The sequence below is a fragment of the Lissotriton helveticus genome, chromosome 12 (genome assembly GCF_964261635.1).
Source record: "Lissotriton helveticus chromosome 12, aLisHel1.1, whole genome shotgun sequence".
Taxonomy (NCBI): domain Eukaryota; kingdom Metazoa; phylum Chordata; class Amphibia; order Caudata; family Salamandridae; genus Lissotriton; species Lissotriton helveticus.
In genome coordinates this window covers 793879927-794024105 of record NC_136073.1, presented here as the reverse complement: position 1 = coordinate 794024105, position 144179 = coordinate 793879927, and the positions used below count along the sequence as shown (strand labels likewise).

At 45.0% G+C, this 144179-nt stretch overlaps 1 protein-coding gene across 1 annotated transcript; it reads left to right on the top strand.

Annotated features, from left to right (window-relative positions):
- The first annotated feature begins 31367 nt into the window (after positions 1-31367).
- On the top strand, positions 31368-116534 carry LOC144799124 (lipoprotein lipase-like). The gene is made up of 10 exons (XM_078670322.1): positions 31368-31500; positions 52784-52959; positions 73796-73975; positions 75201-75312; positions 100016-100249; positions 103166-103408; positions 106228-106348; positions 106858-107040; positions 111284-111391; positions 115608-116534. Coding segments are annotated over exons 1-10 (1452 nt in total). The 5' UTR covers positions 31368-31406; the 3' UTR covers positions 115609-116534.
- Positions 116535-144179: the final 27645 nt, after the last annotated feature.

Here is a 144179-nt window from a genome sequence, read left to right as displayed (position 1 = left end):
AGCCCTTGGAACCAAGTGTTTGGACAAAGCGCTACGAGTAGCTCCTGTATCGACCAGAAATTGATCAGTGGAACCCAAAACATGTGCTTCTATATATGGACCCCTTTGATCAACTGGTACCTCAACCGATTCCACACCCCATCCTACGCAATCCTATGCATAGCGCTCATCGCGTGGCTCAGCAGAGCCACCCTCATTCATCTGATATTGATTGCGATTATCAAACGTATTATAATCTGTCTGACCACGACCCCTTGCTCCATATCCTCCACGATCAGTTGCTCCATAACCTCCGCGATCATTTGCTCCATAACCTCCGCGATCATTTGCTCCATAACCTCCGCGATCATTTGCTCCCCATCCTCTTGGCCCTCCATAATTATTCCTAGACCTTCCACTTCCTCGTCCCCTCAAATTACACTGTTCTCGAAACACCGGACAGTCTGCAATCCAATGTCCAAACTGTTTACAGTATGCACACTGATTCACAGAAATGTCAGAACGGGGGGGAGGAGCATTATTATACGATCCTCGTCCCCCTCTATTGTTTCCCCTCGTAGCCTGAACCTGAGCCAACATTACCTTCGTCTTCAAATCCTTCGCTTTCTTCTCACTACTTTCCTTTGCCTCCAATTCCTGTCGTTCATAATATTGAGCCATAGTCAATAAAGAAGCAGGGGTTGCTGTGGTCCACGAGCTTTCACTCGCCTTTAATCGTTTAGCAATCTCCGGTAGGAGATTAGCCACGTACTTATCAACGAATAAATGCCTGCCTGTATCTTCTGTTAATGATTGTCCACTGTAATCATGGAACGCTTCCTCAAAGTGAGAGAAGAAATCGGAAACCGATTCATCCGTTTTCTGCTTACAAGAGGCTAATATAGTCCAATCAATCTTTTTAGCGGGAGCAAGAGTCTTCAATTTTGTTAGTATGGCCCCTGGAAGGTCTAATATTAATTGACAAGGCTTACATGCTGGTTCCCTATCCAAATCAGCTTGAACTAGATCTTTCCAAGTGGCCCCGAGAGTCGTGTGGTCATCAAACTTACGAATCGCTCTCCACATATCAGGGGGCAATATGAACCCGAAAAACAGATCAATATCAACTAACGTCATAATACACGAAGAAATTGAACTTTCAACACTTTCATAAAAAGCCGCTGGATTTTTACGAGGAGCAGGCAAAGTATTCTTAAGCGCCATAACATCTGCTCTATTCCAAGGCGTATAAACCCAGTTATATACAAAATACCCTTTCGCATCTTTGGATCTTTTATCATCATCTGTGCCATCCCCTTTATGAGGGACATATAAAGGCGCAGCTTCTCGCATAGGTCTAATATTAATCGCAGCGATCTTATCTGTTCCAAAGATGGAGCATTCTTTGGATATCTCCGTCGATCCGGACGCAGGCGGACCCTTTGACTTTTCCAACTCCCGTAGCCGTGTCGCCTCATTTCGTAGCTGAACCAAACGTTTGAAAAATTCATCCGCATCTGAAAGAACAAAAAGACCTTTACGAAAGTTCTCACGACCCTTGGATATATCCTTGGGTTCTAATTCTGAAGAATATTTTCTGAACCGTTCAACAACCTCATCTCCAAGATGATCTAAGAAATACAGTCGCTCCTGATCAGACCATTGTTCCATTTGCTTACTAATTTCAGAAACAGTAACAGTATTAATATTTAGCTTTCGTGCAAACGAACGCAATTCCGCAGTTCGTTCCGCATGTAACCTTGTACGCTTTGTACGATCATTATCCTCATCTGATTCCTCGTTCGGAGCCGTAGGTGCGACGTACGGAGGCGGACAGCGATCTAGTAATGAAAAATCATCTGTTTCATTAGTAAGGACCGGATAAAGAGGACGCCTGATAGGGAACTGACCATTAACCTGCAAATTATGTTCTCGCGTCTCCCTCTCTTTCTTTTCCTGTAACTCCTTCTCCTGTAGCTGTAAAGCTTTATCACGTGCAGCCTTTCGCTGCACCTTCTCTGCCAAGGCTTCCTCACGCTTCACTCGTTCACGCACCTCTTTTCCCCACATTCGCACACAATCAAACATATCTTGTCTAGACCTTCGCTGAAACAAACACTGCTCTACATATTGAACCTTTCGAAGATCGAATGACCCATGTAGTGGCCACTGTAATCCACGATCGGTTTTAGTATACTTATGCCATAACGTGCTGTACATTATTGGTGGAATACCAAATTTTACATACATCTCACGATTTGGAGTCCCCTCTGGGGGAGCCGGCTGTGCTTTATTTAATCGATAATTGGTACCAGTCTCAAAGCAGCACATTCTTCGGAGCGTGCTGAAAACAGGCATGTTCAAAAAGTACCACAAAAACGCGTTACTACACAAAATGGCACTTAATGTGCTTGATACACGGTGTGCCGTTCAAATCAAATAAATCAGAGAAATATCCCTACATGCCTGCCTATGTGAGGTGCACTCCACATATTCAAATTCAAATTCAAAGATTCAAACGTTAGCTAACTTCAAACAAATTCAAATTCAAATTCAAAAAGCCATAGTAAGTGTCAGTAGACTACCTCCCCAGTCAAAAGCTTACCGAATATCTTCAAAACGTCCAAGGTCCAACTGCCAAGTTCTGTAATCGAATCAGCCAAAACGGCACATCACGACAATCCAAGATCAGAATCTCAGTCGAAGACCGGCGCCACCTGGAAGGTCAGATCAGAAGGAAGGAAAGAAACACCGTGGATGCCAAGACTCGGGTCACTCAATGGCAGCGATCGCTTCCATGGCGAGTTTCCAAACCTTCGTCGCGACCTCTCCTTCGGGCATCCGAGTCGCCGATGAGTCCCTTCGTGGTCGCCAATTGTGGTGTTGGGTTCAAATCAGGCCTACATACTCTGCTAGACTCTCGTACACCTTAGTATAGAAGTTGGCACGGACACTGGAAAATGCAAAAGACAAGTTTATTAAGACCCCATGGGGTGGTGGTACATTCCTACAGCACCCTTTGGCAATGTAAGAAGTAGCACACCGAACATCGGTGCGCGGCCTCTTTTATACAGTTTAATAGCAATAAAAAGGTAGGCGGTTACAAGTTACACATTTTAGGTACATATAAGGTCAATTTTGGAACACAGCCAGCATGTGGGAGGAGTTCAGTAGCACTGGTCAGTTAGTGCTAACATTCCTGAAGAATGACCAGTTGATGCATAGTGCGCATGTGCGCTTGACCAGTACTAAAAATAGCCTGTTGCCGAGCAGAATAGATGACCATGGGTATCAAGAAAGGACAAAAGGGCACACTGACCACGAGGCAGCGTGTTCATACAAAATGGAAGCCAGAAGGATTCAAAATGGCCCCCGTTCGTTTTGGTCAAGTTAACGAAAAAGGACCGTGTAGCTGTGCTAAACGCTAACTCAGGAGCTGCCAAAACACGACAACGCAACCCTCCCTGGAAGGTCAAAGATAGCCCAAAACACACCCACAGTTTATCTGCACTACACTGCCGCTTTTATCCCAAAATACTCTGCCAAGAGCGTAACTGCACCGCCATTAACCCCTAAAACAACCACGATTTACAGAAAAAAGAATGTTACTTCGCCACAGTACGGTACACCGCTTACAGCATCACCCGATTTGCCCTGAAACACATTTTACTGCCCGCCTGCCTCACTCATAACGCCAGAAATGACGACAGACAACCGGGAGATTATTCTAAACGCATAACACCAAAGGATTATGAAATTAATTTAATATTTTACGTCACGGTGTAATGATTATATTACAGTACAGCTCCCTATAGGCCATACCACGACTCGTAACGGTCGTGTAATAGGAAAAAAGTACCAAAAGAAGGAGAAACTGTACTAGGTGCCCAGGGAATTAGTGCACACGCCATTTTTAGGGGGTCGCATTTGTATGCATAAAGTAAAGTCCACATTTGTAAAGCGCACAATCACCCGTAAGGGTCTCTAGGCGCTGGGGGCCGTCGGGAAGATTAAGCGAGCTATTGCCCAGAGTCACATGGTGCTGGGCTAACCTGCCGCCGGAGCCGGGGATCGAACCGTGGTCCCCAGATTCCAGCGTCAGTCGCCCTGGCCGCGGCGCCACACCTCTCCCACTTGCATGACTAACTCGATCCGAAGGTATTTTAGCACTCTACATGAGCATCAGTTACATTACACAAGGAGGCATTAATGTTTCTTTCTTTTTTTGGTAGGCACGGGGACATTAAGAGATGTGCCCAGAATCACAGGATGTTGAGCAGACGCCGAGATTCGCCTGTTCCCCAGCTCCAGAGTCGGACGCTCTGGACAGCCTCCACATGGTGATGGCCCTGCTGTGGTTGAGAAAGGCTTTCCAAATGTGTATTTCTCCGAAAATAACCGCTCCCAGCGTCCTTTCATGCAATTGTTTATTGTTATAAATAGGTCCTGAACACCAATATTCGATCATTTTAGTGAAGCAGTTTCTCACTGTAGCGCTTCGAAAACACTGCACATTTGTGTGAGACATTGGCGGTTTCGAAGAGCTGCGAATGCGATCTTCGTTGTTGTTGTCTGTGTTTTGTAATTGCACCTTAACGGTACTTCTTTTGTTATCGCCCCGAGAGGATGAAACGCGGAATGGACTCACTCAGGATTCTAACCTGTGGCATGCAGCTTATGCTTAGGTTTCAGCTGCAGGCGCATTAGCCCTTGGGACTAGCGTGCATGCGCCGATGTGATATGCATTGCACGCACAAGGGTGTCACAGATTCCCTATCTCTAGCCTTGAGGTAATTGGCAGGCAGCCGGGTGCCCTGGGGTACTGTGCCCTGATGGGCACAGTGTTGGGGATTCTGCAGGCAAGTGGTACAACAACGGGCACATGTGAGGGAGCAGGACGCCAGGTTGCGCTTCAAGGTTACACAGCAAGCAGACACACGGGAACAATACAGGGGTGTGCTTCTGTGCGGGATGTTAGCCCCCGCACTCCCCTCTGTCACAATTCGTTAGTTCTTGAATAGATGGCCTATACTCTGTTACCTAATGTGTCTAATCGGGGAATGTGTGCATACTAAGTCCCAGCTCAGTTAGTTTACACACTGCCTGATCTTGGGCACACGTGAAACAAGAAAAAAAATGGCGGCCGCAAGCATCCGAAAATTTCGGATTCGGGGGCGTGTTTTGGCGTTCTGAGTGACGGGTGACGTCACAATCGAAACACGCCCCCGAATCCGAGGAGACGGGGCTTTATTGGAGTGACGCCTGTCTCCTCCAATGGCTGGCCTCCGTTTAGGAAGCCAGCCAATGGAGGAGAGAGGAGGAGAGAGGCGGGTTCAAGCCCCCTAACTCCAAAACATAAATTCTTCGGGACTCCGCCCTCATTGCTTCGCAGTGAGAGCTACGGTCCCTCGACCTAAACAACATAATGAGGCAGCTATACCTCTGACAGAGATATATCACCACTCCAGGGATCAAAGCCACCCTGCAGAATGTGAAAAGGGACCCCATAGCCTCCCATATCTTCAAGATATTCATTGGCCCTGTGAGGAATGGTACCCCCTGAAGGGTTGGAGGGGCAGTGAAGCCCCCCCAGAGATGCATTGACTGCAGGAGCCTCTCTTACACCCAGGGCCAGACTGGGAACTCAAAGCAGCCCTGGCAGTTTTCTCGAACCAGCCCCTACGGAAGTGCTGCCTGGCCCCGGGAGGCTGGAAACACTTTTGCTGCTTTTGTTACTGGGGGGGGGATATTGAAGTACCACTGAAAAATCGTGCCTCAGTAACAGAACCAGCCCCCACACTTCCAGCCTCCTGGGGAAACGCCCGATGCCTGGTAAGGCCAGTCCAGCCTTGCTTACACCCAGTGGCTGCCCCCTGTAATTGATGGCAATTATCACCAGTGACGTGGTGGGATCACAGTGGCATGATGGCGGAGTCAGGAAAATCTTAAGGATTACAGGAGCCCTGGTCCATATGTATTTTGGGGGCCCCTGTTCGTAACAGCTTTGAATTTATGATCCAATTTCAGCTCTTTGATGCCCTCTTTGGTCAGGTCACTGACAGTGCACAGGCACACTCGTCCAAATTCAAAATCTGTTTACATCTAATATTCAGGGATAGTGACGTGTTTTCAATATTAGAACATTGGAATGTTGGGAGCACCATTGAAAACAATGGAGTGCTCCGGGCTTATAATGGCTGGTATAAGCCTGGAGCTCCAACATTCCAATGTGTCTTTGTTCACAGCTCTGGCTGTGAACAAAGGCTTCAAGGAGCCTGAGGGGATTCCAATCCCCTCACGCTCCCATAAGGCCTTGTTCTTTTTTGTTAGAACATTCTACCCTCTAGTGGCAGAATGTTCTAATAGCCTTATAGCCCTTCGTAGCTGGGCTATACCGGCTATTAAAGTCCCTCTCCCTTGTTAAAGGCCCGGGCCTTTAATAGCCGGTATAGCCCTCTATGGCGGGCTATAACGCTATTTTATAGTTCAGCAGCAGCTCACTAATATTATTGCTAATGATCTTTGTGACCCCCTGCCATTTCTCATATGTGTTGATCTAAAAAGAAACAGTTTTTAGGGATGTTGCATGGTGTTGAAAAACAAGCATTTCTCTGCCAAATGTCTGTAATAGATTCCAATACATTACCTGCGTTAAAATATGCATTAAAGGAAAACGGTATTTAAAACAACCTGTTAAGAAGTATTCAAGGTCATCCGGGCAAGGACAGAGCTGGCTCTATCCAGGGGCCTCATGAAAGTCTGGGGGCCCAGGCCCACTTTGCCCATGACGTAAAGCGACTTTGGGCGGGGTAAGACGTTACTGTAGGCGGTGTCTTGGATGTAAATAAGGCCTTGCAAGTTTGCTCACTGTTTTAGAAATAAATGAGAACAGTAACATTTCTATTTGAGAAGAATTATTGTGTCCTGGAAACGATTGGGAATGGTCTTACTTTTTTTTTTTTTTTTAGAGTTTTATATAGCGCAAACTAGACCCGAGACATCAGGTATCAGAGCGCCTTACAGGAGCACCAGTTTCGTTGCATGAAGACACATCCATTTTTTCATTTTGTTAGGCACAGGGAGATTAAGTGATTTGCCCAGAATCACAGGATGTTGAGCGTCATTGCCGAGACTCGAACCCGGTTCCCCAGCTTCGAGGTCAACCGCTCTAGCTCTACTTACTTATTACACAAATTAGAGATTCATATCAGATACCAGATTTTTGTAGGACCTCTCATTTAAGTCTGAATTTAGGGATCTATGCAATATTTTAATAATTGTTAGATACATTTAAAAATATATATCAATGTAGAGATGCTTTGATTCTATTACAAAAAGTAAAAATGCATGTGAATATCCTTTTAAAATTATAAAGCAAAAAGTCAAAGAGTGCGATTTACTCAGCACCCGGCTCAGATGTAGTAATTTTTAAATTCCTTTCTAGAAATAATGTTAACATTTCCAGTTGGAAAGAGGAGGGTTGCATAGAGACCGATTTGCTTTCCCCGGCCTTGGTGAAGCAAGATTTAACTTTAGCCACCATTTCTTCATGCTTTTTTTGTCTACGACTTGATAAGCAGCTCATGAGATAAGCCGAGAACTGCAGAAAAAAGTCGCCTGCCTTCAATAAATCAAGAAAACCAGATTTATGTAGTTCATGCAGCTTTCACGGGGAAGAGATAATAAAAAAGAATGTGGTATTAGAGGAGATAAACATGTCAGTCTCGTAGATATTCCCTGATGGTGGAGTGCAAGGATTGTTGGAGCGGCAGCCAAATGACATTTTGCCATTTGGGTGCTCAGGCTCTCCAAACAGTTACTCAATTGTTTGCACTTTGGCAATGTACTTTGTAATGTATCACCAGCCATTAGGAGAACTTATAGGATGCTTTGGAGTGTTAATGAGGCATCCAGGAAGCTGTTTGTAAGTATGTGGATTGTATCTCATCTCTGCTAGGAAAATGTATACAACATTGTGTTATACTTACTTGGGTGGCGAAGTGAGCAAAAGAATCATGATGGATTCAACCCAGATCTGTGACTGGGGGGTGAGTGTCTGAAATGTTTCAGCGCTCCGTCCATCATCTCCTTGTGTTTGCTTTGTTCGCCCTAAGTTGCACGTCGCGCGTCCGACTGCATAAAATCAGTGAGGACACGTGAGCAATTCCTACTGCTCGACATTCTACTCCTGAGGCTTGAGCCGGGAGGTTATTTTAACTTGCACTGCTTTTGATTTTAAAAATTGTATTGCTTTTCCCCGTGTGTCCTCTCCCCTGACCCCCTGGCACTCGATCTGTTCTCGCGCTGACATTACCTTAGCGGCGGACAAGATAATCGTGATTGTGCCCGACCTCAAATTTCCTCTTAGTTAGGCGGCAGATTACTTGCTTTGCCCTCGTGGGTGTGGCCGATTCACAGGCCGTCATCTGGTGGGGACTAACTAGGTATCTGAACTAAAGAAAGTACAGCGGCCATCTTTGTGAGGGCTCGCACTGCACGTCGCGCGTCCGACTGCATAAAATCATACGTCAATGGCTCCGCGCAGCGGACGCGCATTGCGGGCGCGCCGATCACGCGCCGGAGTCAAGCCTGAGTCCTGCCCGTCCGCGACCGACCGGGGCACGGGGCAGGACTCTATGCCCCCACAGAAAAACCACTAGAGACAGTCTGGGAGGATCATCATCAGAGAATCCACTACTCTAAATCGGCCCTATTCGAACTTGGTAAGACCTTCACCAAATCATGCCTCCACATCATAGACCCAATCATGATACCCGCGTCCTGTAAAATATGCCACAAGTCAATTCCCACAGCAAATAACATCGTTGCCCCGACAACCAAATTAAAAATGATGATGCTTAATTGCAGATCAATGATAAAACATAAAACTGAAATACACAATTTATTACAGAAACATGACTTCGATGTAATGTTTCTCACAGAAACTTGGTTGGAGGAATCCTCCTCCCCCGACATCTTAGAGACAGTGCCCTCGAACTACAGTCTTCTAAGAATCGATAGGCATAAACAACGAGGTGGAGGACTCGCACTCATATGCAAAAAGGAGTTAGAATGTTCCCTCACTAATAAGGCCATCATAAATAGTGAGTGTGGTACATTCTCTATAAAACTGACATCAACTACGACCATTACTGGGCTCCTTATATACCGCCCTCCTGGCACCTCAACCCCTTTCTGCAACCAACTCATAGAAGCATCTACCCAGTTAGCTATAAGACATAATAATCTTAGGTGACCTCAATCTTCATTTTGAAGACTGCAATGCAAAAGAGGCACAAATACTTAAGACAGCACTGTACTCGTTGGGAATAAAATTGTTATCCACCAACCCGACTCACCAACAAGGTCACCTCCTTGACCCAATTTTTTCTACTTGGGAAGGAATTGAAATTCTCCCCCCTACCCCGCTAATTTGGTCCGACCATTATATGATCACTTTTGACATATTTACTAATATTACCAATAACGCTCCAAACAAATTATTATCATTGAAGCGTCGCAATTGGAAAAACTACACCCCTGATCGATTTATTAGCGCATTAGAGGAACACCCCCCCCCCCCCACAGGTCAGTCCTTACAAGACACATGGAATAACTATGAATTATGGCTAGGCAAGGCATTGACAAAATTGCCCCGTGGACCTCTAAACCTCCAGTGAGAAGAACCAAATCAGAGCTATGGTACTCTGAGAAATTAAAAATCGCAAAGGCCCAATGCAAAGCGACAGAACGCAAATGGAGAAAAAGCTATACTCCCGAACTTAAGGAAATTTATAGATTTGAACTAAAAAAATACCAAAAAATGGTGAGAGAAGAAAAAAGTGTCTTCTTCAAAAATAGAATTGAAGAGGCAGATAACCCTACAAAGGAACTGTTCCGTATCTATAAAGAACTAACAGACACCACACGCTTAGACACTCAAGACACATATTCCAACGACATATGTGAACAAATAGCAGATTTCTTCGTCGAAAAAGTCGAGAAAATTCATGCTACTTTCCCCAAACCCACTAAATTAGGAAAGGAGGTAGTGACTAAAGACCTCCCTACTCAAAATTCCAAACTTACCACTTTCACTATACCTGACAAAAAAGATCTTATCAATATCATCAATGGTATTCATTCAGGTTCTCCTAGTGATGTGTGCCCATGGGCAAAAAGTAAGGACATCATGGAAAACTTTCTTATAGATCATATTAGAAACATGATAACTCTATCCTTTCAAGAATGTAAGGTACAGGAGGCTTGGAAAACAGCGCAAGTCATACCCTTAAAAAAAAAAACCAATATCCCTATTACTCAGTTCCAAAACCTCAGGCCTATCTCTCTTTTGCCACAATGTGCCAAAATAATAGAAAAAATAGTTAATAAACAACTTATGGCATTTCTAGAAAAGGAAACTATACTCCACCCCTCCCAATCGGGTTTTAGACCTGGCTATTCCACAGAATCAGCGGTTCTGTACTCCACGGAATGTATCCGTAGGATGGTGGACGAGGGAGAGACAGCAGCGTTGGTCATATTAGACCTAAGCGCAGCATTTGATACTGTGCTTCACTCAACGCTGCTGTCTCGGCTCTCGGACATAGGAGTAAAAGACCAGGCACTAGCTTGGCTCGAATCTTTTCTCACCAAAAGATCGTTTCAGCTGCACTGCCCACCCTTTAAATCATCTTCTCGAAGCGTTAGCCATGGGGTTCCACAGGGCTCCAGTTTGAGCCCTACTTTATTCAACATCTATATGGAACCCCTGGCTCACGTTGTAGAGAATTTTGGGGTGGGCATTGTCAGCTATGCCGACGACACCCAATTAATGTTCAAACTTACACCAGACAGCGAGGAATATGCCACCAATTTCTCTAACTGCATGGCTGCTATAGCCACCTGGATGAACACTAATTGCCTCCGCTTAAATGGAGACAAGACAGAGGTGGTGGTGGGGAACAAAACATCGATATGGTCCCAGGCATGGTGGCCCTCGGTCCTGGGTGAACTCCCCTGCCCTGTAGAAAAGGTCAAAAACTTAGGGGTCACGCTTGACACGGACCTTTCGGGCAAATCCCAAGTCAGCAAAATAACAGGCAAGTGCTTTGGCACACTAAAGACCCTGCGGAAAATCATTGACCTAATCCCCATTGGAGCCAGAATGACCATTGTACACGCCCTCATAACACCCCATCTAGATTACGGAAACGTTCTTTTATTAGGCCTTAACCAGAACAGTTTACATCAGCTACAATGCATTCAAAATGCTGCCGCTCGCATGGTGTTGGGTCTTCCCAAAAGAACCTCTTCCAAAGCTGCCCTTTTTAAATTGCACTGGCTCCCCATCAGGGAAAGAATCAGATATAAGAGTCTCTGCTATGCCCATCGGATTGCCAATAATAAGGGACCCATCTACCTCAGAAGTCTCTTGACCATCCATCGCCCGACCAGAGACTTAAGATCATCTGGTATGATGCAATTCAAACTTCCCCGCATCTCCAGAGCGAAAATGGGGGGTAGATCCTTTCGCTACCAAGCAGTGAAACATTGGAATGCCCTCCCAGTGTATCTGCGGATGGAACCCTCGGAAACTCTATTTAGAGCTAAACTGAAAACTCACCTCTTCCCGCAATAAATTTATGTTATGATTTCCTTTCTGTCTCCTTCCCTCTGAAAGTTTTTTGTCAGTAGTAAGCGCGGGGATACACAGTTTTGTGCAGCCATGCGCTTTACAAATGTCTTAAAAAAAAAAAAGTTGGCAGGGTATGCCCAGACGTGGGTCCCTTGCTCACTTTGCCACTGGATTCAAGCTAGTCTGGCTGATGAGAGGTGTGTTACACCAAAACCGGTCACAGGATGCTTGTTTCCGGTCCAGGGAAGACCTGGCTTGGCAGTTCAGGCTGGACTGTTCCAATGAGGAACAGGGTCAAGACTGATTTGCATATGGCTGGGTCTGAACTGGGGTGGCGAAGTGACCTAAAGAATGATGATGAATTCAACCCAGATCTGTGACAGGGGGTGAGTGTCTGAAAAGTTTCAGCGCTCGGTCCATCATCTTAATGGGTTTGCTTCATGCTTAGAGGAGCACCAGAAGCACGCATCCGCCATGAACATTAGCTTTAGAAGTTGTGCCACTGCAGAAGCTGTGCTTATTGGTGTGTTTGGAAAACAATGCCTGATATTCTGCCAATAACAAAACGCAAAGAAGTTCAGTGGCATCTCCTCTGCTAAGGAGGAGGAGCATCGCCCCATTGCTTTTCAGCAGCCTAAAAAAGGAAAAATAAAATTACAATAACTCACTGTTATTATCATTTTATTTTTCCCAACAGTCATGCGCACTTAGCATGTGCTTCACTAAGCTGCATTACAGCCTGGGTGGATAACATGCGCAGGCCCATAAGCCCTGTTTGAGCGCCGAACCACGGTGCTTGGACCAATCATGACGCTGTTATCAGCAGCATCGTGATTGGCTATGGGAGCTTGTGTGCTTCCTCTTCTGATCCAGCCATGGAGAGTCAATGGAGGAGAGACGCGTGGTGAGGTATGTTTCTTTTTATTTTCTACACACCCAATCCTACCGCCAGCTCACCACCCCCGATCCGTGCCAGCTGCCACTAAAGAATATTAGGAAGCGAAGCAAATTTTTGCCATACTTGAGTAATATCTAGTGAAAGATCACACCCTCAAACAACTAATTAAGAGGAGTATAACAGGCTCACCGCGTAGCTCACCGCGTATGAAGATTATCCCAAAAAAGACATGGAGGACAGACTAGCCTTTGAAGAAGCTAGACTTTTGGCCCATAATTTAAAATAAAGACTACATCTGTGCAGGCTATAGAGACTGTGTGGTATCAAAGGAAGGATTGCTATTTTCAATGTAGCAAAAAAAACAGAATCTTGACTGATTAATGTACAATATGTCCTAACGAAGAGGTAATGCGCTGAAGAGAATTTCAAAGTTAAGCTTGTTGCTTATGAGAAAAATATATGATTTGGAAAAATTATTTCGAAATATATTCAGTTGTCTCTGCTTGGAGGCTGGAGAATTTTAAAAATGAGGCATCACAGAGATAGTTGCACTGACATTGCTTTTTTGAGAGTGATTTTTATTTATACTGGGCATGCTTTTTTGTTCAATATTTTCCCACCTTTAAGTCAGTACTATGCAGTGGTTGTTGCAACACTTTTTTAAGACGCTTGTTTACCTTTGAAATAAGGCTCAAGGGCAAAAAAAGCCCGTGCAGGTAATAGCGTTGGGGCCGGTTGAGGAGGGTTTCGACAGACGATGACGAGGGAAGATCAATTATTTATTTAATTTTCCCTTGTGTTGAAATCCACCTCCACCCAGCCCCATCGCTCTCACCTGCACGGGCCGCGGCTGCTCAAGGGATCCGAGCTGGTCGTGTGCTGTTGATTTAAAGTCCAATGTTATCTTTTTTCTTTTATAAATGACAACGTTGATAATTCCATAAATAGATTAGAATTTCAAATAATTCTACATTTACATACACAACACACAGCTCAAAATACATTAAAAATAAATTGAGGTTTTTCATCAATTTCAATACCAGTTAAAGAAAACAATTCTAAAAAAGATAACCTAATGTGCTCAAAAGTATAAAGAGAGTCTATAATTTTAACGTATATTTATTGGGGGTGGAGGGTTGGGGAGTTGAGGTTGTTTGATAGTATATAAGAAGTCACAGCTATTTGGCCATAGATCACTTTGTCCAGCAAAACTAATAAAGAGATTTAAACCATAAAGGAAATTCCTTCCATAGGAAACCCGGCGGGTCCTACGAGTCAGCAAAGTGTCAATGTTCAAAGGAGATTGATTTTTTCGGTGACGAAGAACAACTATGTGACCAATGATCACACTTCTTAATACAAACATCATTCCACTGGAGCGAAAATATTTCAAAACCGAGACATTATCAGTCCTGGAAGGTCATGTTATTTAGAGGTTTCGATATCGAAAATCAGCCTTATTGCCTAATTCCAAGTAAGGTGGTAAATTAAGATCCCTACGCAAACCCATCTTTGCCCAGGGCTTGGAATCCTTAGATTTGCGGTAAAAACAGGAACAATGCCATTTTCCCAAGATGAAGTTTCAACCCTAAAAAAACTTTAACACAACATGACGTGAATATCGATGTGTGCAGAATTTGATGTGGAAAACACAAATTCTGCATGTAAATCCATATAGGAAGTATTTATACCACCTAGTAAGTATCACATTCTGATTTAGTATTTAGTGGGTGCTGTGAACCCCTCACCCCTTCTTCGCTCACTTGGAATTAGGGCTTTAGACTAGTCAATGAAAAATAAATAAGTTACTAGATCACAGTCCCATAGCATGGTTTGCAGATTTCCAATTTAGTCTTAAGATTTCAGCATATCTTGTCATATCTAATATATGCTTTAAGTATCTTATCAGGATTCCAACAAATCTTAGGCAATGGTGTCTTTTATCTTGTCACCCTGATGTCTAGCTCTCCAGATAACATCTTCTGGATGAGATCTATCTGCTGTCTGTCCTAAAACCCCGTACCTAATTACCAGGGGATAATATCTCAGAAAATGTCCAACCTGTCACTTATCACCTGAAGTGTGCTGGGGCAGTGAAAGCCCAGAGCCATCCACCTGTAATTAAAAAGGCAAAATCTTGGCAGTGAATAGTGGAAATGTGGAGCCACATACCCAAGCTTCCTGTATTCAGGAAACTTCTTTCCGGCCAAAGCAAGGGGCAGAAACAGCTCTGCTGTATGTGATTGACGAACTCCAGAATATCTTAGACGATAGGGATTCATTGGTCCTGATCTTATTGGATTTGTCCACTGATCTGAATACGGTGAAGCACTCTATCTTGATCCTGAGAGTAAGGAAGATAGCCCTATCTAGGTTAGTGGTCAAATGGATTTCATCTTTTTTTGTCCATCTACTCACAAGCTGTGGCTTTGTATAAATGTAGTTTATCTATACTTAAAAAAGCTGCGCTTTGCACTACTCCCCGTTATCACTTATGCAGCATAAGTGATGCTGTTTAACATCTGAGTATCCGGCTGCCGAACCAATCACACACCATGGATTCCTAACTGTGACAAATGCAATGATACGTACCTTATTGTTAGGCTCGACTCCCTGCAAAACCTAAGCCTATGTGTAGTGGATATCTAGGCTTGGATGAGTCAGAACTTATTCAAACTTAACAGGAATAAAACCGAGCTTCTATTAACTTAATTTGGCCACAAATCTTGGCTCTTCACTCATTTCAGCAGGCAGGGTGAAATTGCTGGGGGGCTGGATTGATGATTTGCTAGCCGACAACGAACACATAAATGCATTCTCCTCCTGCAGCTATCATATCTAGTGCTCCTATGGAAAATCTACTCAATCATTCCTAAGCCCCTGCATAAATGAGCAAGAACCACTGGCATCCATGCACGGTTCATTATTGTAACTTCTAGTTGCTAGGCCTCTTAAATAATGTGCTTGGTAAGCTACAACTCTTTCAAAAGTTTGTGGTCAGAGTACCAGTAGGGCTAAGAAAGTTCAATCGTGATTTAGGCTAGGAGGAAACTCCACTGGTTTCCGGTGAAGCAAAGGATACAGCTCAAAGTGGCGTGCATTACACACAAAGCTTTCTACTAACTAACTTATATCTTGGCGATAAGCATACTCCATCAAAACGTCAGCAGAGTATCCATGCCACCAAGATAATGGTCCGCCTGCCCGATTTATATTCGGGGGCAACATTGGTGTAACCATGGCGGACACTACTCCATCTCTGCCAGTGTAAGACCCCTCCGACGGTCCAACAGAGTAAGAGCAGTCGGGGAATCGGCTATATGTCTGTTCTCCGAATTAGGATGGGCGGACATATAACTGTTTTTTTACTGTCTATCACTGCCAGTAAAGGACAGTAAAAAGAAATAATGCCACCCTCGCCATGGGAGATGACTCCCATGGTTACGGGAGCATTCTCTTTTTTATTTTCAAAAAGAAAATCCTGTTTCCGTATTTTCTTTTTGAAAATAAAAAAGAAAACTGTTTGGTGCAAGACTCCGTCATGTTGACGGAGTCCTGCACCACACAGCGAAATACACTGACAGGAAACGCCATGACAGGGGTTCCTGCCAATGCTTTATAAATGACCGTCAGCTTAGTTTCCATTTGTAAATCTGACGGTCGGGACCTCTGCCAGGGTGACAGAGAATTGTTTTCTGTTACCCTGGCGGATCATTGGCCCGACAGTCAATAACATAATTGGGCCCGAAGTTATGACCTGATTTTGACCCTGATGGGTGGATTGCTGTCCGTGAGGGTGGCCATCCTGTGGCTAAGCTTGGTAATAAATTGAAGCTGTGCTTGGCATTTGAAGATCTGTGGTTCTGGGCAATAACAAACATGAGTACCTTATAAAATGACAGATAATAATGATATCCTGCTTGACAATATCGGGTGTGACATGTATTCAGATGTTAGTGTACTCCATGACAAGATGTATAATTATGGATGGTACGCTATACTCGCAATAGTTACTACTGTCCTGCTATTTTTTGAAAATGCTAATAAAAATGATTTTATAAAGAAAATTAACAGATTGAATGATATTTGAGGACAAAATGAGTGCATTTTCAGGAAATGACCAACTGACGTTTGATAGCAGAGAATTGTAAGGTGGGCTGCTATCAGGGGAATCCTCTCTGTCTTAAGAAAATCAGAAATAATAAATGCATTTATGTAATAACACCAGGTTATATTTTGATAATTATGCTCACAAATTGAGGGACCCTTAGATGTGAGCATTATTTCATTAATGCTCGATGACAGGTTATGATGTCAATTTCACAACCAGTGTGAAGGATTTACATGTTCTATAATACTAACTTTTTGATGACAATTATTAATATACCAAACAACAGTATGATGCCTGCACATAGAAGATGAGTGTCTCTTGGCTTTGCTGTTACTTGCTGTTCGTTATTTTTTTATTTATTTGATAGTTTTATATAGAGCGAACTAGACCTGAGACATCGGGTATCAGAGCGCTTTACATGAGGACACATTCATTTTTGTTATGCAAGGGGAGATTAAGTGATTTGCCCAGAATCACAGGATGTTAACGTCTTCAAGATAGATTCTCATACATATCATGTGACTCATAATTACTTATAATGGGCAAGAACATATATGGAAATTAGAGGGAAGTTCGACTAAGAGATAGTTGTGTTTATAAAAAATGACACACCATGGCAAACTACACACTTTTGTTCTGGAGTATCAGGGGTCACTTGAGAAATCCATCAACTGTTGGGATATGTCTTGTATGCTCCTGATTGACCATCTGCAATATTTAAAAAATTGGATAAAAGAGCGATTTTGAAAAAATTGACAAGGAATTCCGTGCGCCTCCTAGACCGGTATCGAAAAAGTTTGACGAGCTGGCTTTGCTTGTTCATATGGTACAACGGGAAACAGCCTGAACAACGAGTTCCGGAGTCACGCAAGCCTAACAACGGCTTGCCCGAACAACGACTTAGCCTTAACCACGCATGTGCGTGGTCAAGGCTACGTCTGTATACTGTTCTGGATGGGCGGGGTGAGCAGAGCGAAGGACAGGGACAGGACAGGTAAGAGGGTTCATGTTATTTTTTAGGGGGTGGAAGGGGTTCAGGGTAGTTTTTAGGGGGTTGGGGGTCGGGGTAGTTTTAAGGGATTCAGGATCGTTATTAGGGAGTGGGGGTACGGGGTAGTTTTTAGGTGGTAGGAGTAGTTTGGGTTAGTTTTTAGGTGGGGTGAGTTAATTTTCAGGGGGTGGGGGCGGTGTAGTTTTAAGGGGGTGGTAGGTGTTTGGGATAGTTTTTAAGGGTTGGGAGAGATTCGGGATAGTTTTTAGGTGGTGGAAGGGGTATGGGATAGTTTTAAGGGGTTGGTGGGTAATGGGGTAGTTTTAATGGGTTCGGGTTAGTTTTTAGGGGGTGGTGGGGTTTGGGGCAGTTTAAGGGGTCAGGTTCGTTTTTAGGAGGTGGTGGGGTTTGGGGCAGTTTTAAAGAGTTTTGGGTTCGTTTTTACGTTTTGGGGGAGTATGGGGTAGTTTTTAGGGAAAGGGAAGGGTTCAGGTTAGTTTTTAACCACTTCCGTGCTGATGACGGAACCGCTCCATCATCAGCCGTGGTGGCTCTGTGCTGATGACGGAGCGGTTCCATCATGGCCCGCCTGACGCGCCTGCACGGCGCTGATTTCGCTCCTGCGTGGCTCGTTCTATTGAGCAAGCGGGGCCATGACGGAACCGCTCCGTCATGAGCACAGCTCAACCGAGGCTGGTGACGGAGCGGTTCCGTCACCAGCATGGGCGCGGCCCCCCGCCCCCTTAGCGCTGCGGCGGAATAGCCGCCGCAGCGAAGGTGTAAAGGGGTGGGAGGATTTTGTTTACCAACCATTTCTTTATGACAAAAAATCATGGTTAATGAATGCGTGGTAAAAAAAATCGTGGTTAAGACGCAGTCGTTGTAACAACACATTGTTGAGGTAGTCGTTCAGGAACTCGTTGTTCCAACATATAACCGGTACAGCACAGCTTGGTATCTCTGCTCCACCATTTACAATTTACCAATCATAACTGTTGTTATGAAAGCGTCATCCAGCCGGGTGGAGGAGAAGAAGCAAGGTTTTTCATATCTGTTCTTATTTCAAGACCTGCAAAAGGCACAGATGGAGGCTTGGTAATGTAAGGAGGGTTTTTTAAAGTAAATTTTTCTTAGTACTGTAAGAGAAAGTAGCACTTATGATTCAACTTGGTTTCTGGAAACTTTGACTTCTTGTGGCCCATTCTGGAAGACTTCATGTGGGCTCAAGAAGGGTTGTTCCAACTGGCAGGAACTATCAGGAGGAACTTGAATACATGTAGTTATACAGCAATATGATATTGGGACAGGCAAGATGGCTACAGAAGCTGCATCATTGCTCTCAGTTGCCTCATGTGATGCCTGCAAGACAATGATTGAGAAAGAAGATTAACCCTGGTTTAACCTTTTACATTCTTCTGAAATGTGCAGAAGTGATTGTTCCCTCAGTGAGGGAGGCAGGGATCGAATGAACACTAGAGCCCGTCCAAGATGGCGGATATGATTGATATGAATGAACAGGGGGGCTTTTTCTATAAACCGTGGTAGTTGGGGGAGAGTTTGACAACATTATTAGCAGAGGAAACAAATACCAGCTCAGAATTTGGAATCTTTTTTGAACGAGAAGACAAATTGGGGGCCAGTTGTACTGCATTTGTGGATAGATTCTGTCAATTTGTTGGGACAACATCATAGATTCGTTAAACATAATGTGTGGTGTGACGTTCATGCAATTACACTGGTCTGGCGGCATTCAGAGGTCCTTGCACCTTGCTCTGCTCAGAGGACCTTGCACACTGCCTTGTTTCGAGATCCTTGCACCCTGTGCTGCTCAGAGATCCTTGCACTTTGCTCTGTTTAGAGATCACCTTGCACTGTTTAGAGATCCTTGCACACTGCCTTGTTTAGAGATCCTTGACCTTGCTCTGTTTAGAGATCACCTTGCTCTGTTTAGAGGTCCTTGCACCTTGCAGAATTGAGTGGTCCTTGTACTTTGAGCAGCTGAGAAATCTGTGCACCCTGTTCTATTTAGTAGTCATTGAACCTTGCTCTGTTTTGAGGTTCTTGCACCATGCTCTGTTTTGAGGTCCTTGCACCCTGCTCTGTTTAGAGGTCCTTGCACCATGCTCTGTTATGAGATCCTTGCACCTTGCTCTGTTTTGAGATCCTTGCACCTTGCTCTGTTTTGAGATCCTTGCACCCTGCTCTGTTTTGAGATCCTTGCACCTTGCTCTGTTTTGAGGTTCTTGCACCCTGCTCTGTTTTGAGATCCTTGCACCTTGCTCTGTTTTGAGGTTTTTGCACCCTGCTCTGTTTTGAGATCCTTGCACCTTGCTCTGTTTTGAGATCCTTGCACCCTGCTCTGTTTAGAGGTCCTTGTGCATTGCTCTGTTTTGAGATCCTTGCACCCTGCTCTGTTTAGAGGTCCTTGTGCCTTCCTCTGTTTTGAGATCCTTGCACCCTGCTCTGTTTTGAGATCCTTGCACCTTGCTCTGTTTTGAGATCCTTGCACCCTGCTCTGTTTAGAGGTCCTTGTGCCTTCCTCTGTTTTGAGATCCTTGCACCCTGCTCTGTTTAGAGGTCCTTGCGCCTTGCTCAGTTTTGAGATCCTTGCACCCTGCTCTGTTTAGAGGTTCTTGCGCCTTGCTCTGTGTTGAGATCCTTGCACCCTGCTCTGTTTAGAGGTTCTTGCGCCTTGCTCTGTGTTGAGATCCTTGCACCCTGCTCTGTTTAGAGGTCCTTGCGCCTTGCTCTGTTTTTAGATCCTTGCACCCTCCTCTGTTTAGAGGTCCTTGCGCCTTGCTCTGTTTTGAGATCCTTGCACCTTGCTCTGTTTTGAGATCCTTGCATCCTGCTCTGTTTTGAGGTTATTGCACCCTGCTCTGTTTTGAGATCCTTGCACCTTGCTCTGTTTTGAGATCCTTGCACCTGGCTCTGTTTTGAGGTTCTTGCACCCTGCTCTGTTTTGAGATCCTTGCACTGTGCTCTGTTTTGAGGTTCTTGCACCCTGCTCTGTTTTGAGATCCTTGGGCCTTGCTCTGTTTTGAGATCCTTGCACCCTGCTCTGTTTAGAGGTCCTTGCGCCTTGCTCTGTTTTGAGGTCCTTGCGCCTTGCTCTGTTTTGAGATCCTTGCACCCTGCTCTGTTTAGAGGTCCTTGCACCTTGCTCTGTTTTGAGATCCTTGCCCCCTGCTCTGTTTTGAGATCCTTGCACCCTCCTCTGTTTAGAGGTCCTTGCGCCTTGCTCTGTTTTGAGATCCTTGCACCTTGCTCTGTTTTGAGATCCTTGCACCCTGCTCTGTTTAGAGGTCCTTGTGCCTTGCTCTGTTTTGAGATCCTTGCACCCTGCTCTGTTTAGAGGTCCTTGCGCCTTGCTCTGTTTTGAGATCCTTGCACCCTGCTCTGTTTTAAGGTTCTTGCACCCTGCTCTCTTTTGAGATCCTTGCACTTTGCTCTGTTTTGAGATCCTTGCACCCTGCTCTGTTTAGAGGTCCTTGCGCCTTGCACTGTTTTGAGGTTCTTGCACCCTGCTCTGTTTAGAGGTCCTTGCACCTTGCTTTGTTTTGAGGTTCTTGCACCCTGCTCTGTTTAGAGGTCCTTGCGCCTTGCTCTGTTTTGAGATCCTTGCACCCTGCTCTGTTTAGAGGTCCTTGCGCCTTGCTCTGTTTTGAGATCCTTGCACCCTGCTCTGCTTAGAGGTCCTTGCGCCTTGCTCTGTTTTGAGATCCTTGCACCCTGCTCTGTTTAGAGGTCCTTGCGCCTTGCTCTGTGTTGAGATCCTTGCACCCTGCTCTGTTTAGAGGTCCTTGCGCCTTGCTCTGTTTTGAGATCCTTGCACCCTCCTCTGTTTAGAGGTCCTTGCACCTTGCTCTGTTTTGAGATCCTTGCACCTTGCTCTGTTTTGAGATCCTTGCACCCTGCTCTGTTTTGAGGTTCTTGCACCCTGCTCTGTTTTGAGATCCTTGCACCGTGCTCTGTTTTGAGGTTCTTGCACCCTGCTCTGTTTTGAGATCCTTGGGCCTTGCTCTGTTTTGAGATCCTTGCACCCTGCTCTGTTTAGAGGTCCTTGCGCCTTGCTCTGTTTTGAGATCCTTGCACCCTGCTCTGTTTAGAGGTCCTTGCGCCTTGCTCTGTTTTGAGATCCTTGCACCCTGCTCTGTTTAGAGGTCCTTGCACCTTGCTCTGTTTTGAGATCCTTGCACCCTGCTCTGTTTTGAGATCCTTGCACCCTCCTCTGTTTAGAGGTCCATGCGCCTTGCTCTGTTTTGAGATCCTTGCACCTTGCTCTGTTTTGAGATCCTTGCACCCTGCTCTGTTTTGAGGTCCTTGCACCCTGCTCTGTTTAGAGGTCCTTGTGCCTTGCTCTGTTTTGAGATCCTTGCACCCTGCTCTGTTTTGAGGTTCTTGCACCCTGCTCTGTTTTGAGATCCTTGCACTTTGCTCTGTTTAGAGGTCCTTGCACCCTGCTCTGTTTAGAGGTCCTTGCGCCTTGCTCTGTTTTGAGATCCTTGCACCCTGCTCTGTTTAGAGGTCCTTGCGCCTTGCTCTGTTTTGAGATCCTTGCACCCTGCTCTGTTTAGAGGTCCTTGCACCTTGCTCTGTTTTGAGGTTCTTGCACCCTGCTCTGTTATGAGATCCTTGCACCTTGCTCTGTTTTGAGATCCTTGCACCCTGCTCTGTTTTGAGGTTCTTGCGCCCTGCTCTGTTTTGAGATCCTTGCACCTTGCTTTGTTTTGAGGTTCTTGCACCCTGCTCTGTTTTGAGATCCTTGCGCCTTGCTCTGTTTTGAGATCCTTGCACCCTGCTCTGTTTAGAGGTCCTTGCGCCTTGCTCTGTTTTGAGATCCTTGCACCCTGCTCTGTTTAGAGGTCCTTGCACCTTGCTCTGTTTTGAGATCCTTGCACCCTGCTCTGTTTTGAGATCCTTGCACCTTGCTCTGTTTTGAATTCCTTGCACCTTCCTCTGTTTAGAGGTCCTTGCGCCTTGCTCTGTGTTGAGATCCTTGCACCTTGCTCTGTTTTGAGATCCTTGCACCCTGCTCTGTTTTGAGGTCCTTGCACCCTGCTCTGTTTAGAGGTCCTTGCGCCTTGCTCTGTTTTGAGATCCTTGCACCCTGCTCTGTTTAGAGGTCCTTGCGCCTTGCTCTGTTTTGAGATCCTTGCACCCTGCTCTGTTTTGAGATCCTTGCACCCTGCTCTGTTTAGAGGTTCTTGCGCCTTGCTCTGTTTTGAGATCCTTGCACCCTGCTCTGTTTAGAGGTCCTTGCGCCTTGCTCTGTTTTGAGATCCTTGCACCCTGCTCTGTTTAGAGGTCCTTGCGCCTTGCTCTGTTTTGAGATCCTTGCACCCTGCTCTGTTTAGAGGTCCTTGCACCTTGCTCTGTTTTGAGGTTCTTGCACCCTGCTCTGTTTTGAGATCCTTGCACCTTGCTCTGTTTTGAGATCCTTGCACCCTGCTCTGTTTTGAGGTTCTTGCACCCTGCTCTGTTTTGAGGTTCTTGCACCCTGCTCTGTTTTGAGATCCTTGCACCTTGCTTTGTTTTGAGGTTCTTGCACCCTGCTCTGTTTTGAGATCCTTGCGCCTTGCTCTGTTTTGAGATCCTTGCACCCTGCTCTGTTTAGAGGTCCTTGCGCCTTGCTCTGTTTTGAGATCCTTGCACCCTGCTCTGTTTAGAGGTCCTTGCACCTTGCTCTGTTTTGAGATCCTTGCACCCTGCTCTGTTTTGAGATCCTTGCACCTGGCTCTGTTTTGAATTCCTTGCACCCTCCTCTGTTTAGAGGTCCTTGCGCCTTGCTCTGTGTTGAGATCCTTGCACCTTGCTCTGTTTTGAGATCCTTGCACCCTGCTCTGTTTTGAGGTCCTTGCACCCTGCTCTGTTTAGAGGTCCTTGCGCCTTGCTCTGTTTTGAGATCCTTGCACCCTGCTCTGTTTAGAGGTCCTTGCGCCTTGCTCTGTTTTGAGATCCTTGCACCCTGCTCTGTTTTGAGATCCTTGCACCCTGCTCTGTTTAGAGGTCCTTGCGCCTTGCTCTGTTTTGAGATCCTTGCACCCTGCTCTGTTTAGAGGTCCTTGCGCCTTGCTCTGTTTTGAGATCCTTGCACCCTGCTCTGTTTTGAGTTCCTTGCACCCTGCTCTGTTTTGAGGTCATTGCACCTTGCTCTGTTTTGAGGTCCTTGCACCCTGCTCTGTTTAGAGGTCCTTGCGCCTTGCTCTGTTTTGAGGTCCTTGCACCTTGCTCGGTTTTGAGGTCCTTGAGGTCCTTGCGCCTTGCTCTGTTTTGAGGTCCTTGCACCTTGCTCTGTTTTGAGGTCCTAGAGGTCCTTGCGCCTTGCTCTGTTTTGAGGTCCTTCCACCTTGCTAGGTTTTGAGGTCCTTGCACCTTGCACTGTTTTGAGGTCCTTGCACCTTGCTCTGTTTTGCCATTCTTGCACCTTGCTCTGTTTTGAGGTCCTTGCACCTTGCTCTGTTTTTCCATTCTTGCACCTTGCTATGTTTTGAGGTCCTTGCACCTTGCTCTGTTTTGCCATTCTTGCATCTTGCGCTGTTTAGCGGTCTTTTCACCTTACTCTGTTTAGAGGTTATTGCAAATGTCTCGCTGGACTACAAGTAAATCCCAAGTGACTTGTAGTCTTTACAGGGATGTTAACTCCTGACTGGAGTGAGGCCAGATCTATCCGCCATCTTGAAAGGTCTCTCCAGTGTGAGTCCAGATCTAGTCGCCATCTTGAAAGGTCCCTCCAGTGTGAGGCCAGATCTATCCGCTATCTTGAAAAGTCTCTCCAGTGTGAGGCCAGATCTATCCACCATCTTGAAAGGTCTCTCCAGTGTGAGGCCAGAGCTATCCGCATCTTGAAAGGTCTCTCTAGTGTTAGGCCAGATCTATCCGCCATCTTGAAAGGTCTCTCTAGTGTTAGGCCAGATCTATCCGCCATCTTGAAAGGTCTCTCCAGTGTGAGGCCAGATCTATCCGCATCTTGAAAGGTCTCTCTAGTGTTAGGCCAGATCTATCCGCCATCTTGAAAGGTCTCTCCAGTGTGAGGCCAGATCTATCTGCATCTTGAAAGGTCTCTCTAGTGTGAGTCCAGATCTATCCGCCATCTTGAAAGGTCTCTCCAATGTGAGGCCAGATCTATCTGCATCTTGAAAGGTCTCTCTAGTGTGAGTCCAGATCTATCCGCCATCTTGAAAGGTCTCTCCAATGTGAGGCCAGATCTATCTGCATCTTGAAAGGTCTCTCTAGTGTGAGTCCAGATCTATCCGCCATCTTGAAAGGTCTCTCCAATGTGAGGCCAGATCTATCCGCCATCTTGCACGGTCTCTCCAGCGTGAGGCCAGAGCTATTCGCATCTTGATAGCTCTCTGTACACTCAAGACAAACCTCTGAACTATAACCTTAGTTTCACCTATTATATTGTGTAAACATTTTCTGATGATCTAGGTTTCCCAGCGTGACATCCATTTTTATTTTTATATTAAACTTCCTTCGTTTATCCACAAAAGAAACAGGAGGCACTGAATGTTACTGTAATACCAAAGTAAAACAACAAAAAGCCTGAGAGGGGCCTAGTGCCAAGGAGGTGAAAAGGACTAGCACAGCTTTCACAATTACACACTCCCACCTCACAGTCAATAATTATATCCCTATACTTAGCATTCCTTCTTGCTCCTGACCCTATTACTTTGACATTACTTCGACTGCCATCTCTACCGATGGTGTCGCTGCCACCAATTAATTTCCACTTCAAGGTGTATCCAGCTGAAGAGATTCTAACTCATTTTAAACTGGTGACTAAAAAAGTGAATACAATGTGGACATTTTATTTAAAAGTATCAATTCATGAGAAGAAGGTGAATACTGTCTTTCATTCATTTAATTATAGACGGGTTGGTGAGGAAAGGCCGGGGGGAATTTCCTAATGTCTATGCTAAATTAATTCTTTATTATAATTAAAAAACATAAATGAATGAGAAAAAATATTTTGAGTTAAGGTTTGGCTTCGTTATAATATTGAGAGTAATCCAAAAACGTAAATTACATTAACAAAGTTTATTACATTTCAGAATTTGTGTATATGTATATATAGAGAAATAGACGTACAATATATAAATATGTATTTATAACACCGTATAATGAAAACCACACAAAATTAATGGAGGGGTTTGAGGTAAAGGTTTGCACAAGCCATTCGTTTCTCAATTTAACAATTTTATTTAAATAAATAGACGTAACAGGAGTCAAAGAAATGTAATTACAATTATTATGTCATGTAAAGTACGAGGGATGGGAAGTCTAGGTAGGTCGACCTAGTGGAGAACAGACCTATCCGGAGTCATGGTATTCGAGATAGGGACATACATCAGTATGCACACATTTGGAAGTGACATGCATGCACATACACAGTACAATCATGTTTGCAGAAACATTTGGAAGTGTGCATACACCGGTCTATGAGCGTCCGCAAAGCGCCTCCTGAGTACCGGTAACAGCATCCAGTAGACGCATTCTGAAGCGCGCTTATGTGCCAGTACACTGAGCACACTCTGTGCACACACATTCTGAAGTATGCTACACCTAAACCAATACAGCAGACACCCTCTGTTCACCCACTTTCTGATGCGCACTTATGTACCTGTACAGTGAGCACCCACTGAGCACACATATTCTGAAGCGCGCTTATATGCCAGTATACTAAGCACCCTCTGTGCACACACATTCTGAAGCGCGCTTATGTGCCAGTACGGAGATCACACACTGTGCACACACATCCTGAAGCGCGATTATGTGCCAGTACGGAGATCACCCTCTGTGCACCCACATTCTGAAGTATGCTGTACCTACACCAATACAGCAGACACCCTCTGTGCACCCACTTTCTGAAGCGCCCTATATGCCAGTACAGTGAGCACCCACTGAGGACACATATTCTGAGGCCCCCTTATGTGCCAGTACAGTAAGCACCCTCAGTGCACCCACATTCTGAAGCGCGGTATATGCCAGTATAAGAGCACCCTCTGTGCACAAGCATTCTGAATCGTGCTTATACGCCAGTACACTGAGCACCTACTGTGCACCCACATTCTAAAGCGTTCTTAAATGCCAGTACAGTAAGCACCCTCTGTGCACACACATTCTGGAATATGCTATACGTACGCCAATACAGTAGACACCCTCTGTGCACACTCATTCTGAATCACGCTTATATGCCAGTACACTGAGTACCCTCTGTGCACACATACTCTGAACTATGCTTATATGCCAGCACCCTCTGTGCACACGCATTCTGAAGTGCGCTTATATGCCAGGAGAGTAAGCACCCTCTGTGCACACATTCCGAGGTATGCATCCAGTACAGAGATCACCCCTGGTACACGCACATTCTGAAGTATACGTAACTGCCAACACAATGTGCATCCTCCGTGCACACGCATTCCGAAGTATGCACATATGCCAGTATAGTGAGCCCCCTCGTGCACACGTTCTTAAGTATGCGTATAAGCTGGCACAGTGCTCACTCTCAATGCACAGTTTCTTAAGTATGTACATACACCATTCATATTCAGAAGTATGCACACACGCCAATACACTGAACACCATATGTGCACACACACATTCTGCATGCACACACATAGATCATTAGCGGTCCGCAGTGGACGTGCACAGTACCGAGGCAGCATTCTCTGCACACACCCACTCTTCAGAGGTCAAGGGGAGTATACTCAGCGTCCTCGTTTGTGTGCACACGTTCTAACAAGATGCATAAAATGGCCAGAGAGCATCATTTCGCACGCGCATTCCGCAATGCACGCACATTCACAAGTACGCGTGCGCATGCCTGGATGGATGGATAGACGGATGGATTTATAGATGGATGTGTGTCTGAGAGAGGGCGGGTGGTTGGATGGGTGGATGTCTGACGGTGGATGGATGGATACATGAATGTGTGAGGGTGGGTGTGTGGATGGATGAATGGATAGATGGATGGATAGATGGATGGATTTATAGATGGATGTGTGTCTGAGAGAGGGCGGGTGGCTGGATGGGTGGATGTCTGACGGTGGATGGATGGATGGATACATGAATGTGTGAGGGTGGGTGTGTGGATGGATGAATGGATAGATGGATGGATGGATAGATGGATGGATTTATAGATGGATGTGTGTCTGAGAGAGGGCGGGTGGTTGGATGGGTGGATGTCTGACGGTGGATGGATGGATACATGAATGTGTGAGGGTGGGTGTGTGGATGGATGAATGGATAGATGGATAGATGGATGGATAGACGGATGGATTTATAGATGGATGTGTGTCTGAGAGAGGGCGGGTGGTTGGATGGGTGGATGTCTGACGGTGGATGGATGGATACATGAATGTGTGAGGGTGGGTGTGTGGATGGATGAATGGATAGATGGATAGATGGATGGATAGATGGATGGATTTATAGATGGATGTGTGTCTGAGAGAGGGCGGGTGGTTGGATGGGTGGATGTCTGACGGTGGATGGATGAATACATGAATGTGTGAGGGTGGGTGTGTGGATGGATGAATGGATAGATGGATAGATGGATGGATTTATAGATGGATGTGTGTCTGAGAGAGGGCGGGTGGTTGGATGGGTGGATGTCTGACGGTGGATGGATGGATACATGAATGTGTGAGGGTGGGTGTGTGGATGGATGAATGGATAGATGGATAGATGGGTGGATAGATGGATGGATTTATAGATGGATGTGTGTCTGAGAGAGGGCGGGTGGTTGGATGGGTGGATGTCTGATGGTGGATGGATGGATACATGAATGTGTGAGGGTGGGTGTGTGGATGGATGAATAGATAGATGGATAGATGGATGGATTTATAGATGGATAGATGGATGGATTTATAGATGGATGTGTGTCTGAGAGAGGGCGGGTGGTTGGATGGGTGGATGTCTGACGGTGGATGGATGGATACATGAATGTGTGAGGGTGGGTGTGTGGATGGATGAATGGATAGATGGATAGACGGATGGATTTATAGATGGATGTGTGTCTGAGAGAGGGCGGGTGGTTGGATGGGTGGATGTCTGACGGTGGATGGATGGATACATGAATGTGTGAGGGTGGATGTGTGGATGGATGAATGGATAGATGGATGGATAGATGGATGGATTTATAGATGGATGTGTGTCTGAGAGAGGGCGGGTGGTTGGATGGGTGGATGTCTGACGGTGGATGGATGAATACATGAATGTGTGAGGGTGGGTGTGTGGATGGATGAATGGATAGATGGATAGATGGATGTATTTATAGATGGATGTGTGTCTGAGAGAGGGCGGGTGGTTGGATGGGTGGATGTCTGACGGTGGATGGATGGATACATGAATGTGTGAGGGTGGGTGTGTGGATGGATGAATGGATAGATGGATAGATGGATAGATGGGTGGATAGATGGATGGATTTATAGATGGATGTGTGTCTGAGAGAGGGCGGGTGGTTGGATGGGTGGATGTCTGACGGTGGATGGATGGATACATGAATGTGTGAGGGTGGGTGTGTGGATGGATGAATAGATAGATGGATAGATGGATGGATTTATAGATGGATGTGTGTCTGAGAGAGGGCGGGTGGTTGGATGGGTGGATGTCTGACGGTGGATGGATGGATACATGAATGTGTGAGGGTGGGTGTGTGGATGGATGAATGGATAGATGGATAGATGGATGGATAGATGGATGGATTTATAGATGGATGTGTGTCTGAGAGAGGGCGGGTGGTTGGATGGGTGGATGTCTGACGGTGGATGGATGGATACATGAATGTGTGAGGGTGGGTGTGTGGATGGATGAATGGATAGATGGATAGATGGATGGATAGATGGATGGATTTATAGATGGATGTGTGTCTGAGAGAGGGCGGGTGGTTGGATGGGTGGATGTCTGACGGTGGATGGATGAATACATGAATGTGTGAGGGTGGGTGTGTGGATGGATGAATGGATAGATGGATGGATTTATAGATGAATGTGTGTCTGAGAGAGGGCGGGTGGTTGGATGGGTGGATGTCTGACGGTGGATGGATGGATACATGAATGTGTGAGGGTGGGTGTGTGGATGGATGAATGGATAGATGGATAGATGGGTGGATAGATGGATGGATTTATAGATGGATGTGTGTCTGAGAGAGAGCGGGTGGTTGGATGGGTGGATGTCTGACGGTGGATGGATGGATACATGAATGTGTGAGGGTGGGTGTGTGGATGGAAGAATGGATAGATGGATAGATGGGTGGATAGATGGATGGATTTATAGATGGATGTGTGTCTGAGAGAGGGCGGGTGGTTGGATGGGTGGATGTCTGACGGTGGATGGATGGATACATGAATGTGTGAGGGTGGGTGTGTGGATGGATGAATAGATAGATGGATAGATGGATGGATTTATAGATGGATGTGTGTCTGAGAGAGGGCGGGTGGTTGGATGGGTGGATGTCTGACGGTGGATGGATGGATACATGAATGTGTGAGGGTGGGTGTGTGGATGGATGAATGGATAGATGGATGGATAGATGGATTGATGGATTTATAGATGGATGTGTGTCTGAGAGAGGGTGGGTGGTTGGATGGGTGGATGTCTGACGGTGGATGGATGGATACATGAATGTGTGAGGGTGGGTGTGTGGATGGATGAATGGATGGGTGGTTGGATAGACGGATGAACAGATGATGGATGGATGTATAGATGGGTGTGTGTGTCTGAGGGGGAGTGTTTGGTTGGATGGGCCGATGTCTGAATGAATGGATGTGTGTGTGGATGGATGGATTGATGGATGGATTGCCGGGCTGACTGGTTCGGTTCAGGTTCACCCGCATCACTCTGCACGCACTCAGTGCCACTAGGATATGTGGTTCAAACGGGTATGAATGTTATTTCCCTATCTACTCCCTCGCTGTGATTTTTCCGCAGACTTCTATTCCTTCCATCGCGTGTTCACTGTAAGTCTTCTCCGAACCCCCGAGCGGGTCCCACATTTGTAGGGCGCTGGCCCCACACATTCTGCAGGGGTGCTGTCTCCTCCCGGCTCCTGGCCGGGGCCGTCGCAGCTCACGAGTTCCAATCGTGTGCTAATGTGACCACTTTCACACGACTCCTGGAAAGTAGGAGCCGATCCCAGCGCTTCGCCCCCGCGTGGTTTCTCGCGTGAGCAGGCGCCAGCGCCCAGTCGCGGCAGCCAATCCCGGGTGAGAAGCAGGAACACACCCACCACCCACCCACTGCCGGCTCACTCAGCAGCACACGGGCGATCAGAGTTACTTTAACACACGGTGTTTCAATCTGGTGCAGTGTGTGCACGAGTATGGAGCTCACACGGCTGCTCGAAGTCTGTGCGTGTGCACACTACACCCAGACACTGTGCAGTGTGCACTACAGTTTAACACACTGCACTGCCATGAGGCACCCTGGCACTCTGGTGGTGGCACACCACCAGCCCTGCTGGGAAGGCAGCAGGTGGGGGAGGGGCAGGGGCTGGGTAGAGTTCAAGGCTGAGGGGTGAGGTGACTTGGGGGGTGAGGCGAGCCCCCGCCCTGGGAGGGCTCTGAGGGTTGGAGGGGATTAGGGTCGAGGGAGCAAATCCCGGAGGCAGGGAAGTGCTCAGGGGAGGGCTGGAGGGGGGAGTGGCCAGGGGCAGTCCGTGGGAGGGCAGCCCGCCGCCCCCTCTCATTGGGCCCCTCTCTTAAGTTCTAGGCCCTGTCACTCAGGACTTTCCCTATAGCTCCCCTGCCTGCCCGCTCCGCACACACACAGACTGATCCTGGGCACCATGAGGAGCGGCGTCACCTGGATCCTACTGTCCTGGACTCTCTGCGCCTGGGCCCTGCCCGGGGTGCGCCCTCAGACTCCCGCCTCCAGCACAGGTAAGGCTGACTCACCGTGTGCCCTGCGGCACTTCACTCTGAGCAGAGTCACCGATCAATTCTCGTGTCCTGGCTTTACGTCTGGATTTATGCAGCTCTGCCAGGGGGTGCCCGAGAACTTCAGATTGCCCCTTCTGTGCCCGGGAAGTGGGCTGATATGCAGCACCCCTGATACAAATTAACCTTGCATTCTTCACTTTTAACAGTGATGTTTCAAAAGCAGGATTACAGCTGTCAGCAGTGCACAGAACTTTCTTTCTTTTTTACTGTTTTCAAAACCTTCAGAGAGTTCGGAGGAATATATGAGGCTTAAGAGACGGGCATATGGGTGTCTTATTCAGAATCTCGGAATGTTTGTAGGCAGGGAGTGGGATTTGTGTGAGGTGGGCGCCTCTGTGGCTGAATTCGCACGGGAGTGGTCTCACCCGTGTGGGGTGTCTGTGGTGTAGTGTCTGTGGACCTCTTGGAGCGGTGACGTCCTCTCGGAGGCGTCTGTGTGACAGGTGACGTCCGGGGCTCCATACAAGGTGAGACTGTCTCTGGTGTGTGGGGGGAATCCAGCAGAGAGGGGTTTCTGTGAGGGCCGAGGCGTCCCTGAGAAGACGGTATCGTTTGGTGTCCAAGAGTTGTTGAAGAAGGGATGCAGGTAACCTTCGAATACGTTCATGTATGAGCGAAGATTCGTTTTTATTTATTGTTTGGTATTTATAGCGCCAACTTCACCCACCAGGTGTTCGGAGCGCTGGGCATCTGTGGGTTTGAAAACCTCCGAGAGAGCTGTGTGGGGTCTCTGAGTTGGAACGTATTTGAACGTCTGTGAGCACTGACGTCCGATAGGATGCATTTGCCTCGGGGCGTGGGTACTATTGGTGCAGCAGGTGCAGTGATACCGGGGCCCGGAGCCCAAGGGGGAATATCTCGAGAAGGGGTCATTTGGAGGGGTAGGGGTGTCTGTGAGGGCCCACGGAGTTCCTGTCACTGGATCTCTTTGTGTTTCAAAGAAGGGAGGCAGGGTGGCAGGGTCTCTGTGGAATGGGTGCACATGTGAGAAGATTCGCCTTTATTTTTTAATTGGCTGTCTTATCTAGCGCGAACTTGACTTGAGTAGGTCAGGGCTTCAGAGCGCTGGATGTAGTAGGTAGCTGTGAAAATACATGTCACAAGAGACAATGGTCCCAAACTTTAGATCAGATCACCAAGCAAAAATAAATCAAAATTGGAATCTATATTAAATGTCCAGCCGGACAAATTTAATAGTTGATATATTCAAATGTATTAAAGTTGTTCAACGATTTCCAACCACACTTGGAAATTGTTGAACAACTTTACTACATTTGAATATATCAACTATTAAATATGTCCGGCTGGACATTTAATATAGATTCCAATTTTGGTCTATATTTATTTTTGCTTGGTTATCTGATCTAAAGTTTGGGACCATTGTCTCTTGTAATACTACGTAATCCCAAGGTCCCAGACCTATTGCTACTTTGGGTTCCCTTGTCGTGTATAATATTGTGAAAATACATGTGGGCAGCCTCACCTGTGAGAGGGTGCCTGAGTTGGCACCTTTGGTCTGTGAGCGCTAGAGGGACGTGCGGGGGGGAGGTGTGCGTGACGGGGTACCTGAGAGAGGCGCGTCTGCTGAAACACCCACCAGTGGGGCCATCTGTGAGTGGGCTTCCAGGGATGAGCGTGGGGTTGTCGAAGATGGCTCTGAGATGTGTGCGGTGCACGCGCGACAGAATTCGCCTGGAATGCTGAGACAGATGGACCGGGCCTTAATACCGCTCTCTGAAGTGTACAATACAGTAATAATCAAGATTTGGTTGGCCCCTCTGGGCTCTGGTGCCACTGCACCTGCTGCACCCTGTTGAGTGGCGTTCATGAGATGGGATTTCTTTGAGTGTCTGCGGGTGTCTCCTGGGAGAGGTGATATCTGTCGAATAGGAGCGTCTGTTGTTGAGAGGGGACGCCCGAAATTGGACACAGGTGAGAGGCCAGTCAGGGAAGTTTACAAGACGTGATTTTGTTTACGTTAGAGACAGCGCATCTCCTGAGGTCTCAGGTGGGAGGAGCCATGTGTGAGGGTGAGGGGAGTGTCCCGGGTTTGGTGCCTCTGGGCGTCTTTCCGAAGGGACGTCCGAGGCCAGTCATCTGCGACTCTAGACGACCTGTTTGTGTTTACTCACAAAATCACTTGTAGGGGATCAGGTGTTATTGATGACTGGGGCCTCACACAGCACTCATTTGGGACACGCGCCCCTCATTCATTTCAGTACAATTGCCAGCCCCCTGCTGCGAGCGTTCATACATTTTCCCCCAATTACGTTTTCAAGTTCAAGTGAGTTCCTACTTTTCTTAGAACAGATCGTCTGTTTCCTGGTGTGCGGGGGTGGGGAGGTGCATGGGGGTGTCTGCGTCTTCTGGGCAGATCTCAGCCAGTGAATTTTGCAGCTTGCACTGGTTAGTGGTCAGGGTTTTTAAGGAGACACCCATTTTCATTCTTTCATTTTTTTTCTTTTTTTAAATAAATACAGTCTTTTTATTCGAGGTCTCCTGCTCCAACACGTTCAATTGTTTTACTACGAATGTTGAATGTATCCTGCAAACGCCCAACTTTCCCCAGAGGGCTTTGGGAGGTGGTCAGATCTGGTCTGTGCGCGTGTTTACAGAAGGGTCTGTGGTGTGTGCCGGGCTCTTTGGGGGTACTGTGAGACCGCTGGGGCGCGGTATGCCTCCTGTGTGCAGTCTGTGACCGACAGTTACCCCGGGAACAAGTTACTTCCCATGAATGGAACCGGCGCCAAGGTCACCCTGCCCCCTCCTCGCCGCTGATTGGTCGGGTCCTCGTCATGGGATGCGAATCACACCACAGCCGAGCCCAGAGTGCTGTGGAGAGACAGGGGGAGAAGGGTCGAGGCGGGGAGAGGGAGACGGAGGAACTATGGAGGGAGTGCAGAGAGGGAAACAGAGAGAGGAGAGAGAGAAAACAGAGTTCGCGCTATACAAATCTGCAAAAAAAAAAAAGCGCAGGACACACAATGGGAGGCGGGAGCTTCGCTAACAGTAGAATTGTGTCCATGTGTAATGTAACTGGTGCTCATGTAATGCGCCTGCCCGAGGCCACGCAGTGGCCATCAAGAGGGCGGGTACCTAGTCAAGGAGGGCGGTCCCGCCCCCACTTGCCTGTCCGGCACATCCGCCTCACCGGTTGGAGGAGGCGGCTTGCCGAGAATCTCGTCCGGGCGGCGGGGAGGGGCTTCAGGGGTACTTATGCTGTGGTGCCCCCATCCTAAGCCTCTTTGCCGCCCGGACGCCGTACGATCTTGCGGGACACTCTTTTGTGACTACCTCGTCGTGTTGAGGTGAGCGAGGCCTTGGGCCTACCCTCTCCCCCCCCCCCCTTACTGTAGCCGCCTGCTCCCTCCGTGTGAGGTGGGAGCCTGGCGAGGCGGCCCGCTAGAGCGGGCTGCTGTGGGGGGGACGTCCGGTTTTCCTTCCGGTCTTTGTCCTCCGGTCAGCGCGGGCCCGGCCTGTTCTTGTCGGGCCCCGCTGTATTTGCTATACCGAGTCCCGTTTTCCCTAAAGGTTTGGGCGTCTTTTGTGTGATCTCTCCGGCGCTGGAGTGGCCATGTTTGTGTGGTATTGTGGCGGCAATTGTAGGATTTACAAATATTGCATTTTGGCGGGTCGAACCTTCCCCAGGTTGTGCGTGGGTGTGTAATGTTGTGTATTTCTCCCTACCTCCTTCGCCTCGTCCGTCCCCCTTCCTCGTCGTCTGATTTTCCTCGCATTCTCTTTGGGGGTGCGGGCTGGTCCGGGGAGCCCCGCGTGGTGGGACTGTCCGTGGGGTAATGGTTCTCCCGGGAGTCCGATGCCGACCCTCTACGATCATCGGGGCTGTGGCCGAAGGGTAGGGTAAGCGTGTTTTTCCGTGTGTACGCTTAGCCATGCTCTGTGCATCTGGCGCTTCTGATTGCTCCTACCTGGGGCCTGAGCTGGATGCTTTCTCGCGACATCGTGCTTGTGCGCAGTGCCCTCAAGTATGGCGCGGTGTGTGGTATTCTAATGTGTACAGTTATTTACAGGTGGGCGCGTGGCCCGAGCGGTCAAAGGATCCGGTTTTAGGCACCAGTCTCTTCGGAGTCGGAGGTTCGTATCCTCGTGCTGCTTGGTTTCTTTTGTGAGGATTATGGCAAAGGGATAGTGCATGCTTGGTGGTGCGCGGGCTTTCAGGCGAAGGCCAAGACTCGTTATGGTTGTACTCATGTTGATGGGGGGGAGCTGTGAAGGATGAGCCAATTTTTACCCGCTTCATCATTATGCACGTACCGTGTATTTTGCATTCAAGGAATACCATCGTTCATGCAAAGTGTTTCCTTTTGATCGCTTCTGACTACGGGATCAAGAAGGCTTAATTTGGGCCCCGGAGTGGGGCGGCACTTGTGACTGGGGCCTGCGGAGATACGAGTGTGTTGTCCCCATATTTACCAGTGCTGCTGAGCTGACCAGTGGTCGTGGCCCCCATCTCATGGAATCGGGGCTGAGAGGCGTTTTGTTTGCATGAACGCTAGGTTTTCTTGCGCTTTCTCGGTTTTAGGGCCGAGATGTTTGTGCGGCTTGCCATAATCATGCGTGATTGTTGGTTTTATGATATGTTATGGATTCACGGTGCCGCATTCGGTGCCTCAGGGCACAGATATCCTTTCTTTCCCGGGTTGATTGGGGGCGCGATTACTAATGCAATTGCTGTCCTAGTGTCCACCGCTACTCTATGCCTTCTGTCGGAAACCACTAAGTGTGGCTGTCTAGCGGGATATCCTTACGTCCGGGTATTAGTGTGAATTCACTGTTTAGGAGTTAATGTTTAATACCGTCAAGGTTCATTTTCGAGTCGCTGCCGTCCCTTTCTTGTTACTTACCAGTGTGATGTTTTGAGACTGCCTTGCAAATGTATTAGGCTTTCGACGGTGAGGCGGCGCTCGTGGGGGGGGTTTTTCTCTCATCTGTCCGAGACATTTTGTCCAAGCAAGGGTTACATAGGTTCTTCGTTAGGGGGTCAGTTATGTCTGACGGAGGTATTGTGCACAGTAACAGCATAGGGGCCCGATGGGCTCATTTTCGAAGCCAGAGGCGTGTTCAGCGGTTAGAGTTGCTGACTCTGGAGCTGGGGACCAGTGTTCGAGCCGCGGCGTCGGCTCATTTAGTCTAACGGTCGCAGTGCAGTTTTGGTTTTCGGCTTTGGCTTCCGGGCGGGGGCGGGCAGATGTACCCCAATTGACACCAAAATTAGGTCAATTAGTATTGATAGCAAAAGGCTACGCTTTGCATCTTTCAACATTCCGTCGCCACGGTTTAGTATGGCTACGCGCCTTGCTGTTCACTGCCCTGCCCCAGGCCCATCCTGTCAGCAACGCTAGCAACGGGCGGCTCAATTTGGGTTTGGTGGAGTGGGTCCAGTCGGCGGCACCACCTGTCTCGGGGTTCGTTGCCAGCAACCATGCACCTAGCTCCCACCCCTATGTCCGTCCGGGAGGCTTGGCTGTATATTTTCGTGGTGTAATAGAACACCGCCCGGTTAAGAAAATCTGCTTTTGTCGGCGCGCTGGTGTATAGCCCGTCCTCGCGTTTTCTGCGGTGTGTGTCGGGGGGTGGTGGGGCCAGCCCCTTCGTTCACTCGAACCATGTCCTTCATTTCTCCCCCACCCCCCTGCCTCCGAGGCGTCAGCCAGGGTCCCCATGTCGGGAGGCGGGTCGGAGGCTTCGCATTGTCCTCCCATGGTGCGTTCATGTGACCCTGGGCGACTACACAGGTGTATGCGGCGCCGGGCCAGCGCTGGAGTTTGCGTTCGGCAGTGCGGTCCTTCTGCAGTGGCGACGCTCACTACGTTCTAGCGCAGACTTTCCCGCAGGGTCCGAGCGTCACATTAGCAGTAACGATACCTGAGGAGAAGGTTTAGTGGACATGTTTCTGTGGCATATGTCACACTACTTGAGGTATTAGTGACATCTGTGGTGGTATCTAGAGCATCTAGAAATCGTGGGGTCGCAATCGCAATGCGTTTTGACAACACTTAAATGCTTTACCATTTTGCAGGAAAGTAGTTAAAAAAGGATATGAACCAACGGTGTGTGCTGATCATTGTCTCTATGGTTTAGAAATATACCTGCATATTGTTTGTGATGATGAATTAGAAACGTGCTAAAGTGCGAACTACCATGTTTTCTCAGTTGTGCCTTTGGCGCGGTAGAGAAAATGTGGCTGGAGCTAGAGGGGGAGTTTCGCTCCAGGTGTCCGAGGGTCAAGGGTTGTGTAAGCATGCGGGGAGTGATGCGCTATTGTCCTCGGCAGCCTTATTCATTTCCGGCTTTGTTCTTTTCCGGTATGGTAGAGGATGGCATTCTGAAATGCGTTGATTTGTGTGGTCCTTGCGCTGGTCCTAAACAGGTTGTAGGCGGATCTCGACTATACTATTTTCCATGTATGCCTCAGTGACATATCGATCAGAGGATAAAGACATCTTTACAGTCTGTTGGAAAGATAGACTCCATGCTCCTGGGCAGCCGGCCATTTCCTGGGGCGGTATCTCTTACTTTGTCCGGCGCACGTGGGTAATGGCGTCAACTTGCCACCACTGGCATGGGAAGTACGCTTCACCATGTCCGGGGCACGCGGGTAATGGCGTACATGTCCGGCCATTTTAAAAGGCAATTATGTGCGAGATGTCCGCGTAAGGATGCGCCATCTGGCTTCAGGGCTAATTATTGGTGGGGCACAGGCATGTTGGCTTTTGATTGTGTTTTGGCATGCACGTCTTTATAGTGGCAGACTGGTGGAGTGGCCTTCCACCCACCACCCCTAATCCCCCCCCTGTCGGGCAGTGTACACTTGGTCCACACAGCCGCCCTCCAGGCCATGGTACACAGAACAAGGGTGCTTGTACATGCCTTTAGGCCGGGCAACGACGGGAGCGGAGAGACGTTTTCGCTGGATGTCCTGGCCACCCCTTTGCCTGCTGGATTTTTGTTGGTTCTCGTGCCGTTTACAGCAACACCGCACTTCGGCAATTGCTGGGCATAATTTGGTCTTGGATGCGTTAGCAATTGTTGCGCTCGGCCTTTTGCTTGGGCAGTGGTGCGTGTTGGCCACCAGGGGGAACAGTCTCTCGGTTTCAGTTTCTCCGCACACGCTGGAATTTTGTGTCCTTTCCACGTTTTCTCATAGAATGTCATTTCTCAGCACTGCAGGATATCATCGTTCTTGCCCGCGAGTGCTGTTTTGCAAACGGGCATGTTCTATTTCCCGGACTGTCGTACACCTGATGATTCTTAAATGATTATGACTACACAGCAGGTACCTCTACTGTTTGTAATACGCGGTTCTCACCCCTGAATGTTTGCCTGTAGATGTTTAAATTACCTTTAAATTTATTTAGGGTATTTATTCGGTAAATCTGTGGCCGGATTTCGGGTCACTTCATGCAATGATTCCCCAAGTAAACCGCATTCAGTGGCTATTAATTTAGCTGATTAACACAGGTGCCAATATTATAGTCGCCACTTCTCTGGCATTATTGCAGATCCACTGGTTTATGGGACATATTCATACGTGAATATCAAAAGACACTTTAGTGTTAACGGGAGCCTCACTAGGCAGATAATTGTTAACCGGTGTGTTCATATGTTTTGGAGCACGGCTCAGTGGGAATTCGGCTTTGAATGTGCAACATCCTGTCCAAGGGTATCGTGTTATAAGGTGAGTTGCGGATGAGACCCTAGTTTGTCCTGCTCATCCCTACTAGCAATAGAGGTTGACCGACTGCTTTTGCCCCTTGTAAATTCGGGATGTGGTGGTGTCACTGGTCCCAATTTCGGTCCAATTTTGTTTGGAACTCTCCTTTGGGTTTTAGCATGAGTTGCAGATGAGACCCTAGTTTGTCCTGCTCATCCGTACCAGCAATAGAGTTTCTATGACTGCTTGTGGCCCTTGTAAATGCGGGAAGTGGTGCTGACACTGGTCTCTATTCTAGCATTGGCACTCCCTGATCTAGCTATAGATCAGCATTGCAGGTAGTGATCTCTACGTTGTGGGTGGCAGTTTGTCATCGGCATAGCATGTGATAGAACTGGTCCAAGAATATTACAGCAGGATGCTGGACAGGCATTTGGAATAAGACCCTCACCTGTTCATTGTCGAAGACGCTCCCTCCCTGAGACGGGCGTAATCGAGAGCGTAGTTGCAGCAGGTGCAGGGGTTCCTAGGACACTTGATTCCTCCTCTGCTGAAGTGACCATGGCTGCATTTTATCATCCCACCTCCTTCCTGGGGGCCCATATTCTTCCTCTTAGCGCTGCCTATGACACTCCCTTGGCCCTATTCTCAGATAACTCGCACCCAATCCTTGCGAGTTCAGCCCAAAGTAACCAAGGGAAAACGCAGCGTGTGATAGTGCTGCTTTTCGGGACCCGTCACTTAGTATCCGGACGTCTAGGCATGGCACGTCTACTTTATTTTGATGGTTTGACATGTATCTGACACGCAGATATTCTTCAAAGAAAATCCAGTATCCTTCTATGTATATGATTTTCAAAGCACTCACGTTCCTTGCCCCCATTCACCACGTAGAGGTCTTCAGCCTAATGGGTAGGCACAACGGCCGGTCTCTGTTAGTCCATTGCTAACATGGGCGTTGTGCTGGAGTCTAATATTCTTATGCCATGTCTCAAACCTATAGACTGGTTATGCCACTTTCATATTCGCAGACGTCGTCTGCCATGTATGGGTCCTCTTGTTTACTACAGTAAGTTAAGCGGGAGGATTGTCATTATTTGAATGTCCTGGGGTTTAATTGTTTGATAGCCCAGGCTGAGATTTAGTGTCACCCGTATAGCTGAGTGGATCTACATTAGACTCCTCCCTCCTTGGCTCCTCTGGCGTAATACTCCTCTTTCCACCTAAGCGTCTGTTACACATGTTCTTTTAGGCCAGACGATTTTAGTGGGGTGGATATCTCAGGCTACTTCTGACCTGTACACGGATGGAGTTTTCAGAGTGTTTAATCTTAAACTAGGGTCTAAAGAAGGGTGTTTAGATGTGGCCCGGCATGCAACAATGAGTACCAATCACAGGTTTATAGGGGGCACTGCATGATTGGCAACAACTCGTAACTGAGAAATAGTACTTGGTACCCTCGATTAAGGCACATGTGTGGTCTGCCATGCTTGGGAGGGTCATTCGTTTAGTCTCCCCCCCCCCTTCTTGGATCTCCTGCCTTCTTTCCCGAGGCTCGGGGGCCCGCTGGCAGCTCACCCGCAGTCTGCTGCCGTCAGTGTAACACTCTATTCAGTTATACAGAGAATAGCTGTGGCTTCCACAGCCAGAGTACGGACTGCCAATAATGGTTTGGGGTGGGCCCGAGAAGTCTTTTAGGATTTCAGGTATGATCCGGGGGGGCAAGTGTTCGCGGCTGTCCCCGAGGCTTCCAGTTTGCCTCTTGTAAGACCTATTCGCTAGTCATTCCAAAATATGCTTTGCGCACTGCAATAGACTCTGTATCCGGGGGAGGATTAGTCGCTTATGCGTAATCTTGCAGTTGATTATTTCCTGTGACTGCGCTTGTTTTCCGGGGGAGAGTCTCTGCAGGGGGGGCCCTTCCCATCACCTGGTCTCTGGCCTGGGATAGTCTTCCCTCATGGGGCATTGGGACTGTTCCCGGGTGGTTAGGCACATTGGTGTCGTGGTGGCTGTTACTTCCCATACAAGCCCCTGCACAGGTCAGCCTTGGGGGCTCCCTGCCAAACTAACTTAAACAATATCTTGTCGGTAGCCGCTCCCAGCCTAAAACCCAAGGGGGGCAGGGGATACCGGCTGCTTGTAGACAGACCTGGGTATCGTTGGCAGCATGTTGCGCGAATGCGAAGTCTGGTGGTCTGAAACAGTGCCTAGAAGACATTGGCGGGGCGCTAAGTCCAGCGAGGCTATCGTGAGAGCAGGAAGGCGCATATATGCGGCCATGACAAAGTTTCGCAGCACAGTGGGCTGTTTTTCTTACCATGACGTGATTCGGGAAAAGGTCATGGGGTACTTTGAGGGAGATGGTGTTCTCCTCTCGCCTGTTGGCTTATACCTCTTTCCTCTGGACTTGAAATAAGAACTCATGAGCAGAGGTTGCAGGTAGAATAAGTAACAATGGTGGGGGGCCTGTGCGGCAGCGGTGACCACCGCACAGGCTGTGGCGGAGTTACGGGGCGATCCGGAAGAAGAGAGGTGCAAATGATGTACTTCAGTGGGCACATAGGGGTGCCAGAGCCTAACCTGTAACCTCATGGGAGGTGCAGGAATCCGTGTCGGCACCCCAGTAGTCCTTCGGGCGGTTGTGGGCCTGTGCAGCCGGGGGTTTGCCTAGTCACGCCCAGCAAATGGGTGTGTCAGTATTTAATTATATTCTACAGCAGTTGGGTGGTTCGCCACTGTGCTGTTTGGCTCAAACAGGCGGACAGGTGGCGAGAATGCGGCCTGTCCTGGATCGCCCGTAAGCTAACCCACCATCTTTACATATGTTGTATGTAAATAAATCCTGCAGCAATTTTTGTACCCAAACTCTATTTGTCTGTGTTTCCTTTGCGGGTTTGGGTATGTGGGGCGGGGGAATGTTATGTAGCCCTGAGTTGACTATGCGCCTGCCCGAGGCCACGCAGTGGCCATCAAGAGGGCGGGTACCTAGTCAAGGAGGGCGGTCCCGCCCCCACTTGCCTGTCCGGCACATCCGCCTCACCGGTTGGAGGAGGCGGCTTGCCGAGAATCTCGTCCGGGCGGCGGGGAGGGGCTTCAGGGGTACTTATGCTGTGGTGCCCCCATCCTAAGCCTCTTTGCCGCCCGGACGCCGTACGATCTTGCGGGACACTCTTTTCCCTCCCGTCCTCTTACCCAGAGTGTCATGAGTAGGGGCTGTGGGGGTGTTTTAATGTGTCTTGTTTTTCGTTGCAGGCGGAGTTACGGGGCGATCCGGAAGAAGAGAGGTGCAAATGATGTACTTCAGTGGGCACATAGGGGTGCCAGAGCCTAACCTGTAACCTCATGGGAGGTGCAGGAATCCGTGTCGGCACCCCAGTAGTCCTTCGGGCGGTTGTGGGCCTGTGCAGCCGGGGGTTTGCCTAGTCACGCCCAGCAAATGGGTGTGTCAGTATTTAATTATATTCTACAGCAGTTGGGTGGTTCGCCACTGTGCTGTTTGGCTCAAACAGGCGGACAGGTGGCGAGAATGCGGCCTGTCCTGGATCGCCCGTAAGCTAACCCACCATCTTTACATATGTTGTATGTAAATAAATCCTGCAGCAATTTTTGTACCCAAACTCTATTTGTCTGTGTTTCCTTTGCGGGTTTGGGTATGTGGGGCGGGGGAATGTTATGTAGCCCTGAGTTGACTAAGCGCCCCAATGCCTTCGGGGCGAGTAAGCGCTATATAAAACTGAAAAAAGGATAGGGAGAAAGCAGGTAATGCTGAGGCGGGATGAGGAGGGGAGTAAGAGTTACCACTACCCTACAAGCCCCCCCCCCCCCCAAAAAGTGATATTTCTATCCATCCTCTCTTTCTGCCCCTCAACCACTCTCCCTTTTACTGACTACCTCTGCCTCTCGCTCTTTTTTATCTCTACCCAGTGGCATCCTAAGAATTGGTGGGGCACCGGGCAAGAAATAGTGGAACTATTTTTGTGTTGCCCCATTTCTGAAACTTTAAATATAATTCAATTCTCTTCGGGTTCAGAAATGCTTCAAATGGCAGAAAATGTGTAACACACTTCAAAGTTCTTCTGAACAAGGGGCACCAAAATATGACTTGCCCGGGGCCCCAACAATTCTTAAGATAACACAGCTACTAGACAAAATGGGGCCAGAGCCCAGAGAGAGCGGGGACCAATCACGTTAGAGGAAGGGAATAACTTAAACCAGCAACAACAACTGGAGAGTGAGCAAGGCTAACAGGGAAAGAACACTCAGGTTTGGAAGGCGGAGGAAAGGCAAGAGCATCGTGGGAGAGGTGGAATAAATGCAAAAGAATGAACTACTGACAAAAGAGGGAGGCAGACAGCAGAGACAGAGATAGCAAAGGCAGTGAGACATGCAGAGAGCACAGGTTCTGCCGAGATAGTGTGGAAAGAGATGTTATTGTTAAAAATTGGACCTCTGGGTACAAATGTTGGCTCTGACTCTATCCTAAAAACACCACCCCCAGCAAGGGAACAAGTATTACATGGTATGTGATATTAAAAGCGCTTTGCTAACCAACAAGCGCGGCCTGGTGCTGCACATTAGAAAGAAAACCTGAAACTTGTTGACTGTGAATACCTCGTCGCCATGGGTTATTACCACATATATGTATCAGGCCCTTCATATAGATGGTTTTCAAAGGTATCCTTGACTTTCACAAGTGTCTGATTCGTTCTAAAGTTTCTGATAGTCGCTTTAGGTAGGTCTTCGGATCCTTCTAGAAACTGGTGTCAAGTTGCCCCATACAGATGAAAACAAATATATGTGAGAGTAGAAATACTGATGAAAAAAATGGAAAAAGACCTCTGTGGGGGAATTTACTGTTGAGAAGATCTGTTGACAGGGGCCTACTAGAAATTTGATATTACTCAAAGGCAGTGAAATCGCAATATGTGGTGCAGACTGGCGCACTACTTCGGAATTGTGCAACGCAGAAGACAGTCCTGGAACTTGGTGTCAAATCATGGCCATGTTATAACTTTCTTAGCTCCTGAATCGTAGCCTGCGACCACGGTGGTATTGAAGACAAAGAGCGAAACCGCATAAATTCATCTTTCTTCTTGTAGCAGTGTTTACATAACATTGAAAGTAAAACCTCTTGCTTCCAGTACAGGGAGTGGCAAAAGTTGGAAGAATAGCATTCGATTTTTTTATTTAGTTGTTTGATATTGAGACACTTTGGGCCATATGTATCATAGAAATTCGCATTCGCAAAGGCCGAAATTCGCAGAATTTCGGCCTTTGCGAATGCAAATTTGCTAAATAGGATGTATGAATGAAAATCCGGTGCAAAATAAGGAATCGCAAAATTAGTGATTCCTTATTTTGCAATTGCATTTAAGGAATCGCAAATTTTGCGATTCCTTAAATGCAATCTATGAACCAAAAAAAATTGCTAATTGTCCCTAAGGAATCGCAAATTACCAACAACTTCAAGTTGGTGGTAATGTGCGAATTTCTTGAAAAATGCCAATTTTCGCATTTTTCAAAGTGCCATGTGACGCACATACATGCTCTTAGGGCATGTACGTGCACCACATGTGCACCCATGCTTATTTCAGGGGTGCAACAGGGTGTCCTTTGGATACCCCTGCACCCTCGAAATTATTCTCAATTTGCGATTAGAAAATTGCGAATCGCAAATTGAGAATAAATTCCCATTCCTTCCTATGGGCCTCCTGGCCCATAGAAATGAACGGGAAAGTATTCCTTATTTGCGAATTCGCAATTAAGGAATATCAAGAAATTTTTAAAAAATTGTGATTTTCTTGATACATACCAATTAACGATTCTGAAATAGCGATTTCTTAAAAATCGCTATTACAGAATCGCTAATTGGTACCTTGATACATATGGCCCTAGTTGCCAAATGGCCTTTTCACTTGAAAGTTGTTTGGTTTGGGACCCCTTGAGGAGTCTTCCACAGGGTGTGGTAGAAGGTGTAAGCAGGATTCTCTTGTCAGGCTGGCGGTGGCCTATGTGTTGTATTGAGGTCGCTTGTTGGAGGTATCTGGTCCCTCCATATAAGTGGGCAAGTTGAGGTCTTGGTTTTCGTCTTGAAGAGCATTAAAGTCCACATTGAAGTCTTGCCTCCATTGCTCCTTTGAAGGTTGGCAAGTTGTGTTCCTTTCTCGAGAATGCTCTCCAAGTATTTCCTGTTTGTAGACCTAGTGCTCGATGCATTTTGTTCTGCGCTTGTCCGGTTAAACCTGGCTCGGAAATCACCTACAAACTGATCCACATTGGCTTTTAATCAACCAATCACAACCAGAGCATGAGGCAGTAACTAACAACAACAGTTGCAGTGCCAGTCCTCTTTCTTTGTTGCCAGCTAAGTTCTGCTCCATGATGAAGAAATATTCACTGGAAGTAGCAGGGGTGAGACTTAAATGTCCAGCATTCTTGCAATAAATTATTGTAGACATGGAAGTTTCAGATGCCAAGCCTGAAGGCTTCAGTTGGTGTTTCACATTGTGTTGACTTTAAAGGTGAAAAGCGGAAGATGGATGGAAGTAAAGTATGGAAAGGTTCTCCTCCATGGGGCAAAGAAGCAGAAAGGGCACATTTGGCCTAATATGTGCCCATTTGTTAATGGAATGAAATGTGGTATTATAATTCAATTCTTCAGAATTTAAGTCAGAGATGTCCCCCTGTCTCTCTTGTATCAAATTCCAAAATTTTGGTTCAGGGTGATGGCACCGGAAGTATGGCCTCTAGTCTCCTTCAGACAGTGCACAATGCAAGACTGTGTTTTTCTAAAGTGAGCAGTTATTTCTAATGCCTTTCCTCCTTAACTGTTTTCAAATTAGTTGTATAAAAATGTATTATGCAGTGAGTTGGCCACCATCTCTCACAAAAGTGTCATTTTAAATCTTAAATAAACTACCAGCACCTGACGCATGTAAAACTGGAATTGAAACCAATGTCCTACACGGCTAAACCAGTAGAGGTTTGTGTCAACAAACATACATTGCATGAGAGTGTTTTCTTGATTTCTATTACAACCAAGATCTCAGTCTTTCTTCCTTTCACACAAAGGAAGCTCTGTTTCTTCTAGTGGTATACATGGTTAATTCTTGAGGTGATAGTCATCAAATTTAAATGTATTCAATGTATATTTTCCCATTTAGATAGCCTGAAAGTCTGCAATGCATCTCGCCATTGTGAACTAACATTCTACCCACTTACTTTAGACCAGATAGTTCTTTTTAAATATATTTTTTTCACTTTTCATGCCTGAATTTTGTTTTTGATTTCCACTGTGCCATCCTTGCAGATGTTTGCACACTGCGTTTACCATGCTTCTCTCTCAGGAGCGCCTTTTCTTTATTCCACAGCGTCATATTTGACCAGCTTCATCTCACATCTCTTGTTCTACACAGGTACACGTCCACTGGGATCTGCTTGCCACCTCCAGCAGGGCCCCTAATATAATAACATGTGCCTCTCTCGCCTGTCTCTACCTTTCCAGGAAGACAAATGTATGTCCTTCTCCATAGGGGCCATGATGCACGCGCCTCACCACCTGCACCGCTCTTTGAAGGCTGTTATTTTACGCTGCTCAGATTTAAGAAGGCCCCAAGTACACTTTGATGTCCACTGAGACTACACAACCCCACCTGACCAGCACGTGGCTTTTGAAACAAATATATCTCCCATCTCAGGAAGGAGAAACTTAGCATCAAACTTGGCCACCATCTGTTTCTTATTGTCAGCATCAATGCACTGTTGCAGCCACTTCATTCTGAGAAGAACAGGGCAGGACAATGTGGCATCTTTTCTAGGCCTGTCCCTAGGAGAGAGAATACGGGGTTAGATAAGTGTCATCAGCCCTGCTACTCAACCAATCTCCCATATTTTCCATGTCAGGGCCTGGACGGCCTATGCCCTGCTCAACACCGCCATTAAAAAAATATATAAACTTAACTTTTGAAACTTAAAAAAAAAAGATTAAAATAAAAATGTGCTGAGAAAAAGCAAAATGTGTGTGTGGTGCATGCAGAAGTGTCAAACTGGACTTGTTTGAGTCACCTGTGTGAGGAAGTTCTGCATAGCGTCTCAGTACTATGATTCTGCAGAGGGTCACAGGTGAGTACGAGAACCTGCTCAGCCGCCTGCTGCTGGTATCCCAATGCTGGGTGGGAGTATTGATGATTTCCGGCTGTCGTGGGTGACAGGGCCGTCCCTCATTCTTGAGGGCAGACACGGTTTCTTTCTTCCTTCTTATTGTTCACTTGACAGTTTAACTGCCTCCTAGCGCTCATATTTCGAGAAGCTTCGGTCGTTCCCTCGGGCGGTTCTTTGTACTGAAATAGAGACGGCAGTTCCGTTTTGTGTTCGGCCGCCTTTAAGCACAAAAGGCAGTTTAATAGCATTATAATATGTTTTGTGTTTTTTTTTCTCCATTCACGTTCCAGCATTGCGATTTTACACATTCTAACTCCTGTCAACACCCGCTTTCTCAACGATGGAATATCCCTCCAGTGCTAGAATGGGAAGGGAAATACCATCGTTAGGGAGAGAGGGGGGAGATAGATTACGCGATCAATAGACAGGTGGGGAGGACTGGATAATTCTTTAACAGCACCTCACATTGCATAGAGGGACTTGGGGCGCGTCCCCCCAAGATTCTTGTTTCTTAAGGTGTCCTTAAAGCTTTAGTGTTACAGACCAATTTTCCAACTGAGAGAGTTATTTAGAGCCAACAGGTAGTTCCACAAAGGGAACTTTGTTCTTTGTACAAGATAACATTTTCAGAAATTCCAGTGCGGTTGGATGTTAATACCACTTTCCAAGAATTTCTCCTTGAATGTCTCTGACTGCTTTTAGCTGCCAGAGTGAAGACAGGCAAATGAAAGGTGTTACGATATTACCCCTGTTTATGCTGCAATTTCCCTGTCTGCCTCTAAACATTTCAGACAATGTTGTCGAAAATTGTAATTCAAGAACAGCTATTTTCAGCCTTTGGGTCTGAGCTAAATTGGGGAGTATAATAGCGGAAAATCCATAGCTTTTAGATATAGTTCTGACTAAAAACTTGTGACATTTTTACGTACTTAAGGATCCGGCACAAAAAGATACAAACGTAATTTTTCTGAAACGACAGCTGACTTGTAGAGGGTAACCTTACTGAATGATACGGATGCTTGGTCCTTCTTTAGCAGAGCAGAAGATATCATTTAAAAGATGACGACTGAGACCGTGGGCGACTTGACTGGTAAGCATGCTTGTATGGGAATTGTGCATGCCCCATAAGGACATTATTTGGGGGTGGACAGGATAATTATCCTGGACACAATGAACCACGAGATAGTGCCCACTGGTTTGATCCATCCAAAGGTTCACCTCCTATCCTTCACGGCTTCAGAGCTCCAACTGCGATTAGCTTGTGCTGCCCGCTGCATTCCTTTAAAGAGATAGGGAAAAATTGCTACTTGCACCTACCAACAATTGAATCAGTGTAACTTTATTCATCATGTTCTCAAGTAATTGGCTGCCTCATGGCTGGTTGCCCTGACAACGCTCTCCAGATGCCAGCTAGCTAACTTGATGCCTCTGAGCCACATTTTAGTCTAGGACAGGTGAAAATAAAATTATTACCAAGCCATTATATATTTGCAGAAAAGGGCCTTGGAAACAATAAGGGGTGAGGCCTTCGGCTCACTCTAATGGGGTGTTAAGAGGGTCCCTGGATGTCCACACTAGTGCTTATTTTGAGCCGGTGTTTGCCAGGTCATATACTTCGAAACATAATGAAATAGTTCATCTACTCCATCCTTACAACTCTAGGTGATGTGCGATAGAGTTAAATATCACACTTGAATCAGTGTAATGTTTGGTAGTAAGCACAGGAAATAGCATTTGGCCGACCTAGCAGGGGCCGTAGATGGCAGAAGCCCTGGTTTTCTTCCTGGGATATAAGTTAGGCCCCGGTCCATACATTTTACAAATGAACCTCCAGTCCATACTATGGATTATAAGGACAGGCAAGCAGTGGGCCCCTGAGTCTGTAAGTAGGCATTTCCCACCTGACAGGATGGTAGACTGCCCCGTCAATTCGGCTGTAGCTAGTGGCCCCTAAACTGTTACATAAGAATCGAAGGAATGCTATGTATTTTTAGGAGCCTTTTATTTTAATGACAGAATCTGCACACGTTAATCTGGATCAGATTTGGCAAAAGGTGGCTTCAATTGATCTCCGCGGGATCGAAGCGAAGTAACATCTGTTTGCTTTTCCACCATATGATTTCATGTTTCATGCTCCTTTTTTCACTGCGCTCATGCTGTCCTTTACGTGCCACATCAGGGTTTGATTTTACGCCATTACACTGGCCCGGGGCACAGTGGAGAACATGGTAGACTTGTGCAAAACAACAAGATATCATCGTTCAGTGATGGCTCTTTTGATGATGCGGCAGGCTATCATTAGGAATTTAGGTTAGAACCTGTACTCTCTCCCTCTCTTCCCCAACCCTTTAGTCCAACCCAGTCGCGTCCCGTGCAGGTAAGAGCGGTGGGGCCCAGCTTGGGGTGGAATTTTCCCTCATTTTCGTCTGCCGAATCGCCCTCTCCAACTTGATTTTTGTGTGCCAATGTACCATCTGCTTGTTTACAAATATTACTAAAAGTTCTTAACAAAAAGGTCAAATCTTAATGTGCCTTTCCCTGTTACTTAGAGGTCTGATAATGTGAATATGGTAGACTAGATCTTATGAAGTGGTGATGATTAGTTCCTGATGTGAAATGATCTTTGACTTTCACATATGGTGAAAGAACAAAAACTACAATTTGATCATAGGAAGAATAAAATAGTCATTAAAACAATACGGTTTAATAAACAAATTGTAACTTTCAGTTCTCATCTCCTGCAAAAGTATACATTGACTAGCTCATTTAGGACTACAGTGGGTTCGCCCTCACATTCTTCGTAAAAACTAATTTCACTGCACATACTTAGCTTGACTTGTGAAACAGTGTGAACAGAGTAATAATCCTTTGCAGTTGACTGTCACGAATGACATAAGGCTTTTTAGCTTGCAGAAAAATATGCTACTGTGGGAAAACGTTTCTGCTATTCCTTGATTTGTGATTGGCCTTCTTCAGGGTTTGAGGAACACTTTTAAGTTGTATTTCTGATTCTTAACTAGACTAGTTTCCCTGTGGTATTCTTTTACAAAGAGGGGTTGTGTCACTTTTAATTCTGTGTTGCTTGGCAACTGTTTTGACTGACCTATGTGTTATGGTCATTTTCCGAGGTATAGCTACAATAAACCAGCAGTGTGTGGAAGACACAGGTTGGATATATAGCAAGGCTAGCAGGAACATGGTGGTAAATTACTAAGAAATGCCTTATATTTGTTGCACGTATTCAAAATGTTCTCCAATCTTGTATATAGATGCTATGAGTCTAAGGTTCACCCATTTCAGAAGATTTTTCTGAAGTATATTAACCCATCTGCAAAAAAATCTGCAGGAATCAAATTTTATCTATCATCAAATAATACTTTGTGTTGCCTGAATCGAAGACTTACCCTTTAACACGCCAGTCCACGGGAGCAAAAAAAAGAGTCATGTGACAAAACATACAACATTGTGTCTGCAACCAAATAACCGGTTTCCTGATACTTTAAGCCCTGTCTGCAGAAACCCGTCTCTTCCGACTCCTGAACCATAAATCATTCAGAAAATGTCATGCCCACACAAAGCCATTTCAATGTATGTGGGTAGACATTCCTGTTTAAAAAAAAAATAATTATTGTTCTTTTTTTTAACTTTTGCTATTGAGTGATGCATCCGCAGGTATGCCGTAGAGTAAAGTTAGTCATTAAAGTCACACCAGGGTGGGGATGAGCAGTGAGTATCGATAAGTTCCGCGGCTAAGGTAATATTTATTCTTGTGCTTCAAGGGACTCTTCAAGTTTCATCAAAGGTACACTGGGGAAACTCCTTTTTGATGTACCTATAAGCCTTTTTAAATAATTTGAAGATTTTGAAAAGTTTGGGTTTCCAGGAATGTAAAGTGGAATATGGAATATTGATTTCTTATAGGGGTTACAGTGCTGAGTCATGCCCAGAACTTTGACAATTTTAGAACTTAGTCTGTTCAGATGAGGAAATGGAAAACCACATTGAGTCTCAAATAGTGCATTTTCCTATTTTATTCAATTTGAAGTATCATTAGGTTCGACACCAATTAGACAGCAATTTAGGATTACAGTGCCAAGTCGCAACTGCGACTCATTTTGGTGTAGACATTTGTGGTTTTTCTGACTCTGCTTTATGGAAAACAGCTGGGTATATGTTTTCTCACTTCAATGTGGTGAGATGCCTGGCACACCGACCAAGCCACCGAAGGCTGAATCATGGGTCGGAAGATTGGCTGGACTAGTCCAGGTTATATTCGCACTCTTCGGGGTAACATTGACTAAAACAGAAGGGAAAATTGAGACAAATGTACGCTAGAAGCAGTTTACTTCTCACCATGGTACATGTGTAGATTTACCCGCCAAAGGACACCGGAAGGATGGAAAATGTAGCAGATATGGGTTCCCCTAAGTAGCATACAGATGCATTACTGCAGGTACCTGCCAGGAAGTGTGCCCTACAGCTGCCATCTCTGAGGGTAATAGGACTAGAAATTGTTGGGACATGACTTTATGAACTGTGATAAAGTGTGAAAGAAAAATGTCCACCAGAATATTGCCCACCACTCCCACAGAAAGCAGGAGGTGACTGGCCGACTGCTGTCTCACTCTTGACTATGACAGACAGTTGTAGGGTTGTGCAGCATTTTACAGTGACACAAACTGGGCATGTCCAAATGGGTGTTTTCAAAATGGTCGTATCCTTTCCTGACCTGCATGTCTGTGAGGCAGTCGCGTAAGCCGGCAGGCATTACCAAATGTGGTCGTTTTTGCCAGGACAAGCAATTGGCTCACCCAGAGCCCTGATGGGAGGTGAGCCAATCGTTCAAGTCCGCGCCTGCTCCTCAATTGGCTGATCTTTCAAATGATCAGCTAATTAGAGGAAGTGGCCTGGGAGGGAGAGAGCTCGAAGCAACCATTGCTTCCTAATATGGCAGTCCTGAAGTTTAGCTTATTCTTAATGTTATACTTGGCTGTTAGAAGAGTTATTCCTAGCTGGAAAGTGGATGTATTGAATTCGACATATTGGGAGGATTTTTGGCAACAGGCCCAATTAATATTCATTAGGTAGATCATTTTGTGACCCACTAAAATGTTCCGTGTATGATATGACCTATTAGTACATATGTTACATCGCAAATTGTAGTCCCATTCGCCAACCAGATAGTGTGCAAATTGCACATTCATGGATTGCGAATGGAGTAGTAACGCACCACCTTTATTTCCAGGTGCTCGTTTACTATATGTGCAACAGTGTAAGACATTTAAAAACTGACTAAAACCTGGATCTTTATATTTATTGAGAAGCCACAGGTGATTTCCTCTAGTTTGTGAAGATTAATGTTGTCTTTGCATGTGTCTCTTGCAGTCAACCCCACCCAGGACACAGTTGACTTCAATGACATCGAAAGCAAATTTTCACTGAGGACAATTGAAGAACCCGAGGAAGATCTCTGCTTCCTGGTCCCAGGCGAAGGAGATTCTGTCTCACGCTGTAACTTCAACCACACGAGTAAGACCTTTGTGGTGATCCACGGATGGACGGTAAGGACCCCTTCTGTCTAGCACAGTTGGCGTGTAGTGGTAGCAATGCTTTATTGTTCTATAAACATAAATGTTTCAATGCACAAGGCCTTTTTTAGATGTAAATATAGGGTTGTGGCTGAAAATTGCTCACCTGTTAGGTATCCACTGAAGAATTTCTAGCAGTCATAAATGCATTTCCTGCTGTGGAATTGTCCATCACAACTGTGTGCATATGCACTATAATCAACCTCACGCAAGAGATGGAGTATGTAGGCTTAGTGAACTAATGCGCCAGCAGTAGGGACCTGTGTTTGACCTCATGGTCACAGGTTCAAATCCCTGCAGGGCCACTCGGCCTTTCATCCTTCTGAGGTCGATAAAATGAGTACTGTTGAGTTGGGTAGCAACAAACATCTGTTATTCAGCACCACGATACCCTTTGGGTAAGAGCGCTCTTTATAAATACACAGTATGTCCGATCCAGATGTGTTTTGCCATGAGAGTTATGAACCCCTATAAATTGATGCCCTTGTGGACATTCACAAAATTGTCTATGAGCCCTTCTCACCCTGGAAATGATGGAGGTGTCCCCCAGAAAACGGCTAGAGTAAATTTACTTCCAGGCCTACGGAACACTCCCAAACGTCTTGATGGCGTGAGGTTAATGGGCTTTCCACAGGGAAATGTATTCCCGGAGTAGACAAAAAAAGATATGTGCATTTGCACAGTGGGCTGCCATTTCCCAAAGCGCAATTCTTCTTGATGGGCGAAACAGCAAATCATAAAAATGTCCCCTGAGATGGACAGGACAGTGGTATCTGCTGCATCTTTCCAGGCGTACTACCAGGCCCGGTTCTAGCGGGTGGGCCGGGTAGGCCAGGCCCACCCAAACATGAGCCTGACCCATCCAAACAGGAGCCTTGGCCCTTGCAGTGAGGGCTTGAAGGCAGGCGTGCAACGGCATTGGGCTCAAAGGGCTGTCTGTGTGTGTGTGCGCCCGGGCTGAGACAGCTTCCCGGGCCCACACACACATACACACACACACACACACATAGACAGTTTTTTAGATTATTGTCGCACTCGAGTACTGAGGCTTTGTTTAGTTTTTATCTCCACATGGCGAAAGGCGACAAATCCTTTCCTTGACAACGGTCACCTTTGCCTACTGTTCTGCTGTGTGGATATTTCATTTTCTATGCAGTGCAGGAGAAAATAAGTTGGTTCATTCCTATTTACCTTTCCTGACCCCTGCAGCTGCTTATCTGATCAGGCTGTGACACAAAGTTTGTTTTATGGAGTTGATAAGAGAATGTGTTACTATTTGTTTTTCTTTTTAAAATCTGCACTGGCCCAGCAGGACACATACTTCATGTGTGCTTCATTTGAACAGTTTTTATCATTATCATGCTTGATGCAGGACAACAATAAGACAATACAAAATGCCCAGATAACCCTGGTGATTAATGATCCTGCTGGAGAGCAATCGTTTGTCTGTTAGTAGTTTTTAAATGCAGATGAACTGTATTTTATGTGGAAGCTCAGTGGGTTACTGCCTTTTTCACAGAGATCCTTGTGTTACCTGCGGGTCGGAAGTTACAATCCTAACATAGGACAGTGACCAATGAACTGTCACCAAAGAGCTGCATACAAACATGAATGGTAGAGTTAGAACTTTGCTTTTTTTGTTTTGTGATATAGTTAGAACTTCCTCAGTCTTTCATTATTCTAATGTTGCTAAAATTAGTATTTTGGGACAGATATACATTTTTATCAGTAAAGCTGACCCCCTTGGAATACTCTTTACGGGGGTAATTCCCACGCTGTGCTGGGGGGAGCTCGCACAGCGCCCCGGTGCTCATGACAAGCTCAGCTCCTCATGAGGCACTGATGCGCTGTGCTCATAACGAGCTGAGTTCGTCATAACGGCTGCAGCGCTCACACGCGGGGATAATTCCCCCGCTGTGCTGAGCGTTCTGAGGAAACGGGTGTGGTCGTGATGAGCTTAGCGCCACCGTGCTGCCTAACGATCTCAGCTCGTCACGAGCACCGGGGCGCCGTGCGAGCTCCCCCCAGCACAGCGTGGGAATTACCCCCGTGGCGAAGGGGTTAAATCCTAAGGATGTGTTTCCCTAGACCAAACCCTCTCAAAATATACTGCCCACCAGTATGGATGACATGTAATTCCTACACCTTGTAATCCTCAATGGCTTATATGACATTCCCTGCAGACTGATTTACATACCTGCATGATTGATTGTCTCTGTATAATGTGTGCGTGATGTAAAGTACTGTGACACCCTACACTGATATGAGTAGCGCTACACAACAAATGAAATTCATTTGACGGAGGGGCTACGGAGAAATGAGTGGCGCTGGAGGAGGGTGGTAGTGAGGGAGTTTGAGAAGGAGGTCAATGGGGGGCTACGGAGAGATGAGGGGCACTGGTGGAGGGTGGCAGTGAGGGAATCTGAGGAAGAGGTCATGGGGTGGAGGGGGAGCTAGGGAGAGATGAGGGGCACTGGTGGAGGGTGGTAATGAGGGAGTCTGAGGAGGAGATCATGAGGGGGGCTACAGAGAGATGAGGGGCACCAGTGGAGGGTGGCAGTGAGGAATTCTGAGGAGGACATCATGAAGGGGAGGGGCTACAGAGAGATGAGGGGCACTGTTGGAGGGTGGCAGTGAGGGTATCCGAGGAGGAGTTCATGAGGGGGGGACTATGGGGTCATGAGTGCACTTGTGGCGTGTGGCAGTGAGGAAATCCGAGGAGTAGTTCAATAGGGGGGGGTAATGGAGGGATGAGGGGGACTGTTGCAAGTTGGTAGTAAAGGTATTTATGTTAGAAAGAGGTCATTGGTGTGGCGCTAAAAAAGACTTGCGCATCAGTGCTAAAGCCGGCCCTGTCATGGCCTTTCTGTTTTTTAGGTTTATTTAATTAGCAGTCGGGTCATAAGGACTACTGTGGAACATACTTTAAAGTGCGTGCTAATTATATTTACTGCTATATTCAATGTTCTAAGCTTGAAGGTGACTTTACTAATGTTTTTACCGAGAAAAATGAAAGTGGAGCCCGATAGTGTCTGATATGGGGCTGGGGTTCAAGGTCAGCTGTGAGATAAGGTGCACTGGAGAGGAGTAGTGGATAATCAAGCCTGTAAGGGAGTTCACAGTAGAGTCCATGGTCAGGTGGTGGTAGTAATGAAGAGGGATTCTCCCTGACGGCTCGCACAGAGGGAGCCCAAGAAGTGTCGCTTGCCTGACACTCCCACCTCAGAAACCTCCTCTTCCCATCAAAGGAACATTACATGGAAAAAACACTTTTTGAGAGTGATAATATGTAGAAAGAGATTTAGAAAAGAGTGTGTTTTACAGGGCCTTGTCAGACTAAGAAGTGATAAAGGAGGGCCCTGAAGCAGGCCTGCCCAGACATATATGCGACAAATCGAGCCCGCAGTGGCCCACCCAAATGCACCCTTGGCCCACCCAAATAAAAATTCCTGGAGCCGGGCCTGCGTACCACTGCAGTTGTTCGTAGATTTCACAAAGGTTCAAATCTGCTTCTGTTCGTAGATGCTTTTACAGGTGCGGATTTACTTCTTTTTTATGAATTGATCTGAAAACCACTCTAACGGTTAGAATTTAGGTTACCTGAAGAGTCCTTGTCTAAACTCCTCTCCTGGGCATTTCTTTTATAGATCATTGTTTTCATGTGTTTTAGTAATAATGAATCATCTCAAATGAACAAGGACTTCAAGAACCATAATGCATCAGACTGCCAAACAAAAACCCCCAAATGGGGGCACGGTGTCCTTGGTGACATTAAGTGACATTAAGTCTCCTGGCAACCATATGAATATCACATACATGCAAAAATATTTTTACTGCATTGCACCTATGTCAGTTATGGTTCCAGTAGAAATAGAACAAGCCATGTACATTATGTTATACATATTTTAGCACATTGTTTGCACTCTGTTACAACTTCAGTGCCGAAATGTCTGCATTGTCTGAACATCTAATTTCAGAAGTTCCCGCATACATATGGTGAAACCAGAGCTTAATTAGTAAAGAAATAAGTGCCAGGGCTGTCGTCAGGAGGCCTCTGCAGCTTACACCACCCATTGCCCGGCTAGCTCTGCCGGTGACAGTACAAATACACTTACGAACATCACCCATTGCCCGGCCGTCATGAGCACCGAAGAGGTTAAGTGCCTGTGCTGAGCACCAGACACCGCCGGCTCAAATTAAGCACTGGAAGAAACTCTGCAGATTACCCCAGCACACACACACACATCTCCTGGAAGCATATAGCCTCAGAGCCGAAAATAGTCCATTAGTGCCAGCAAAGGGCCCTAAAAATGTAACAAAAACTTTAAAGAATGGTCACATCAACATAGCTTGCCAACTTTCCTAGGTCCATGCATGATGTGCTGCACCATTCCCGTTTTTTTCTTTGAATTCTGGGACTTGTAGTCCTGTGTTATAATGCCATAAACAAGACCACAAGTTCGAGAATTCAAATAAAGAAACTGGACACGTGTGGACTTGGGAAACTTGGCGGTGCTGCTTCGTTGACGTTAGCACCGGCTCAGTCCCTGCTGTGCCAGGGAATTCGTGGTGGTCTGCTGAGCTGCAGCCCCATGACGTATGTTTCAGTGAGGGCACTTTTTCCACCTGCTTCTCCTGGACGCAATGCATGCCCAGGAATAGACTGATGCTCAGATGTCTTGCTGGAAAATGTTACAGATATCCAGACACAACATTATTGGAGTGTTACTCTGGTGTGTTGGCAGTTGGTAAAGTGTCACGTGTGATTGTGTGTTGTGCTTTGTCAGGGCGCAGAAGTGTGTGAGGTCACAGGGAACGTCGAGGAGTCTGTAGGGGGAAGCAGCTGTGCTGGCAGGACATTGGTGGCTGGTCCAGGAACCAATAAAAATCTTCGACCTCAGCTTCCTTGCTGCTAGATTGGGCGGGATATGTGGGAGGGACGTGCAGTAGGCAAACGCTCCTTCTTGACTCAGGACTTTTTTTTACCCAAGATTAATTGCGTGCTTCGACAAGCACGCTACGTTGTATGGTTTCTGCGTGCAGCTCGAAACCAAAACACCGATTCAACCTCTAGAAACCGCCCCAAATGGGAATGTACGATGGACTAATTTACCTCTCGAAAGTTCACACAATCATTACACTGTTTGTCACATTCATTTCTTTCTCGAATATATTATACAACCATTTATATAGAACTCAATCCTTTTTGCTACTTTTTTTTACCATCATTGGTAAAGCCTAACATTGTGGTTTAATGTGCAAAATTAACATTTGTGCATGTAACGCATGTACACAGCATTTGTAAATGTCTGTGATTAAACGTGTTAGCACATTGAAGCAAGACCTACTGGCTTTATCATTTGCTGTTTTTCATTTATGGCCAAACCTGTGCCCATTGAAGTAAAAATATATTTTAATACATGCAAATGGCAGTGCAGGCAAGCAGGCGCTGCTCTTTGTGGTACAAGCACAGGGCCTGGGAAGATTTTGTACTTCTATGTCAGTTTAGCATTGCCTTCTGTGTCAAAGTTTGTCACATAAATAAAATGCTTTTGTAAAAGTGGTGGCAGGTATGTGTTCCCATGGCCGAGGAGACTGCAGCACTGCGTGAAGAAGTGTAGTCCCGGCTGTTCTTTGCCCGTGTTTTACTTCTGGCGAAACTACTATAATCTAAGCATGGGGGCAGATTATCCCTGTATATCAACAGGGATGCGCCAGTTATTGTGCACCACGCCTCCGCCACCATAGATGCGCCGCATTTACAATGCGGTGCACCATGGGGCAAATACGGCACAGATGCGCATTGCTGGAGTTGTGTCGCAAGCGTGACGCAACTTCAGCAATGCTCTGGGGGGCCCTATCTTTGCAATGCTGCGTCAATCCTTATGCCTGCTTCAAGCAGGCGCAGGGTTTTGACGCAGCATGGGCTCAAAAGTGACTGAGTGAAATCTTATAGATTTCACTCAGCCACTTTTAGGAGGCGTTCCTGCGCTGGAAGCCCCCCTCCCCTCCCCCCTGTGCAGGAACGCTTCCTTCTGGCGCAGGGCTTTACAACGTGACGCATCTCCCAGATGCGTCACGTTGTAAACACCCTGCAGCATGGCGCAGCTTTTGCGCCGCCGCTGCCAACGGCGGCGTAAAAGAGGCGCAAGGGGCTTGTAAATCTGCCTCACAATACTTTGTAAAAAACATTGTCGTTACTGATCTAATGTGAGAAAAAGCTCCTGCAAATTTTTTCAGCATTTTACACATGCACTCTCTACATGTAAATGGGAACACTATTAAAGGTACACTATAGTATAGAAATTGAACCACACTGTCAATACTGATGATCAATATAAATCATAATAATAAATGCAAAGAAATAAGTGTATTGAGACAAGCATAAATGAGAAACCATCTTTGAGGACCTCCGACCTGGGGAAAGTGCACAGTATTATAGGCCCCGGCACAATCGGGGCAAAACACGTGAAACATGGCTATGTGTCCTGTGTTGGTCCAGGTGGGTGAAATCCGGGCCCGATTTTCAGGATATCACAAAAAAAAGAGTTGACTTATACTGAATTAAAAAGAGACTCAGTCAGGTAATGAGTGATTGTCGCTTTGTATTATTGTTACAATCAGCCGCGGCCCGTGGAGGGAGTTACGGTGGGGCAGGGAGGCGGGGAGGGGGAGGGGCAGGGTGGAGGGTGCTAAAAACCGGCATATGGATAATTGCAGGTAAGTAAACAATTTAATTATTAAAACGAATTTCGTAGCATGCACTGCATCTCATTTTGCGATGCAGGGCGCACTACGAAATTCGTTTTAATAATTAAATTGTTTACTTACCTGCAATTATCCATATGCCGGTTTTTAGCACCCGCCGCCCTGCCCCTCCACCTCCCCTCCTCCCTGCCCCACCGTAACTCCCTCCACGGGCCGCGGCTGGTTACAATACTTCCAAATGTCTACCCTCTAAAGAGCCTTAGAAATGGATGCTTGAACCAGTCTGGTCTATACCTAACAAAAATCATAACGAAACTCATACTTTTTGGGCAATTTACCAACTCTAGCCTTATCAGGCATTGCCAGCCACCGCTTCTCCTTTATCCTCTTCTTCTTCCGTCAACGCCAGGAAGCTGAAACAGGAAGCTCCCAGACTCCCCTAGCCAATCACGACGCTGCATAACAACAGCGTCGTAATTGGTCTGAGCCCCGTGGTTCAGCGCTCAGACATGGACATGGACTGGAAGCCTCGGCATGTTCTCCACCGCCCGGTAGAGAACATGCCAAGGGTGCATGAAGACTTGACCGGCCCAAGGCGGCCGGCAAAACCGTCATGCGAATTAGGGAGGCCACCATCCTCCCCCCTGCTCTGGGGGCAGTCCACCTCGCCCCTACAGAGGAGTACTGAAAAATAAAATGATAATAACATGCTGTTAGTATCATTTTATTTTTCCTGTGGGGTGGCGCTCCTTTGCCTTAGCGGATTAGCCGCCCATGGGTATATGGTGAGCATTCTCCTTATTATAGAAAGAGAGGACGTTTTACCTAAAACGTTGCATTGGTTTTGAAAGTTTCACAAAGTGCATGCAGTTTAGAGGTAAAAAGGCACAAAATGTTATTTTCAAGAAGTTCAGATGATTATTCAGTTGGACCTTAGTGATACCGATGGGAGCGCCATTCACAAAGACTTCAATGAATCCTGGGAAAGTGTCTTCAGTGGCAGCCGGCACAGATTGAGGGTGGTGAGGCAGAGGGCAGGGGGAGAAAAAGAAACGTACCTCCTTGCTGCTACTCTCCTCCGTCGACTCTCCGCGTCCGGACGGAACACGAACCACCCAGGCTCCCCTAAGCCAATCACAACGCTGCAATGCAGCGTTGTGATTGGTCTGAGCGCTGTGGTTCGGTGCTCAGTCTGGGACTGGGAGCCTGGGCATGTCTTCTGCTCAGGCTGTATTAAAACCTTGGTGGAGAACATGCAAAGTGAGCATGACTGTGTTGCCAGCCCAAGACGGCCGGCTAAACATTCATGCGCACTTACAGAGTGCCCAACACTCCTCCCTGCTCTGTGAGCCGAGTAGCCCCGCCCTGCTCCGCAAAGCTGCTGCAGCAGGAAATAAGAAAATGCTAATAACATCGAGTTATTCTCATTTTATTTTTGTTTTGTTTACACTGTGAAAAGCAGTAGGGCGACGCACCTCTGCCTTAACGGAGGAGCCACCACTGTGTCTTTTGAGACAGCTCCTTTCACTTGTGTTTTTATTTTACTAACTGGATGAGCATTTTTGGATACTTGTCCTAGATTTGGTAAAGTGACTAATACAATTGTGAGGACTAAAGAAGAACCTTATTTTGCAGACTAGAAACTATTAAGCATCTCCAAATTTACCTATGCACATATCTTAACATTCTTGGGGTGGTATATTACATATTTGTTTCCTGCACAATGCGACTCACCTTTAGCACCTAAGATCTTCATGGTGATGACGTTTTTCAGTGTCATTCTTGGCAATGGAACAAGCTTCAACCGGATGCAGTTTCCCGCCAGGCCAGTCTAAATCTTGGGAAACTATTTTGAGAACATTCTGTTCAGACTCATGCCCTCATAACGCAGAACCTTTTGAAATATTTTTGTAGATTTTAAATGTTTACACTGTGTTTGTCCTTACCTTTTCGTAGATCTACAGATAACCAAATCAGTAAAACAAAGAGGTGGAACTCTGCCCCAGTATGTTAGGCAAAGGTGTGAGCCGAGGACCGTTGACGGGCAAAAAAAACATGACCTTTCCACTTATTTTATTTTTTTCTAAGCACCTTAAAGCACATACATTGCAAAGTCAGTTGTCAAAGCAACTTGCCCGCTTGTCATGGATCGAATGTGCTACCGGTGACCAATGGCAGCAAAGAGGGAAAATACACTTTAGCAAACGTAAATATATAATGAACCGTTCTTAAGCCAAAAGATATTAAAGGTCCTACCAACATTCTGCTTTTGTAGTCTTTAAAAAGTACCCAGGAGGCAAGTAACTCGCTTTTTGTGACATCGATGCTCTGCATTGTATATTTTTATTGATGCTTTGTTTTAATAAAAAGAATTATAAAAAAAAAAAAAAAAAAGTACCTAGGAGGAAAAAAACTTTGAGCCTCCTTGGTTTATATTCAGCACCTACCAGGGTGTACCAAACATTTTAGTTCAGTACTGGGTATAGAACAATTAAACACTCCCCTGAAGCAGAGTACTTACCTGAAAAATACTTAGTCAAATAGTTAGGGTTTTTTGTCCAGTAAAGTTTCAACAAACTATACACTTTAAAAAAAAATAAGAATACAGGTAAATACTTGAATACATTTTTGTTACAGCGTTTCTAAGGCTTGTTTCAATTTTATAAGCACAAAACATCCCAAAGCACCAGTTTCAGTGCAACTTTTAAAATACTAATTCATGAATATAAATTCTGTTTTTAATACCAGGATTAGCATCTCAGGCTGACACCAGATTTGTAGTTTTATTCCTGGATGGGTGTCCAGCATTGTCCATGGCGTGCCCGGCTTCTAATAGAATTTTATGGTCCCAGTGACCGAAATAAAAGTTTTTGAAACTAAACGAATTTCAATTTACACAGAATATAAATTTGCATGTGATCATTATAAAGAGAGCTTGCCAGGAGTGGCACACCTCTCAAATTATAGCACAAGTGTACTAAGGTAACCCTGAGGAAGGACAGAAAGTTCCCAAGAGCAGACACAAAAGCTGACTTCATCCCCCGCAATATGAATAGAGCTCGTTGAAAGCTAGCCTCCAGATATTTCTGACATTTTGGGTTTCAAGCAGAAGGTGGCAAACAAGTTACTACAGGGATATCTTGGTTGTGGGGGAGGTCACATGTTCATTGTGATGTCCCTCTTTTTTTCCCCTCCAGTTTCGACTCATCCAATCACTGTGAATCTAAATTCATCATTTACATAGGAGATAGCTGCCTTGAAAACCTGGCATGGATCTTGCACCAGACCGCCCTTTGGCATGACGATTGCAGACAGAACAGAGAAAGTCTACTCCCGCCTCAGTGGAGGTGGCCATGTTTTGAATCTTTTTAGATATCATCCAAAGATATATTTTCACTAAAAAGGCTCACTAAGACCCTGTCTGTTTGTTTCTTGAGATTTTCCACATTCTAACTTTTTCACAACAGGGTGCATGAGCCGTTCTTTTGCACTGCCTCCCTCATCAATAACACAGCTCTTGTAGGCACAAAGATGTTAAGCGGTTATCAAATAGCATTCAATTTCCTCAAGCAATAAGTCATAGCCCTCAACAGCATAGATCAGGCAGGTGTCCAACGTATGTCCAGGAGAGCCAAATCTATGGCCCCTGTTCACATAAATGTATGATTATGTAAACGAGTCATGTTTAGATTGTATTGTTTATAAATGCATCTCGTTTAAATATGGCATCAGTCTGGAGCAACAGTGGGTGCCCTTGACTTAGAAAAAGAGGGACGACTACAACCAGTTTTATAAAAAATTGATTTTCCATCCTCAAACATTTCTAAACAAAAGAAAACTGTTTTACCAGCACCACACAATCGTACCTTGCACCCAAATAACTCCAGTCACCCTAGCAGCTCTGTGGAAAACCTTTAGAAATAAATTGCAACAACTGCTGATGTCCTTTAGAAAAAAAACGTAGGGGTGGGGCACAACGCAATATGTGCCTACCAGCTGCCTGCATATTGGCAATGCAGACCTTGTTTTCAGACAGTGCTTTTCAGGTACTAAGCTTCCTCATATGTGTGCTGCTCCACTTGGTTTCTTGGAAGCAAACCAAGACTACATTTCCCAGAATGCATCAAATCTCACGGCTGGATACAGCTTGTCGTGCGTGCATGTATCTGTAGGTTGATAACTCACATCAGGTATTCATTGTGGAGCTGGCGGAACTGATTTCTTTCGAAGCTCTGACCTTTAAAATTGAACAGCAAATGCATGAAATTGACGTTCACAAAACCCTTTGTAGTTGCCAATAATTTAACCCAGGTGGCCACAGGCGGCCAGATGTAGGCCTGTGTGTACCCGCTGCGACGTCACCACCTCAGGCCTCTGCAGCGATAATATTTATAGTGTGGCTGTGCACGCACAGGCCGACTCATGAATATTAATGAGATAGATTTGGACTGTGGGCGGGGTCTACTCAAGGGGCCTGAGTAGCCTCCCGTAATAATGCGTCAAGAGCCCCGGATGTCCCTGTCACAGCCTTGCACACTATGAACCTCAGCTGCCTTTTAAAGGCCACGGTTTGTTTACAAAGTGCCTATTAAAATGAAGTCGGGACAGAGAAGGCTTCAGTGACACTTTTTAAAGGGACACCTGTTGGGTTTGTCATTGCGCGTAATATTTATCAATGCTAATAAGAAAGCATGAACAGTTTATATTAAAGCGAACACACCAGGGCGCGAAATCGAAATTACGCGTAATTACGCAAATCCAGGCTTTTGTTAGGTGATTTAGGGTGACGTGATTTATTCTGAACTAAAAAAAAGCACAATAAACGCACCCTCAGCCCCAGAAAGGCCCCATAGAGCATTCGTTCGAGCCTGGGAGTTTGCATTGTTCCCACGCGCTTGTGTCAGTTTTTTTTGCCAAGAATATTGCGAAAATTACACACGGTGCTGTATTAGCGTAATTTCCCAAAATGAGCAGCCTACCACTGCCTGTGTGCCTCAGCAACTGAAGCTGGGCCCCATGGCCAGACTGGCCGTACTGAGCATCGGTCATTTCCCCGGGAGGCTGTAAGGGTGAGAGGCCAGTTTTGTTAGAGGGGCCGGTTTTGTAGCAGTGCAGCAGTTTTAAAAGCACTGCAAAGTTCCTTGAATATTAAGCCGTTTTGGGCAGCAAATAAAGTGTCAAGTTTGGTAAACAGTGAACCTGCTGGCGAGAGATGGAAGTTTTGTCTAGTGGCCGTTTTGACTAATCTAAGGTAGCGCAGAGAGTTAATGTCTGCTGCAAAGAATGTGCACCATGCATACCAAAGAACAGTATTTTATGTGCATAGCTCAGTGCGTTACTGCTTTTGTCACAAACATTCTTTTGTTACTCAAGCCAACCCTAACCAATGTGTTAGGTTCTGAATCCTGAGTTTTTTCATCTCCAGAACAAGCACTCTTAAAAAGTGCCTATGAGTACGGATGACTTCAATCCTACCCCTTGTAGTCCCCTTTGTCTTATGTACCATTTTCTATACACTGATTTATACATGTATGATTCATTGTCCTTATATGTGTGTGGGATATAAAGTGCTTCAACACCCTACACTTGTATGAGAAGTGCTATAAAAAAAATTACACACATAGAGAGAGGGGCTATGGAGAGATAAGAGGCACCGTTGGGGTGTGATAATGAGGGAATAGTTGAAGAACCCCCCAAAAATTGCATTATCATGGTGCACTGTAGTGCCATCACTTGCTATGCTTTAAAAGCTAGTACAATTGAGTATATAATGACAAATGTGTTGTAGAATGCACCATTTTTTTCTTCAGATTTTGTCAGTGGGAAACCCCCCAAAACCCCCCAAAACCCCCCATTGTAGTGGTCAGGCTCGCTCACTCTCTATGCACCATATGGGGAGAGGTCTGAGAAAATTTGCCAGGGCTGTTTTCGGTTCCCAGTCTGGCCCTGGCCGCAGCCCTGCACGAAACAGCAGAAATGTATCCTAGAACACATTTTCTCAGTGCGCCTATAAGGTAACCGCACTGCCCCCAGGGTGACGGGGTCACAGTACATATAACTCATTCCACAGATGTCCTAGTGCCAGAAGGACACAGTTAATAGAGGGGAAAGCTGATGATGGAAGCAGCTGTTTACAAAGTGAAAGTGATCCGTCTTCACCGCTTTCACTTTGCAAGTTGTTCCCATCAGCTGAAGTGAGTTAGTTACCACTGAGTGCTTAGTTGCAGCTTGTGCAGTCACAAACATACTTAAGGATATATATATATATCACACCTACTGGCGGTTGCCAGTAGGTAGTTATAGTTAGGACCATGTTTCCATAGGAAAAGCATTTTTTGACTTGCCTATAACTTTGCCGCAGTTTGCCGAAACTTATTGAAATTTCCCCAAAAGAGTGTGCCGGTAATTTGTGTTGCACATGGAAATTTTGGGAGGGATTCGTCAGGGGGGGGGGGGGGAGCGAGAAAAAGGGGGGAGGGGTCAAAAAAAGTACATTGTTTGAGAGTGGTTCTGTGTATGATGTCATTAGTAATGTAATTTGAGATGTCATCAGTGATGTCACTGGAGAGGTGTGGTGCAACAGCCAGGTCAGCTGACTTCGGAGCACAGGGTTCATGGTTTGATCCCTGGCTCCAGCGGCAGCTCAGCTCGGCACCATGTGACTCTGGGCAATAGCTCACTTAATTTCCACGACGCCCCCCAGTGCCTTGAAACCCGTAAGGGTGAGTAGTTCGTGCTTTACAAATACAGATTTTTACGTATGTCACTGACCATGTCATGAGTGATGTAAAATGTGAGGTCATAAGCAGTGCATTGCAGAGGCCTGAGTTATAGTTAGCTTAAGCAACTAACTGCTGAACTTCAGTGGTTTTGTACGAGTGAAATCTGAGCATAATTATAACATCCCTGTGCATATCTGAGGCGCAAGGGCTTTTGAATGACATGAAATACGCGGCTGCCCGAGTGGGGAAGGCAGTATTCCTTTCCAGAAGCACGATGTTCTTTTGCGCAGGATAGCGTGCAGCCCCTGAAGTCCTTACCTACTAAAGGCTGTCATGTATAAGTTGAATGCACACAGATGCCTGGAACTACAAAGGATTAATACGAGAACTTACCTGAATAACTGCAAGTACCAGCATGCAAAGGGAGACACTTACTATAAGCTACACCCACTATGGGCAGTCTCTTGTAATAAATTAAGAGCAAACCAAACAGGCGAGTTTTCTGGGCATCTGTGAACTCATGATTAAGAGGCGTTGGCCTCGAAACGCTTCGAGTATCAGATTTTAATTATGGACTGTGGGGAAGCGAGCTGCATCGAGGCTAACACTGGCCAAGTGGTCCGAGCATCGTTGAGTGCATATCTGAGGCGCAAGGGCTTTTGAATTATATATATATATATATATATATATATATACACACACACATCCATACAGAACTGAGAACTCACACAATCACGGTCTCAGGGAAGAGCAGATAACCAGTGTTAACAGTGTAGTTTTAGCTCGCTTTGAAGGCTTTGAATTGCCGATTTCCATTAAGGGGAGTGAAAACACCCCAGGGCATCGGCACCAGCCTCAATATCCTTTTTTTATTTTTTTTATTTGGGGGTTGTAGGGGATTGGAGCAAAAGTGCCTCTTAGGTACTTCATGGCATTAGGTGTGCCCCTCCCGGGCCCAGCCCCATCCTCACACGTTGAAATGTTTGTTTTAGTTGGCAAGTCTGGGCCTATAACCTTTCATTGAATTGCTTCCATAAAAAAAAACTCAGTCCTGCTTGTATGGAGTATAAGCTTTGCTAAAAGCCAAAAAGTGCAAACTTAAGCACTCCTTTTCAGTGGAAGCACACACCCGTCTGCCGAATCAAATCCTGTTCTTGGGTGAAACAAGCTGTGTGTGGAGTCTAAAACCCTCTCTCTTTAGCATTGTGAAAACTCTTTTTTTAGTTCATAAAAATAAACAGGAGGCTGTTCAGAATTTAAGGTTTCAGGATCTGAGAGAGATTTGAAAACACATGTGTAACACATATAGATGAATGGTGGAAATAGGAACACACATGCACTGGTCCTGTGGTTCTACTATTTAGATACGGATAATATATATATGTCCATTCTGAAAATGTCTAATAAGCAAATGTTGCAAATCTCGGCTCTGATGCAGATGACTTTTAACCATGCTCAGTGCACTTTTCACCGCCTTGGACTCTTAGCTACCTTTCATTGGCAGCTGGCAGGTTAAGTCCTTTATTTCAGCCGGAGTGCCAGAGGAGACCTGTTTCAGAATTTTGGAAGGGCCGGCAGATGAGTGACAGATGTGAAAACATCCGCTTCCATCCCTTCTGACTTGACGCCTGTTCATACAGCAGGTTTGGTATAAGGTTTTTTTGGGCCCCTCGGTAATCTTTGCAGGGCCAGCCTTCTTCTCTTCCAATCTGTCTTTCAGGGTTCATTCCATATGTTTTGTTTTAAGGCATATTGCGACAGTAGCAATTGTCAATAGTTGAAAGTATTTAAAGACGTTTGTACACGGAGGAGGAGTGCTTTGAGAATTTTGGAAACCTATATTTCCAATTGGGCGTTTTCTTCGACATCTTTCCAATGGAAAATACAAAACATATAGAGTTACACGACAGGGGTGGCTCTAGGCTCATGGCGGTCCTGGGCAGGGAGCGTAGGTACAGGGCCCTGGAAGAGGGGGTCCGGGCGGGGCGGAGCGTGGAGGCCAGTGAAGAGGGGGGGGTCAGGGTGTTTGGAAGTGGAACAGAGCTGGAGGCCGCCAAATCCTTGCCATGGGCCGCCACGCAAATATGTATCCATCCTCAGAGGATTATTATATTAAGCAGATATATTGGCGTGGTGACCCCTGGGGTTTGGTGGCCCTGTGCAGGTGCACAGCCTAAGGCCGCCCCTGCACACGACTCCTATGTCTGTAAGAAAAAATCAGCAACATCACTCCGCAATACTCTGGGTGTAACTGTTGTCGCCAATCACCTCAAAATGAAAATACATGGAATTACCGATCTCCAACCCCATGTCAATCAAAAACAGTACCCCTATGGTAACATAAGTAAAGGAGAAACATGGGCAGGGCTGTGGGGGAGATAACGATAGAAACAAGTCTAATAAAACAAGTTCCATCGAAAAGTTAAGTACTGATCAACTATTTTATCCCATGATCCCATGATCGACATTCCAATCCAGACAGTAGACCACCAATGAGTACACTATATAACTTCAAACACAGAGACTCAAACATTCCTGCACCAACCACACTCTTCAGCGTCCCATCTCTTGAAGACCTCCAGAAAGACCAAGACAGAGTCCCCGTCCACAAACATATGAACTCTTTGTTCAACCGACTCTCTCTCTGTACACCAGTGGCACCTTTGCACCTAGTTAAACAAATTCCTTCCTCTCAGACCTTGCAGCTCCACCTTTTTGCCTGTGGCCGTCAGCTGAAACTAGTAAAGACAAGTACCTTAGGGTGGCAAAACATCACCTGAGACATTTTCCACAACTAAACGCTTCCTAGTGGCGGTCTTACCTGTACTCTGTGTGGGGGGACTGATCACCTTACACCAGTCTCCAAAGTCTCCCTAACTTCTTGCTATTCTTGGTTCATAACAGTTTAAACAACTGCAGGACCAAGGTCACACATTGATGAGTGTATGAGCTGGCACCTAAAAGTGGCAGGACCCGAAGGCTTCTATTGACACTAAATCAGAAGAAATACTCCAAAAAGAATCCTTTTTTTCTTAGTCGATGGGGAGCCCTCCAGTAGCGAAAACCTATTTTGTCTGGAGTTCTGATCATCCTACTTTGTTCCAGACTTGTGTATATAAGTGGGATTTGCTCTTTCCCTCTGTTAGTTTTGGAGACTTACAATGGGTAGCTGAGTTGAAGTCGCCAGACCCTGATGATTGCTTTGAACACTGGGCTCATTCACATTTCAGCATCAATATCCTCACCTGGGCCAAGCAGACCTTGTTCTCGTCTAGGATGAGGTTTTCATTTTTTATAGCATACTAAAGAAGTTATGGAATGCCCCTATTTTATAATCCCTGTTAGAAAACTCTCTGGAGGGTGAAGAGCGGTTGTTAATATGTGGGATAATCTTCTTAGCTGGTATTCTGTATGCTGTGCCCCTTTTCTTGCAGTAAAACGTTTGATATTATGTAGTTCCAGCTCAGCTCTGTGTTAAAAAGACCACCCCTTGTTTTAATTATGTAGCCTTCATATTTTTGGCTTGTCTGCTCGTTTTAATCCTTTAATTACCGCGTTTGTGGGAATGTGGTTTGGTTTGGAAAGAGGGCGACATGGTAGGAACTGTAGGAGGTAATCCTTCCACCGGCTTACTTATTCTTACATTTTGAAATCGGGGAAACTATGAAAAATGAAAAAAAGAAATTGTGCCTACAGATTCAGGTGCCTTCCAGAAGAACTGGGACCTCAAATTGCACATAAAGAATTGTTCTATTTCTTGGTGCCCCAGTTTTTCTGAAGAAGGTGTGATTTTGTTGACAGCACAGCATGCCGGGAAATAACTCAAACCCACGTCCCGAGGTCCTCCTGGATCATGAGCTCACTGTGTCCAGGAACAGGATGGGAAACCGGGTGGACCATATCTGAAGTTTGTTGGACGGTGCCAGATGTGTAGTTCTATTGTTGAAAAAGTACCGCAGGTTCAATTTCCGCTAAATCTCGTCACCAACTGAAAACCGGAGGTTGGGGCGGGGGAATACTGACAAGCTAAATGTTGATAGTGGATAATATCAGATGCTTAGAATAGCTTTCGATCTTCAATTTTGTCCTAAGCTATTTCTGTTGTTGACTGATGAGTGGTTTCTACTGATGTTTGGTTATGATGGTCTTCACCAGGGCTTTTCTTGTCACCAGAGTTCAGGATATTGCTTTTTTAGATCTTGTTTCAACCATTTTCGGTAGGGCTTGGGCTTTTTTGTCTGTTGTTTTATTGGTGCTAGGCTGATGGTAATCCAACTCATTTATTTATTTTATATATTTGTATAGCTCTGAATAATCAGCATGTTTGACACATATCTCTCTTATGTTATACAAGTCAACATAATCACAGATTTTGAAACCATCTCTAGATTAGGAGAAAAATATTCAAATTTATTCACATTCAAGGAATGTGATAAGCATAAGAAGGAGAAAGCCGGGAACTCTGAAAAACGAGAAGTAAAACTGAAAAAGAAGTGATGCAGAAATAGCTAGTACAGACAATATAAAGTAAGAAAGATACAAGAGGGCTTACAGACAGCGTAGAGTAAATGATAGAAAAGAGGCAGTGGAGTAAGAAGACAAATGTGTAAATTCACCTATGTTCAGTCAGAGCTTCAACAATATGATTTTTTTTTTTTTTAAAGAAGGGGCATCATGGTGTGCCTTGTCTTGCTCCTGTCATTCATTAGTCACCTGATTGAGGGAGTCTTTTGTCTCTTAGCTTTGGTGGGTTTGTATTTTTAACGTGCGTTGAATGGCTGTCAAAAAGGTTAACCTGGTCTATGCTAAAATGCTTGATACTGGACTTGGAGTTTTTCATAAGGATACATCCCAGTGTGTGGCCTTTTGAGCTGTCAAGGCTTTCAACAAGTTAAGTTGGCTGAGTGACTTTGTCTTCTGAGTCATTCAGAATTGGCAGCTTGTAGGCACTGGTTGCAAGATCAGGGCCGGCTTTAGCACCGGTGGCGCCCAGTGCAGCAATGTTTGTTAGTGCCCCCCAATGACCACCTCCGCCACGGATTCCCTCACTACCACCCTTTAACAGTGGTAATCGAGTCTCCATAAGCACTCTCTCAGATGCATTTAGTTAGTTTCATAATGTCACTCATACCAGTGTAGGGTGTCAGAGCAATTTACATCACACACACATGGAGACAATAAATTGTACGTGTGTAAATCAGTGTATAGTAAATGTTACATAAGGCAGAGGCCTGCAAGGTATAGGAGTCACAACTCATTTATACTGATAGGCAGTATTGTTTAAGAGTGCTTGGTCTGGAAAAGCACAAACTCAGTATTTAAAATATAGCACCATGGTTGGGTGTTCTCTTTAATAATAAGAATTGATATCTACCCAAATGAACCCTTTTTGCAACATTGGGATAATGAAAGCCCTTTAAAAGTTTACTGTTCGATATTAGGATTTTAACTTATAAACTGCAACGCAGAAAAGGATCTCTCCGGCAAAAGCCATATCCTACTGACCTATTTACATTATATAAACTTTGGGATCTGTATGGTACATGGCAGCAGGCAGATAAACCCTCTGCGCTACTTTATGATGAGTCAAAACGTCCACCAGACAAAACTCTGAACATTAATCACTGGAGTTACCTTGATATTTTTATTGTTGGCTGAAAATTGGAGGCAAGGAAAGTGGCAGCAGGGACTTTCAAAACAAACGAACTCCCCGGGAAGTCAGCACCCTGTGCGGTGGCACCCGTCACACCGCCCTAAAGCTGGCAGATCAATGGTGTGTTAGAAAGTTTTTGAAGTTGTATTTAGACTTCTGATGTTCTATGGGGAAGTAGTATTGTGAAGTTATTTTTTGTGTACATTAGGGCTAGGCCTTCAGGGGTTTGAGGGATCTCATGGTTATTGGTTGAAGCCTAATGGACTGCTGTTAACAATGCTGAATCCTTCTCAGTTGAGTAAACGGCTGACGCAGTAGACTCGCTTTTGATTATGATGTGGTGCCAAACCCAGTCTAAGGTGCCTCTCAGTTAAGTATCACTGCGGTGTTTATTGATGCAGATCATACCTTCAGCAGGAATGTGTTTCCTGCCCTTGTTTGCTGAGGCCGGTAGAAAGTACATGCTACGTAAGATGCACTAATATTGGTGTCATGGAGGGAAATTTGATCTCCTGTTCTTGATACTGCTGTGATCTGTAATCCATGGGGATATTTGTGATCCCGGGGTTCTGTCATTTTCCATTGATAGTGGTTTGAAGAATTGTAACAATGCCAGCAGACAGATTATCCTGAATAGGAAATGTGGATCCACCAGAACTTAGGATGTTGACTCTTATCCTGCCACTAGAGCAATAACCTATCCTGGGACAAAAGCTCAGATTTCACTGTTGTCATGCGAGATGATATTCCATCAACAAAGGGAATCCGATCAATGGTCTTCATTTTCCAAGTATTGTTGAGATCCAAGTTTCGTAGTATTGCGCAGTTGAAGAATTGTTTGTGGGATGAAGGGTCACCACTTGCTAGGCATTAGGCATGGGAATTGTGCTGGCCTTTAGAGAGGTGTTGGTGTGTATCGCTGGATCGGGAAGAATGTTGACGTATCCTTTTACCATGATCTTAGGAATATCCTAGCTGTCTTACTGGTATTTACACAGCAATTGGATATGCTGAACGGTTCAGTGGGAGCTGAAGGATTCTAGCAGAAGTCGGGGGAACTAATTTTTGGGAGTTGTTTTGGAAATATTGCACATTTGCGGGAACATATTCTACCAGGGCTTAAATATGGATCATAGCAAGGAACTCAACAAAACTTTGGGTAGGGTGATAATCAATATTTCTCACGTGTAATAAAAACTTCAGACATGCCTAACTGAAACACTATGTCCACATAAGAACAACACTTAAATCCTTTCAAAATTAGATATTGACACTGCTTGAATAGGGGGCTTAAATGTATAGATTGCCCCAGTTTACTGTTTTGTAAACTATTGCATAGGCTTAAAATTATATTTGTTTTGATGTGTAGCGTATCCTTGTTTATTTCAGTGTGATGTTTGAAGTTTCTGTGTATGTCAAATATGTATATTAGGCATTGGAGGATTTTAATTATTTAATGATGGTGCCTCTTTCCTTTTGTCTTTGTGTATTTGATACTTTTAGTAATTGTGTACCATTTCCATCTCAGCCTGAAGTTTATCTAAGATTTGTTTAAGAAATCCTGTACTCTAAAAATATTTCAAAAATGAAATGATAAAAATCAGTGTATATTTTCAGGCAAGTTCCTATTTTGTTGATATAGATGTACCATTTGTTAAAGGTATGCCTGTGATGACGCTACTGCTCCTGCATCTTTAAGCAAAAATTTAACTTTTATCAATTTCAGGTGACGGGAATGTACGAGAGTTGGGTACCAAAGTTGGTAGATGCCTTGTACAAGCGGGAGCCTGACTCTAACGTGGTGGTGGTGGACTGGCTCAGCCGCGCTCAGCAGCACTATCCGGTATCTGCTGGATACACGCAGCTGGTGGGACAGGATGTTGCCAAGTTTATAGACTGGATGGAGGTAAGTGCCTTGGAAAGCTTCTGGTGGAAGTCATATTGCATTGAATTGTGTTCGATTCATGGAGTCACATTTATATCTTAACCAGTGTCCAGTACTTTTTTGGAGTGTCATTCTTTAATATTTCCTAGTGGATCTCCATGGGTTTAGGAGAAATCTAGGCAATCAATTGATGAACTTGGAATCCTTGTGGCGACTCCTATAAGATTTGAGATATAATTGCTATTGGATAGTAGTATTATTTCCTATGACTTGAGAGCTGAATATTGCACTTTTGAGTACTGTTACATAACATGTAGTCCCAATTAAACAATACTCAGTTCGCTGATGGGGAAGGATGTAAGGGTGATTTGCCGTTGCTAGTGCTACAATTGTTAGATAATGGCAGAGATGAGTACTGAGCGATTAATTCAATCCACCAAAATGAGTCTTCAAAGACCGCAAGATGTGAAGGCGATTTCATATAGGGCAGTCCTATAAAATTCTCTTAAAAATTCCTAAAGAAAATTAGTTTGACCTGTTACAGAATAATGAGACCCTAGGGTGTAGTAGCAACCACTAAGCAAACAATTTAGTTTGGTTGGTGACCCGTAGGAGGTCAACATACACAGGGCCGAACTGGGAACAGCAACCAGCCCTGGCAGATTGGTGCTCGACTGGCCCCGGGAATGGGTGTGTGCTAGTAAGAAGCACGCTCTCCATTTTGTTACAGAGGGCTGATATTGCACCACTGCACTCACTACAAAATGGCCCCACAGCCACAAAACCGCCCCCACCCCCCTCTGACTCACCGAGGAAATGCCCAGTGCCTGCTACGGCCAGTCCGGCCTTGAGCATGCAACCCAAGAGGCCGGTAATTGGAGCCCTGGGCTGGTGGCCTGCGGGGACTCTGACCCAAGGCTGGTCATAGCTTCTCCACTTGGGTAGGCATGGAAGGCCTTCACTGGCCCACATGACTTGAAGCCCTGTGAGATCCTGAAAGCTAATATATTTGTCTGTAACATCTGCCTATTCTGTGTTGGTACAATAAAGATCATCACCCCACTCACAGACTATTTACAGTTCTAAGAGATAGTAAACCTTAACCTCCATGTCTGATGAAAAAAACTGTACACTTGTTCTTGTAAATTCCACTTATTTATTGATGTTGTTTTAATCTGAAAATTGATATCCCCAAATTTGCGGGTACATTCTAAAATGCAAGTTTTTTTTGTTTTGCTTTTCCAAGGGGGAGTTTAATTATCCAGTTGATAATGTTCACTTGTTGGGATATAGTCTTGGTGCACACGCTGCTGGGGTTGCAGGAAGTTTAACTAAAAAGAAAGTTCAAAGAATTACAGGTAAGAGCACTTATGACATTGTGGTGTCCCTTGCCTGAAGTACTTGCAATTGTCTTGTGTACCAAATAAATCTCACCATTAGGGGAGGCAAATAAGTAGGGCCCTGACTTAAATTGTCACAACAATGAGGGGAATATGTGGGAGCCTGATTATCATATATTCCTAATATTCTACTAGTTAAAACAATACAGAAGAACAACCTTAAGTAATCCTGGGAATGCTGCGTTACATCATGAAAATATCGCGGCAAGCAATGCCCGGCAATGGCAAAAATTACCAACAGTAAAAGAGGGTCAGTGTTTACTCTAGAGTAGTATTTTTTAATCCAACAGAATGGGGAAATAATTGCAATAACTATCAATCTAAGTTATTGCTCATTTCATTTTCAGTGCAAGGGTAATACCAAGTTTTCCAATGGTAACCCCCACCACCCCTTAGGCTTTATTATGAGTTGCCCCTATATTCATGAGGTAATGCCACACCCAGCAAATTGTAGTGCCTCAGACAACAGTATTTTACTATGCCATCGTCTCATCTGATTCGTAGTACATCTGCTAGAATGTGAGATCAAAATAAAAATAGTAGATTTGGCTCAATTTACATGTTTGGCCTTTTTTTGTTTTTTTTGTTTACACTGTTGGCATTTTCCCTGGTTATCAATGGAGAAATATTGGGGTGGCGGGTGGAAGAAAACTACTTTCTGGGTTGGTTTTGGCTACACAACTCAGAATGCTAATTTGTGCACAAACTCCTGTTTGTGCACAAATCATGATTCACATGGAACTCAGAAGAGTTTATAAAATGTCGAGTTTTGTAGGAGAAAAAAACGCGGCATCCTAAATTTGCACGAAACCCTGTTTTGCTCAAAGGTAACTTGTCGGAAGGTCTCATGCATTGCATCAACATCATAATCAAGTGCAAACATTCACCTGCAATATTTTAATGTTGCACGTGACAATGTTTACTATGAACACATGTCAACTAGTGAGCTAAAAACAGGGATTGTCAGATTTGGAGAATTTTATCTGAGATGGGGAAAGTGTAAAGAGAAATGCCTCAAGGTTGCTGCTGTTCCCTGCTTCTTTGACATTTGCATGCAACCACTGGCCAACCTGTTCGCAGATAATGATTTTCTAACAAGGAGGTACACTAGTGTCACACAATTCACACTCAAGCTAAGTCAAGGTTCCATTAACAACCAGAAGATAGCTCCTGGAAGCTGGGCATCTGGCCTTGTCCTAGTGGCAGCATGACCGAGATCCTCCTCCTCTCAGATACACACAGACTCTTCCTGTCCGATCGGCCCGCACTTATTAGTCCACTTCAATTTTTCATCCCGCGTGGAATCTGGGAGTCCTATTCAATTGGAGCTTGTGGCTCCCCCGCCAAGTTAAGCGATGAATTAGATCAGTTCAGTCTCATCTCGCTATTTCACACGCATATCTGTAAACACTTCAGAGCGACTTGAGCCACTTTGATTGGTTGTCCTTAAAGGCCATTCATAGCAATTGACTAGAATTTAGGGCATAAGAATTGGGAAAGAAAAGATTTGGGGTTGCTCAGCATAAAGATCACAGACAACGTTGTAGAATGATTTCACATCCCAAGGGAGGGTGGGTTAGAGGATAGTACACAAGTGGTCCCAGGATGTAGCTTTAGTCTACCCCTTCCACTGATGAGGCACAATACATGGACAAGAGCCACCCGTATCTTTGAATATGTTAATTGGGTCAGATCTGTCGCTGGTCTGTACAGTTCGGATGCTTCCAAGTTCGCCTCTGGAATAGTGGCTGTTGTTAGACTAGAATCTGCATTGAGAACTGCGCATACGTGGTACAGGCTGCTCAGCAACGACTTCCAAGGGATGACGATGATCTGGCTTTCATTAACTGGTGAGCGCATGTCTGAATGCAATATGTTGGCTCGCCCTTTAGCGAGTATCTGGATGTCATTGTTTATTAAAAATAAAAAAATAAAACAGGAAATGCAACCAGGAATTGCAGTTCCTTGCCAAAGGTTTATTTTCATCATTTCAATAAAAGGACCAGGAAAGGCTTAAGTACAGTCTCTGGCTCTTCTGCTTCATGGATGCCTTCTGGTGATCTTCCAGGAGTCACGGAGCGGTGAGATGTGAAAGCTCGATGGAACTCTCCATAGGGATATTCTGGGGTTTGATAACCTAAAGGCTCTCCCAGGCTCTGCTCCTCCTTCATAATACGTACATCTCTGGTTAAGCTTTTTACAGAATACCGGCAAGGCCTTCGTAGCTGAATCCTAATGGAATGCAAATTGCCTGTTTTTATAATTCTTACCTATAGTTAGCCTGAACCACTTCCTCACGTTATGGTCCTTGGAAACCACTTAGCTCGCCATGATAAACAAGAAGGGTGTGTAATCAGAAATCAAATAATCGATATACGTTCTGGATTTCTCCGTGTAGGTTGTTGGTCTCAATCAATCAATCAATCACAGGCATTTATATAGCGCACTACTTACCCGGAGGGTCTCAAGGCGCTAGGGGGGGGGGGGTGCTGCTACTGCTCGTATAGCCAGGTCTTGAGCTTCTTCCTGAAGGAGAGGTGGTCTTGGGTCAGGCGCAGGTCGGTCGGTAGGGAGTTCCAGGTCTTGGCGGCCAGGTAGGAGAAGGACCTCCCTCCCGTTGTCGTTCTTCGGATGCGGGGGACGGCGGCGAGGGCGTGGTTGGCTGATCGGAGGTGTCGTTTGGGAGCGTAGAAGTTGATGCGGTTGTTGAGGTAGCTGGGGCCTTGATCGTGTAGGGCTTTGTGTGCGTGGGTGAGGAGGCGGAAGGTGATTCTTTTGTTGACGGGGAGCCAATGCATGTCTCTCAGATGTTCGGAGATGTGGCTGTGTCGTGGGATGTCGAGGATGAGTCTGGCTGAGGCGTTCTGGATCCGCTGGAGTCTCTTCTGGAGCTTGGCGGTGGTTCCGCCGTAGAGGGCGTTGCCGTAGTCCAGTCGGCTGGTGACGAGGGCCTGGGTGACCGTCTTCCTGGTCTCGGTGGGGATCCACCGGAAGATCTTCCGTAGCATGCGCAGGATGTTGAAGCATGACGAGGAGACGGCGTTGACTTGTCTGGTCATGGTGAGGGAGGAGTCCAAGATGAAGCCCAGGTTGCGTGCGTGGTCTGTCGGTTTGGGTGCGCTGCCCAGGGCAGGGGGCCACCAGGAGTTGTCCCAGGCAGAGGGTGATGATCCAAGGATGAGGACTTCCGTCTTGTCAGAGTTCAGTTTCAGGCGGCTGCTCGACATCCACTCGGCTACGTCTTTCATCCCTTCGTGAAGGTTGGCTCTGGCGGCGGCGGGGTCGTTGGTCAGGGAGAGGATCAGCTGGGTGTCGTCAGCGTAGGAGATGATGTTGAGGTTGTGCTGGCGTGCGATGGCCGCAAGGGGGCTCATGTAGACGTTGAAGAGTGTTGGGCTGAGCGAAGAGCCTTGAGGGACGCCGCAGATGACTTCGGTGGCCTCTGACTTGTACGGTGGTAGACGGACTCTCTGTGTTCTTCCGTTGAGGAATGAGATGATCCAATCCAGTGCCTTCTCCTGGATTCCGATGTTGCTGAGGCGCTGCACTAGGGTGCGGTGGCAGACAGTGTCGAATGCCGCGGAGAGGTCCAGGAGGATGAGGGCCGCTGTTTCTCCGTTGTCCATCAGGGCTCGGATGTCATCGGTGGCGGCGATGAGGGCGGTCTCGGTGCCGTGGTTGGCTCGGAAGTCCGACTGAGAGGGGTCGAGGGATCCATTCGTCTCGAGGAAGGCGGCCAGCTGCTTGTTGACGGTCTTCTCGATGACTTTGGCTGGGAACGGGAGGAGCGAGATGGGGCAGTAATTCGTGAGTTCGGTGGGGTCCGCTGTAGGTTTCTTGAGTAGGGCGCTGAGTTCGGCGTGCTTCCAGCTCTCCGGGAAGGTGGCGGTGTCGAAGGAGGTGTTGATGATGTCCCGCAGGTGGGGTGCGATGATTGTGTCGGCCCTGTTGAAGACGTGGTGAGGGCAGGGGTCGGTCGGAGATCCGGAATGGATGGAGTTCATCAAGCGGATGGTGTCTTCGGTGCTGATCGGAGTCCAGGCGCGGAGGGTGGTGGTGGGGGGCGGTGGTTCGGTTGTGACGTGCGTCGGTTGAGTGCTTAAGCTGTTGTGTATGTCCGCGATCTTGTTGTGGAAGTAGGAGGCGAGGGAGTTGCAGAGGTCTTGCGACGGGGAGATGTCGTTGTTTCCGGCGTTGGGGTTGGAGAGCTCTTTGACGATGTTGAAGAGTTCCTTGCAGTTGTGTGCGTTGTTGTCCAGCCGGTCCTTGAATGCGGTTTTCTTAGTGGCGCGGATCAGTTGGTGGTGCTTCCGGGTGGCAAGCTTGAGGGCGGTCATGTTGTCCGGTGTTGGTTCTCTTCTCCAGGCTTTCTCGAGGGCTCGGCAGTTCTTCTTGGAGCTCTTGAGTTCGTCGGTGAACCATGGGGCCTTCTTGCTGCCAGGTCTGCTAGGCGGGGTCCTCAGTGGGGCGAGTTCGTCCGCGCAGTAGTTGATCCACTTCGTGAGGTTGTCGGCGGCCTGGCTGGGGTTCGTTGAGCTGGCGGGGGGGTGCTGGCTCAGGGAAGCGGCGAGCTGGTCAGCTGTGATCTTGTTCCAGTTTCTTCGAGCAACCGGTTGCTGGTGGTGGTGGATCGTCGTTCTTGTGAAGGTGAAGTGGATGCAGCTGTGGTCTGTCCAATGGAGTCCGGTGGCGTGGCTGAAGGCGATGTCTTTGCTGGATGAGAAGACGGCGTCGAGTGTGTGTCCTGCGAGGTGGGTGGGGGTGGATACCAGCTGCCCAAAAAAGTGGACAGTCACTGCTGGGAAGGAAACTAACAGTAACTTGGTTGAGGCCTCTAGATCAAACTCTATAAGCACCTTCCTGGTAGTTGTTGTTAACCTAGATAGAGCCTTAGCGGACTCTTGAAGTCATATCTGAATCCACACTTTGGACATAGTTTAAATCTCTGCACCTTGATTCTGGGGTCTTTCAGGATCCCATAAAGGCCAAGCATGTCTATGAAGAGATGCTACAGATATTCTTTCAAAGACCTAATTATGATTTCTCTGGGCTTCCAACCAAGTGGACATTGTTGTAGTGAGAGCATTTCTAAGACTTTAGTCTTATCTTTTTGGAATTGAACCTCTGTGATGAGCACTTTCCCTTGTGAGATCTTGGTTTCCCATGTATCTTCAAAAGGTTGTTCAGGGAATCCACTGCTGTGAAATCTTGATTTCAGTGTGTTCCCCTGTCGCTGCGTACTTGTTTAGCAATGCTGCTAGTTCTTGCTTGGTATCATGTCGTGCTCATCTGTGTCTGCCATTGGTGCATCTTTTAAAGAGTCTCCAGAGTTTCTGCAGGGGCCTTCATTGTCTCAGGTGATGTTATCCTCTGAGACCTTTTCCTATAACACTAGTCGAGAATGGAATGCCACTCATTCAAGGACCGAAGAGTCTCCAATGCGTGGGACGGGACACAAAATGGCGCATGTGCTGCCATCGCACACTACCATTTTCGTCCACTCAAGTTATTGTTCTTGCATTTATGTAGTTCTCCATACTCCAAAGGAGGCACCAAAGTAGATTTGTTTTTGCCTACCACGCTCCATTGGAGTGATTAGAATTGAAAAGTGTGTCTGTTGTGTGGCTTATGTGGATAGTTTTTTGATGTTGTGGTTCTATTGTTCTGTCGCACGACCATGTTGCTAAAAGTAGTGAGTGGTAGATAGATGCTGGTTTATGGCTGGATAGAAAGGATTTGAGTGTAGTGTGGTAGTGGCGTAACGGAAAATGATAGAGCCCCACTGCAGCATGTGATGGTGGCCCGAACCTCCAAGGTTTCATTGGTTTTGGGCTGAATTGGGTTGGGGATCGTCCACTTGAAGGGTTGAGGACCCCTCTGCACCGCACGGGCTGCAGGAGCCTGTGTTACACCCCTGTAGTGTGGCATACATGGAAATTGTTTTGCTGTTGTAGGTTTATAGCTGAGATGGCTCAAACCATGTCACAGTAAGCACGTTTCACCGTCTATGCACAGGTGTAGGATAAAAGAGCGGGAAAAGATGTGGTTATGCATTCGTGGCAGATACCTAGCGATGTTGGGTGGTCTGTATCCTACAGTTTTAAGCACATGCCATACAGGCATAGGCAGTGCCCAGAGGTGAATAATGCTACCCGTGGATGTGTTTTGGTATTGCCATTTGCAAAAGGCAATCTTTATTCCATCAGGAAACTACACTCCAAGAACACAAATATTTAGACGATACTTGTAGGCAGACATTAATAGTCACCGGGTCTGCAGTAGACCCCAATCGATGAACCCACTGAGAGCTTGCCCTTTAAGACAATTATCAGACACCATAGCTGGGTCATGATGTTGACGGAGGGACTCCAAAGTGCACCCCTTTTTATGAGGTAGCTAATACCCCCACTGCTCAAGTTCTGTGTGGACTCAGAGGGGTGGCAGCATAATCCAGGCGTTCATCCAGTATCTTCCCTCGAGACTGTTGTGCTTTGCTTCTGCCTCATCTCTGTCCATTCCACGCTCCAAACGTCCCAAAGGGAGGCAGAGCCTTTTCCTTTCTTGCTGCCAAGGCATGGAGTGAGCTCCTCGTGAACCTCGCCTGATCCCCTCTGAGACCATATTCCGAAAAATACCTAGAACCTGTCTTTTCTCCATAGGGCAATACGTTTTTTGTTGGTGAGTACATACCTGGGCTTAGGCCGTTAGCACATACACACTCTTCGGGGTAGCCGTGCACTGTGTAAATCGCTCATTCATTCATTCATCAATGGTGAGGGGATCGACCGGCATTGCTGAACCTCTCCCTCCGTATGAGACCCAATATATCTTCAGCTTAATGATGAGTTTAAGGTTGCCGGAGGCCAATCATCCCTTCCAAAAGGCTCAGTATCTTAGGTCCTATTACATTTCTGGTAGCTGCATAGCTATTATGCCAGTTTTGGCCTCATTCATCTTGTCCCTTGATCACAGAGGCTACATTAAAATGGCTGCTAAGCAAACATGCAGGTTTATGGCGCTAAGATCTCCTTCCGCCCTAGTGTCAACACTTGCCTTTTCTGCCTACTTTTTTGAGCAGGTGGGCAACACTCAAAGTGGTCTGAGACCCTGAGGCGAGCAGAAGTGGTGAAATCACCTGCACCAAAGTTCCACTGATGGCTTCTTAGAAACAAAGGGAAATACCATGTTTAATGTCCAGGACACGCGCCCATTGCAAGTGCAAAACAAATGCCCCTACTCTTGGAAATTTGTAGGACGGACGGAGGAGGTTACATTTTCATGGACAAACTATGGTTATCCACATTTTATACATGGTCAACCAGGGATTGTTGGAAGTAGGTTTGGAATTAGGGTAAGTAAAAATGTAAGAAACAGTTGATAATATACCTTTTTTAATGTCAATAAATTAATCAGAGGTTGCAGTGTAGCAGTATTCCTAATGCTAAAGGAAAAGTGGTTGTTGAAGTTTCGTTATTGTCATTTCTCCGCAAAGGCATTTATCGGTAACTGGTTTTCATTGTAGGGGAGACTCTGACAGGGTATTTCTCTGATGTAGTTTCACTGTAAACATAGGTTTTGAAACCTTATTTTTTCTGTAGGGTCTTCTCTGTAAAGTTGTTCTGTGAAACTAATTTTCTCTGTAAGGGTTTCTCTGTATGGTTATTTCTCTGTAATTACTTTTTCTGCAGTTCTTTGTCTGTAAATGTATTTCTCTGTACAGGTGTTATTTGTTATGATACAAATCCCACTTGGCTTCAGCATTAATTAGTTGTGAGTTATAATTGATCTAGCCCTACAAGGTAAGCTCATCAACAATTTCTGGTAATACAGCTGAGTTTACAACCCACAATTTTAAACACCGAGCGGCCGATTCATAATTTGGCAGATGGAGGTTCGGCAGTGATGACTATGGAGTAATTGACTCTGTTACCTTGACTGCACCTCCGCCCGCCAATTTACGAAACGACAGTCAGGTGGGCGGTCATTTTTTAAAGCATTGCAAGGAACCACTGTCACGGCGGTTTCCGTCAATTCTTTTTGCAGTTTGATGCATGGCTACGTCAAGCATGATGGAGCCATTAAGCAAACGGTTTTCTTTTTTCTTTTCAAAAACAAAATCCCGAAATGTGATTGTCTTCTTGAAAATACAAAAGACAATGCTCCCATCGGCATGGGAGACCTCTTCCATGGCGAGGGGAGTGTTATATGATTTTACTACCTCTTAACGCCAGGGTTTTCCAGGTGGTAGCAGGCAGTGAAAACTGACCTTTAATTCTGCCCATTTAATTTAGGTGGGCAGAACTAGAAGTCAGCCTTCGGCAGCCCTTACTCCGTCAGAGGGATTTAATTATGGCGGAGATGGTGTAGTCTCCCCTGTGGTTAAACCAGAGCTCTGTCGCATTAAAATCAGGCGGGTGGACCACAGTCTTAGCAGTGTGGATTTAAATATCTATACCGCCAAGCTCAAAATCAGGCCCTTTGGTTTACAAAGAGGTGAAGAGACTTTCCACAAGATCGCCCTGCTGCTAACAGGGGCGGACTGGGAACCAAAACCGGCCCTGGCAAAGTGCTTGACCGGCCACCCTCCCCACTCGGGGGGTTGGAAGTGCCGCCGAGCTCTTTGCCGGGCCGGTTTTCGGCCAATTTTGTTACAGGGCCGCTTTTGCAGCTATGCTGCAAAAACGGCCCTGTAACAAAAACGGCCCCCAGGGGCCCAAAACCGGCCCCCCACCCATGCGGCGCACCGGGGGATTGCCCGGTGCCCGCTACGGCCAGTCCGGCCCTGGCTGCTAACCTCACTCACATGACACAAAGGGATGTACAAAAGTTCCCCGGGAAGAGTGATAGAGCGGTGTGTGTGTGCTAGTGAGTGGGGGAATCCCCTAGTTGGAACTAGAACCCTCACACACCCAGCAAGCTAGGTGTCATGCTTCATCATATGGGCTCTGCTCCTCGTCAGACTGGCGCTGCAATGTCTGACGGGCTCCCGAAACCGGGGCTCTTTATCGGAGATCTTTTGTTCCCGCCATATGGTGCATGTGTGTGAGAGGGCCTGGGGAGTGTGGTCGTGACGTGGGTGTTAAGTTAAAAAAGGTGAGTCAGTCCACATATAAAATTTATTCTCGTAGTAGACTCCCTTGGTTAAAAACAAAGAAAGGTGGTGTGGGAGGGGAGAGACAATGACCCCAGTTCTGCTAGGGTCAATTGGACTACTACCCTCAATTATCGGTCGACATGTTTCTTGCCTGATGGCAATTCTTCAGGACCTAAATAAGATCGTACCACACAGTGAAAATGCTAGTGACAAATATATATACAAAAGTGAAGGGTTAAAACTTGCAGGTAGGTATATGACCGTATTGTAGTCAGAAATACCAAGATGCAGGCTAGTCAGTCCTGCTGCAGTTTGCAAAGCCTGTAGAAATAAGATAAGGTTCTTAAGAACAGACATAGTACAGTCATAATAATAATAATAATGGTAATAGTGGTCATGAGTCGTTTGGTGGGGTCAGTATTGAGTGGTCTATAGTGGGAGATGTTAGCGAGTTGGCGTCTGCATTCTGTGTCGTAATCAACATGATTCTGGATCACAGTAGCCCCACCTTTGTCTGCCTGTTTAATCACTATGCTGGTATCATTTCCAAGTTCAACCACAGCCTGTTTTTCAGATTTGGACAAATTCGTGTAAGAGGAATTGTTAGGTCTGTTATCTAGACTCCTCAATACTGCTTTCTCAAAGGCAAGGATTTCTGGGGGAACCATCGAATCTGATGGTGTGAAAGTTGATGGCTTACGTAGACCAGTGTTATAAAAAAAGGGGGTGGTCGATTACAAAACAGTTAAACAAATCATTACTTAAACATAAAGGTACATCCACCAAGTAAGTGTCATTTAAATTGCATTTAATCCAAGTATTCGCAATGATTTGCTGCAGTTACACATATACTATATTTCATATTCATACAATACATGGTAAATTGAGTATAATTCTTCAATTAGTGCTCGGTGATTGTCAGATAAGAAAGGGATTTTAAAGGAGGGTAAGGTGTGTTTGGAAAAGAATGAGGGACAAAGAAAAGGAATTGTGTCCTATAAACAATTCTGTCTTATTCACAGAACATTTCCAGTCATATTACAGATCACAGTTGTTCCCAAGAGATACACTATACACAGGAGCTGAGTTTAGCAAGTTTTCGGTAGGGCGTGTATGTGTTGATGATGTTGTCGACGTTTCGACCCCCAAGTTAAGGGCGGGTGAGTCCTCAGTTTGGGGCCTTCCTCAGGACAATTAAAAACAGTGACATTGAGCACCTAGGAAAACAGAAATGTGTATCACTAGATGGAATCAATTAGAATCTAAAAAACAGGGCAAAATTCAAGGTGTACCTACATGCGCAGGCGTTCGAGTGGTATCCCTTCTGAGTTGGGACTCGCGCCTGTGGAGTTGTTCTCTGGAGGAAATGGATTACGGTTAGGAAGGATAATGTGGGCAGGTCATGGTAAGTTAGACCAAGCAAGAAAAACATGACTTACTGAGTTCGTCCGTTCTTTGAAGAGCAATTGGTCTCTTACAAACGTCGTGGATGACGATACTGGGACCGGTCTATCCGTGGGTGAGGCAAGCGTCCTACATCCAACGGGCGGTAGAGTTCAACGTGTAGATAAGTTACACCATCTGGAAGAACACAGAGATACTGTATTCCTTCGCATAACAACTCTACGTTGTAGACAAAATTCAATAGAGGTATGACCATAATATGGGGGGACCAGAGACCCTACCGGTCGCTCTCATGACCACATCAGACTATGGAGGACCGCTATCCCATGTGATTTATAACAAAATCGGAGCTTATGGCAAACAATCATCCATAATTAAAACAGTGGGTGGGCCAGCAACAATACTGGTCGAAATCCGACTCTGGAGGACAAACGGGGAGCCCAATCTCTAAAAATCGTGCTGTCCCATGCTTATTGAGAGAAACGACGATTTAGGAGGTTATCGCAACATTTCTTACATAACTAGAAAAGTCGCGCTGCCTGAGTTAGCCAGGACCGTAAGCGCTTCTCCTCGGTATCTGGTTAATCTGACCTACTAATTTCGCAAAACAGCGCGGAGCGAACATACCTGCGTGACTGCTGCCGATTGATTCACAGTGACAGCTCGCAGGCGCACGTCAACCCATACAAGTAACAGGCGTATCTAGGGAGCGTCTCTAAGGGGCGTGTCCCGGCACCTCGCGGTGCTGCCGCTGGCTGCTGCGCGGCTGGAGGACTGCGTGGGGCGCATGCGCCGGACTTGAGACACTGTTCCCCCTCCGGACTCGGGAGGTCTATCTGAATTGCTGTATTATGTACCAAAGACTATCTGAAGACCAAGATAGCTGCGAGCGTTATTAATCTACTCTTTACACATCGGTGTCTGGGCCAACAAGCGGCAGAAACGGAAATGCTGCCAAACTGCTCCTATAGTGAGAGACAAAGTTATGGTTCCGGAATACCTCTTGTCACATCTGTGTGTGTACAAACGGAACCACGTACATTGGCTAAACGCAGTCAATGAGCCGGTGGTAGAGATTAATGTGTCGGTACCATCGCATGCAACGGGGTTCCATGGACATGGGTACTGAGGAGCAAGATGGCATTTGCACATGTATTTAGGGACCCATGATGATATTATACCATATAGTAGTGTTAGTGCACATGTCCATGTCAAACCTCAACAAGGGAGATATTAATTGGAAGATCTAACACAATATTCTCTAAGTATAGATCGCTCATATATTTACACATCCAGCATCGCTTTATCGTCAACATATTGATACAACTGTGCAGTTCAAAACAGAGTCCCTGTCCTGGATATTACACACATTATGTTTTAACATCTTACTGGTCGGGTACAAGTCCAGCTAATTGCGAGTAAGTCGCATCAAGTTCATTGAGGCCATTGTCAACAGTGTCCGAAGTGTACATCCATTTACACTCCCTAACGTTTAGTAGTGAATTCAAATTGCCACCCCTGGGTCCCACCGTGATTTTTTCAATCACCAGCCATTTGAAGGATTCAGGGGTGTGTGATTTAGACATGAAGTGTTCAACCAAAGGGGAGCCCGGTGTTTTGCACCTTATCCTGCTGCAATGTTGTAAGATCCGCTTTTTGACATGTTGTTTGGTTTGTCCGATGTATACCAGATCACAAGGACATATGATGGCGTAGATAACGTCACTTGTGTTGCAGTTAGTCATTGTTTTCAAAGTAACTGTCTTGTTACGATAGTTCCAAACCTTGGTTTCCATTGCCTGTGGGCACGCTTTGCACTTCGTACATTTGAAATGTCCGACCACTTGGGGAAGGTTCCATATGCTTTGCAGAGTGGGGGGGGCCGGGGTTCCTAGGTAGGAAGAGACCACTTTGTCCCTGATGTTTTTAGCTTTCTTAAACGCATGCATCGGCAGTTGTTCATGGTTGATCACATCCGATACCATAGTCCAGTGTTTGTTTACCGTCTTTTTAATCAGGTTACTCTTCGTGCAGAAAGTGGTAACGCAGATAATCCTTTCGGGATCCACGAGACGCTCTCTGGGCTTCAGCAGGTCCTCCCTCGGGCTGTACCAAGCTCTCTTTCTTGCTCTTGTAACCAGTCGTCTTGGGTAACCTCTTTCCATTAGTCTCCTGATCAAGAGATCCGATTCTAGGAAGTAGTCTTCTTTGAGTGAACAGTTCCTCCTTATCCGGAGAAACTGGCCAAACGGTAGATTGTCCCGTAGGCTTCTTGTATGGTGACTCGTGTATCGTAGAAGGCTGTTCCGTTCGGTGGGTTTTCGAAAGAGGGTGGTGTGGAGGTGACCGTTCTGGACCTTGATGGTGATGTCTAAGAAGTCAATGGAGGTCTTACTCATGCTCATGGTGAACTGAATGTCCTTAGACTGGTTATTCAGCCATGTGAAGAATCCGTTGAGTTCCACTTCACTTCCAGTCCATAGCATCAGCACATCATCAATATACCTGCGCCACATCCAAATGTTGGTTTCATATGGATTACTCACGGTAAGGATATGGTCCCGTTCGAATTCCGCCATATACAGTATAGCTAGGTCAGGAGCAAAGGCTGCCCCCATCGCTACTCCCTTGCTCTGGAGGAAGAATTCACCCTGAAAGATGAAGAAATTCTGCTTCATTGCCACCTCCAGGAGTTGAATGATGAAATCCGTTGGTACCTGGGTTGGTTGGGTTCTTCTGTCCAATGCCTTTCTCATGGTTTCCAGAGCAGGGTCCTGGGGAATACTCGTGTATAATGAGACTATGTCTAGTGTCACCATTACTTGTTTATCCTGATCAAAGGCAATTTCATCTACTTGGTTAATGATCTGCATGGTGTCTCTGACATAGGTAGGGGTCCCAGTTGCTAGGGGTTTCAAAAAAGTATCTATGTATTTACATAGCGGTTCCAAAAGGGAACCACAGCCCGATACAATGGGGCGTCCCGGTGGTTTTGTCATATCCTTATGTATCTTGGGTAACGTGTAAATCGTAGGTGTTCTTGGTTGTGCGACGTTCAAGTACTCATATTCTTTCTGGCTCAGGAAGCCCTCATCACGGCCTTTCCCTGTGATCTCTTGTATCAATCTCCTAATCTCCCTTGTAGGGTCGGCGTTGGTTGCGGTATAGCTCACACCATCCCGAAGTTGTGTATAGATCTCATCCTTGTAGTTCTGGACATCTTGGAGGACTATCGCCCCTCCTTTATCCGCAGGTTTGATCACCAGTAGCTTGTTCTTACTTAAATTATCCAGGGCTTGTCTTTCACCTTGTGTGATGTTGTGTTTAACATAGGTACGTGTGGTACAAATGTCCATCACTTCTCGCATCACCATGTTTTCATACGCAAGGATCCGATGTGGTGTCTGGTGAGTTCTGGGAGTGAAGGTTGAGGGAGGTCGTAGTCCAGTTGCTGAGTTTGTAGTTGGAGTGGGAGAGTGCAGGAAGAAGTGCTTCAGCCTGATTTTCCGAAAGAAACGGGTCAGTTCCGATCTTATGTTAAAGTGGTTCGGGTAGGATGTAGGCACAAAGGATAGTCCTTTATTCAGCACGCTAGATTCCTCCGGAGTGAGAACATGTTGAGAGAGATTGACAATTGGGCTTGATTGACTTACCACCTGTAAGTCTTGCGTCTCGTGCTGATCTCTCCGTGGGGCTCTGGTTGGAAGCGGACTTGTTTCTGTGGGTTCTCTGGACGCTGGGTAGTTCCCCCTCTGGCTCGGGTTGGCCAGGATTGGCCTCTGCCTCTGTTCTGGTAGTTTCCTCGTCCACGGGGCGGTCGCCATTGATTCCCCCCTAAAAAAGGGTGCCAGTCTGGTTGTGGTTGATACCATTGATCCTGATTCGTGTAAGAGGAATTGTTAGGTCTGTTATCTAGACTCCTCAATACTGCTTTCTCAAAGGCAAGGATTTCTGGGGGAACCATCGAATCTGATGGTGTGAAAGTTGATGGCTTACGTAGACCAGTGTCTGTTTTGTCCTGTTCTGGTTTATCTGCAAAAAAGGAACGGAGACGCACCTTTCTGAAGAGTTGCTTAACTTCACAAGTTTCGGTGAAGTTGTCAGGAATTGGAGTGGGCACAAAGCCTAGTCCTTTTTCAAGGATTTTAGTTTCCTGACTGCTTAGAGTTCTATTAGACAAATTCACAATCAGACTCTCCTGCCCCTGGTTGTGCTCCTGGTCTCTACCGCTGTCTGAGCAGCTGATTGGTCTTGCCACTGGACAGTTTTTCGCCCTCCTCGCTTGCGCCCTCTTCCTCTGCCCCAGCCTCTGCCTAAAAAAGGTGGGTTGATTGGGTAGAATTGAGGAGGTCCTTGAGGGTAAAAAGGGTACTGCCAGGGAGGTGGCATCTGTGGGGGTCCTTGGAACATTTGGCCATTGTTCGGCATTTGGTTCCAGCCTTGGTGAGGTTGGTTACCACGGTTGTTGGGTCTGTTGTTTTCACTGGAGTCACTGCCAGAGGAGCCCCTCCGGCTATCATGATCTGAACTCCCATCAGTGGAGTACCCATTTTTGATATTACTGTACCCCTCTTTGAGATAGGGGTATACCTTTTCCTTGTCAAATTTGGCTATGTCCTTCTTAAGTTTGGTCATTTTTTGTTGTATGAGATATTCTCGGCTGTCAGTAATCTCCTGGTTAATCTCCGCCAACTTCGTGGTGAAAGGAGTCTTTTTCATAGTGCTTAGAAGAGTGGCTTCGATGGCTGTGATCTTCACTAGGAGGGCATCTGCCAATCTTTTAGCCGTTTTTACGATCAGAAATAAGAGGTCTTTGGTACATTTCCAAGAAACGTGACACCAGTCCACCTTAAATTGACCGTCTTCAAGGAATAGTCTCGGCATGATGTTCACGATGAGACCCTGTGGAGCTATCTTGGCTCTTAGATATTCCATCATCATTTCCCCATGTATAGTTATCCTGAGCCACTCTTTTTTAAGGGTAGTTAAAGTGACCCAATCCTCAGTGGTAGCACTAGAGGCAGATGCTCCACCCATTCCAAAGAGTGAGGGAGCTGATCTTACTGCCTCTTCGATTGTTTCTTCATCGAAACTAAGACCTGGTATATCCTCCATTGTGAGGTGTATCGGTCCTGGTCTTGGTAAGGTACAGCATTATACCATGTTGTTTCTTCATGCCTAATCCGACCGACACATGTAATGGCTGGTACTAATCTATCACATCGATGGTTTGCCACTGCTAGCAACATTTATGCTCGGTCTTTTAACTAGCACAGTTTTTGTGGGTGTGTGTGTGCTCACTATACTTACAGGGTGATAATCTTATCAATGCAGCTGCTCTGTACTATGTCTGTTCTTAAGAACCTTATCTTATTTCTACAGGCTTTGCAAACTGCAGCAGGACTGACTAGCCTGCATCTTGGTATTTCTGACTACAATACGGTCATATACCTACCTGCAAGTTTTAACCCTTCACTTTTGTATATATATTTGTCACTAGCATTTTCACTGTGTGGTACGATCTTATTTAGGTCCTGAAGAATTGCCATCAGGCAAGAAACATGTCGACCGATAATTGAGGGTAGTAGTCCAATTGACCCTAGCAGAACTGGGGTCATTGTCTCTCCCCTCCCACACCACCTTTCTTTGTTTTTAACCAAGGGAGTCTACTACGAGAATAAATTTTATATGTGGACTGACTCACCTTTTTTAACTTAACACCCACGTCACGACCACACTCCCCAGGCCCTCTCACACACATGCACCATATGGCGGGAACAAAAGATCTCCGATAAAGAGCCCCGGTTTCGGGAGCCCGTCAGACATTGCAGCGCCAGTCTGACGAGGAGCAGAGCCCATATGATGAAGCATGACACCTAGCTTGCTGGGTGTGTGAGGGTTCTAGTTCCAACTAGGGGATTCCCCCCACTCACTAGCACACACACACCGCTCTATCACTCTTCCCGGGGAACTTTTGTACATCCCTTTGTGTCATTAGTCTGTAGGACGAGTACACTGGACCCCGTAAAATATTGTCCTAACTTAGTTCCCTTCTTGTATTGAAACCTCACTCACATGCTCTGCTCTTAAGGTGCTCATGACGAGACCAGCTCGTCATGAGCCACAATGGAGCTGTGCTCATGACGAGCTGGTCTCGTCATAACGGCTCCACGCCGCCCATGCGCGATTGATTCCCCGCCTGTGCGGGTGAATTAATAAGTGGGCGGGGTCGTGACAAGACCAGCTCGTCATGAGCACCGCTCCTCAGTGACTCATGATGAGCTGGTCTTGTCACGAACAACTGCGGCGCCGCGCTCGCCCCCCCCCGCCACCTTGGGGGAATTACCCCAGCAGGGAAGGGGTTATACCCTGGAATTGTGTGGTTCGTGGCTCGCGGAAACACTCATTAGAGCTGGGATACTCAAGGATGGGTCCGAGAACACTTGCATCCCCCCTTACCTTTACATGTACCCCCTGCTGAACAGCAGCACTGAGCTGCTGTTTACTTGACAGAGAATTGGCATTTAGAAAGCTATGAAAGGGGCAAGCAGTTATTTACATGTTAACTAAAAGAAGAGAAACAAAGAAGGTGTCCTGCAGCCTCATCTTTAGGGATATGTTAATTTTAAGGACACTGTGCAACAAACAAGGAAAATGTCTTGACAATTCAAAATTGTGTTTGATTAACATGCAGAAGCATTTCACTTCAGTACATAAGATTATATCACTGCATTGAGAGGCATTTTTAGAAGTATCATTTTCGTACATGAACTTGTAAACAATAATGCCTTCCGCCGCCCTGCCAACAAAACCATTAAGTCAACCAAGAGACAAGTTATTTGTCAAGTGCACCCTCTGGGTGGAAAAGGCTGTTATTGTACTTGGAACAAACTTATAGTTTCTTTAATCAAACACAAGAAAAAGTTTTCAGCAAGCATATTCTGAACATATGTATTTCAAGGTACTTTCATAAGGAAGAGAAAGGAGGCAGAGTGAAATTAAACAATTGCCTAGGATCACACAATTTGGTCAAGTGGTGGAGCCGGTATTGAGCCCACGTCTTCCGGCTTCATATTGTACAATTTAGCCACTAGATGGGTATCTCTTTCAATTTCACGGTTTACATCAATGTTAATGCTTTGTCTTTAATTTTTGGCTATGAGGTTAGAGTGTGGGTAGTAGGCAGAAGCCACAGGAAGGCTTTGTTAGTTTTGGGCTCGGGGATCCCAGAGAACCTTGAGCTGAGTCAGAGCCGGGTATCTGGCTCCAGCCTTCTGTGGTGCAGCAACCTCTCACATAATGGCAATTGAGGGGACAAAGGCTTAGGAAGGACATAATTTAGCCCTCAAAATAACACCACCAGTCACAGTGCATAGCATGTACATGCTTCGCTTCCCTCACGTCATCTTATACCACACTGACCCTCACCCTACTGTCAGCAACACGTTTCGGTCCCTGGGAAAATGATCGCGAGTACCCATGCATTAGAGGATCTGCAAGTCAGTGAGATAATGACAGCTTTTGTCAACAACCCTATCTTTCTGAGAAAAGGCCCCGCCTCAAATTCTCAACTTGAAAGCAGCGACTTTGAATGAATGGTTCCTGAAATTTCTAGATAATCTGTACTTTCAGGTGTCTTGTTGATGTGTACCGGAACTTGTTTTACACTTTTGTAAGACAAAAGTCAGGCAAACCTGTTTAGGTTTCTCTGTGATGTGCAGAGCATACACTGCAACATTAAGAACACGTCCCGCAACAATGTGCATCAGACGGCTGGGTTTTAAAAATGGCGGCATGCCCTCCATTTGCCCCTGATGGCTAGTGCTCTTTTACAGTTTCTAAATGCAGTTTCTTTTAGTAGCTGGTATGAACTTTGTTATCGTCTAGCGCTGTGAGACTTATTTTGGACTACTCCTTTTGCAAAAGGTATGTGCTAGAATGGAGGATGTGTGAAGGTTGCTGGTGCAGTGCGCGTATGGTGGAGGTGTACGGACAAGAGACACACTGACTGGTTATGTGGGTAGGATGTACTCCTCTGAGTACAGGATTTAACCTGCATTAACTTGTTGATCATATCACTTGACTATAATGACAGGAGAAGTCCAAGCTGGAATATATGTGCAGGAGTCTGGGACTCCGCATACTTCGATGCCACACACAATACACCCAAGATTCTATGACCGCCTCTTGGTTATTGTTGGATCACATCACTCCTTAAGACTACATAGTGCAGCTGTTGCATCTTACTGCATGCACGACAACCCTGCGTACAGTGCTTAGTCCGTGCTCCATCACAGGTTCTGAGATTATCTATTTCTTCCTGCTTTACCACGCGCTTTATCGGGACATAGTGTAGCTTCTGCTTCCAGCTACACATGCCACAACCTATGTGAGGTACCCCTTTCCTGTGCATACATCACAGGCCACATGAGCAGGTCCTGCAACTTCCTGTTATGCCACATGCCTGTAAGTGCCTGTAGCTCATGCCTCCTGGTGGACCAAAAGTCCTGTAACTGGGTAATAAGATAACTGATACAACAGGAAGCATGGACGGAAAACGACCTACGGCTTCTGGATGAACAGGCACCACTTTTGTTGAGCCCCAGCTGTAACCGTGCTGGAGCGTCCCCTTGTGGTTTGCTCTTGATACCCTGTGACTTGAATCGCATAGAGGTGGGCTGGCCTACATAGAAAATGGGATCCTAAAAGGGACGTGCCTTTAAAAGACTGTCAATTTCAGGACTGCACCCCTGAAGTTTGGCTGCCTCTTCCCTCGACCTAATCAGCTTATTCTGTCCTCAGTTGGTGCTGGGAGGTCACTGTGCATCTGCTGTGCAGATATTGTCTCTTTTGTGTACCAGCAGGCTTGTAGTCATCTAAAGAGCTTGTGTATATGACTTCTCAGCCATTTCACAGCGAGTGGCTACAGTGTCTTTCAGTGAATGGGGCAGCCAGAGTGCTGGAATGGTTTATTTGCTTCAGATGTTTCCTGCAAACACTGTAAATGATTATGGAATGGGGTTTCACAAGAGACTTCTCCCTGGGTTGAGTTTCTATGCATTTTTGGCACAGCTAGTCCTCACGCCTTGCTATCTTTGATGTGAATATAAAACACAGCACACTATGGGCCTTCTCACGTATAGTGTGGGCTACAAACTCTAATTAAGACAAGGACTCTGCCAAGGTTTTGGGATGACTTGTACTTTACAAAGTTCAAGAGCTGGTGCAGTGCTGTTTTACCACCTTAGACAGTGGATAATGGTTGATTGTCATAAGAGCTTTATGGATGTGCTGCTTTTGGCAGGAAATATGCAACAGCTACAGTAAACAACATAACACAATATCATATACAAAGCAATATAGCACAGTGAAAAGATAAAAGGTCAGAGTACAATTAAATAGTCAAAATAGAAACAAAAACAACAACCACAGTACAACACAACTTCAAATTGCAATAAAGCAGGACAAAAAGGAAGCTGCAAAAAACAACAACTGAACATATCGCCACCACATCAGAATGCTAATCAAAAAACATTCACAAATATATGACATATTATCATCTCAAGAGAAATATACTTCCATAATATGGTGGTATAAGGTGTGTGCACCAAGCACAACATTAAATTACCACAGAGGTGATACAAATAACGCATGTCAAATATGCTTTACAATCTGGCCACATATGAGTTTGCTATGATTTTATGAACGCCGATAGGGAAAAAATAACTATATGAGTTCTCATGGACGAACAGTTGCTATAAAAGTTCTCCTTGTAAACACCGGAGCTCAGATCGGAGCTGTAAGAATGAATCCGAACTCATGAAGGAGGGTTGTTGCTCAGTTCCTCCACCTATGAGGTTTTAAAACACTGCTAGATTGGGTGATGGCAGCATTTACTCTAATTTTTACCACCTCACCCTCTCTGTTTTCTTCACGCTTGGGACATACTCTCCACAGTGAAATTACCAGGTCTTGACATGGAATTAATGGGCTCACAAACTGCTCACTGGTTAAGGTTGGACCTTTAACGGTCAAAAGAAGAAATGCCATAAGTCCTCCAAAGTTCCATAGTCTCTACCATTGATCGCCAAAAAGGAGAATTGATTCGCCCTCTGCAGAGATTACAAACTGCTTCACTGCAGTGAGCTAGAAAGTGTCCCTTCTTGAAGATCCGCTGAACCATGACACAACACCTTGTTCTCTAATCATTGCAGGAGAAGGATTCTTCTCTGCACCTCCTTCTTGAGCAACTTTTTAACTAAGCTTCCCATTAAAGTCCAAAATCTTTGAACCGTCGGCCATAGAACTGTACCTTAGAATATAGGTATTACACCAATGCCTTATTTTATGTTTTCTTTTATCTTTCTATGATCTATTCCTCGTTGGCTCCGGAACTGCATTAACTGATGATCTTGCTCTTGTTCTGTTGTTAAAATTCCCTGAGTCATATAGCATGTCCTAATTCTTACTATTGTATGATATTTTTACTTTACGTCTTATATGGCACTGTTTATACCCCACTACTCCTTAACTTGAAAGTTTTCCCACAGGTTGTAACTTGACTTACCTTCATTATGTTTGTACCCTTGCTTTCGCCAACTATGTACAGCGCTCTGGTAAGCCTGTTGGGTCTTGTTCGCGCTTTATGAAACTTTTCAAATAAAATAAATAAGTAAATATATAAACATCTACTCCTAACATCTATTGATGTACCAAAGGACAGCTGATCATTGGGATGGTTTTGATATTACATCCTCAAACTGATGCTTCCCCGAGAGTTGGATCTTCAGTTTGGTGATTGATCAGGTTTTCAGTAAAGTGTACTGTGTTTAATTTGTGCCGGTACTTGCAGGTAGTGGACACTTGCACACGTTTGTAGCCACCAGGACTACATTTGACCTTTAGACTTTGACCCAGAGCAAAGAGAAGAAGACATCAATCGGAGAACAGAGGATGATAGAAAAGTAGCAAAGGAAAAGTGAAGGAGGAAGTGAAAGAGAGTTCAGCAGTAACAAAACCATGATGAAACAGTGGGGAGATAAAAAGACAGGGAGTGTAATGTGGATGAAAAAATAGGCAATAGGTAGGATCAAGGCTTTTGTTAGCCAACTTTATCTATTGGTCTGTTCAGCTGTCATTCGCATTTTGTTTAAGCCCACCACATCATGCAGTAGTGCGAAACAGAGTAGCTTATTTGAGCCATCGACTCTTGTACTGTGTGTTATGGCACTTTACCTGATGACATGTGCATGGTAGCCTGGAAATAATGCACTTCAATTGCTTCACTGGTGGGCCATTAGTTTGCTTTGCCAATTCCTTTTTTCCTTCCCATCCATGACCATTGTTTTTTTATGATGTCTTCAGATTGCAGTAAATCAAGCATCAATATTAATATATTTTTCTCTGATGATAATTGAAACTAATCTGGGTTTCTCTACCTACCTATCCTAAGTACATTAGGCTGCTTGAAAGCACCCCAACATTTCTATTAACATTATAGTCTACGAATAATATTATTTTTCATTTACTGTTTTTATTGATCATGTTTTCTTTTTGGACTTCCCTTGCAATCAAAAATAAACAATAACTGTCAAACCCAGTTTGCTAAGACCAGACTTATTGCTTTCCCAGTGCTTGTTTTCATCTGGAGATATATCGCGGGGTCCTGTGTCCAAAAACCTCTCCCCGTTTTTTAGGCTGTAGTTCTGCGCTACAGTAAATATCTAAAATATTCTATAACTCAATTGAGGAGAAACGATTTTAAAGGGGTTAACTAATCTCATTCGACCCTCTTTTCATCCACCCTTGTCTCTTTAAAACATCACTCATTTATGTTATTATAAATGATTCCGTTTTACCTTCTGCAATCGATGTGTTTGTTGAATGTGTCTGATTTAAATTATAATATTTTTGTATTTATTTTTGTATTTATAATTTTTTTTATGGCCTACTGCCGAATAAAGATGGGTTGACTGACACACATTTTCAGCTGTAACTGTTTAAACTTTGAGGATGAATTCAGGCTTGACCTGCACGTCAAACCTGCCATTTTTCAAAGCGGACATATGTTCAAAACTCTGCCAGCCATTTGTTCCCGCTTTTAAAGTTACTCATTTCATTTCACAGCTGCACGGTTTTCTTTCTCAAACTCTGTATTTGATTAGTTTGTTTGTTTATAGCGTAAGCAAGCTTCTTGGCGGCCCCTCTTTATTTTGTATTGTTTATTTTTTAATCTATAGCAGCATGGCCTGTAATTTCCGCCCTTATTGAGTTGAATTGGTCTCCTTTGCTCTTCTGCCAACGTGTTTCCCGCCATTCCTGACTCCAGCTGGGCACTGAGGTTATTATAGTTCATACGTTCTTCGTTAAAGGGTAGACGTAGCACGCCATGACACTGAAGATTGTTGCGTGACTTCTCGCGCGCAGGTGGTTTTAATGAAGACTCCGCTATCCTGTGATTGGTCTAGAGAGGCAAGGCCCTTGAGTGGGTGCACGTGCTGCCCCAGAGCTGAGCATTCATTCTTGGCCAATCACCTCAACGGAGCTTTGAAAATGCTGTATTAGGTCATTTACTTAAAAGCATACAAGATCGCCATTTTAAGACTGCTAGGTAATGGGCATTTTGCTGGTGCAGCCACTTGGTCCCTCTTTACAAGTCGCCTCTTCGCGCCATAAGAACAATCCACACTTAAATATTTATAGCAAAAAAGGTCACTTTTTATTTAAGACAGTCAAAAACAGATAATCCATTTCTTTGCATTTCTACGATCGAAAGAACACACATTGGTAAATTTTCCCAAACATTTTCCATAATAAATGTAAAACCAAAAACATTCCCAAAAACTTATCAATAAATACCCCCAATACTGTCCAATCCCAACAATTGTTTTTCTCCTCATTATCTTTCCATAACCATTTTTTCTCCTACCCTCCCCCCACCCCCAGAGGGAAAGGATAAGCCCGCTCTAGACTATCCTGACCCCCCACAGAGCGCCTAACGAGATTATATACCAAGAAAGGATAAAACTGTAAAACTGTCTTAACGTGACCATTTTTTTTTTTTAAACCAATAAAGAAAAAGAAATAAAATTACAAAAGAGGGAAGGGAGGGTGGGGAAACAAAGTACGCCACACTCCTCCCGCCTTCACTCGTGACGTCATACCCGCCCACCACTTCCTTAAATAACTTAACTAAGCCCGCCCCATTCCCAACCCTTCTGACCAATCACGCTAAGGTGGATTGTTCCACCGCGCAAAACCTCCCAAGGGGACACCGGCTCGCGCCAATGTCCCCCCGGGTCCCCATAATTCCGATAGGATGTCGACATCAGTTATCAGTTCCCATTGGATTTGGGAGGTTTGTGGGAACACAGCAGATCTCTTAAATTAACAAGAAGACTTTCACTAGTGGAAACTGCTGAAATCTCAGTCTTAAAGGGCAGACATAAAATGAGGAATTACTGAGGGATCAGGCTCGAATTTACAAATTTCCCAGTAATTCCTCCTTTTATAATGAACCCTCAGGCCCCAAGTCGTAATGGGCCAGATTTTCATCACTCATGTTATCCATAATCTCAAGATTTGTGAAATAGTGGGCAATTTTCCAAGCCTCATACTGAGGGCCGTGGAGGGGATACATTTGGCAAATAAGCTACTGCTGGTCCATAAGGAGCATTTACGCCAAACTGTAAAAAAGAAGGCCTACTGGCTTTTCAGAAACAAACCCCAATGCAGGAGTTTGTTTCTGAAATTCAACAAAAAATAACCTCCATGATGTGTAGGGAGCTTTCTCCTAGCTTGTGCATCAATTATTTTTCCTTCTTTGACCTGGCATTTCACGGATGGAACTATAGGTGTCCCAGTGTCTGCGCTGTCCAGTGTGGACTATCGAATCCTACACCTCTGACTGCAAAAGTGTCCCCAACTCTAAATGACGTGGGGGCAGGGGCAATGGTTTAGGATGGGGAGTTCCACGATTTTACAGCAAAACTCCCTCATCTAACAACCACTAGAACAGGACTATCCTATATATACAAGATCCATAACTAAGTATTTACAAATTACCTCGTTCGTTCCAGCTGTCCACCCACATAACTTGAAAATATGTTCTGCAAAGTTAACTGCTGTTTGAATTAAAACACTTACAACTTTTCTTTCCTTCAGGTCTGGATCCTGCAGGGCCAAACTTTGAATATGCCGAAGACCTAATTCGCCTTTCTCCTGATGATGCCGATTTTGTCGATGTTCTGCATACGTACACAAGGGGATCTCCAGACCGCAGTATCGGTATTCAAAAACCTGTCGGGCACATAGACATCTATCCCAATGGAGGAAGTTTCCAGCCAGGGTGCAACCTCGGAGAAGCTCTACGGATAATAGCAGGAAATGGATTTGGAGGTATTTCTTGGAAACTTAAGTTTTTTACAGTTAGTTTTGAAATTCAGGACACTTTAGAAGAATTAGCTAATAAGGACTGTTCACCACAAGGGGTTACCGTTTTCAGAAGGAGGCTGTGTGCATGCTCAACTGATCCAAGTAATTTTATGAAAATGATGACTGCCAATGGGTTCAGACATCGGAATATTTCACCCTAATTCATTTTGTAGCACTTGACTTTCCACCAAGCAGGCAGCTGAGATCCTTTTATGTACTCTGATTGGTAATTACCGAAAAAAGTTTTGAATAACAGCGACACCACCAACAGGGCTATAATCATGTTTAAACCAGAGACTTGCAGAGAAATTCACTTTATTGTTTTGGCTGGATTTTTATAAAAGGGCCTTTACGATAAAACAATACATTTTTCATGTACATAAAACACTAGCTAAAAAGAAATTAGTTCATAAATAAATACCCATGGTTTAAAATTAAGTGCATATTTTTAACCAAATACTTCCTTTATAATACTCCCATTAGGATATCTGAATTACTTTATTACTCAATGTTTCACTCAAGTTCCAAAAGTAGATGGTAACCACCGCCCATTTCAACACCATATCTGAATTTCCAATTACAAAACAACATTTATAGTAAGGTTGAATTTGACCAATGACTCTATAAACTTGATGCGCAATCTTACACATCTCAGACTGTTTAGCATTACCTCCCTTAATATATTTAATCTTTAAAGATTATTTACGGTTTTTGATGGTTTCCTTATCCTTGTTATGAACATAATCAGTTATTTCACAGCAAAGCCTTCCGTTAAAAGAAAACCCTTAAACCTCATACTTAGTGACACACGTTTTTCCTTATCCTATTGACACGTTAAGTACTGCTTTTGTGAAGTTGCTTCTCAATAGATTCATTGGAAGGATAAAAAGAACATATACATATATACATATCCCGCCATCCGATTAATAAATATCGATGGATCAGCACAAAGTGTAGTCCGTGTCCCCTTTTCAGTAAAGCAGCACTGTGGGGAATTACTATTGTGTGGGTGTACGCCAGTTTAAGGGGTGTGTGTATATGTGTGTATATATATATATATATATATATATATATATATATAAAAATAAATATATACATATATCTCTATATATATATATATTTCTTTTTTTACTCCAAAAGTACTTTTCTAGCAAAAAAGGAGCGGCGCACACTTCTCCGTGGTTTTCAAATTTGCTTTTATTCCGCTGCCTCGGCAGACAAAAAAAATAAATTATATATATATATATATATATATATATATATATATATATATATATATATATATATATATGCCCCTTAAGCTGGCGTACGAGCAAGAATAAACTGAGAGAAGCTCTTTCCATTCTTCATTTTTCTCACCGAAGTCTGTTGTTCTTAAGAAGTGTCTCTATGTTTAGCTTTTGTGAATCAGAAAATAGCATTTGATTCTGTAGACTGGATGGATCTTTGGGAGGTTCTCTGCTGAGAAGAGCGATTTTACTGTAATTACAGTTTACAACACAGTAGTAATTCAGGCAGTGTAATATAGACCAACCCCTTACACATTCCAACTGTTCCCCATGATGTGGGTGGCAGGCACCAGTTTGTTTTATCCCCCATCCAATTGAATCTTTTTCTCAATAATAAGAGAGTGGTATTACAGAAGATTAGGCCACGTGCCATGATAGGTTGATAGTGTTATTTGCAGAGAAAGGCAAAAGACTGATTACCCAAAAAGTAGTTTGTCAACATTGCTAGAATAAATAGAATTACATTACGATAAATTTACCTGTAAATGGAGCAAGAAGGCAATTTAGGTTCCAAAGATATTGGGCAAGATTATAACCAAATGTATGTCTTGGACGACAGACAAAATTAGGGTTTGCTTCTTTGACTATGAATATTTAAGAAACATGATATCTCCAGTCAAGGCGATCAATCAGCCTTATACAAGAGGGTGGGTGAGTTAAATGATGAGACAACTGAGGTTTTATCTTTCTATGGTGAGTCTCTAAGACCTTGCAACCTTCCTCGTAAATTTCAAGAATCTTTTAATATCTCAGAAGACTGGATGTTGAATATGTATAGAAAAGCAGGTATATTCTGCTGTGTTTTTCTAGATATTTATGCACAAAATCAAACCAATATGGAGAGGGAAGTATGCTGTAGGGTTGTCTCCACTTCCACTACCATAGTCCTTTCAGATAGAAGTTGACCTGCAGGAGTAATTAACCGTCCAAAGCACTGTACTTTCCTTTAACCTTCTCAAAGGATATGTGAATTAAATAGAATTGGGAAATCATTATGAAATTGTAATTCTTAGATCCCCTCTCCCAGGAAGTGCTCCCTTGAGGGTCAAGGTAGAACCTGCTCATATGCTAGAGGTATCAGGGCAAGGATTCAATGATGAAACATTCCTCCAGGTGTTTCTAGTGGATGAGAGACCTGTTAAAGCCTATTTTTATGCCCTTGCAGCTTAACACTTGGAGACATTAAGAATCTAGAGAGAAGGTTTCCTCTGTTTGATAGGTGTTAGATAATTATGCAACCATGTCATGCAGTTAACTTTTTTTCACTTTTAGTATCTTAATTTGGGGTAGCTATTTTGTGATTTTATAAATGTATTCAAATGTATTAAGATCCAGTGTATTACAGTAGTTGGAGGTTTTATATAATTTGAGTTATGTGAATCTCTGGTCATTTATTACTTCATGATACAAGTCCAGGAATTATATTTGAATGGCTCTAATATAGCAATAAATCTTACTTTTAAGTTTACTACTTTTACAGGTAGGGAGGAGACACCAAATATCTGTAATTTAAACTCATGACAGGAATGCCTTATATTGAATGATATCACTTTTTGTCAATTTAATTTATTTCCGGTTTCCTTTTTCTAAGATATTGACCAGCTAGTCAAGTGTTCTCATGAACGTTCCATTCACCTCTTTATTGACTCTCTGCTTCATGACGAGAAGCAAAGTATGGCTTATCGTTGCAACTCGAAGGAAGCGTTTGAGAAGGGGCTTTGTCTCAGCTGTCGGAAGAACCGCTGCAATACCCTGGGCTATAAGGTCAACAAGGTTCGGGGCAAGCGAAGCAGCAAAATGTATTTGAAGACCCGATCTCAGATGCCATACAAAGGTATGTCTCTAAAGCAGTCTGACTGTGGTGGTTAGAGTATTTTCCTTCTTCGCTATTGAGTACCAACTGGCTCTACTTAGTCATTGAGGTAGATTGCACATGTATGTGATCTCTTGTATGTGATCTCTTATACGCCACGTTCTAATTTTCAGTGAAAAAGAAATGGGGTCGTAGCTGGTAGATTTTACATTGTAATGATGATTTTCATGACAATAAAGAATATGCAGTGTCCATCTGTATTTAGGGATGTATGACGTTACAACGCATACTTTTACAACGCCTACCTTTACAACGCGGTTTTTACATCGCATACCATTACAACGCATAGTGCTTTTAGGCGCTGGATAGTGATTTATTTAATTTACTATTCCAACTCCAGTCCCCGTGGATAGTAGGGAAGGTGTTGGATAGTATATTAAATACATTCCCTATCCTAGAGCGCCCCCCAGCACTATGCGTTGTAATGGTTTTGTGTCCCTTAATGTTCACCCACCATGGAAGTTGTACTGGTGCTTAAATTGTGAAAAAAAACAGAAGAGAAGAGTTCAAAGCGTTTCTTAAAAGCCTGCCACTGGAATTGCCAAATGCTATGGTTACCGAATACCAAGGCTCCCTATTCTTGCTTCCAGCGCATGCCTTTCTCTTCCACCACCTTGCACTTCCTGTCTCTTTATCTCAATCCTACAGATTGCTTTCTCCATTTGTCATTTTCCACCATCTTTCCTTTCTTTTCTTTCTTTCACTCTCACTGATTATGGAATACAATACCAGTGGTGAAATATAAATCTCAGTCACTCACTAAAAATTAGAGTTGGTGCCCATCACCTGGACAAATTAAGCACTGGTTATTATGTGCATTCCCCTTGGTGTTTTACATCTAAATGTAGTTCGCAATAAGCTACTCCTTCGTCACTTGCTTACCCCTTCCAGGGATGTATGACATTACAACGCATGCTTTTACATCGCAGTTTTTACAACGCAAACCTTTACAACGCGTAGCGCTTTGGGGTGCTGGATAGTGAATAGTTTAATTTACTATTCCAACTCCAGTTCCCGTGGACACTAGGGAAGGTGTTGGATAGTAAATTAAATCTATTCCCTATCCTAGAGCGCCCCCCAGCGCAATGCGTTGTAATGGTTTGCGTTGTAAAAGTTGCGATGTAAAAGCACTGCGTGGTAAAAGTTGCATTGTAAAGGATGTTTCCCCCCTTCCAGTCGTGTATTGTGATCTCTAGTCCCAAGGACAAACTTCTACAGAAAAAGTGGCCATATGACTATTAAAAAGAGGCCTTTAAGTACTTTCCTTTATTTCTTATATTATATAATATTACGATTCATGTTAAAGCACATAAACCACTTTATGGCGAAATGGGAAGAAGGTATTTTAACCATTTAATAACAGTATATAAGATGAAAATCCCTCTGACATTGTTATATGGTGCGGGGTAGATCTTGCGTTCTACTTGCAATTTAAATATGATGGCACCAATCGAGGCATTGCGCTTTGTAATGGGTCTGGTAAGTACTTTTATAATGGGATTGGCAGCCATAATACGCCGGAGGATACTCTTAGGAACTTTATAGGCACAGAATGCGTTGACCCAATAAGGAGGGATTGCACGTTGATAACAAATCTTTTGAACACACTCAAGCACTTTAGTCTAAATCTGGCAGATCTGCTAAATGTGAGCTATTTCAACCTTAAAAGGTATTTGAAAGCATCCATGAAAATTAGCACAGGTTCTGTGGGGTAACAAAGAAGCTCAAAGTTCTTTTGTTTTTTTTAACAATCCAGCAGGATTGCTGAAAAAATTACAGTATTTTTTTCAGTTTTGGCTGGGTGGGTCCCACTCACCCCATGAGGCAAGGTGGGCAGAATATCAGGGTATCAGGGTTTCCATACCCTGCCACCTATATTATTTTTTTTGTGCAAATTTCAGGACAGGGGATTAAGTCCTGAGTCCTGTAATGGCTGCCAGCAACATTAATCTGATGTTGCTGGCAGCCAATCAGAGTTTTCGCTCCCGCGGGTATCTGAGTCCTGCGGGAGCAAATTGCCCAAGAAAAAAATAGCTCCCCGGGCCAATCAGAACACTCTATTTTTTAATTGGTGCACCCGCGAGAGTCTTGCGAGACTATCACAGACCCAACCATCCAGATATACAAATATTTCGGACCCTTAATTTCTCAAAAACTACTGAATGGATTTACACAAAATCACCAAAAAGCACAATCTGCGAACCAAGATCTAGTTTCCTGCTAAATTTGGTGTAGTTCCGTTCTGAAGTTTTTGCTGTAGACCTTATTGTAGAAGTCTATGGAAAATGCATGGGGATTTTGTGACTTGGGACCTCCCTTTTTTCTCGGCTCCTGTTTAACGGAACACCTCAAAACTTTCCGTACACTAACTAGTCAAAAAGTCAGATGTATATTTAACACCAACACTTATCCTTCACTGAGATTCATACAGGTTTGTTTAGACATGTTTGACTTAAACTGCAGCATCTTACAGTATGGCCTAATGGGTAGGTGAAAATATGAAACCCCATCCTGTACCATGACTGATTTTCAGGTTGACCTTAAAAATGTGAAGGACTCCCTTTGATACTCATTGTATAGAAATGTATCCTAGATCAATATCATCAAAATCTGGCTTCATGTACTAACATTGGACCCTCCATCTCTGACACCCATTTTGAAAGGAAACAGAAATGAGTAAATGATTTCTGCTACAACATATTCAGGAACTTGTAGTGATGCAATGTGTTTACTCTCCCACTGCAGTGTTTCATTACAATGTGTTTACTCTCCCACTGCAGTGTTTCATTATCAAGTGAAAGTGCATTTCTTCGGGAAAAAGAACTTCACAATGACCAATCAGCCACTCCTGGTCTCTCTTTACGGCACCCACGACGAGCACGTCGACATGGCAATTATATTGTGAGTCAACTCCATGATGTTTTCGGATCCTTATCATTGCATGTTTCATCCAAGTTTCTAATGATGAGTTTATGATAATATGCAGTATGCTTTCCGTTTACTCCAACAATTGTCTACTCTTACAGATCTATAATTTTCACATTGTTCATATGCTATGGTTAACTTTTAGGTTTTTATGGCCTTGGGTCGATCCTTAATTGGATCAGATGAGTTCCACAAAGCTCAGAACCAAGTCGGTTTCGGAATATTTAATCACTTACGTGTTTTAGTATAAGAGAAGGCTCTTTGCATGACCCAATATGACCCAATAACTCACTCTTTTTTAACCACTGAAGCTAATACCTTGATCATCATTACATCAGTCTCTAGCATATATCTACCTTTGCAGGACTACACTCATTGGATATGATGTGGTAATTTTGTTCCCACACATTGAGAATTTCCTACGTCACTAGGACCTAACACTTTGACAATATTAAAGTCTGTGATACATCTGTTTTATTTTGCAGGCCGGAGGTTTCCACGAACAAGACCTATTCCTTCTTACTGTACACTGAGGTGGATATTGGAGATCTGCTAATGCTGAAGATGCAGTGGGAAAAAGATTCAATCTTTAGTTGGTCAGACTGGTGGACCACCTACACGCTGGACATCCAGAAAGTCAGAGTAAAATCAGGAGAAACACAAAAAAAGTAATTGTTTTTCTCTACTCTGTCACTGTCATTCATTTATCAAGTTAGAAAAAGAATACTTTAGTGTCTACAACCAATCCATTATTGTAGAGTGAGTGACGTTTCCTGCAGCAGTAACATTAACTGACTACTAGCTTATCAACTGCAGCCACAGGCATCATAAGATTAATATGTCCATCAAATGTGCATTGCTGGCATTATTAATAAATGTGAAGGATTTGATTTAATTTTTCTGGTAAGTTTTGTGAGTGACTAATGCTATAGATACACATTATTTTGTGTAGTTGGATAAAGACAGCGGAAACAACTGATGGATAACAGAAGGATCAAAGTTGACTGAGAAAGGTTAATGGATACATGAAGATCAATTAAAATAAATGGATGAAGATATATGGATACAACTATTAACCGCATGCGTGCGGCCGCTATTTTTGCGCTGTGCGGCTTTTTGCGAAAAGCCGCGTTACATGACGAGCTGAGCTCGTCATGAGCATGCGAGCGGCGCAACTCATGACGAGCTCAGCTCGTCATGCGCATGGAAGGGGTTAAAGAAAGATGAACACTTAGGAAAATAAAGCAAAAAGTGTATAGATAGATGGGAAAAGATTGATAAATCAATATCAGATAGGAAAATAAAGCAAAAAGTGTATAGATAGATGGGGAAAGATTGTTAAATCAATATCAACAAGAGAGTGAGGAATTTGGGAGGCTAGTTCACTTCCCCTGTAATTTTTAACCCTGCCATAGGGCCCCATTATTAAATGTACACTTTTTTTAGGGGGACCCTATAGACAGTTTTAAATCACAAATCACTACACACACCAAAGAATCCCGCACCGCTGTAGTTCAGGCATCGCAGCACACCTGAGGTGCAGTCGGCGACTTGGGTGTGAAGCCGATGATGAAGCATACCACCAACTAGGTTGTTGGGTGAGGGTTCTTTTAAAAAACCGAATGGTTTTCCCTGGACACAAACTTACCATTCCTTTGAAGGCCAGTTCTTGTTGATACGTTGAAAGATTGATAAAGACAATTAAACATTACTAATTGTAGATGGATGATAAATAAAGGGATGGATGCAGGGGGGTTACATAGGCCGTATGAATGATAGATCTGGGAGATGGATGAATCACATAACCAGGTTATATTACATTTATGTATCATTCAGTCACACATTGAGAAGTGTTCTAGAGTAATTAAAAATGAAATGCAAGTTGGACAAAAAGGACCACACATAAGTAAAGGGCCACAACATCCTACTTGAGAGAAATTTGGGTATAGGTATGGAGGTGGGTAGGGCGCTTTTATGTTCTATATTTCTTTTTGTCACAGCGTATCATATCTCCATCACATTAAAGCATGTTTCTGCAATATTTATCATAAAGCATATTGAAATTAGATTTTAGCAATCGTGCTGCACAATTAAATCATTGCAGAAATAGGATATTGTATGTGGTTGATCGTTCTCACCACCTGTACTGCTCTGGTGACTGCCACCCCAAGGTATGTTTTGCAAGATGCATGGAACACCAGGCATAAAGTGCAGGACTGAGGAATTAAGATCTAGGTACAGGATGTGATACTTCGGCTTCTTCTGTGGGTGCTAAACTAACTCAATGAGTTTAAGGGAAAGGCCTTATAAATTCCTCTTTCTAGATGGTGGTCTGTCACTAGGATGCTGTTAGAGTTAACTACCTCAGGATGAAGTAGGGCCTTTTCCTTTGCTGTGAGTTCCTGCTTAAATCAAACTTAATAGTTTCAGAATTTTCCTTATGTTTTATTACGGCACAGTATATAACTTTAATTTCAACATTAATTCTCGCTTTTTAAGCCATAATGTGTGTTTATTTTCCCTCATTCATAGTACTTTAATGGTCCACATAGTAACAGTCCCATCTTTCTATGTTTACCTTTGTAATCCTTCTGTTTCTCACCCATGGGCACCCTACACAATGGAATCTTGGAAGTACCACACCTTTTTCCTAAGAAGCATTTTTCCCTTTTCCAAACACCTTCTTAAAGTGCCATTTGTAGGTCTCTGACCCTTTCCTGTCTTACATTCCTATACCCAGGACTGCCTCCCCACTACTCCAAGCACCCCATTTCAAACTGTGAAAAAGATTATACTTAACTCTGCTGAAAAGTGTTTCATATTCTCTCCCTCCCTCTTAAATCCAAACAGTAAAAATGCCTTTTACCGCCACCCTGTAATCAAAAGCCTTATGTAAACAAAAATTATGCTTGAATGGGCCCACAAAACTGAATTTTATTTGCATACTCAGAGTATGCAAATAAAATTCAGTTTTGTGGTCTTCAATCTGTGGGGTGCGACCCCCAGTGGGGCTGAGTAGTCCTGGGAAGGGGTTGCACATTCCCTAGCCTCACTTGTGCCGGCAATCGAAAATCTTTGCTTTCGTTTTGGAAAAAGACAGCCATCTTGAAAGAGCTAATTTCGATTTTACAATCCTCCAGCTGAGTCTCCTGTGCTGTGAAAAGGTTCTGGGCCAGGTTGCCTGGTTGGCTGAAAGACATGCAAATGTGCCCTATTAGTTAATCTGCAAGTGCAAAGGGTGCTTGGGACCAGTGAATCACTTCACGCTTTGTGTTGACAAAGATTTGTTTTTTTAGTGGTAGTGCAAAGAGTTAACAACTGGGCTGTGAAGTGCTTGCTTTCAATCATAACTGTATTTACACAGCCCTTAGTACCCCTGAGGAGGCGTTGAAGGGACAGTTATGTGAGAAAAAAAATACATTACAAGCGCCCTGGAATGACTAATATCTACATTTGGAAGCACCATTTGTATCGTAAAACTATTTACACATTTTGTATCAGTCTATCTTCTACTGTGTGTAATGCAATGCAAGTATAAAATAACGACTTACATATTCACAGTGCTTTCTGTCACAGGCTGTGACCTCATAGCACGAAAAATACACAAGTCACTATTCTCCACTGCACCAACCAAGATTTAATTCTGTGTCTCTCTGGTTACACACAGATATCTGCAGTGCATTAACTAATAGAGGTTTCATGATGTACTACAGTGCATTTCCCACTGAGTAACAACTTTTTACATTTATTTTTCATTTACGCTGCCCATTATTTTATATGTAAGGGCCTGATAGTGAAAGACCTGAAAAACACTCCAGCGGCACAATCGTCTCGACCATACCTATGAGGCGGTGCAATATCACCCGGCACAGCTTTGCATGGCCTTATAGATATGAATAAGACAAAGCAGTGCAATGCACTGCGCTCCCTTACTCTGCGCCAAGGAGGTGTTCTATGGGCGTTCCATGGGGCTTCTCATGGATTTTGATGCTGCCCCATATTTACAAAATCATGTAAACCTGGGGCGGCCCCAAAAACGTACGCCTCTACAGCGGAGGTGTAACGAGGAGAATTGTTTTAATTTCACCTCGTTTTGTCCTCTTTCCATGTATGCTGCATTCTGCAGCTCACGTAGAAAGAAGAAAACACCTCTCAGGATTGTTTTTGTGAAGAAAGGTGCCCCTTCTGGCACAAAAACAATCCTGCCTATGTTGGTGCTAGGCAGCAATGAGTGCACCAACGCAAGAGGAAAGACAGGAATGCAACGTATTTCAGAAATAGGGGTCATTCCTGCCCTTTCACACTGGCATAAGGCAGCACAGCAAGAACACTTGCAGCGCTGCCCTATGCCAATTCCTCATAAACAAGACCCTTCGTTTTTAGCGACACCTCTGACCACGTCTCCACGCTCACTGACCTTTGGTTTGCTAAACACTGTTTAATATTATTTCCCCACTGTAAAAATTATTTGCTGTGGGAATTGGGGGTGTTTATGGTTGTCAATGACGAGGAGTATTAGATTCTACAAATGTTTGTCAGGAGGGGCTCCTTACGTCTACAACATTTTCACAAGGGGGTCTCGGCATCAAAAAGTTTGAAGACCTCTGCCTAACTGGTCCAGTGAAACAGCTACATGCAAGCTCTTGCGTTTCTGCTGATCCAACTTGTTTGAATCTCAGTATGGCATGTTCATGTTATCATTTGAGATAAGTATCTTAGTTTGATTAATTCAGTCCTTGGGGGTTCATTATGGCTTGCTCCATGGTAAATTTTCAAATGCCAATCATTTACTTAGTTGTAATTCTGAATACCTGGCGATGATCTGACTCCTGATTGTCAATTAAAAAGATAGATTTGATCACAGAGCAGGATTTGGGACTTATCTCTTTGGCTCTGTTTGTTTATTCACAGGTTGGTGTTCTGCTCGAAGGACGGCACACTCGCCCATTTGAAAAGGGGCAAGGGACATGTGGTATTTGTGAAATGTCAAGATCATGCATCCAGCAAACAGAATGACTGGTAAGACCTCTACATTACACCTCCTCTATAAATATCAATGTGAAATATTTCACTTTGTTTAGTTTTGCAGTTAAAAAAACCCAGAAGAGCGTAGTTGTCAACAAACATTCCTTTTTGTGACAAGGGAAGGAACATTAAATGACTTTGCTGGAATTGTTCAAATATTTTGATTCTTTAATATTAGCAGTGAAAAGAAAGTATGCAGTATGAAATAGAAATCTCATGAGACAATTGAGAGTTTGATAGAATTGAAAAGATCTTTGTACTACCTGCAACAGTGTGCACAGTATGCTCTTCAAATCTTATTGCCAATATGAAAAGGCTCCACATTTTTTTGGGGGGGAGTTTTATATAGCACAAACTCAACCCAAAGGTATCAGAGCACTTTACTCGAGCACCAATTGCATTACATCCGGACACATTAATTTGTTTAGGCTCGGGGAGATTAAGTGATTTGCCCAGAATCACAGGATATTGAGCTTCCCTTCGAAGACTCAAACCCAGTTTCCCAGCTTCAAGGTAGACCCCTCTAGCCATAAGGCCACATCATCTCCTGTAAAATCAGGTTGCTAGGCTGTGACAGAGGCCGAGGATTTGCAACCACATTAAGTCGGCCTTTTAAGTGCTAATTTGGCTCCTAGTAGATGTCAAGACCTAGTTTTTAGAGCCTTCACTATCCTCCAGCCTATTGTGGTGAGACTGCCAGATCCCAACAAAACCTAGAACACCCTTAAACACCTATGGACTGCTCACAATTTTATGCTGAATAGCTTAAAAAATTATTGAACAAGGGGTCCGAGTCTTAGGAATTCAGGGTTGTAGACCGTGGAATTCACTGAATATACCCTAAGGGTAAAAGTAATCAGGAGTTGATGCACAACGCACTACAGCACCTCTTAATACATTTTAAGAGCTAAGACTTAACAGAATGAGAAGAGCTAAGTTCAATCTAGCATCATAACAAAAATCATCTGGGGCCAAATCAATGTAGCATTTATGAGAAGGGGAAGAAGTACTACAGGAGTAATGTTTTGCGTACTCTTACATTCTTTCGTGAATCAACCACAAAACATCTAATCCCGATTAGTGAAGTTGCAACAAGCGCATAGCGCTTTCTATTTGTGGTAACTTTATAAGAATATTCCAATCAATATTTACCTTTTATTGGCATTTTATATGTTTTGACCCAAATCACAAAAGCGTGTAAGAAAGTGTAAAAGAGGAGAAAATTAGTACTAGTACTTAACGTACTCCAAACTGCCTTAGTGCATAGACTTTATTATATGACTGCAATAAATCTTGTGACTAATTCTAGTCAGAGTGCCCCCTGTAAAATGGTCCAGGCACTTCCCATCTCTTCGATCAAGTTCAGCTTCGAACTTCATTTCTAAATATATGAAGCAATTACAGCTGCTTCCTTGAACTGACCCCAAACAGTACATGTTATTGTGTACTTCATTGCATACTTCTATTACAAAGCCATTGCAAAGCTATTGACACATGGTTGAGCTTGCTGGAGGAATTTTTATTTTTAAAAAACAATGAGAAGAAGGCCTCATGTTCCCACTCTCAAATATTAACACAGATTAAAAAAACATAATAAAGCCACAGATCTGCATTATAGTTCATTTTAAAAATATTGCAAAATAATTCCACTTTTATAAATAATTTTCCAGAATATCTAGTTATGATTGCTTCTTGTGGCTTTAAGTCTCTATGGTGAGCTCTTTAGAGAATATTTCAATAATGGACCATATGGCTGATTGTTAAAATATTGTGTACATTATGACATTCATGGTCGTCAGGGCGTGAAAATGAGATACCCTGGCTCGTATAATCAGAACCATAGATTTTTGTGCAAGCATATGGTGCTTATGAATATGACTACCCACTAATTGGTCAGAGTTTTTTGTAGTTGTTGGTATGGGTAAGACAAAATAGGTGCTCCCATGTAACGGCAATGGGAGACGCCATTGATAATGGGAGGGACACCAACAAAGATGTAATAATCATGGTATTCCCAAACATTGCCAATTCCATTTCTAACATTCAATGTACTTCTCAACTTGGGGCTTCTTCAAGTAGACAAGCTGTGCAATATGTCCATGGTTTCTCCCAAAGCATGGAGGGTAAGACACTGCAAGAGTTCACTTCCTTTTCTGCTCACCGCCATCACTTCGTGGTATCCTTGGCATTCTTAGCCATCACTACTAACTTCCTTTGTCTGTGCAACAAGGTTCTCTCATTTTTCCATTTACACCCCTTCCTTTGACTAAACCCATCATCTTTATTATGTTATTGTACAATTTATAAGCCAGTAATACAAAGATATTCTCTTTCCCTGCCTTCATTCCATTCCTTCAAACTAAATTCTTGAGTGGCTCTCATATTGTCAATGCTTAACTCGTACAATACTACAAGGATCCACCTTTCTGCCTTGTTGGCTCCGAGACCCCCTCGCTGCACTTTGGACATACTAATAACATGCATGTGCTAGGAACCTGGAGTTTTATTTAGGTTCCTTTTGTGAAAGTTTATCTTATGTGGATATGCTGGAAATTGGGCCTTCTGTGACCTACGCTGAACGGATCAGAAATTCAGCATACAGCTAATTGCATCACTTTTTTGGTGGAAAGTGCAGATAATTCAGCACATACAAATTAACAAAAGAGGGAGGTAGAGTAACACAGAAGGATTCTTACTCCACAAACTTATTCATATAAACAAAAGGAATCCTACTGGGGTAAGGAAAGAGTGTTCGCCATTGATGTGGGAGCACTCAGTGTTTGGTAAAATACCCCTCACACACCAAAAGGCCCCTTGGTGTCATGCTTCATCATCGGGGACTTCGCACCCCTCTAACGGGATGCGGCGTGCTGCGACCTACGACTACGCAGGAGCACTTATAGAAATGACTATATGTGGTGCAAGTGAGTGAGTATATTATATGTGAGTGGTGGATTGAGGTGAACAAATTAAAAAGCACCTGGCTCGTGGGTTGACTAGAAAAAAGTTTATTCAAGACCCCGGGCTGGTACTATTAAAAGAGGTGCAGTGCGAGGTAAACCTGTCGTGATTATGGACAGTACCTCACACTGAGTGCTCCCACATCAATGGCAAACACTCTTTCCTTACCCCAGGATAATTCAGCACAGACATGCCACAGAAACACATATTATTTTATGGAAGTTCATTGTATTCATCTGTATCTCTCTTTAATGATATGCTGAAATTGTGTTGTTACGCAAACGGTCTCATTTTAAGTTCTGTTGTAGCGTTTGGCATGGAAATCCCCCAGTTGGTGCACAGTATTGGATCTGTCTTTATGCCCTGTTTTGCCTCTTCTAATTTTTACTTTCTAATGTGGGAAAACTGTCTCTACGACCATTTTAGCGCTTCATATTGCATTTCCACATGCTTTTACCGGCCCAGTTTCCTCCATGTAGGAAATGGGGTAATGATCTAGAATAAGGTTTATGAACTTGATGAGGTATCTGCTTGAGTCTATTCTTTTTCGAGATCTTTCGCTAATGACTTGTACCAGTGTTCTTTTGAAGAGGATTTTCCATGACTAAAAGATATCTTTTAGTGAAACTTCAAACGTTGTTTTTTATTGCCACTTCCTTGGGATTAACTCTTGAAAACTGCAAAAGTTATTTGGAACACTGTTGTATAGTTGAATTGTTTCTGTCACTGGGACAACATTTTAAATTAGCGAGGCCGCTGTTTCTCTTTGTTCAATTGAATGTAATTACATTTTTTGTAGAATATGTTTTCTTTCTGAAATTCCTTTGACTCAAGAAAGTCCCTAACATTCTGAAACATTTTTTAGGAAATTTCTGCATGCTTAATATTTCACAAAATTGCATGAGTAATGTTTAGTTCAAGCATTCAGTTCAAGGCAATGTTTTGACTGGTCTTGAATTGCTGCCACTGCTGTTTTCTAGTATTTTCTACTTTTACAATATACACATGTAATAATAACATAAATTTAACATAACTTTATTGCTTGAACATTCAGGTTTTTTACAGCTACCAAACAATGCAACTGTTTAACATTGATGTATATTCAGAAGTTGGGGGATTGGTGGAGTGGAATCAAAGTGTTATGATTGGGAAAGTCTATCGATTGTATCTACTGATTTGTTTCTTACCTTTCATGTTATTTATGCACACTTTTGCTGGAATTCACACATGCTTTTCATTTGTGTTATAGATTACGATTTGCAAATACAGAGCTGCTGCAGAGCAGTGGAGAAGGTGTATGGAAGAAGACATTTTGCTGTTTAAGAAATAGACCTTCAATATTTAAAAAACAATTTCAACTTTCAGAATCAAGAAGGAGTTTGATGTTACTGACCAAGCACACACAAAGCTTGATACCAGTATTGCCTGTTGGCAAAACAGTTACCCATCTCAACTGGTTCAAGAAGTACATAATCACATGACTTATTCATATGTTTTCGGTGCCTGAATAATTGATGTTCTCATTTTGATGTACCACTTTACAGTAGAATGATCTTGGGTGTTAAACATCATATTTAATTCTATTTATTTTAGCCAATCATTTGAGACGATATAAGATCAGATTTAAAAACCGAATAAAGGTCGTAGTGTCCAGCAGTTATTAACATAAGCATATCTTTTTGAGTCTTAATTGGATATATATTCCCCTGTCATTAGAGCAAGGGTAAGAGCTCAAAAACATTTTTGTATAGGGCATATTATTCAATAACAGAAATACTTGTGCATCATTAATTTGTTATGTACTCATGACTTGAGCACATATCTTTAATGACATACTCATTTTGCATCTCACATGTGGTTTACTCTTCTGATGTCTTGGTCCACCGTGATTTTGTTCGAAGTACAAAATGTGATCTTATGCTACAGCCATGTAGTTATTGCCACATGTTTAAGTAAGGAACTGGTGCATCAGACTTAGCTCTATGCTCTATTGATTTTAGACATGACCTTCTAAATAAAACCATATCTCAGAATTCTGAGCCAGTGATTGAAGCAGCATACAGATATAATCTGGGCTATTGCAAAGGGTTTTCCAACTCTAGGCAAAGTGACATTTTGCCCTTCAGCTAGACAAATGGAACTACTTTACTGTAGTTTGACCTTATATTCCCAACCCATAATGCAGTGCTCAATAACCACTAACATTGCTTTACAACTGACCATGGATGAGGGTACGGTCACTATCTTGCAAAAAAGAACAACCCTGGAAAAGGATGCTATTGTTTTCCTTGTTCATATTTGCCACTGTTGTAAGAAAATTGTAGAAAATATCAATGTTAAGGTGACTAAAGTAAAGCAGTGGTAAAATGGGAAGCTGAAATATAGAAATATGCAAAAACACAGAAACGTAATGTTCTATATGGCCCTCAGCTCAGTATCCACACCTTCCTGATCTATGTGCAGCTGTTTATTCAGTGGCCTTGGTGGCTCAGTTTTTCTGTTTGTGTATAAAATAATGCTGAATTCTTATGACAGATTTATATTTTTCACAGTTCCTGCCTTAACCCTCTGTGATTCCATGTGTGCGCACAGTTCACAGAAGTGGCCAATAGTCTCTCCTTCAAGGGAGCTACCCTCTGTACCCTGCAACACACATCGCAGCAACCTCCTGGAATAAATAGGTGCACCTATTTCTCAAAGAGCTTGAGACAAGGAAACCCAACATTGCACCAGGAGGACAGAGTCTTTGACACATTTTAGGCTAGCCATTGACTATGCAATTAATCTCCATTTAGGGACACAGTATTTAAATGGCACCTCATATAGGTATTCTGAAGCCCAGCATGGATTCTCCACTCCTGAAACAAGGTTACCCTTATGACGTTGTATTTTAACCATAGCAGCTCCACCAAACATGTAGGCAAAGCGTCTCCAACCAGTTGATCACGAGCTACCAGTAACTGACAGACACCTTAGGAGTTGCTCACAGACTTAAGTTAAATTTTAAATAAACACAGGGTCACATTTCCCTTTTAAAGTTATGGGGAAGGCTATGTTTATTTTACATTATTATCTTTAGGCTGCAGATAGCAGGGCCTGATAATGAGCAGTGCTGGAGTCTGACTTATGACCCAGGGCACAAAAGTGAAGAACCGAAGCAGTGAGGTATTTAACTATCAAGTAATCATTGTCTACTCAATATTGAAGAATGAGAACAAAATGATGTTTCTGAATGCTTTTAAATGGGAGACAATTGAAATGAAGAGTTCCCTTAATGATTAAGTCAACTTTTCATTTTCATTTTATCCCATTTCACAGTGTTGCATTTACAAACATCAGGCCTTTTGCTCCCAATGCCCAGTAGACACTATGATATATTTATAACTGAAAAATACTGTCATTGTTTAAATGGTAGACATTTTAAGTGGATAAAAGTGTTTCTATGAAACATTGAGCCAATGTGTTTCTCCACTTTCAATAATGCCAATTGTGTCTTAATATTTTATGAAGCATGTTTCTTCACTTTAAATTCCTCCTATTTAAACAAATGGTGGTATTTTTCTGTTAAAAACATGGCAGCGTGTCTACAGGCCACTGGGTGCACGATGCTTGCTGTTTGTAAATGTCACACTTTGGAATGGGAGAAAAGTTAAATGATGAGGTTTATGAAATTCATACAAACATAAAGTTAATTCTTCAGTATAATGTTCTTCCATTTCAAAGTGTCGCATTTTCACACAGCAGGGATCTTGTTCCCAGTGATTGGTAGACATTGTGTCATATTTATAGCTGACAAATACTGCCATTTTGTAAGTGGGAAACATTTAACGTTCAGACAAATGTTTAATATTCTGAATTTTTTTTGCAGAACTTTTTTCTGCACTGTACATTTCTCCCATTTACAACAGTGGCTGTATGTTTGTGTTATGCATGTAGTAGTGCCACATATAGTGAAAGGTATGTCCTCTGCCACAGCACCTACAACACAGACTCCCATTCAGCCATGTACATATACCCCATTCATACACACACATACATGTTCATATATCCACCAAAGACCGTGCTCTCACTGACACACATGGCAGCCCTGTCATAGTGCCCCTGGTCAAAGTTTATTGTTTAAACCCTAGAGTATTTGGCTCTATGGACATTAGGCTTAGATTCAATGAAACTGGGCGTGGGGGTGTCTGTTAACATTGTGCGCGCGACTTGACCTTCAGTAGCTCACAATGATTTTCACTGATCAGAAGTAGCTCTCACTACAGAAAAGGTTGGAGACCCCTGATCTAGGCACTTCCTGGCGTGAAATTAAAATACAGCACCTGGAAGCCTTTTGCATCCTTTGCTGTGTGCTATATAAGCCCCAGATGCGTACGCATTCTATAGGAATAGCCAGTTTTCCTACTTCTGCAGATCAGTATTTCACTGGAAATCCTATCTATTGCTCTGGTGCACTGTTAAATGTTTTGGCTACAATACTGGAAAGTATATTTAATATGACCTGGAAAGAAATGCATAGTTGAAGCATTTTACAATACAAAAGCTGGAATATGTAAACATACATAAGTTACTATAGTACGTATTGCTATATAGACTGAGAAAACATTGTGGTTATTTGAAAAAGGACCTAAATTCCTACAGGACAGCATTACATACTTGTTACATTCTTGTGTATCAAACTGGAAAATGTCTAACTTCTGCCTCCCAGAACATCGATATGAAATAAAGTAATATGTAACTGTTTTTGTACGAAATTAGTGTGATCCATTTCATTTCTGCTGGAATATTGCAGTGACTGCTATTAAAGAATTAGAATTTACTGTGTCTTAAATATTTGGGTAAGGACAACCTATAAATCACTCTTTGTGTTTTCCAAATTGATGGTGTTCCTGTTAAGGGAAGATATTGAAGATTGAATCACCACTTTACTGAGACATTTATTCTTTTAAGACTGTCTTAACTTTCTGTCCAGCCTGTTTTCTAAATCAGTTTTGCACACAAAGCAAACACGGGTTTGCCACACTCACTCCTAAAGGCCAGCCCTCTATTGATAAACATTCCCACAGACACTCTCCATAACCAGTCGCATAGTGAGCAGAAATTATTGGGCAAAAGTTAGGATACAGGCTATAATTGACTTTTTGGTAGCCTCTCTCAGATTCACCAACCAATTTGAATATTGTGTTATGTTCTACATCTAGCCTCTTCCATGCTCATGACGAGCTGAGCTCGTCATGAGCCACGGCGCTCCGGTGCGCATGACGAGCTCAGCTCGTCATGAGCCGTGGAACGCTTGCATGCGGGGATAATTCCCCTGCTGTGCTGAGCGTTCCACAGCAGGTAATGCACCTGTGATGAGCTGAGCTCGTCATGAGCACAGGAGCGCCGTGCCTCATGAGGAGCTCAGCTCGCCATGAGCATGCGGGCGCCGTGCGCGCCCCCCAGCACAGCGGGAAAATAACCCCCGCAGCGAAGGGGTTAAGGGGAACACAAAAACATTATTCATTATGTATGAAAAATCATATCGCAGGGATGGTTGTTTTGCATTGCGGCCTACAAAAAAGAGCATGCACGGACCAAGTGAAACACTGGTTAATCTCTCGCAGCCTCACATCACTGGACTTGCGAATATGGATGGCAGGCTGTAAACATAACTTGAAGATAGAAGGCGGTTGCAAGTAATATGTTGCTTCATTAATGGAAAGGTCGTTGCACAACGTGATTTATAAAACTATTGAATTTGAAATAAAAATGCAACATGTTATTGATGAGGAATAGATTTAATAATCACATTGCAACCATGTTTTCCTTGTACCAAGAAACTTGAATATTTTGAAGACTGTTACAAATACAGATGACTCTTCATAAAATGTTATTTATTGTTTGTGAATGTTTGGAAAGCATAGATTGTATATATTGAAACTGTATTTTTCATGTTTCTTTGCATTTTCATATATGTTAATATTCTTTGTAAATATAGATGGCATTTTTCAGCTTCTTAAAATAAAAATTATTCTTATTCTTTTGGAAGTTAACGCAGTACAGTATTTACCAGTGTGTCTCATTGAAAATAAAGAGCACATAACTAAGAAATAAGTCTTCTCTGTGTTTGTGAAAATGTTTTTATGGGAAAGGTATAACAGGTATTTATAGGGATTTCTCTATTCCAACCAATTACGTCCTTTGATGATTGATTGAAACCATCTCAGCCACCTGGTCTGAATCTGCATCCTTGCCTGTGGTACTTTGTTTGCTTTTGCAATATTGGTGAAACTATATGTATTTTTCAACTGTTCAGGTGCTTGTAAGGCAAATGGCTCCCCTCCTTTCCATTTCATCTTTTCGCAGCACTGTAGAAATACAAATAATTTTAATTGTTTAAGATCCAAAATAGATGCCTATTTCACTAGACCTTCTTATTAATTAATAATAAGTGTTATAACTTTTAAAACTGTCAATATCTGTTAGGAATATGTACAACATCTGAAATAGAACTACAAATACCCAATAAACTTAAAACTACTTTAAATGGTTGCAGTAGTGTGAAAGACTAAATAGGCTTCATCTGTATTTGACATGCTGTTTGTGTACAAATCCCTGCAGAAAATGCACCAAACTATCAATACAAATCTGAAATTGTAATCTGCATAGGACTATTGTAAAGCACAGAACCCCATTCTTTTTTAGGGAGTTGTATCTCTGTAGATCTGTTTAGTGTCCACAGTTAGTACATATCTGGAAATCATAGCAGCACCCATCGGCAGCAATAGCCTGTTTTTTATACCAACATTCTGGGAATATTATATTTATCTTTTGTGGTTACATTATTGCAGCTGTCTTTGATACACACAGCAAACCAGCACATTTCTGTTCTCTACATCTGCAAAGCGGTGGTTATAATAAAAGTAAACTTAGACTGTATTTGAGGTCAATCTAATGATTAAATATAACCAAAAATCTCAAGTCAAGGAGGAAGATTCATTAATTTCAGAAATTCTTCATAGGCCTTAGAAGAATTTCTGAAATTAATACATTTTTCTACTTGACTTAAGAATTCTTGACTATTAAGATTCATATTTAACCATTAGATTGACTTCAAATACAGTCTAAGTTTAGTTGTTTGCTTATACAGGACTGGAGGGATTTGTCCTGTAATCTATTTTGAGGGGAGCGATAAACCCTCAGAGAGCCTACTTTCCCCTCCCTTTCCTTGTGATAAATAGTTATAATAAAAGTGTTTCAATTAGCTGGCACAACAGAAATCATTGCTGAAGACAGGCATATGAAACAGTTTCACTGATGTTTGCCCTCAGAAGCTTCCCTCTTTTATATTAGTTTGATAGAGGTTTAAAACCTAAAGGTTGCTGCACGATGTCTTCATAAGCTAACCAACACAAATAATGGTCTTTCTCTTATTGACAAAGGACCAGCCTGAGTTGTTAGGACAGAAACCTACAGTCGTGGTCTGTCTTCTAAGTATTAAAGGGCGCCCCTGTATTCAGTAATCAGAAAGATGGATGATTGGCAAATTTAAGATTTATCTGGAATATCAGTTTTGAATGCTTAAATAAACTATTATCTTCACCCTGCCCATACTTATCTAAAGAGGTATTTGGCAATCACAGTTTCATTAGTCAATAGTGCATATATGTAGAGGTCAAATTAAATGACAGAGATGTGTGAAAGCGAAAGAAGGACTCCATATTTATGGAACAATACAACCTTCTAAAACTTCTAAAACTACACTGAGGGGTGTGTTAGAGGACATCAAAGATTTGACTGGATGGAGAGCACTGGCAAGAGAAAAGTGCACTGTGAGATTAAATTAGTGCATGATGCAAAAGCACAACACCCCAGGTTGAGTTTATTAAAAAAACAAAGAAGCGCAAGCCGTCCAAGAGGTCAATCCTGAAAAAAGAGATTTGGTTGACTTATTGATATTGCGTGCATTAGTCAATGGTCATTATTAACATTGAGTGTCATACATGACGAGTAGTGGAATGCACTACTCTTGCAGCTGTGCTCAGGAAGTGCAATGAAGTAGAGCGAGAGAGTTACACACATGATCATGCTTGAGGCTTTTGAAGGGATTCCTGTTATTTGGTTGATCTAGTCCTGAATCATCTCTACACTTTCCTCCTGCAGTCAATAGAGTACATGTTATTGAAAATGGTGGCCCTGCATCATTTGCTGGAGAAGCAACAGATCTTTAAATGTTCTTTAATTCAGAACAATTTTGTGTTTGCGGAGAGTGACACTCATTGGAAGTTTAGCTATGTCAATAACAACTATGATTAGTGACTTTCAATGAGTCGACCCCAGAATCAGTGCCTCAAACAAGTGTGCATCCTGGTTTCAGTGATTTGACCAGCACGTTTCATTCAATGAAGCATTACAACTGGCTGGTTGCATCTATTTCTAGAAGTTTGCAATTGAAGACAAACTAGGACAACAGCAGTTGTTATGAAGAGTTACAGGAAAATGGTGGGCAAAAGTCCTTGAGTTGATTACATCATTACATCAAGTAACTATGATGGTTGTAAGTTGTTTGAAAATGGCCAGGTGTAGGGCATTGTGAAGAATGTATGCACGCTAACCTTTGAGAAATTGACCATCTACGCTGATTAGCTGCAGTCTTTCAATCTCGGCTCTTAAGAGCAGTAGTGTAGAAACACCCACTTTCTGGAGAGTCAAGGTGGGGTGTTTAATCAGTTCCCCACTTAAACAAGGCAATGTTCAGAGAGCTTATTGAATGGTTATGTTGTGTTTTGTAAACGATAGGGGTGTGGGTTACTTGGAAAATATTATAATTAAAAAAAAAGATTTCACTCTAGAAATCCTTTTTGTATAGAGTCCCCTTTATACTCTCAATTTCTTTTGGCAAGTATAACGTTTTTTGGGCAAGTTTTAAAGAGCAGTAAATGCACATTTATTTGTATTATTGGAACATCTTGCAAGACAAAAATAACAGAAAAAAAGAAATAAAATATTACTATGCGTAATATATTCCAGTTAATCGATAATTTCTTGTACAACTCAATCAAGGGTAAAAGTCAGGGAAAATATTTTTCAGCATGTGATAAAATGTTTGGAAATTTAAAAAAAACAGGAGTGGAATTTGCATTTTTCCCTCTCTGAAAACGAGTAAAATGTAAGTCTGTAATTGAATTTGCATGAAAACAAAATAAAGGCTCCAGCCTGCCGATAGTTGGTAGTGACTGTTTCTGGTTGCGGAATAGGCCGTAATAGAGAAGGCTATGCTTTCTGCCCTAGAGAACCTGAGGGAATCATGGAGGTGATACCTCTGTTTTCCCAAAAAGACTAGTGTTCTGATAGGAGTAGGTGACAAAGGCAGCACAGCTAGATACTGCTGCAGCTTGCCTTCAGACTCTGTGACCCATCAGTGGAAACAAAGATGTACAGTGACTGTCACCGCTTAACATTGCTAGGAAGTGATAGACCAAGATAATATATGAAAAGGTTTAACTGCGTATGTGTGTAAAGAAAAGGTAAATTATCTGAAGGATGCGTCTGAAGCCCAACACCTGAGAGGATAGCAAATGATGAATACACTTTGCGAGAGAGCTTAAACTTTATTGTTCTCATGATTATACCATTTATTTATTTAGTTGAGGTTTTGTACATCGAGGACCACATCATGTCAATGTCAGAGTACTTTTGAGGACTGTGTTACAGAAAAAAAGCAAATATTAAAATATAATGCATAAATCAGGATTGGAGTCCAAGATCACATACCACATCGAAGAATAACTGGAAAATGGGTTTTGATAATCTAATACCTCTATTAATTTGTAGATTAAAGGGTGATTGCCCATGGATTTAACTAAAGAGTATTCATTGTCCTATTATACTTGCCTGTGTCAAAGTGGAATTAATGTTTGATACCTCACACTTGTGAGAACAGGACTTCCAAGCTGGTTTGTACAATTTTATGGAATTTGGTGCCCAATATTTTTTTATAAGGTTCATAAATTGTACTGAAAAGACTGAAATAAACCATCTTGTCCTAAAATCCTCAAAGACTTTATTTCCAGAATTCCCAATTTGATAACGTCTTCGAACTAACCTAATAGGTTTTGTAACAGATGACTAAAGTGTGAAGAAGAAGACATATTGATGGACACATCAAAAGGTCTACAGTTTGGAAATTCCACAAGTGTAATTAATAATCATATGCTTTGTTATAATGTAAAGGTATTTGTACAGTTTGAAAATCTTGAGTTTGGCGTAATAATTCAAATGGTCAAATGACCATAAACACTTTTCATTTAGTGTAGTCTTTACTCTTCTTGCTTGCACAATCCTTGTTTCATCATGATCATAGACTTCAGAATTTCAGAGTTCCAGAGAAACAGCAAATATGTGTTTCGTCCTGTTCATCTAAACCCTGTGCGTAAGTTAATTTTGTAAAAACGTACATGGAATAGTTAGCACTAGTTCTCACGCAAAAGCACCCATCATACTGACTGTGCAAGCAGTGTTGTTTCTCCTGCACTTGTGTAACACTGTATACTTGTGTCATGCACCAAAGAATTACCATCATGGCCAAGTGTATAATTTGCGGAAGACAGACTATTTTCCCAAGAAAGAACTGTTGGAAACTAAAATGTATGGTCCTCGAGAAGGTAGCTAGATCTTAGGGGAGGAGGGCAATCCAGGGTAGAAACATTTTGGCTTTCATGGAGGAAGCCCTTACCTGTTGGTGGCAGAAAATGAGTGCAGTCAGTGCAGAAGGGTATGTTGTTAGTCCTTGCGTCAAATGGATTCTATCAAAATTAATTTTCTTTTTTTTTTACAAGAACAAGTTTATTTAGAACAATGGTCTTTAAACGTTTTTAAAAGTACATAAATGCAAATCATAAAATCACAATTCTTAAAACATCATAAAAAATTCCATATAAATCACACAATTGTCCTATCCACAATGCGTATACACAGGTCACCTAAAACTATAAAACCATCTTTCCGCTATATTCACTTTTGAGGAATTCTTTAACTTTTTGAATGAACTTCCCATTCTCATTATTGTCCCTCCCGCTCTGTGAGGTGGGAGAAGTGGTCTATGGAGGGTGACTGTCTGGAGCCTTCCTTAGATAATGTACTTTAGGTACTTGGCATCTGGATTGTCTAGGAAGTTGGTCCATAGGAGATATTTTGTAGGCATGTGTTTATGACAGGAAATGTTCTATCATTAAATAGTAATTTTAATTTCAGTAAATGGAGTAGGTGCGTACCCTATTTTATGAGGGGGTGTTAAAGTCAAGTGTGGCTCTAGTAGCGACAGTTTATTTCTGTCAGCCTGTAGTGATTAGTCATCTATTGAGTGAGTTTTAACAGTTGTTTGAGTGGAAAGGGAGTTTAATGCCTTAAAGTAACATCTCTTTATCACAGCGATGAAGTTGGTCATACATTATATTCATTGTCATCATTGAAAAATAAGTACGTTTTTTGCAGCTGTTCAAAAAAATTAAATATATATTTCAGAGGGCCTGAGAACCAAACTCAGAGGACTACTATCTTCCCTAATGCATGTGGGTTACGCTGCATGTAAAACATATAAATATTGATTTCACCTAGCCAAGGCATAGTTTTAAGTAACACAGAATTGTCAATCAGGAAATAGTTCATTCATACGTTATTTTCATTATTGCCAGAGAAAAAAAACATTTTCATTGAAATATTTTCAAAGTTTCGCACATAGTATCCGAGAGGTACTGCGGCATAATCGGAGAGAGTGAGTAACATTCCTTCTACATTTGGGCCACTCTGCATGTGAAATATGTCTACACCGTGGTTTCATGTGTTAAAGAGAGTGATATGTAATCTCAATGTATGTGGAAAAGATAGATCCGTGCCTTGATGATTGGAATCTTTTTTAAAAAAAACTCTTTTTATTAACTTTCTCCTGGAAAACTAGGCAGGTAGAACAGCAGAAAGACAACAACAATACAGCTGACCCCACCTGGTGTTTCTGCCCCAACCATCCCTTCTAGTACAAAAAATAACCCACCCTCCCTCACCCTTCACCACTGCAGTCCCATTTTCCAGCTAGTCCACCATATTCCACCATGGGTACTAGATTGTGTAATATTTCTTCTAATCTGCCACAGTTGGGGTAGAAGCTGCTCTCTGTTTCTGTGCTATCCCCCATTTAGCAATCATCAAGGCCAGTGCTCCCAATGTCTTCCCAGCCTGACATTATTCCCAGTAATACCATCCAGGGGGTGACCTCAATGGATATGCCCACTACCTCAGCCATCCTGCATGTATCCTTGACCAATATCTAGCTATTGCTGGGCACTCCCATACCATATGCAAGATAGTACCCTCAGCTCCTCCATATTTAGTGCAAGCCGGGGTGGGGCTCCTTCCCATTTTTTGTAAACGTACCGGCGGTAAAATACTCCCTGTGGAAATATTTGAACTGGATGAGGCGGAGCATAACCAGTATCACTAGCTCCCTAGATGCCATTTTCTCCTCTTCCCTGTCCTCCTCCTCCAGTGGACCAAGGTCGCTTTCCCATTTTTCCCTCAGTAAATGCATCGGGTCCGGCATGTTAACTATGAGAGTTCTATAGATAGAGGAGAAGGCCTCTCCCCCTCGCCGCTCCATCAACAGCTTAGGTTTGAGCTTAGGTCTGAGTTAAAATCTGGAATCTCCCCATACCGTTCAACTGATTTCTCCAGGGCATGCCGGAGCTGGAGATATAAAGAAAATGTGTTCTGTGGAGCACAAGCTCATCCTACAACGTACCAAAAGATTTAATGTGTGTTGCCTCCCATATGTCACCTATTGTAGAGATCCCAATAGTTTCCCACTCTGCAAATACTCCCAGATCAGGGACCGCAGGTAGCCGCATCCCAAACCATAGAGTGGTTTGCTTAGTAAGCCTCCCACACTATGTCATGTCTCGCAGTGCCTTGTGCCAGCAAGCAGTCATGGTCCAGGTAACCTCAGGCAGATCCCTGGACACCCTGTGGCTATATAACTGTGCAATGAGCATCGGTAAACCCACCCAAGTCACCTGCAACTGAATGGAGGATTCCACCTTATCGGCGTATAGCCAGTCATTAATAGGCAATAACTGTGAGGCATGATAGTATCCTCAAATGTCCGCCAGCCCCAACTCCCCACCATATGGGTGCTGCACACATTTATTGAATGCCATCGTGGGGGCTTTCTCACCTGAAATATAATAGTAGCTTGTAGTTAGGTGAAGAATCCCCCAGGGAGGGTACGTGAGTAATTGTGAAGGAGATATAGCCATTGGGATAGATCAATCACTGTAAAAAGGGCACCCCAGCCCAGCCAGTCCATGATCAAACCCAGCAACTTGTCCCATGCATCGAACTGGGAGTGTAGCTGGCTGAGGATTGGATCTATATTATGTTCCTGGCAGCGCATTGGATCTAGGGGCGCATGTATCCTCAGGTATTTAAAGGCAGAGGCCCACCGCAAAGGGCCGTAGACCTCCTTCCCAGGCCCCTCCAAGGAACACCACTGATTTATCTCAGTTAACCCTAAGGCCTGAGTCTTCCTCATATATATTTAATATCTGCATTAGGCGGGGGATGGTGTACTTTGGGCATCTAATATATGGTAAGGAGTTATCTGCATATAGCGCTTCATGGTCTCTATGTACTTGGATTCCCAAGAACCGGGTGTTGATGCGTATCCATTCTGCCGGCTGCTCAACTGCTAATGCAAACAGGAGAGGGGATGGGGGCATCCCTGCCTCGGGCCCGCCTTATTGGGAACAGGGGAGATATCGCTCCATTCACCCACCCTGCTTTCCATGGGAGTTTATAGAGGAGTTTAACAATAGCACAAAATCTCTGACCGATATTCATCTTTTCGAGGAAAGCCATCAGATAGGGCCGTTCGATCGTATCAAATGCCTTCTCGAAATCAATCGAGATTATTGGCTGCAACACATGTAGGTGGAGTATACAATGCTGCATGCCCCTCCTGCGCATGAAGACTTTTTGATCCCAGTGTACCAAGGTGCGGATCACTCCCACCAGGTGCGTGGGCAGCACTTTAGCAAGGATTTTGTATTCTGTGACAAAAGAAGCAATACGGTATTGGATCAGGGAGATTGGGTGGTAGGAGGCACATTCAAGGGTAGATTTACCTTGTTTATGTATTTCTTTTAACACACTTTACTATCGACTGCAACTTGGCATGTGAAAAAATACAGAGTAATTAAGAGCATAGCCAGTCATTTTCACTTTTCTCCCCAATCTCAGATCGATCAAAAGCAACGAATTACAATCATTGTACATGTACAGTACGATGTATCCTCTGTCCATATAAACAGCATATCGCGATCGCCCTCCATCTGATCAGTGCAGGACCATTCAATGTGCAATCCGATTGTCAGTACATTGACGTACATTTTTTTTTACAATAAACAAATCTATTAACTTAACCCGTCCCAGCCTAACCTCTCCCACCCCCCACCCACTCCTGGTCATTCCATCCCGAACTCACACTGCCCGTAGGTACTCCGGGTAGCACTTAGACTACAGGGTGAGGGCAAATGTGTCCTACTGGGTCTTAGCCACTAAAGCTGGGGAGAGGTCCATTGCCTCTAGGGCGATCAGCATAGCTTCCCACTCCAATGCTATAGAATGTTTACGTAGCCCCCTCTCTTCCTCCCTACGAAGGGCCGCCCCTTCCGCTCTACCCCATTGTAGCAACTCAGCCTGCCACGTTGGTACTGAGGGAGGTCTGGGGGACTTCCACTTCATGGTTATGGTCCTAATGGCCAAAACATATGATAAGTCTGTAAATGTTAATCTGACTTTCTGCCTCCCGGAACGGCGTATTAACACCAATAAACAGGGTAAGGCCTCAGTAGGGGCCGGCAATTGTGCCAGGGAGTTAAGGACTCGGCAGATCTCACTCCAGTAATCGCGTAAGCGTGGGCAGAACCATATCATATGGATAAAGTCCGCTTCGTCCTCCCCGCAGCGAGGGCAGCAGTGAGAGGAATCCGGGAACATAAGATGTATTCTCTTGGGGGTAAGATATGCTCTGTGGAGTACCATTGTTTGAATAAATTTAAGCATGACATTGCGTGATACCCTTTTGGGATGTTCCAGTATAGTTTGCCATGCTCTATCTGCTATTTCTGTGGTTGTATCGTCAACCCATCTAGTTCTCAGGGCCGCGAGAGGGATCGCTGCATGTGTCCTTATCCCGGTATAAAGCCAGCGGACCAAATGCCCTCCCGGTCCCATGTAATATAATAGGTGTACTAGTTCGTGTTGTGTGGGTTTAATTTGTTGTGGTGCCCAGGTGGCCCTAATGAAATGCGCTACCGTGGCATGTAACAGATATAAACGAGGTGGAGCGCCCGTGATCTGCATGAATGAATCGTGGTCGAGGAGCACCTCCTCTCCAAAGAAAGAACCAACATCTTCCACCCCTCATAGCTGTCCGAGATGTATCTACCAGTGTGAGCCCTGGCCTTGGGACGTGTGTAAAGTAGGCTAATCCATCTCAGGAAATTGTCCGGGAACCCAAAACGTTTTAGGGACTCAAACATGAACTCCCAAGACAGGGAGTCGAATGCTTGTTGTTTTGAGTTCCAGTGCTATACATCCCGCCTGAGGGAAGGTACCAGTAGCAGCCGACATTATCGAGTGCAAGTGGTGAGTGTTCAGGTACTACGATTTGGAAGGAATCTGCACTGGTCGTGGTGGATAAGGGTGGGGAGGTGCGATTGTATCCGGTTTGCAAGGGCCTTACTTAATATCTTGTATTCGGTCGAGAGCAGAGAAAGGGGTCTATAATTGGTCATGTCCAAATAATCTCTCCCGGGCTTTGGTATCGATGCAACCAGCGCCTGCATGGTGGATTCAGGCAAGCAACCCGCATCGGACGCCGCCTTAAAGACCGCTTCTAGTACCGGGACGAGGAGGTCCGAATATGTGAGATAAAACTCCACGGGGAGACCATCCATGCCAGGTATCTTATTTCGGTTTAAACCCTTAATTGTTGAGTGGATCTCAGATTGGATGATGGGGCCATCAATATCTTTCCTAGTAGCTTCCGATAGTGTCGGGAATGGCAGGTCTTGCAGGTATTCATAATCCTTTCAATGTCTATTGGCTCGGGGAGTGAATAGAGTGTTTGGAGATGAGCACGAAATGCGGTATTTATTTCCGCCTGTGTTTGAACCATGACCCCCATCCGGTCGCCTATGCTGGTGATGTGGGGTGGATCAGGCTGGTCTCTGACCAGTCGGGCAAGCAACGTACTAGGTCTATCCGCCTCAGTGTGTTTCCGGCTTATGTACTCCTTGTAGTCTATCCCTCTGACAGTTTCTAGTGTTTCAGCGTGGTCAATGTGGGCTGTTTGTAACTCTGCTCTTTTCCCGGGATCGAGGGCCACCTCCCTTACTAGTATTTGCAGTCTATTCTCCATGTCCTTCAGTTTTTGGTGTATCTCCTGCCTGCCACCTACCAGTTGACCTATCGCCGTCCCCCTTATCACTACCTTAAAGGCGTCCCATACTATCAGGTTCGAGGAGGCCATGTTCCAGTTCTCCCTCAGGTAGTCAGAGATAGCGGTGGACAAGGAAGAACGAAAGGGAGCGTCCTCTAACAACCGTGGGTTCAGTTTCCAGGTAGGTACCGGGGTCGGTACCCTGCCCCAGAGCAGCATCAGTGTGAGGGGCCTATGATCGGAGAAGGTCTTAGCGAGGTATTCCGACCCACCCATATTCGTGATAATGGCCTTAGAATATAGGAAGCAGTCAATTCTAGTGTGAAGATTGTGCATAGGGGAGTAAAAGGAGTATTCCTTATGTGTGCGAAGGAGTGTCCGCCAGGCATCAGATAAAGACCAGCCGTCTGTCCAGGAGGTAAACCGTTCAGTCTAATTGTGGAGGAGGCCTGAAGTGGGGGGTTCGATCTATCCAATCCTATAACTAGTATCACATTCCAGTCCCCTCCCAGAACCCAGGGGACTCCATCCCAGTCCGCCAGAGCCATCCCCAGCCTCTGCAGGAATTTGTCTTGTTCGAAATTAGGGGCGTAAATACTCCCCAGAATCAACAGGGAGCCATCTAGCGTTCCCTTCACTAAAATATATCTCCCTTGACCATCCACATGCCTCTCACTTTCAACAAATGGAACCACAGGACGTATCCAAATAGCAGCCCCTCTAGCAAAGGCTGAGTAGTTTGTAGAATAATTACATCCCCTCAATGTTTTCCGCATTTTCTGTGTTTGAGCCTCCATAAGGTGAGACTTCTGGAGGAACGCAATGTGTGTTTGGTGGCGAAGTAGGAATGCATGAATGCGGTGTCACTTTTGGATGGAACCCAACCCTCTTACGTTCCAGGTAACCAGATTATAGGACCCCGGAGGTTTAACCAATCGAGCCATGTCGCTCATGGTAAAGTAGGAGCTTTTCTCGTGGCAAGCGTTCAGGTAAGCATAACCAGGAATCCCTATCCCCAAGAACGTGAACTAAACCCGGCATAGCGCTAGAACCGCGCTGAGCCCAACAGTTTTGCAACAAGCAAAACCTAGAACAAATGAGCGTACGTACGCTACGAGGGAGGTGGCTAGCCGCCCACACAGCCATCCACCAGTCAGCCATAGATGCCCGACGGCTCTACGGTACTCCATCCCTGGGGGGGATAAAAGCCATGAGTATAAGTATGAGGGGGAGTGGCAAAGTGTTTCCAGTCCTCCGGAAGGGCCTACCACAATCGGGAGTTCCCTAACCCCCGAGTTTGACAACGGAATCACTAAGTCTATGAAACGCACACATAAGGTGTACTGTCAAACACTTCAACACACAATACTTATTCCAAACGTGACTTCGACTGTAGTCTCGTAGACCCCTTCGCAGAGGCACAAACCGTTTGTTCAGTTCAAAGCAACACAGCAATGACAATAACAGTGTACATATGTATAGCTCAAGCCGGTATAAGGATACAGTATCACCAATCAATTATCCAGTAAGTCATCAGCCGCTCTAGGCGTAAGGGTGGGAAACAATATGGCACTGTGTTCAGAATCTGAATGCAGGGTACTGTCCTCTGAGTCCATGGCTATCTTGTGCGGGTCCTCCCGAAATGTTCCGACCGCTGCCACCGCCCCCTCTTGGTCTCTCCGCTGTTGTTCTTTTGAAGGGCCAGCGCCTCTGCCACCGCGATCAAGCTTCGGGGAATGGTAGGGGGACCGTTCAGAGGCCTTCCCCGAGCCTTGCGTGAATCCCTCCGAGGCGCTGACTTGGCTGGAGCCTATACACATTACTTCCATCCATTCTTCAACGTCAGCAGGGCTTTCGAAGAAGCGTTTTCATCCCATGAATGACCTTCAAGCGAGCGGGATATAACAATGCATACTTGAGTTGCGCAGTCTGGAGCTTCTTCTTCACTGCGAGATAAGAGGATCACTGTCTCTGGAACAGCAGTGTGTAATCAGGATATAAGGACACCCGGTGGTTTTCGAATTGAATGAGTGCCTTCTCCTGAGCTTTCACCAGCAAAACATCCCGGTGCCTATAATTGAGGACCCTCACAATCAAGGGTCGGAGTGGCACTCCGGGTTTAGGTTGGCCAGCCGGGATCCGGTGCGCCCGTTCCACACAAAAATACGGGGAAAGTCCTTCCGGCGCCACATGGTCCCTAAACCACTGTTCCATAAATTCCGCCACTTTAGCCCCTTCACAGTGCTCCGGCAGGCCAATAACGCATATATTGTTTCGCCTGTTGCGCCCCTCGGCATCCTCCACCCGATCGAAGAGCGTAGTGACCTGCTGTTGGAGCTGATTCAAGGAGGCGGAATGCTCCGTCACCGTCGGGGTAAGATCCGTTAGGGTTCGGCCATGTTCTTTAACTTTATCCGCCAGTTTGCCATGGTCTGCCTTCAGGAGGGTCAAGCCACTAGTAAGAGTGCCGAGTTGTAGCTCCATCGCTGCCCTCGAGTCACGGATCTCTTAAAGGATCAGGTCCAATTTATCCGGAGGTTGTCCATCATCGTGGCCAGTCGAGGGGGCCCCCGGCGAGGAACTCCCGCTGGCGTCGCCCGACATGACGCGGGGGGCAGCAGAGTTACTTCGTGGGTCCTGACCCCTCGTCCGATTTCTGCCCATAGAGACAGGTGGGTAACAGGCCAGATGAAGGCAGAAAATCCACCCCAACCAGGCCCGCCAAACTAGGAGAGGCCACCACGCAACAGTCCAGAACAGCTCCCAGCGCAGGCAATGCAGACAGTTCCAGGCGGGTTCCCCAGAAGCAAGAGACCCAGGTATCTGAAGCAGCCCTCAGCAGGACCAGCATCGACCGGTGACACAAGCCAGGGCCCAGCGAGGACGTCGCGTCGTGATCCAAAACCAGGCAAGGGGTAGATCAAGCCAAGCAACAGGGAGGGGGGGAAGGGCCACCCCTCAGGGGGGAGGGGGTAACGTTCTCACGGTGGCACCGCCGGGTCCCAGGAATGCGTATCCCCGTCTCAGCAGTCACAGGTCTCTATTCCAGCCCGTGGCAGCAAGGGGGTACGGATCAAACCGCCACGGGAGCAGGCGGCAGACCCCTGCAGGCCGCACTTCAGTCCAAGCAAGCAGGCGCACCGCTCCACAAGTCCGCAGCGGTGACTACAGCTCACTCCCCTGCCCGCAGTCGCACAAAACAGGAAGGCGTTTTACCGCCACCGGCCCACCCAGGCCTCCGCCATCGCAGTTGGGTGTTTCCCCTGTCGTGCCGATCCCAACCTGTCTCACAGCAGTCGCAGACGGGGCATAGCAACGGGGGACCCGGCCCACGCGGCCCGCATCTAGGTCCTAGTGGGTGAGTCAGATGGGCCTCCGGTCCCTCGGGTTCCTTTGCTCCTCCCCGACCCTGGGCCCACCACAGCGTCGTACGGTAAGGCCTACCCGCAGGGTCCGGCAGTTGCGAAGCGTGCTCAGTGCTCAGCCCCCCGCAGCGGCCAGCCGGCTGCGTCATTGGTCTCAGCACCCGCAGGATGCCTCTGGGTCTCGCCGAAGTGCGACAGCTCTCGTAGCTCCCGGCATGGCTCCTCACCTCTGTCTCTCCTCGCCCAGGGCCTCTCGCAGCTCCCCCTGCAGGTATAGGCACCGCTGGAAATGCGCCTTCAGGATAACTCTCCCCCAAGATGGACCGGAGCTCTATCAGGCTGCGACTGCCGTCTTGGCCGGCCAGCCACGCCCCCTACCTTGTTTATGTATGACAACTACATGGGCACCGCGGAAATCATACAGCAGGGCCTCCTGGTATAACAAGGACAACTGTAGAACTAATTGGGAAACCCAGGGTTTTCCCGATAGGCATACTGCTTATTGCACTCAGATTTAATCTTCAGATATTGGCTGATCTAATGCCTCTCTATCTCCGGGTAGTTAACTGGGATGGGGCAAGTCCTCGATGGTAGGCTTTGTACCACTGCAGTCGGACGATTCCTTGTCTAATATAATATTCTTTAGTAATTTGCAAATGCTGAAGCTATTCCCATTGGGTCATTGACCAAGCCGTGACCCTCAATACAGATTCCGAGGATGAATCTTGTTTCCACCTCCCTCTTTGCCAGTCATTATATCAGTTCGCTGGCCTTGTCCCTGACCTCATATGTTCTGAATTTGGCAGCCAGAACCACCATTTTGGCCTAGCCTAGAGTTTGGTCTTCTGCACCTCTCAGGCCTTTCCAAAGCACGGAGTACCACTGGACCAATGATTGCAATATTTCAAAATATTCTAGCATTACAGAATTAGTACAAGTTACATAGATTAGAGTGACCTACCCAGAAATGGCTTGCTACTTTGGGAATGTGTCTCTTCTGACAGTACAGTCAAGGTTAGGTTGATGGTGTCATTAACTTTTGTGGTGGGGAACCTCTAAGGTTCTCACCAGTGTATACAAGTTTGATGGATAGGAATTGGTGTAAAAGTATAACTGTTCATAAAATCATTATGCATCTCTTCATCTGGGTTCAAGTTATGCCCAGTCATAATACCCAAAAGCTTTCCATTTTCCTTGAGAGAAAGTCCCTCTTACTTCAAATTCATCAAAACGTAATTGTACCCTCGGATTCAACCTCTAGCTCAAATTCACATCAATTAAGCATATCCAAAACCCATCATCAGGGTTGAAATACGATAAATGATGAGAGCGAAGCCTTGTCTAATACTGGGTCATTGGAATGGTGTATTCTAGATACATTAGTACTAGGTTTGTTAAATCTGAAGTGATATTCAGCTGGTTTTATCAATTTCTGGTGCAGAAAAATGCTAAATGGAAGTGCTGTATGTTGAAAATTATATCTTAATCGCACGAGTTGAAGAAATTTCCTGTTTGCCTGATGAACAGGGACAACGAATAAGGCATCCTTAAGATCCAGTTGGACCATCTGATCAGCAACTGGTAACAGTCCTCAGACTGAATATCCTGTCAATTACGTAATGACGGTAAAGAAAAACAAGCATTTACAATGCAATGGTCTTCCCATTCTTAAAGTTAGAGCTATTGGCATTGCTCATGACATTATTTTTATTTATGTTTTTTGTTTTTAAAACATAAATAAATGGCATTGTAATTTACAATGCCAATAGCTTAATCGCTCGCAAATGCGAGACCTATTGCATTTGCACCCAAACAGAGCCACACACACAAAGCCACCCACACACACATACAAAGCCACCCACACAGTCATTCACACACACACAGAGCCACCCACACACACACAGAGCCACCCACACACAGAGCCACACACACACACAGAGCCCCACACACAGAGCCCCACACACAGAGCCCCACACACAGAGCCCCACACACAGAGCCCCACACACACAGAGCCCCACACACACAGAGCCACACACACACAGAGCCACACACACACACAGAGCCACACACACACACACACACAGAGCCACACACACACACAGAGTCACACACACACAGACACACACACAGAGACACACACAGGGAACAGAGGCCTGAAAAAACGATCACAACGAGGGAACAGGGGGCAGGAAAGCAAGCACAACCAGGGGGCAGGAGAGCAAGCAGAAAAGGGGGCAGGAGAGCAAGCACAGCCAGGGGGCAGGAGAGCAAGCACAACAAACGAGGGGGCAGGAGAGCAAGCACAAAGAACGAGGTGCAGGAGAGCAAGCACAACCAACGAGGGGGCAGGAGAGCAAGCACAAAGAACGAGGGGGCAGGAGAGCAAGCACAAAGAACGAGGGGGCAGGAGAGCAAGCACAAAGAACGAGGGGGCAGGAGAGCAAGCACAAAGAACGAGGGGGCAGGAGAGCAAGCACAAAGAACGAGGGGGCAGGAGAGCAAGCACAAAGAACGAGGGGGCAGGAAAGCAAGAACAACGAGGGGGCAGACGCCAGAAAACGGACACAATCAGGGAACAGAGGCAAGAAAAGCGAGCACTCACCGGAGGACTCGGCAGCTTCTCTACTTCTTCCGGTGGCGTTCCAGCAGAAATGGCTTCCGAAAAAGCCCCGACATTTTAGGACTGGGGGGCGTGTTTTTCATTCTCTCCTCTTCCCATTGGCTGGAATGTAAAATTCCATCCAATTGGAAGAGGAGAGAAAGAAAATAGAAAGAACGTAAAAAACACCACCCCAAATCCGGGCTTGAACGGAGTGACGCCCCTCTCCTCCAATGGCTGGCCTCGGTTTAGGAAGCCAGCCAATGGAGAAGAGGGGCGGGTTCAACCCCCCATACTGTAAAACAAAATGTCTCACCAGCGAGAATGCGCAAGTGCAGCCTACGCAGGCCGAGACCTAAAAACGGTCAGTCCATGATCTAGTGCACTCACATCAGAAAATTGTTACTCTAAATTGCTGATTTAATCCTGCCTGCAAAGTGAACATGGCTCCCATCAATCGTTATTAACTCGCCTTATTGAAAACGTACTTATCCTGCTCCCTTCATAGACCTTAACAGATATCTGGTCCTCTTGGGACTAGACTACAGCAATATTACTGAGCATACAACAGTTTCAGAGATACAGACTCAAGTGGCCAGCATATACATTAACTGAATTAACATATACTCAACCACTACCATGATGTTGACCGATTGTACAACCTGCACAAGACCTTCTAGGGCAATTATCTTCAAAACCTTAATACATTAGCACCAACAATTTGAAATCAAGTACAATTGCTCAGATCAACTACACTGAACTCTGATTAAAAAAAAAAATATGAACGAGGCCAGCCACTAGTCATTCACTTCATGACATGCTTTTTTAAAAAAAAATTTTTTTAAAGTTTTTATTGAGATCACGTTATAATCACACAGCGTCATGCCAACAACCCTGAGGCCGGCCGCTATCAAGCAACAGATCAACGTTAAGGACATATCATAGTCCACAGAATGCAATATGCGAACAGCGGCAGCGCCTCGAGTACATCAACAATGAGCATATGCAACAGCAAGAAACAAACGTTAACGGTTACAGGTATCCGGTAGATAGGCATGCAACACTCCGTAGGCAAAGAAACAGGAGTACAGGGTGTCTGTGTACGTACGAATATCTTAAGAGCAGAAAGCAGCCCAGTCCAAATCTAGTAACGTCTATCTACCATGTATTCCCCCCACCCTCCCTCCCCATCCCTCCTTCTAAAAAAGATAAACAGGAACAAAACCTAACTCTGGTGCGTGGGATAAAACTACTAACGGGCAGCAGACCAGGTGTAAGGAAGTATTGATGTCTTGGGGCGGGGTGACACAGAGTGTACATGTCGGTGGAAGCAGAAATTTGTGCAGTAGAGGGGGGGGCATGGAAGCGCAGAGGATGGAGAGGAGTGCACTCGTGTGGGGGGGGGGGGAGAAGGTCCAGTGCCTGGGAAAGGCAGACCACTTCCTGGCCACTCACAGGCGCAAAGCCACACGCATGACCTCAACATAAATGGATAACTCACATGCAATGCAACTTTTCCCCAAGGCGCGCCGTCTCAGCCGAGTGCAGCTGCAGGGACAGAGGGATCATCCCATATCATCTGATATTTCTCCTGGTATCGATTGTGTAGAGGCAGGAGAGGAATGACGTTCATGTGTCCACAGCACAAATGGCTCCCAGATATCGTTAGGCCTGGAGGCGGAAGGCATCAGCTCCCAGTAGCAATCAAGCTGTGCATTACCGTATGTCACATCCCGAACCCATGCAGCAAATGTAGGAGTCGCTAGCCTGCCCCAGTTAACCGCCACCTGCCTCTTAGCATAAAGGAGCAATAGCGCGTGTAACTTTCTGTGCGCGGGCAATGTGCCATGAACCCAGCCTAGTATTCCCAGTAGTGGGGACGGTGCGTCAGACCTATGGAGTATCTGGTTGATAGCAGTGAAGATGTCTAGCCAGTATTGCTCCAGTACAGGGCAACTCCATGCCACATGTAGAAAAGAGGCATTCTCGCTGCCGCATTTCCAACATTTAGGGGGTCATTATGATGGCGGATTTTCCGCATACTCCGGGCCGGCGGAAGCCACCGCCGGCCCGGAGTATGCGGGAAATCCGCCGAGGAGGCCTGAAAGACCCACCGCCAAATCAGGATGACTGGTGGGTCTCACAATCTGTCCGCCGCTTTTCCGCCGCGGTCGGAAGGCGACCACGGCGGAAAAGCACTAACATGGCTGGCGGTGTCTATCAGACACCGCCAGGCATATTAGGATGTCTGCAATTCTATGCTTTTCCACGGCGGCTTTTCCGCCGTGAAAAAGCATACCGACCGTCACTTCGGGGGCCCGTTGCGGGCCCCCTGGGTGAAGGGGTGGTGGGGGGTGCACATGGGGGGTACCTATGGTACCCCCCTGCATTTGCGTGCACAATGCAGCAGGCACCGGGCGGTGCCTGCCGCTTTGTGCATGCAAATGCGGTGCATGCATTTTTAACATTGCGGCGGGTGCAGCTTGAAGCTGCACCCGCCGCAATGTTAGAGATAGAGGATGTGACCGCCACCCTGGCGGTCACATCCTAATCAGATCGGAGGGAACGCCGCAGCCCATGCGGACGTTCCCTCCTCCTCAGGGGTCGCGGACGGACTCAAGTCCGTCCGCGATCCTAATCGACCCCTTAGTGTCATCCCTAAGGCCCATGCGATGTATCGAGATCGGCGTGCGGTAATATCTGTGCAGAAACTTAAAATGTACTAGTCTCAGCCTGTAATTGGGCGACAACATAGCAAGTTGTCCGCAACAGAAGTCCCACTGCTCATCTGTAAGGGGCACATCCAGTTCCGCATTCCAGGCCTGCATGGAAGAAGGCACCAAGACGGGGGACTGGTCCTGCATACAGCTGTACAGTCGGGACACAAGCTTCTTGGGGGAGGGCCTCGAGAGCAGATTCTGAAGAGCCACGAGTTGCGGCGGTTCCTCAGGGAACTGGGGCCACATCGCCTTACAGGTCTCCTTCAATGAGTGGTATAGAAGCAAGTCCGAAAAAGATTCCGGGTGCCCCTCCTCGCATGCACCCAGGTCTCGAAAGTTGCCCCCCGGGTAGAGATCAGCAAACGTATGCAGTGTCTGCCCTCGAAGCCTAAGTACACCTCCGCCCATACACAAACAGGGCAACATAGGGTTTCCACGGAGCGGGATCGCAGGTGCATATAGCAGGGGCAGCTTGGCCCGGTTTCGCAATTCGCGCCATGTCCAGCAAAGCATATCCACCGTATCCACGTCCGTCGTAGGGCGAGACACCTTTCCATACAGTGCTACAGTAAGGGGGGATGGGGCCGCCACATCCATCTCCACCGCAACATGCGGTTGGTAAGGGGTAGGAAAAACCCAGAAGTGCAGGAACTGCGCCTGTGCACATAACGAATATAATTTCATGTCTGGAGCTCCCAGGCCTCCCTGCCGCAGCGGAAGCGTGAGTAGTGCCCAAGACACCCTCGCCTGTCCGCCCGCCCACACAAGTGTCAGAAGTAGCGATCTTACTCTAGCGTGAAAGTGCGACGTCAGTGGTATGGGAATGTTAACAAATAAATACAAGAATTTGGGGAGGACAACCATCTTCGCTAGAGCTATTCTTGCTACCAGCGATAAGGGTAGTTTGTTCCATACTTCCACCTTGCCCTCAAGCCAGTTTACTGCTCTCCCAAAGTTAAGAGACCACAGTTCCTGCAAATCACGCTTCACCCAAACTCCCAGGTATTTTACAGCATCAACTTCCCAGCGCAAAGGGTAATCAGAGGGCGTCTCGCGTGTGGCGTCAGTTAGAGGGAAGATTACAGACTTAGACCAGTTGATGGATATCCCAGCCAACCCCTCAAACCGGACAAACTCGCGCAGTAGGGGGTTCAGGTTCTCCAAGGGATCGAGAACGTACAGCGTGACGTCATCTGCGTACATAGATATAAGCAGGCTTCGCGAACTGAATCGTATCCCTCTCGCTGTGTGGTGTTGACGAATTCGAGCGGCAAGGGGCTCCATTGCGATCGCAAATAGTAGCGGGGATAAAGGGCAGCCCTGTCTGGTCCCGCGGGATATGGCAAATGATTCCGAGACAAGCCCGTTTATGCTTACTCTAGCTCTAGGCACGACGTATAGCAACTTGATCAAGTTTATAAAGAGTGGGCTGAATCCCATTCTTGCAAGAATCCTAAAAAGGAAGGGCCACTCTAGCGAATCAAATGCTTTGGTAGCATCTAGAAACACCACCGCAGCCTGTGTAGAGGGGTGTAAGTAATGAAGAACTGAGAAAATCGTCCTAAGGTTGTGGGACGTCGCTCTACCAGGGATAAAACCAGATTGATCAGGCAGTGCCACCATCGGCAGCAAGGGCTGCAACCTGTCCGCAATGATCTTGGCATAGATCTTCGCGTCCACATTGATTAAGGAAAGAGGGCGGTAAGAATCAAGGTTCAAGCCGTCCTTATCTGGTTTAAGCAACGCTATAATCAAGGCCTCTCGCATTGTCTCTGGTAGGGCACCCAGCTCTAGAGCTTCAACAAAGACAGAATGCAGTTTAGGCGCCAATTCCTCGGCAAATGTCTTGTAGAAGGCCGCAGTCAGACCATCTGGGCCCGGGGCCTTGCTTGCAGGCATGCTCTTAATAACCTGGGCTATATCTTGGACAGTAATCGGGACGTCCATGTACTGGCGGTGGAAGTCATTGAACCAGACAACGGCGATGGAGTCCAGAAAGCCATCAAGTGACTCAGGGACCTCGGGCTGCCTGGAGGTGTATAAAGATTCGTAAAATGTAGCGAACGTTTCCAGCACTGCCTCTTGGCCAACAACCATCGTTCCATCACCCCTTCTGATGGAGTGTATGTAGTTTGATTGAGAGCGAGGAGCTATCATTCGCGCCAGTGTTCTGCTCGGCCTGTCCTCCTCCCCATATCTGCGGGCCTCGGCATATTTGCCCAGGAAGGCTATCTCTCGCTTTGCTTCCTCATTATAGGTAAGCAATTTTTCCTTCATCCGACCCGCCGTTTCCGGAGAGGGATCTCGGCAGAACTTCAGATCTAGTTCCCGCAGTTCCGATTCGAGGTTAGCCAGCGAGAGACGTATAGATCGTAACACTCCAGCTTGTCTAGCAATACACTGTCCGCGGATCACCGCCTTGAAGGCGTCCCATACCGTAGCCACCGAGGACGCCGAACCCTCATTTTCTACAAAATAATTCACAATGTCCTCGCATATTTCCTCTGTGAATACAGTGTCAGTTAGGGCATGCGGGGGTAGCCGCCAAGTAAACGCCCGTTTAGGTACCCCGGGTATGCTCAAGTCCAATTGGCAGGGGGCATGGTCTGAGAGGGATCTAGCCTGTATGGAAGTGTCTATCGTCCACGATGCCACGGCCGGGGACACCAGCCAGTAATCTAGTCGGGACCAGGCTGCATGGTGGCCAGTTATACATGTACCCACAGTGTCAGCTTGGTGTCTAGCTCTCCACACGTCAGTCAGCGCCCCCTCCTCCATCACATCGAGAATGGCCTGTCTGGCCCTAGTGTGTGTGGGCCTACCCATCCCCCTACGGTCCAAATCATCATTAAGTGTAACATTAAAGTCCCCCCCGATGACAATATGTGGGCAATCCAATAGCATCATCCGGGCCCAGACAGTTCTAAAAAACTCTGGGTCATCCACATTCGGGCCATAGATGGCAGCAAATATCAGAGGCCTACCCTGCAGAGAACCATGCACAATGACATATCTGCCCTCCCCATCCAGTACAACATCATGTTCTCGCCAGTCGAGGCCTCTGCGAATGAGTACAGTTACACCCCTGGCGTAATTTGAATAGATCGCAGAATACACCTGTGCCCATCTTGAGTGTTTCAGTCTAGATGAAGGGGAGGAATTTACATGAGTCTCCTGCAAAAAACATATATCGACTTTGTGTCTAGCAAGCATGCCATGCATCAATCTGGCCTTCTTGTGGTCCCCCAGCCCTCTAATGTTCCAAGTCCACATTTTAACACTTCCCATGTTTCTCTACAGTTAGCACAGCAATTATTGGGCCAGTGTCAGCGCCCTCTGCATCAATCCTCCCCGCCCAAATCAAATGTAGTAGTACAGTAATCATGACCGCAGTATGATCGTATCCTGTAAAGCACCAACTATGAACATTTAACAAACAAAGCAACACCCCCCTCCACCCCCCACCCTCACCAACCCCCCAATCAGGTTGTGACAAAGCCCATCCTTCAAAACCCATGTCGTGTCGCAAACTTGACACTCAAACGGTGGGAGACACCCCGTGAGGCGCGGCGCTCCAGGTTTACACCCCTGTTTGCACAGGGTGGCTACATTCAATTAGAAATCTCCACGTCACTAACAGCCATCAGTGCACAGGGCCGCAAAAGGATGGTATATCGAAATACTAAAAACATCATGCGTCCCACAAGGCTCTACAGCGCTGTGGGGTAGCCATTCAGATTCCTCCATCCCCCTCAGGCGAGACGCCCATTATATCATATTGGAAAAGGGGAGTGTGGTGATCTGTACTGCTGTGATGTCACCCATTGGATTCATTGGATTCCTATGTACTGAACATTCCTCCCCAGTGTTCCCTGTTTTGGCAGTTGCAGCTGCTCTGTCTTTCCCTCAAGCTGGACGGCTCTTTCCTCCTGAATGAATAAATCTCCATCAACTAATTCCTGCTTCCGCCTCATCTTTACATTGGCGACAGAGGATGGGATACGGTTCTTCAGCTGCTGTTTCAAAACAACTTCGTTAAGGAAAACATTTTGAAATTCAGGATTTTTTTTCTCTTCCTACGATCTTCACGGCCATGTGAGTACATTTACTAATTATTCTTTCTGCAAGAGCCGTCGCAGCCTCTGAACTCCTTTCATTTTTATTGGCCCTGCTACAATTTTTGCCAATTGAACTCATTTGCGCGTTTCCTAACGGCGCTTCACCCGGCTTTGTACAATCTACTTTACTTTCTACGCAAGCCCGCACTGCTTCCACCTGACTCCCGCAAGATTTTCCTGCCACGTTTTGCCACGATTTAAAGACTTTCCTACCTCTACCTTCATCTTCTCCACGCTGTGTGCTCTCCCTCCGTTTGCTCTTCCTCCCTCGGGCTGCGCCTCAGAATGATGACGTAGTAGAATCTTCACATCGAACGTCGTCAAGCTATCCAGCGTCTTCACGCAACACGCATTCCTGTCACCATGGAAACTTAGACACTCTTTCTGCGTGTCATTCACTACTTGTCTCCGACGTCCCACGTCTTCACGTCATAAAGCCTTCAATTTCTACATTCCAGTTTTCATTGTCTTTGCCGGGTTTCTCAACTGCAACACGTCACAAAGGTCTCTCCTTGCCGTGTATAGCTAATCAGCCTTTGAGC

Bases quoted from the DNA above. Each gene is read 5' to 3' on its own strand.
- LOC144799124 (XM_078670322.1), top strand. From the start codon at position 31,407: ATGAGGAGCGGCGTCACCTGGATCCTACTGTCCTGGACTCTCTGCGCC. The intron at 73,976-75,200 runs GTAAGTGCCTTG...TGCTTTTCCAAG, and splicing joins AGTTTATAGACTGGATGGAG to GGGGAGTTTAATTATCCAGT. The intron at 75,313-100,015 runs GTAAGAGCACTT...TCTTTCCTTCAG, and splicing joins GAAAGTTCAAAGAATTACAG to GTCTGGATCCTGCAGGGCCA.